At 41.7% G+C, this 144179-nt stretch overlaps 4 protein-coding genes across 7 annotated transcripts in view; 2 read left to right on the top strand and 2 right to left on the bottom strand.

Annotated features, from left to right (window-relative positions):
* Positions 1 to 8877, top strand: part of tcf4 (transcription factor 4) — a 212568-nt gene extending 203691 nt beyond the window's left edge. For all 4 annotated transcript variants that reach the window (XM_076079918.1, XM_076079917.1, XM_076079916.1 and 1 more), the window contains one exon: positions 1102 to 8877. In XM_076079918.1, the coding sequence (XP_075936033.1) occupies positions 1102 to 1150 (49 nt within the window). In that variant the 3' untranslated portion in view covers positions 1151 to 8877. The remainder of the gene's footprint in view (positions 1 to 1101) is intronic.
* A 62776-nt stretch (positions 8878 to 71653) lies between these two features.
* On the bottom strand, positions 71654 to 120158 carry il11ra (interleukin 11 receptor subunit alpha). The gene is made up of 12 exons (XM_076079887.1): positions 120040 to 120158; positions 88444 to 88540; positions 83107 to 83173; positions 82130 to 82296; positions 81280 to 81394; positions 80752 to 80915; positions 79597 to 79760; positions 79096 to 79240; positions 78642 to 78749; positions 76848 to 76953; positions 76594 to 76673; positions 71654 to 75742 (listed from the first exon to the last, which is right to left on the bottom strand). The coding sequence occupies exons 2-11, from the start codon at positions 88538 to 88540 to the stop codon at positions 76595 to 76597; spliced, it is 1212 nt and encodes a 403-aa protein (XP_075936002.1). The 5' UTR covers positions 120040 to 120158; the 3' UTR covers positions 71654 to 75742; position 76594.
* Positions 120159 to 124492: 4334 nt separating this feature from the next.
* LOC142935473 (cystatin) lies at positions 124493 to 129940 on the top strand. The gene is made up of 5 exons (XM_076079861.1): positions 124493 to 124581; positions 124722 to 124935; positions 129107 to 129258; positions 129354 to 129455; positions 129666 to 129940. The coding sequence occupies exons 2-5, from the start codon at positions 124848 to 124850 to the stop codon at positions 129759 to 129761; spliced, it is 438 nt and encodes a 145-aa protein (XP_075935976.1). The 5' UTR covers positions 124493 to 124581; positions 124722 to 124847; the 3' UTR covers positions 129762 to 129940.
* Positions 129941 to 132746: 2806 nt separating this feature from the next.
* rassf6 (Ras association domain family member 6) lies at positions 132747 to 137408 on the bottom strand. The gene is made up of 10 exons (XM_076079860.1): positions 137350 to 137408; positions 136603 to 136681; positions 136166 to 136326; positions 135554 to 135648; positions 135180 to 135379; positions 134753 to 134854; positions 133977 to 134028; positions 133767 to 133885; positions 133229 to 133326; positions 132747 to 132822 (listed from the first exon to the last, which is right to left on the bottom strand). Exons 1-10 carry the CDS (start codon positions 137406 to 137408, stop codon positions 132747 to 132749), a joined length of 1041 nt encoding a protein of 346 aa, XP_075935975.1.
* Positions 137409 to 144179: the final 6771 nt, after the last annotated feature.

Here is a 144179-nt window from a genome sequence, read left to right as displayed (position 1 = left end):
CTGATGAAAATATATCATTATTTTGTCTTCTGACTTTTTTTTAAATAGTTTTTACTGTCACTCTCATGCAGGGGAGAAATAAAAGGTTTAAATTGACACAGGCAACATGTAGACCAAATACTTCCATCTCTTGAACAAATTTGGAGAAGTGCGTCGTTCAGCTCCTGGTGGTTAATATCTGGCAGAGCTGCCGATCTTTCAGTTGTCTAAAGTCAGAGGCCACAACTTGAGTTTCTGTCTAGTCTGGGTACATTTTAACAACAGATTGGCAGTAAGTGTGATTTTTAAGTGTGACTGTATGTGTGTCTGTCGCTGTTCTTTGCTCTGCTACTTTAGAAATGTTGAGTTGTGGAACAGGTCGACTGTTTCATTGAGCTTGTATCACGATGTTCTGTAGTCTTGAGGTACCAAAGGTCCTCGATAAGCAGCAGGAGTGACCGAAGTCAGTCAGACTTTCTTATCTGCAAAAGCTTTACAGTGAAAGAAATGAAGTAAAGGCTTTTCTTCTTTATACAATGGGGGGGGGGGGGTAAATACGTAATAAATACGTACAGATTTATCTGGGTCCAAAATATTTTAAAGCTGCTTTGTTTCCTAAAGATGTACATTCTTACTAAGAGTTAGGACCAAGTCATGACGCAGTCATGTAAAGGGAACAGTGGGCGGAGGGGTGTTTATGTGGTTGCAATCTGCAACCACACCACTAGATCCTACGCACTGTCCCTTTAAGTGTGACCGACCAGAATGTGATGAGATTTGCTGTGAATATTCATGGTCGCCAGAGGATATATGCTAATGATTTGGTCAGTGCAGAATTTTACTCTGGCATCACTTTCCGGCCAAAATGTCCACAATCATTTATTTCAGTTGACAAATAATGGCGATTAGTGACAGAATTGTCTAGATCTTTATTTTAAGGAAAATAACCCCCAAAAAGATATTTAAGGACCCTGGAATTTAATGAGCACAGTCATGCTCCCCAGAACATGTTCCCTTTCTATTCTGACACTTCATGAGCTTTTCCTCTTGACTGCATAAACTTGAGTACTTGTGCCTCCTAACCCCCCCCCCCCTCTTCTTTTATCTTCTCTTTGTCTCCAGGTCCAAGGTGCCAGAGTTCATCAAGATGATGAGTGACCACTTCCTCTGACAGCGTTTCCATGACAACCCGGCAATCGATCGACCCCCCCCCCCTCCCCCCCCACCCCGATCTCTGGATCTCCGGATCTCCGGCCTGACCACTCAGATCAGCCTCTCTCTCTCTCCTCTCGTCTGTCTCTTATCCTCCTCCTCACCTCCGTCTCCTTCTTCTGTCGAGAACACGAACTGCAGAGTCACAGTAGATGCTTTGGTCACCGAGTGAACTGGATGCTGCTTTGTGGAGACGTTGAGCTGTAACACCGGCTGCTACAAAAGTGGCGGTTTGTGGGAGCTTTTGACACAAAGTGACAGCAATGGACAAGTCTTTGCGATCACATCATCCAAGAAATTCTTCTTCTTGTACTACTTGTTTTATCAGCACTCCCAGTTGTAAAGAACAAAATGGTTCTATATATATATAGTATATATGAGAAAAGGAAAACATGACAAAAAACTTGTTAAAAGAGTGCGACAGGACGCGGGCGGTGAGGAGGGTACGGGTTGTGGAGGGTTGTTCAGAACGGAGCGAAACATATCACAAAGTGTTTTAAAGAGTTTTCCTTTCTTTTTTTAAAGCAACATTGCGCAGCTGTCGTTGGATGCAGCTCCGGCGCGTCTCTGACTGAATGGCAATCTTAACGCCACACTGTGGATGAAGCTGTGCCTGATCTCCTCTTGGATGCAAACCAGTCACATAGATACACACGGAGAAGCGAAGCGAAACAAACAAAAACAAAAAATGTCAAGAAGTATCACAGAAGCAAGCTGCCCACTCACACGTCCCCTTACGAGCCACACCTTTCCACAGATCAAAGTATACATTTAAAAGAAAGAAGACATGAGGTGCCGAGTCATTCGAACAAACCAATTAAGTTCTCAAGCGCTTTTTGACGATCATAGATGCCGAGAGAAAAACGGGGCTCAACAGGAAAAACGGGGGCAACCCGTTCTTCCCCTTCTAATGCATTCCCTCTTAACCTGCAAACATTCACAGTAGATTGTGTGAAGAAAAATCTCAACCTCTTTGTGTATTTCTATTAGTGTTTTATGCTAACGGCCGCGTTAACTTTGTTAGCAAGTGGCTAAATTGTGCGAACTGCTAACTCTTTAGTGTGATCACATACAAAAGCCTGGAGAGTTGTACCTAGATGGCCCGTGTGTATCGACTGGGAGGAAGAGAACACTTCAAGAATCAATCATTGAATCAGTTAATCAATCAATCAGTGAATGACTCCAGAGGGACTGAGGTGTTTCAATTATTGAGGCTAGAATTACAGAAGAGAAGCATGAAGGAAGAATCATGCAGTAATGAAAACGTGTACTTCTAAGGAAAGACTTTTCTCGACACCTTCATTTGAGATTGTTATTGTGGGTTTGTAGTGCGAATGCAAACATGACGACAGAAAGATCCCGAAGCGGAGTCCTTTGTCAGATATTCATCAGCATGCCCACAGGTCAGAGCACGCAGGAGTTCTAATCGGCGTCCAGGCCTTGGCTGAAGTCTGAGGATTGCTGGGCAGATGGTTGGGAGGACGGACAGATGACACACAGGGGAAGAGGGCCGCACTCAGCACTGAAGTGAATTCTATTCCATGTTTCAGCACATTCCCCGAATTACGATCACTTGAATCGAGTGGTCCGGATGTCCCCGAAGGCCTGAGCTATGAGAGTTTGGGAGTCGTTGAAGGGTAAGGGGAAAGGATTTAAGTGGGCCAACATCCTTAGGAGCTAGAGATAGAGGCAGAGGAGGAAGGAGCTCGTGGTCTGCATGATGGCACCGCTGCAGGGGAAGCAAGGGAGCAATCATCACGGTGAGGGGTGTGTACTTTTCTTCTGGGGGCCAAGCAGCAGTAGTCAAAGCATTCGTGTGTTGGACTCATTTGGTTCGCCCATTTCCTGGTTTAGTATCTGAATCCCTAACCTGCACACCGGACTACCCTGCCCTGAGTAAATACCTTGGGGGACTTTCTGATTGACCACTTGATGCTAGCTGGGTGTTGCTGGGACCATTAGCTGCTACACACTTCATTGGCCTTGCAATCCTCTAGGGATGTTGATGTCTGGCAACATGTGGAACTGTCCTCTGTTCTGCATTGCATTGTAGAGACTAAAGCCTCACATCTAGTAATGACCTAGGGTTCAGACATTCTGATTACCTTGGTCTGCTCAATATACATGAAAATTAAAATCATATTTGAATCAAATGACACCAGATCAGTACTTACCCTGGTTCCTGGTGTATAAGTTTGGAAGAACATTGACTTGGGAGTGATACAGGATCGGGACAAAACGGGATGTGGCAGTGACAAAAGTCATGACCGGGACCTTTGAGGAATAAATACATCCAGACCAGATAGGGCAGGAAGAAGATGGTAGTGTTTATTGCATTGCTATGCATCAATGTCTACTGATTGGAATATCTGCAAGGACGTTCATTGTTTTCTGGTGTCAATCTGAAAGTCCCCTTTCACCATCGCCCCAGTGTGAACCATCCTCAGTCCAGGCCTTTGTTTAATACCCGGTCCCAGTTCTGTCTTCTCTGCTGACCCTAGCCTTATGAGCCCTAAACCAGAGCCCCACCTAAGTGGTCCCACAGATGCAATTTGAAAATTCACATTTCTACCAATGTGCCTTTTTAGAGTTCATATCATTCGAGTTGCCAGAGGAGGACACGTACCTGGTCTTTTAATAGGATGCAAGCTTAGGGAAACCTGTTCTTAGTCGTTAGGTTCTATGCAGTCAGGTTTTTTACCAGACCTGGGAATTTAAAAAAAGCTAAAAAGGAAAAAAAAGTATTTTTTTGGATAAAAAAAAAAAAAAAAAACTAACCTGTATTTAATGTACTGTACGCTTATATGTAAGTAGACAGCGTGATCTGGCTTGGAGCCAATGAGGCAGACGCTTGATTTAGCAAGATGAGCCCCCGCCCCCTCCTCCCCCTCAAGTTCTCCAGAACCCCAAAACCCTTCCTGGTCCTGCCCCAGCCCTGTTTCCATGGTGAACTACGCGTCTCTTCTTGTATTATAGCTTATCAGCTTTTTATCAATATTTGATCGGCTTGTCCGTAAGCCAATGTAGTCTTCAGTACAAAGTGTGTGGTCGTATGTTGTAAAACAGATTTTCTTTTCTCTCTCCCTCTCTCTCTCTCTTGCTTTTTTAAGAAGACTCTTTTCTCTTATTACTTTTTCTTTGTCTGTTCTGGTTTACATGTATATTATAGAAAATGTAAAAAAACAAACAAAAAAAATTTGCGGTCTGACAGCGTTGTTCTCTGTCGATGGTCATTTTGACGCGGTTACACTCCTACCCAATCAACAGGAAGGCACGGAAACTGGAAAAGAATCTATTTGAGTAAATCAATCTATATATAACTGTACAAAAAAGTATATACAATATATAAGGAGGGTGCCCTTTTCTGTTATTTTTTTATTTTCTGTTTGCTTGGGGAGGACTTATTTTCTCAAAGACTGAACAGGCAGAAGTTGGCGAGGCCCCTCAGTGGCCCCTCAGTGTTATCAATGACAACACACTCTGACTAGTACGGCACCCTGCGCAGGACAAAACGGCTCCACTCACTGCTCTCTATCCAAGGCAACAACACACAGACGTTTGTAAATTGTATGCAACAAAATGGCAAACTTTACCATTATTTTGAAATTGTGTATGTAAAAGTTATATTTTTACATGTAGACTGTTGTTACTTTGTGTTTTAGAAATATGTTGTATCGGTTTTTTTGTTAAAATATGAAAACGTAAAATTCAGTGTGTGTTGAAAAAATGTGTCACATTGAAAATGTAGTGAGGTAAAAGGTTCAGAATATTTTTTTTTTTTAATTTTTCAAAATTATGTTTATATCTGTGGGAAACATTTTGAGGGTTCGAGGAATCAGAAATCATAAAAGATATATGATATTGGTTTAATTCTCCATGCCTCATGACATTACCATTTTTAAATGTATTTTTTGCAGAGAAACATGTAAATAGTCATAAAACATCTTCTGTGGGGTGAGGACTTGCCGGTCATGGGCGATGATGATGATGATGATGAACTTGTTTGATTTTTCTTAGCTTCAGTCCTGTTTGTGGTCGACCATCTGAGTGTAAGTCACATGAACCTCTGAGCTCACACCGTCAGAGCCGGAGGAACAAAAGACCCAAAACAAATACATGTTCCATTAAATGCTGATTCATCAAAACAAAGGATACCACAACTCAAAGGTATACTACCTTCTTTTGCTAAATGCAAAAATGTGTAACAAATAGAAATTGGTTATAAAATAATACTAATCTTTTTAGTCGGAAACTGTTTTAGGGTAGTATCACAAAATCTATGATTTTATGTTTAGTTACATAAATTATGACAAACACGTAACTGAGGAACCCAAAGAGTTAACAACAAGCCGACTCTGACTCCTGTGCATTGGTTCTCTTCAGGACGGGTTGTACATGTTGATTAAATGAAACACCCTCAGCACTTGATTCAAGATTAATATATGAACATTTAGTAAAAGATTGGAATGTCTCTAATATAAAGAAGCAGGTCGTCAGCAAACAATCTTATCAGCTATTTTCCCAAAAAGATATCGGATCATGTGCAGGGCAGGTTCAGTCATTAGTTTTCAGTGTTTGCCATTAAAATTGAGCTTTTTGTCAAAAAGAAGAGCTGCTTTGAATTGGACCTAAAGGTTAAACACTAGGATTGAATCTGTCAGTGTCAGTGCTAAATGTATTTTTTGCGTAATGTTATTTTTGCGATGCTTCATTTGGTATTTTCTCTTTGTTGTATAATCAAGTCATCTCCTGAATTACAGTATCTTCATCTTTATGTTACCCCTGATGTTTCTATTAGCGTTCCTTTTCCCTCCTTGTTGTACATACACACCTCATTTCTCTTTTTCAGTGACTGTGCCATGAGCTTTGTAAGCTGTTAACTCTGTACCAGGTTTACTACAATAATGAGTTGAATTCAAAATGGCCGCTCCTGTCCTTTGTTTTCCCTGCAATGTCAGAACCAGGAAGCATTTCTCTCTTCTCTCATCAGAGCTTACCCATCTAAATACACCTGTGTATACTTCAGGCACGAACACCAACCGACATCAGTAGGACAGCCAATCTGCTACATTTATATCATTCTAAATTCAATCATTACAAATCACTTCAAACATGTTATACAAATGACCAGTCTGGATGCTAACATATCGTTCCTCTGAAAGAAAGAAGATGATCAAATGAACAGTGAAGGAAGGTGTTTTCATTTCTTCAACCTCCACATAACAGACGATGTAAGTCGTCCACTGCCAAAAGAAAGAACTATAAACGCCTGCCAATATCTCTGTTTGCCTAACATTTCATTTAAGGCATTGCATATTTTTCCAGTTTCATATTCATGAATAAGTAAAAAGTATTTTTTTCTGAACCATCTTACATTATTCTTGGGACACAAGCTTATTAAACCTCACGCGTATTTTACTTTTATTAAATAAGTTCGTTGAAGGAATTGACGTTCACAGGATTCTCTAAACGGACGACCATGAAAAGAAACTAGAAGGGCACTCAGAGCCCCCTTCAGCACCAAGTGCCCTCTCTTGCAATAGTAATGAAAATATAATAAGTATCCGCCCCATGATTCTGATCCGCTCCAAAATGTAAATGTTCTTTCTTGTCCCATGCTACACCCTTCAACCAAGTGTGAGAATGGAGCCACGAGGTTCCCGGGATCCTGCTGAAAGACAAACTGAAGACAGAACCTCCTGAGCAGAGGAAATAAACCGACCGACAAACTATTTGATACATTTTGAGATTATATTTATGTTAGGGTCCTAATGAGCTCTGTTTTATAAAGTTGTATTTCAAATGTATTAAATCATGTGCTATTATTAGTGCTCAGTGAGCCACAGTCAATACTAGCAGTTTCAAATCAATACATTTTTGACATTTAACATTTCAGTAAATTCTGGATTTTGCTTATTGTTGACATTTTTTACAGTAAGCGGCATGTTTTTTTCCGGTGGTTATTCCCTACCATACATTCTCTCGAGTCGGATCAGTTTCATTTCTGTGCGTCCGTTGTAGAGGTAGGTCCAGGATGTGTTAGCCAAGCTTAGCACAGAGAATGCAAGGAGGGAAAACTGTTTGCCTAACTCCGAGAAAAAATAGACCTTCCAACAATTTCCAAGCCCTCTGATTTACATGTTTAGCTAACAAGCTAGTCACCAATTCATCCGAGAGTCCACTGGGTTTTGTGGTCGGTAGAGTGCCGGGTAGAACTCAAACCTGGCAACACAACAAAGAGCTTCAATGCTAACCGCTGGTAAAACCACAGTGTCTCATTTTAACATTTCTATTTCTACAGCTATCCAATAAACACGTGAACAAGACAGACGTGGAGGTGATGCGGATTTTCAACACAACTTAGAAATGTGTCGGTAATGTTGTGAATGTATTTGAGATGATGGATGGCTAACGTACAGTTTCTTGGAAAAGTTCAGAATTTGATTGCAGCAAATCTGCACAGCTGTTTCTGTCTCATCCCAGCTTGGGACCACTTTTATGAACCAGGATACGGCCCCACATTTTAAAAAGTAAAAGAGCGATATAATATAATTTAGCAATGACAGGGAAGAAGTTATTTAAAATCATTTAAAATTTCCACATAGATTACAGGACACTGGACTTTCCAACATCCCAATGAAGATCAAACACAAATACACAAATGGACACGAGGTTATGTGGACTCATCCTCTTACTCAGTTCATCATGTTCTCTCTTTGTCATTTTCAAAGACATGCTTCATTTTCAGTATTAACATCATGAGGTGAAGGTGAAAATATATGAACTGTGGCCTTTTTTCTTTCTTCTTGTTCCTTGTGATGCAATTCAGTGATGAGATGGAAAAGAACAACATACACAGAATGACCCTGTAATCAGTGCCTGGGCTTTTTGTTAAAGCTTCCTCTGTCGAGTGCTCTTTTGCTATGGATTAGACTTAGTGCACCCTATTATATGAGCAAATTTAAAGTTAATCTGTCATAAATTAAAATATATTTGGCTTATTGTTTTGCAGGGGCAATCCTTTTATATCGTGAATACTGAAAAGAATAAGTAAAGAAAAAAACATTCAGATTACTGTACGAGAACAGAATAACTACAATAAAATATTCCACTTTTTTGGAAATGCTCTAAAAATCAATGATGAATTTGTTACTTTATTGTATTATATTTAAAGATGTTTTATTTGAACCACGTGTTCAAATGAAAACACCTGTGAGGTTTCCTGTGTGACGGGTCACAATAAGAGGCCACAGTGGGGGGACGTCCCATCCCAGCCGGCAAACAGATGACAATACAAAATATCAGAAAAAAATAAAAAAAAGTTACACTTTTCCCCCAGTGTTTGGCTGAGTGCCTCGAATCTGTATTCCATTGTATTTTTCTACACTTCCATTTTCTTAATTATTTCTGGTTGTATTCTTTTACTTTTTACTTTTGATTATTATTGTCCTTATGGTTGCTGGTATTGTTGATGTTGTTATTATTATTACACTGTTTGTATTGCAGATCAGTGGAGGTGTTGGGGGAACAGGTTCTCTTGGGTTTCTGTGCTGAGGGTTTTATTCTTTCTCGTACCAGCCCAGCAGTCGGCTGTTTGTTGCCTGTTGGTTCCCATCTTGTCGTGATTCAATGAGGTTCATGTTCATGACCGTTCTGTAGCAATAAATGTGCCATTTTTATAATGCAGCGCTTTGAGCGCGTCTTTCTTTTCATTCCGTACAGCGGGGGGGGGGGAGGGGGGAGGGGGGAGGAAGGCGTAGAGTAGGAAGATATCATTAGAAGTTTAATTCATTTTGTGAACGTTTTTCCTCTTAAATGAAACAAAAAGAGTAACGTATATAAAAAATAAACTGAGCAGCAAGAGATCCAAGAACCGGCTGGTTGCAACTGTGGACTTCCTTGCCTTTGTTGGGCTATTAAGATAAGTCTATTAAGATAACTTTACTGCAGCTGTTAAGGCTCGCGTCACCTCTGACCACTACAATCTGATCAGTTCGTGCTTGAGTCCAAGTTTGTGTCAAATTTGAAGAAAGTCCCTCCAGGCGTTCTTGAGATATTGCGTTAGAAATTGTACTTTGTTGCTGGCCAACACTGTAACATTTTTTAAAGTGACAGAGTAGAACAGGATTAATTTCCTGTCTAGCCCCAGGTCTTATTAAACCAAGTCTAAAACATGACGATATGTTTTGAATATACAGTAACACCAGTGGCGGGCCGTGCATTTTATACCTGGGCCTTCTGTGCTGTCCTGCTGAGCTACGGTTATTTGCTTCTAATACGTGTATTGTAACAATACACGTATTCGTATTAAACCGTTCGGTACGAGGCTTACGAACCGAACAATACGTTTGAATAATACTAGTGCGTTTGGAAAATGCAGAAGCTTAAATTGTGGGAAATATAATGTTTTCGGTGGACTGCACTCACGTAACAGATAAATCAGGCTGGCCCACTGACCAATCACGGCGCACGTTAATGCAGACGTACTTAGGAGGCTACCTCCTAAGAAATAGGGGCTGAAACTGATTGGATAAGAGCTCTCCTTAAAACAAGCTGCAGGCTGGAAGCAGAGCAACAGAGGAAGATAGGAGCTGTGCAATGAGAAAATAAGCTAATGGGGAAAAAAATGTATAATACATGTAGTGTATTTGTGAAAAATGATTCAATTATAAAAGAGCTATAACTTTGTGATTCTGTTTATATATATATATATATATATATATATATATATATATATATATATATATATATATATATATATATATAAAGACTAAAGCTGCTCAAATAAATGTAAAATGTACAACAGGTTCCTCTCAATTGTACTGTAGAAGAAGTATAAAATGGCAGAAAATGGACACAGCCAAGTTAAGAGTCCTCAGTTGATGTAGCATTGCACTCCGGTAACATCGTTACACTCACAATGGACTAATACAGCAAAATCGAGTGACATCACTTGTAGAAATGCATCAAACTTCACACAGCTCCCTCTGGAGCCACAGAGGTATTTATACATCTTTTTTTCACATATGCAGTAGTACTCTCCAATGCCTGTAATCAGACATTGATGTAAAATCATAAATAGGTCTCCCTCTTCCCCAAAAGTACCTCAAAATAGTACTGGGTGAATATTCTTATTAGTTTTCCATGACTGAAAGGAGAACTATGTTGAAAGCTGGAAAGTCTGTTGACACATTTTTTTAAACTGATGACATTCTTTATTTCGTTTGGTGTGTTCACTTCATATTTGTGTTGGTTTAGCTAGCGATAGAGATTTAGCTCAAACATAACCCTTCATAGAGCACACGACATGGAGCGACAGCAAGAGAAGGGACTTTTCTTTTAGTTTATCCTGAAGACAGCCTGATTTATGCGAGACTCGTCTGCGAGGGTCATGAGAAAATTCCACACGGCAAAGTGACTCCACTAACCAGCATGCTGCTGGCTGTCTGAAGCCCGGTAGCTGAAAAATAAGATGGATGAAAGCAGCGGGAAGTCGGTGACTGTTTAGCCCACATACTCACAGAGACCTGGATCCATCGTTCATCCCGGATCAAGCTGCAGTTGACTGGCGGACAGCAGGACACAGAGCAGGACTCCGGTGGAACCAACTGAATTCCGTTGTGCTTCCCTGTGTTGCATAATGACAATAAATAATCCTTGAATCCATAAATATCTGTATTGTGAGCATAGAACATAACACTCAGTTTCCTCCCACAGTCCAAAGACCTGAAGGTGAATTGAAGATTCAAAGTGTCCCGTTGGTGTGAGTGGTGTGAATGCGAGTGTCAGCCCTGTGATGACACTTGACGCTAATATAAATTATTAAATGTGTTTACAGGCTTTTTGCTGGAACAAGCAGGGACAGGTTACACGTTGCGTCATGATGAGCGCAAAGGGTTCTTCAGGTGAAGTTAGGATGACTCTTCGTTTTGACTCATCAAGGTGGTTCCATCCGTCTCTGCTTGCAGGCTGCAGTGAGTTCACCAATATTTCTATGATAGATTTTTTCTTTAGCTGATTGTTTCACTTCCACAAACCACATCCAGCTTAATCCGCTGATGATCCAATGAAGATTTTTTTTACTGCTTTAAGACCTTATTGCATCCTTTGATATATTTCTATGCGGACGACTCAGATCTATTTCTTATTTCATTCCAACAACGTGAGCAGAAGGCTAAACTATTAGCAACATTTTCTTTTTTCATGTCTGAAATGCTTTGCCGATTTATTGGGGATAAGTCTATCTTACCTTTTCTGAAGAGACGTGAACACACATCTGCATTTCTAGAAGAACCAATAGGAACACCCTCTATCTGATATGACCTGTGATTGGCCCGACATCTCCTGTCATGGGCTATATTCTCTAAAGCCTGAAAACAGAGCCCAGAGGAGGTGCAGAAGTCTATTACGATATGATGAAAAGGTTTATGGAATCTTTGCCCATTGACGCCAAAACTAAACTGCATACTCCAGCTTTATATCCCACTGTAGAAATCTAGATGTCATCTGTGACCACAAGCTTCATTTGACCACCATGTGAAGTCTTTTGTACAGTCTTACATCCTGCACCTTTGCAACATTTCAAAAAACACAAAAAACTATATTCTTATTATTTACAACCAAGACTTTTAGTTTTGGAACCAGTGACGCCTGAAATAAAGCCTCCCACTTCGCTACTAACTTCCAAAAACAAAGTGATTTGATTTTGGTGTAGATAGTGCCCCATCGTGGTCTTTCATAAAGCACTTCTCACTTTCACATTTCAAGTTATTTTTGGCTTACGTAAAGGCCTTGCCCTGTTCTGTGTGAAGACTTCTATCCAATCTCAATAAACCGAAGCATTCAGGTTCCTGTTTGTTGTCCGTCTGTAGTCATAGTAGAGTGGACCACATTTGGGTGGGCTTTGGTTGCATTCAGGTAAACATTCCATGTGGAGAGCAAATGAGGCCGCACACTTTTGCCGAAATGCAATCACCCATCGGCTATCGTCCGCCGAAAATTTTTGGCCTTTTGTTAATCTCTATAAACAGAAATCTGCATATGAATGCAGATATACAATCCTGTTGTGGACGTTGTCTCAACTGCAACTACGTTCTCGCATCTCAAGTTGCTCGATGGACCGTAAACGGACGACTGAAGAGGAAGTCTTGGCCCTTGATATTCAAAAAATCTACCTTTAACTAAAGACTTTCTATATTTCCAATTGGTTTTGAGAGATTTCAAGCCACTATTAGTTCAGAGCTACCAGAGTATATTTTTACTTCGGCATGACACAACATTCTGTTTTTAAAGAGGAAAAAAGATCCAATAAATCACTGAAGGGTGGAGGTTTGACCTCGACCTCCCTCGTAAACACCGATCAGCGCTCTGCTGCTTTTCATCTGACACGGCTGATTTTCCAGCACTGTTGGAACATTTTTCAAACCCGTTCAGTAATATTAGATCTTTTTTCACCCTGTTCGTCCACGTGGTTTTCCACCACAAATCATCAGGTGGTTGTTGTCCAGCTGTGGTGAACTGAGTTGTCTCAATATTGTTTGGGCTCAACGGATGTTATCAACCATCTAAAGTATCTCTCAGGAATTACATAGTTTGGACAATAATACTAGTGTGATGAGATTGTTTTAAGCCATTTGAACAACTGTCTTTACTCTACATAACAAAGTAAGCAACAACAGCAAATGTGCAGCAGAGCCATGAGCAGAATAAGGGAGAACTGCGTCGCAGTGCTGGTACTTGTAGCAGTACACTATAAGCATTAGTAGCATTGGTGATATCAGTAAAAGAAACTGGAGCACAATGTTCCCCTCTGTCTAATAATGTAACAATGCTACTGGATCTGCTGAATCTCTGTGACCTTTACAAGCACACCAGTGCTGTGATACTGAGAGGTTTCTGTCAACTCTCCTGCTGAGATGAGAATAATCCCAGAACAAATCCTCTCTCTGGCCCTGCTGGGTAACAGTCACACTTCCCTCATATTTGTTCATGATAGCGGGTTTTTTGTCCTCGTACATTGCTGAGTGGGGTATTTTTTGCAACTTTGCTCTTAGTCTGCAAGTTATTTTTAGGATTATGCATTTTATTTGGGATTTGATCATTCCTGAAAAATATGTTTTCATCCGAACCACCTGGTTAAATAAAGGCTGAAGGCTGAAGGCTGAAGGTTAAGCCAGAAGGTTAAGTTTCAGTTGGAATGACTCAAAGGACGGCAATGTCAGTCCGTTGGTTGGTCCTCCGCTTAAGTTTAGACTGAAATATCTTGACAACTTTATTCTAATTAAATAGATCGCTATGGAACTTTGTACGTGCATTCATGGTCTCCTGAGGATGAACCCTCCTGGCTCTGGTGATCACCTGACTTTTCTTCTGGTGCCACCGTGAGGTTGACATTTGTTGTTTGGAGTGAAATATCTCAACAGCTGTTTCAAGGATGCATAATGCATTCTAATAACTTGGGTGGTCCTCCGACTTTTAATCTAATGCCACCACGAAGACAAATTTTGTTTTAAGATATTGGAAATGTTTGTTGTATAATTTGATAAACATACTGGAACGTATACAGCAGTTAGAATGATGTCTTACAAAAAGTTACCAGCTCCTATTTTGTGCGTTTTACTACGAACGTCCAGCAACACTTGTCCATTTCTGCTTGTTTCATGCACACAATCTTTTCAAAATAAACTAATCAGTTTAGGCAACATATGTACGTACATAACTGAGGTTACGTACATAACTGTTTGGGTTAAACTAACAAGTTACGTGTCAAATAAATCAACTTTGACATCTCGCGTCACATGAGGAAGCACCAGCGGTCTCCTGGCTGAAAGATCGCCGTTTGCTGAAACCATCCACCTCCCTTCCTCTTCATACTTCCTCATTCATGATTACGTGGAGAACATACAAAATAATACGAAATAACGCAGCATTTTTTTTCCATAGGTATAGCTACGACTGTTGGATGAGACGAGCCTGCATGTTCATTAACCCCAGGGGATGAATCTCTTGAATCTCTTGACTTTTCATAATCTGGTCAAAATTAAATGTTGTCCAACTCTTTGATTTATGGGCATTCAGCATGACGAAGTCAAAAGACGAAACCAAAATTGTCTGAGTGTGTAAGGTGTGGCAATGTGTGAGGACATCGAGTCAAAATCCTACTTCTTCTCTGACTCATAACTCAGTCACATCTTATGAATGAGTTAGAACAATAACTCAGAGATCCATTTTAGAATACCAGGACGTCAGTCTGGATAGGATTTAAATCACAGAAGGACTAGCGAGTTCAATAGAAAACAGTTCACTGTAGTTATCACCGGGGCCTGTCCAGAGGGCATCAGTGATCAGGGCAGGTAATGCTAAACCCCGCCCCCCCCCCCCCCCCCCCCTTCCCCCTAGACAAGTAACTGAACGGGGCTTCAGTCTGGTTTTCTCACCTGTTGGCAGGGGTGGAATGTAACTAAGTAGAGGGGAGGCACCACAGTTGTAAAGTATTTCACTCTTTTACTCCGAGGTTCTTTTACCCACATAATATTTTCAGTCAAACAACCTACACGTGTCTGCTGTCATGAACCATCTCAAGTTTTTCAAAGAGAGAAAACAAGACGTGACGAATTAATTGTTCGGCCACATGTTGACGTGATGAAGTACTGTATTGAGTACAAATTTAAAGCACTTTACTTTGAGTCTTTTCATGCCCCATTCTACTTCTACTCCATTACATTTTAGAGGAAGATATCTTAGTATTTACTCCACTCCAATTAAAAAGCTTTTTGCTGCATCTCCTTTTAATAACTGTAATAATTACCTCTGCTCCTGCTCCTTTAGGTCATGTCTTTGTCCGTCATTCCTGTTTCCTGTTTCCTGTTTCCTGTCTGGCTTCGTTACTCGCCTCTCCTCTCGTTTCAGATCGCTTCACTTTCTGCCTCATGTGTTTTCCCGCCAGTTTTGATCGTCTGCCCCGCCCCTGATTACTTTCACCTGTCCCTCGTTAGCCCTGCAGTCACCTGACCTGCTCACCTGTTTTGACTCCCCTCATTAGTCCGTTTTTTTCCCTTCGTTTTTAGGCGGTTTGTCCTCATCTTTTGTTTGGAGTTCTGTTACCTGGTTGACCGTGCCTCTGGCTGCCTGATGCTCTGTTGCAGAATAATAAGATGGACGATAGCAGTCGGTGGCTGTTGAGCCCACATCTTCACAGAGACCTGGATCCATCATTTTAGTTTTGTTTGTCATGTGCTTGTTTTGTTACAAATGGGTGACAACTGAATTTAGTTTTGCATCCCTGTGTTGCATATAGACAATAAATGATCCTTGAATCCTTGAATCCATAGATGTAGTTGTTTACTGAGCCAGCCATGTTTCTGCAGACAAACCAACCTGCTTCAGTTCTGTTGGACTTGAAGAGCTGTAGCATTCATTTTTTAAACTTCCACTTGAAGTCCTCACCGCCAAACTAACCTCTCCTCTGCTCCGCTGCCAACTCTTTCGCTCATGCATATTGCTTGCTCTTCGCCGCTTCACACGCACTGGCCCTATGCTGCTATTAGCCAAGAGCAACAACTCTAGATAGGCTCCTTGGCATTCTCCCGTCGGCCACCGTCGCTCTCCTACGCGGGAGAAGTTTCAACTGGTTGCACTCTGTAACCTCACAGCTAGATGTCGCCAAATCCTACACACTGGACCTTTTTAATAGTTCACAATGAGCCACCACCTCAACCAACCACAGCAGTAAAATCCTGCTTTTACATAAATGCACGAGTTATAATATTCTAATGAGGTGATCTGTAACAGTAACATGGGGACATTTCCCTGCATTGAGGACTTTTACTTTTAATACTATAATAATAAGTATTTTTAAACTGGGTATTAGTACTTTTACTTAAATAAAGGTAATGAATACTTCCTCCAGTGCCTGTTGGCATCCTGTACATTCTGCAGAAACTCAACATCTTCAGGCACCATCTTCTATGTGAAGAAAATAAAGCCACCTGGATGTAAAGTCCCACTGTTTAAACTGATGAAGAAAAGTTTCTTTCAGGTCCAATTCTGTGGCTGGTTCAGATGAGTTTTATTCACTGGGCAGTGGAGACAGAAGTCCACAACAGAGCTGTAGAACTCTCTCTGACCAGAGAAAGTAGACGTCTTGTTATGTAAGTTGTTGCAGTAGCGTGACTTATCAGTGTGTGAGTAAAGGTTGCGTCGGTGGGACGCTCCCATGCTGCAGCATGTTCCCTTTGAGCTGCAGTCACACCCTGAGCCACCGGGATGACACAACACATGTCCATCTCCCCGCCGGGTGCCTCACCTTCACATGAGGATGAAAAGAACTCTTCAGCACGCAGCTTTCCCTTTGTGACAACACAGTGAAGTATTTATATCTCCGTTTGACTCCGTTTGTTTGTTTTGCCATTTTAAAGACAGTTACCAAAATTCAATCTGACATACTTCAATCTCAATTCTCAGTCTACAATTTAAAATAAAGTGCAGTGGATTCAAACGTGACTTTGTAATGACCGACACGTGGGCAGGTCAGACTACAAGGCACAGTGATTCCAACGACAATGTATTTTGTAATGCGGAACAGATAGAGAGTATTATGAACACAATTCTGAAAAATATGGATTAAAAAAATAATTCCCTCATGAGACGACTCACGACACGTAAACGAAACAGAGTGAGATTTTAGTTCTTCTGAAATGTTTGGACTTTATCGTAATTAGCTGCAGTGACAAATAGACAGAGAATGCTGACGGATGCTTTGCTCCACTTTACTTTGTCACACAAACTGTTTTGCTCTGGGACATTCTGGCAGGACATCACATTCCTAGGTGAGGACGAGTTAGAATAAACAGCATCACATTTTTTATTGCCTTATTTTTAGTGGTGATGAACTTTGAGGTCATTTCTTTCCTACTTCTACTCCACTATTACGTCAGAGGGAAAAACTATTAAAGGGGAATGAGAACAAAGTGCAACAAGGTCAACATCTCATCACAATTTATTGTATTTGCTTAAAATATACATTAGCATTGGAGACACACACACATCACCAAACAGACAACGCTAGCAACAGTCAGCATCAATATAACAAATATGAACTCAACAAATGATGAAGACAACATAGTTGTTATATATATGTTTCCAATGCTGTACAGAGTGAATTTAGCTTTAAAAATCAATGAAGTTTGATACATAAATATACAAATATATTGTATAAATATATATATTGTGTATATATATATATTATACATATCTATTTAATAAATATATGTATACTGTATATACGTGTATATATATATTTATGTATTTAGATATATTCACATATACACATATATATATTACAATGTCCGTAGAACCTTCTGAACACTGACAGTTTCACTCCTTCTGTTTCAATCCACAGCGATCAAGCCACATGATAAAGTGCCACGTGCTGCACTTTATCAGCTCAGATTAAAACAATTTCCTGAAGTCTGACCTTCTAGCATCCTGATACAGAGACTCTCTGACGGACAGAAGAACTAATCACACTCAAACGTATTCAATAGTCTTTTCACAAACAGGCTTGTCCTCAACAAAATATGTGAATGAGATATTAGTGCCATATAATTGCATGTGTAGCCTACATATGTGTGTGTGTGTGTGTGTGTGTGTGTTTCCTCAGTGCAACCAGCTGAATGGGTGTGTTCTCAGCTCCAGCACAGAGGAATGTCAGGCGTGGTTGTCAGTGTTGCCCAACACAAAGCAGCTCTCGGTTCAGTCTGACACCTATGGCAACCAGCGGCTGTTTTACCAACAGCAGACTCCAAACCTCCACTGTTAGCTGTCAGGGCTGTCTGTCTGCAATGGGGGGGGGGGGGGGGGGGGGGGGGGGTGGTCTGACTTCCCTCACTGTGATTAAGGTCGTGATCAAAGTTTAGGTTTTTATGTTTTCAGGTATCACAACTAGCCTGTCTTTAAATGACCCCAATACTCAAAAATGTGTTTTTACTGTGTTTTCACCTTAAAGGGATAGTTTGTGTGTTTTGAAGTGGGGTTGTATGAGGTACTTATACATAGTCAGTGTACTGCTTACAGTAGACGGTGGTCGGCACGCCGCCTTTGGGAAAAAGACACTTAGAAATAAAACTAAAGCTTAGCGATAGAGGCAGCAGTAGAACAGCAACTTTTGTGTTGTGAGAGGTAATATTACTGTTATTGTCTGTGGCTTTGAAGAGAGCATGGATAACGACTTCAGCTCCCCCTTCGGAAAGGTCTGTGTGACAGCAAGAAAGAGTGGCACAAATATTCTAAACATAGCGAAAACTTCAACTGATACAGATTATTGTGAGGGGTTCTGCTGCTGCCTCGGTCCACAGCAGGACATTGCTTTGCTCCCGCGCCGGTACTCCTGTCTGGTTTCTCTAAACTGCGTAACACATTCTCACACCAATGCATCAAATAAATCTGCTCCAACTAGCATCACATTTACATGCAAATCCAATGCTACATGCAAAAGAAGCAAGAATAAATTATTTGCCAACTTGCAAATAAATATGAACTACATGCTGCATATTTTTATTTACACAATTTTTTTCTTCTTATTTTGGATTTACTGATAGATGGAAAGACAGACAGACATGATAATGATAGATTTTCAGTTCCAATTCAGACCTTCAATAAAGAATCATCAGTGACGTCAGAGAGGAGAACCACGCCTCAAGAGATGAGGACATTCCTGAATGAGTTACAATAGTTGCACTTTGGTGGGAGACTGGTGCACTCCATCTCCAAAAAATGTTGTGAGGGAGGTTCATAACTCATAAAGTTTCTCCTTGCATCTCCGCCAGACATCGCGTTTCCCTCCACTCTTCCCTCCCTGCTCATCAGCTCTGAACGGGCGGCCAGGTAAATCGACAACTACTCTGTGTGCGTGCGTCAGCGGCGTCGCGCGCGCTCACTACAACACGCCCAGGTGTAGCCCCGGACCCACCCACAAGGTAAACTCCTTTCGGGGCAGGAAAGTGCAGGATGTCAGTCGGCAGCAGAGCAACGCAGAGGGATCACTGAACAAGGTAAGAGGCTGATGATTTAGACCTGGACGCTGCTCGTCGGGTTCGAACCCGACTGCTGCTGCGTCGCTTTCAGTGCAGAGCTGCCGTCATCGTTTACTTACTTGCTGTGAGTTCACGGCACGTTTCCTTCGGTGCTGGAGTTAAACTGTCTGTGCTGGAGGAGCAGCTTTAGTCTGGCTGGGAAGTTGTTAGAGGGAAACCTGCGTAGAGACGGTTCAATCATAGAAAAGTACTTTACAGTTTCACTGTCTAACTTTGATCACTGTAAATCCATTAGGTAACATGTTTATACCTAAAATATGTCCTGAAAGTTTGTTTTGACCACATAAAAAAAACATATGTCGCTAGAAGAGCACAATTGTATATGGAAGAGGATTAGGGCCAATATTTGAGTTCTGAGATTAAAGTCAGAATTCTGGCTTTAAAGTCACATTTAAAAAAGATATATATTTAAAAAAAAAATGTAATTGAGTTCTAAGTTTAAAATGAGAATTCTGAGACAAAAGTCAGATTTTTACCTAAATGTCAGAATTCTGAATTTTCTGACATGAAATTTCCATTTTTCACAATGATGAAATGTATTGAGTGCTACTCTCCGTCAAAGGGCGAGTCTCTCTGTACTCTGCACTGTGCTCCGATAAGAGGGCTGCAGAAAGGAGACTTTATCTTTATTTCATCTGGGCGGGTGGCGGTAATGTCACTCATATTAGCACCTCATGGAGCCACTGTGTCATATCTTTGTTAATTAATGACAATAATAACAATAACACCGGACCTTTAACCACGACAGGGTGCAGCTGCAATGTGTTTGGACGAAACAGAAAGTCGGGTAATTGTTAAGTGTTTGTTAGCATTCTGGCGCACTGTTTGATACAGGTAAAAATTAAGAACACAGTCCAGTTATTGCTCCATTAATCTTTTTTTCATGAGGAAGTGGTCAATCCACTACCTCGCTAGAAAGCTTTTTGCCTCATTTAGCTTATAGTTTTAGTTGCACAGTGCTACTAAAGGACTAAATATTTTCGCCAGGAGTTGGTGGAAAACCAACATTGAAACCCATCGACTATCGGTCTGATGGTGTTTTTTTAGCATGTCGGGTCAACGGACCGTATTTCTGGATATCCGTGCCAAAACCTCCTCTTCCGTTCCCCTTCATTGTTTACAGTCCATTTAGCAACTTCAGACCTGAGAATGGAGTCGGAGTCGAGAGACGACGTCCACAACCGTATTGTTTAGAGATTAATAAAAAGCTCAAGAATTGTCAAACGATAGCCGTTTGGTTCTGAGGTAACGTTTCAGCCAATGAGTTCCGGCCTCTTTTGCTCTCCCCACGGACTGTTTACCCACGTGCAACCGGAGCCCGCTCGAACGCGATTGGTCGATACCACTCGGACAGCCAATGCAAACCAGAACGCTTCTGATACCAAAATCTTGTCCCGCTGGCTACAGATTCTGATTGATAGAATCTGTAGAGATTAGTGAAGACCGAACCAGAGCTAAAGGGAGAGAGTACATTCGACTGTCAAATGAAAGCAGCTGGGTAGACTTTGTGGATGTGTGGGGAGTTAACAGACTGTCACGGTGCCGTCGTCCTGCATTCTTCTGCATGTAAAACATTGCTGAGATGCTAAAGTCTCACCGACTTCTGCAGGCAAACAGAGGAGTCAGTCATGCATGTTTAAGTGTTTTCCAAGGCCGAGGAATGCTAAAAACCCCGACTTCATATCAGCTGCTAGCATCTCTCACTTTCTCCCTTTGGCGTCTTCCTCTTTATCTTCATGTCCATCCTTTTATGCTCTAATTGTCTTTATCTCCCTCCTTCTTTCTCACTTTTCCCCTTGTGTAGCATGTCTCGATTCACTTATCTGTTTTGAATTGTGACTCTTTTCCCCTTATTTCTTTCTTCTTTTTCACTTTTGGTTTTCTATTCTTTAATTGTTGTGCTAATTGTCTTGTTGACACGTGGTGATGCTTGAAGTCTATGTACTGCCACACCTCTCTTGACATCTGCTCTTTGAACTTGATAGAGTGAGTGACTGATTAGTTCTAACTACTGTATGTGCACTAGTTATGTACTGTATCTATTTTAAATAGGTTGGAATGTGTCATTGAGCTTCCACAGTGAGGGAAAAGCATTATGTGCTTTTAATTATAGATAGTGCGTCAAATGTGAAGTTCAGAAGACCATACTCTTTCTCTCTCCTCTTATCTTTTGATTTTGTTCTGTTTTCTGTATTTCCTCATTCCACTCTTTTACTTTCCCCCTGATCGCACCACTTCAATTCCTCTGGCTACAAAAATCACTCTTTCAAATTCACACCCTCTGTCTCTCTCTGTCTGTCTCTCTCTGTCTCTGTCTCTCCGTCTCTTTAATATATTTTAATGGGACTACATTCTTTCCCTTGACTCTGATCCAGACAGTTAACCAACCAGACCAACGAGAAAGCCCAACTGTGCTCTCTGAGTTTTGCCCAGCACACACCCACCTCTTACTTTCTTACTCAATTCTAATTCAATTCAGTTCAATTTAATAAATGTCCTGAAAATCTACGTACAAAAAGCAAAGATGTACTAGAATACAGACTTTTGCGAACAGAGCTGTGTAACATTACAATTTTGTAATAAAATATAAAAAATACAAATAGCATTATAAATAATAAGTAAAGTTGGTATAACAAACTTATAATAACAACATTTTACTAAGAATGTGTTTAGTAGTCTATTTACACATAAGTAAAGATAACTTGAGCTAAACATAGAACATTGTAGACATTGCGTTAAAATATATAACTACAAATAAGTGAGCACAGTATAACTGGTCAGTCTTCATGGTGGTTGTATTCCTTTGGAATTCCTTTTCCTGTCACAAAAGCTCACACATCTTGCTGCTGTGTTTGCACATTGCTCTATTTCACCCAGCGTTTGTGGAAGCTTTTCCTTATTGGTCGTATTTTCAAAGTATTTTTGTGTGTTCATAATATGTTCCTGACGTCTTTGCGTGGTAGCCTCTCTTGATGGCAAGGCAGAGTCTGTACATAGTCAGACTAGTGTTGAGTCGGTTACAGTGGGAAGGCGTTCCACCACTGCGTAGTCTCTGTTGAAGGCCAAATAGCATTCCAATTTGCTCTCGTTTTTGGTCGATTCTTTCCAATGTGTCAAGTAGTTTTCTTGTTGTTTTCTTATAATGTGGTTTTGTCTAACGGGGTCTGATTGTGAACAGAGTGCTAGAACCAGAGGGCTGATGGGGAATCTCTCTGGAGTTTCCCTGTAGCCGAGGGATGTGTTGTGGAGTGTGTTTTTAAGTGGTTATAAAATTCCAATGATCTTCTTTTGAATTTTGATAAATAGTGTGTATCGTCCTAATTGTGCTCTGCATGCATTATTTGCTGTTTTCCCATCGATGCAGAGAATGGATTTGTAAAAATTGCATTGTTGCAAGATTTGCAAACCGTAGGCATTAGATTTCAGTGTCTGCTCGGGTGATGCCAGAAACTGCAGACGGTTCTGATGCACTTACCAATTCATTGATGTATATGTTGAAGATGGTTGGCCTGGAAGCTGCGTCTAACCCTCCACCTTTGGGGAAAGAAGTCTGTGTGCTTTTGGCCAGTCTTTACAGCACACCTTTTGCTTGTGTACAATGATTTTATGATGTCATAGGTTTTCCCCCAGCACCACTTTCCAACACTATGTAAAGATTACATTAAATTGAAATCTAAGTGACAATGCATGACAGTTGATCATGTATTTTCCTCTCATACTGAGTGTCGCTATTTTTTGTTACAACTACTGATACAATAGCTGTTACTCAAGCAAGACATTTTTGATAGCATACTTTATGAAAATATGCATTTATAAAGGCTTGGTGACTACCCCAAGGTAAGCAGTGTTGGCTCTGTCAGCACTGTTGCTGTTGTTTGCACTTTTAGCACCTTTAGCACAGCTAGCTTCGAGCCACAGGCTCAGCCGTCGCCATGTTGAGAGCATGTGGAGGCAATAAGTGTGTTCTGAATTTTGAATTTACCACCTTTTAATAAGCAAAAGTGGTGTAACAGATCGCTGTTGTACTGATCCCCCATTACGGTTCTGCAAGAATGTGAACCGTGGATTAATTACACAGTTTAACCACAAAAGTGTGAAATAAAGTTCTACTGACCAACGTTAGCTAGCAACAATGGCAGCACTGCTAACGGCTAACCTATGGAGGTTGCATTCAGTTGCTTTATGATGCGTTCAGGTTCTGTACAGTGAAAATGAGTAATGGGCGAGGTACATTTTAGCCTTATCATCACGTTATATAACCTTTTTGTCTTTTGTACTGATCCAATCCGAGATCCGTCACTCCAATCCGTGAGTGTTATGATCTGTTGCACCCCTAGTAAGCAATGAGATAGATGATGTCATTGTTTTTTCAAAACCTGTGTCTCTTTCTGCAGATACCTGTGCGTATGCGTGTTGGGTTGTAGTGTCTCAATATGTGTGTGCAAATATTCACCGAAACCTCCATTATTTCACTATTTGGCAATGTCATAAAAGTAGAATGATACTAGAATGAAACACTGGGCGACTGTAGCTCAGGAGGTAGAGCGGGTCTTCCGCTTATCTGAAGTTCGTCGGTTTGATCACTGGCTCCTCCATTCTACTTGGCGAGATGCTAAACCTAAAGTGCCATCAGGGCGTGTGAATGTGTTGATGTTAATTTTGAAACTGTTGGCATGTAAAGTACAAAGAGTGTATTCGAAAGGAGCTATCTAAATTCAAGTCTGTTTACCATTTTCTCTTGAAAGTAAACATTTTTCAGATATGTTCAGTATGAATACTTTGTCTCATCTGTTAATATAAACTATTAACCAGAGAGAAGAGCAGCTGTAAGTTCAAGGGATCCGAATTGTGCGCTGGTCAACTAAACTTGTGACAGTGAGACGAGCATGTACAATGTTGCAGTGTTCTTCCATTGCTTGTGGTGAGTTTTTGTTCAGGGTGTTGTCGGCTGTCAGCATGGTCTGAAGGGAGTAAAGTATGTCTGTCTGTCTGTCTGTCTGTCTGTGTGTTTGCATTCATTCTCTTCATTCTGTTCCGGACAGACATACCTTTACCGTGGAAATTAGATCTGCTGAATGTGGAAGTCGGTAATGAAACTCTTCCAAACATTTCTTTTCAAAAAAATATTTTTTTGTTCTAAAACCCTTATGACACTGATTAAACTAATATTTTCTTATAAAAAAAAAATATATTTATATATATATATCCACGCTCGGTGGAAGAGGAAATTGAGGGACCACACACTATTGGCGGAAGTGCCATGGATTGATCTATAAGTCTATACATTTTGAGAAATAAAGTCTTTAAGAGGGCCAGAAAAAGTCACCAAATCTGGCAAAGCAGTTGCAGCTGTGTTGTTGGAGTTTTTATGCTCCAATGAAAATGAAAATCGATCAGGTTGTCTTTGCAAAATGGGTACTAACAAAAAGACCACTTAGAAACGCTAGTTTTCTAACTTGTCTATCGCTACTTTAATGGACATTAGGGTAATCTAAATCTGCAGTAGGCAAAAAAAATTATTAATATGTAAATTTAAACTATGACCCTAACGTTAATGTAAATAAGGTCAGTAGTGTTTCAATTGATATAAAATGTATCAAAAAATAAAAAATTCTTCTCTGCCATTGGTCAAACGAGCTTGGCTTTATAAAGCATTACAAGTATTTAGCTTCTGCCGCTCCAAAGTTTTACTGAACAAGCCGTCTATTGTGTGCTGCATTCACTTCTATTATAATACAAATGTCAAGTCGTCTGGTATGAGGAACACCCCGAGGTGGCATCTGGTGCCCATCAATCATTAACGCATTGAAATTTATGTGGAGCAGGAGAAAGTTCCCATAATGCTCTAAAAAAGCCTCTCTGTGCGGTCCATTAGTCACTGCGCTCTGTGTTACAACACATCCATACACTGTTTTCTTCTGTAAAGGAACAATTGTCAAAGTCAGTGTGACATTTAATTTAATTGCATTTCTGATTATCAGCTTTGCTGAGTACACTCCGCTTTAAAAACTGTTGTAATGGTGCATGCACCAGTTTAAACAGCTTTCCCAAAAAATGTTTGGGAACAATCTGTGTAGAAATGTAATCAAAGATATTAAAATAACAAGCTTATTGTTCACCGTGAGGAAGTAGCCTTAGTTTTACAAAGACATGCTAAGTCGTTATTACAATAATCTCCATTATATTATCTCTGATACAGATATCCGCATTTGAATGTGGATATCTGTTGGCAATGGAACGAGATTTTGGTATTGGAAGTATTCCGGTTTCTGTTTAGTCCGAGTAATATTGACCGATCGTGTTCGAGCGAAATGCAATCTCGTCATACGAATGACGATATGCAATCAGGTCGTGGACATCGTCGCTCAACTCGAACTCCATTCTCGCATTTTAACAAAGACGTTTGGGCCCGGATACCCGCTGGCTACACCAGAACCCCAGAAATAATTTTGCTCCCAGGGGCTTAATTATGGTCGGACCCATAGCCAATGGGTTCCAAGATTGATGGTACAGTAAATCTAAAGCAACACTGTGTATGTTAAAGAGTTAGCGTGGAGCTTGCTATAAGTCAGCACAGTGAATGCTAAAAAACCTGCGATCACAATCACCTTTCATGCCAAACTGTTGAGTGCTAAATTGTTAGCAGTACAATGGGAGGGAGCGTTACTGTGCAGTAAATTGTTAGCATTGTGTCAAGTATCACTCAACATCCTGAATGATAAGTGATATGATATGTGTAAGACTTCAATCACTCATCACAGAAAACTAAAGTGTTCCCATACACCCTACTGTGACCCATTGCTAGCATTGCACATGTTGGATTTTAGTACTGGCCCAATAGGAGAAGCTCATAATGTTCTGACTGAGCGCGTCATAATGTCACAAACTGCAACTCAACAATGACTCATCGGAAAGGAGGGATGGTGGATGGTGATGGCAGGTATGTCAGGAATGAGGGTGTGAGGCTTGAATGGCAGGCTGTCGCAGACACGCAAAATAGTTTGCAATGGTAACATCACATACTTCCGATCATTTCCATTTGTGTGTGTGTGTGTGTGTGTGTGTGTGTGTTGACCTAGTCAACTTACCCTGTAAATGGCAGCTCCTTGTTAAACTATGTGATGTGTTTTGTGTCCGTATCATTGTTGTGCAATTCAACCATCAGTTTTTAATGCAGGCTGGTGGCATGTGGTAATCTGATCCAAACTGGCGGAAACTTTGTCTGATATTCTTCTTGCGTGAAGAGGATGCCAAGTCTTTAGATTTCCTAGAAGTAGTTTCATGTAGAGGCACAGTCATTACTCTGTTTCTAGGCCCCTACATACTGACCGATAACAGCATTCTTACATGATTACGCGAGTAGGAAATAATGCAAGTAGAGACAGGTCATCAACATGCATCATGCTTCTGCGCTGTTCCCTTGTTTGGAGAATGAAATGTGTCACTTCATTCAATTATAATGAAGTGAGTCAACAACGTTGTAAATCTGCTGACAGTGGACATGTTTCACACTGTTATATAGAACCACGGGTTTCGCAATGGTTCTGTCACGATCGTCAGCTTTTGTGGATTAGCTGCCCAACTTTGCATTGTGTGTATGAGTCTATCAAGTGTTATTAGCCTGGGACCACTCACCTGTGGGTCTGTGCAAAGCTCCAGGGCAGTGCAAATGGTACATTTTAAATTGACAGTGTGTTTGAAATCAACAACTAGGGATACTTCGGAACCAAGTCGATGCCAAAATTCTGAAAATGTGACGGTACTTGTTTTTCAGAGGCAGATCTCAAAGATTAGCACTTTATCACACATCAGAGGTCCTCTCGGTTCCAAGTGCCCAACAGTAGGGTTGTTTGGCATTGCCATGGGTGATTGCCAAGTGACAATACGTGCACAGTAAGTTCTGATCACATGGTGTGTCATAATCATCACTGGAAAATAAATTGTTTTTTGAGCAAGACAAGACAAGAAAAACAAAAATGAAAGCATGACATCCAATCCATCTGCAGTGCAGAGATGGATCTACACTGGCACGAAGGTCAGAGAGAATACGAACTCTCACATGGAATCTGTTTTTGATGTACTTTTTAAAATCAGAAGCAGAAGCATGTCTACATGAAATAACTCTTGGAATGCATTGAACTTTAAAGATTGATGGTGCTTTATATCACCCTTGCAGGTGATTTGAGTTTTAGAATTCAGGCCATAATGCTAAAGCCACTGAGACGTTCCCACTTCCCAGAATACCCATGATTCACTGGGACTCTACTCTTTCAAGGAAGTATCCTGGTTAATGGTTTGCGGACAGATTTGGTGGAGATGTCAGAGAGAAAATGAAACAAAAAATTAAGTTTCTGATTGAATTACAGTACGACTGGTAGAAATAAAAAAAAATTAAAAACACTCTACTGTCTTATCCAAAAGATTTAGCAAACAAGCAGTGGTTTAGCAAAAAGTCCACTTGGGCTTCCGTGAACTCTTTACCAATTAGCCACAACAACCTGCTGACACGTAGCTTTGTTTAGGTAGTTGATAATGCATGAAACATTTAAAACCAATTAACAGACATCTCTTGCTTGTTTAACCTTACTTCCTGTCTTCATGCTATGCTAAACTAACTGCCTGCTGACTCTAACTCCAGACTTAGCATACGGACATGGGAATGGAAGACTGTCAATGATCTCATAACTTTGTACATAAATTGGGATTGTGGGACCAATTGACCCTTTGCTAAGTCCCGCCCCTCTAATGCTGACTGGCCAATCATAGAGTAGCATCGTCCAGCTCCGACCAGGGTCCGACACCTATCCAGCCGTGCTCCATAGACTCTCATGTAGTCATTTCAAATATTCCATAATTTCAGGCTGTTTTTGTGGGAATATATTAGTCACAATTAGTTAATATCCCAGTTCATCCAAGTTCACTCACCTCGAGCTGGCTCCGCATAGTTACCAGTTTTTTATTTGCCTTTTTTTGTGCAAATTACAGTAGAAATGATTAATGGAAACAGTGTTTGATGGATGGCATTCCTCTTTTGCTACAGGAACACATGATGCTTCATGGGATTTAGATTGCTAACAGGACACTACATCGTCTACTTGCTCACAGTGTTATCTTTGGTTTTGCGTGGGGTATTTCAAGGTTTCCATTATCTTTACATCTGTTCACAGATTTGCACACGTTGGAATGCTTTTGTGTGACAGGAAAGTTATGTGTTTTCGTTGTCAGCTGATTTTTAACAAGATATTCTAACACGAAGGGCTATGGGGATTTTGATATAAAATATAAAAGAGGGTCTAAATACTGAAAGAACCAACACATACTTGCAGTATAATGCGAGGTACACGGTCTATACACAGTTCTATAATTCTCTTCTCCAAACAACATGCACTTATTCCTGCTAACTGGCGTATCATCTCACTGATCTCATCTGAATGCTTCTCATTATGTTTCTGCACTGAAAGCCTTTCATCCCATTTCGTCAGCCTTTCCAAAGCTCCCCACCTTAACATAATGTTCAGGCCAAACGGTTTAGATTTTAGGGTCATCAGTGTGTTTTGGAGCCCATTTTCCACATCTTGTAATTTCTCCTGCTAATGGACGCCCGAGAGTCCTAATTATTCATCTCAGTCACTTCAGAACTGCCACCAAGCATCTCCTGAAATGCGTCTTAGTGCATTTTTGCATTTTATAGCTCCTTGTTTTTTTCCCCCTCCAAGTTTTAATGAGTGTTGTTTTGCATTATGCAGTACCTCCAGGCTTCAATTTGGCATCTGGGAAAGTTGGCTTGACTCCAAGACTGTGGTCACCCAGTGCTTATTACTCATTAAGCCTCGTCGGAGGGCCGAGAGGGTGCGGGCTGGGTGGGTGCTGGGTGGGAGCTGCAGTGCTTGGAGAGTGGATGTTGTTGTTTTTGTCGATGCTCTAGTTACGGAAGTGAAGAGTTGAGAAAGTGAAAGAGTTTGAAAGTCTTCATGTATGCACATCCTTCTACTGTTTGTTTGGCTTCAGGCTTTCTTCTCCTGTATACAATAGGGCTGGAGAATTATGGAAATTATCATAAGGATCATTTTCCTCGACGGTTAATTAAACTTTACATTTTGCCTTAGACTTTCTGCCTCATATCAAAGCAAATAGATTCAATAAAATGTCATATTAAGCTTTTGGACAAGTTACTGTGCATTCAACAGCACGAATGGCTACTTTCTCGACCACACTAATGCAACGCTACAGTACGTGACCGTCTGTTAGAATATCTCTTCTCCTCTGCGTGTTTGGTTGACGTCTACCTGCTCTGTCTTTGGGTTAGTCTGCCTGTCTCCCCGCCGGTTCTGTCTGTCTGAGAAATGACAGATCTGAGGCAAGTCTTTGGGAGGCGCTCAATGTGAGTAGGTTGCTAACCCAGCCCTGCACACCTACAGTATATGTGTGTGTAAGACCTGTGTTGTGCCAAACCTCAAATAGCCTGTGGTATTACCTGTATGCAGTGAAAACATGCCATGAATCAGTATCGTGTACACAATATGCGTGGGACGAAGTGATGTTGTGATGCTACTGGAACACGTCTCATTTTATTTAGAAACTGCACCTTATCGGTTATGTAATAAATCTGCCACATCTGTTGTGTGTGGAGGCTCAGTTTACCTTCCATATTTCGAAGACGCCATTGAAAATGAAAATCCTGCGAGGGGAATTCAGCGTTACTTTGCCTGCAATTTGGTGGCAAATTGATCTTCTTTTCTACAAAGTGGACACAGTTTAGAGAGTGTCAGAACACGACATGGGTAATTCCACACAGTTTCTTTACGGGTGCTTCTCAAGAAACACACAGGCTGCCGAAACTGGTTGTCTTCTGAACAGATAATGATAATGTGGAGAGAGAGGTGTGATCTTAAACTGGTGTTCTTGTTAAATACCGAGGAACTGGTTCGGCTCTGCTTCAATTAACAGGGGAGGAGCGAAGACGAGGAGCAAATACAGGAGAGGTGCTATGTTGCTTATTCACCGCATCATTATGTACGGACAAACTGGTTCTACTGTTTTATACAGAGAGAGGGGGGGGGGGGGGGGGGGGGAGAGCTGCGTGCCACACTGCACAATCCACCCTGGATAAGGTAACAGCACATGAAAGCCCATATTTAGGGTTTCCCACAGTAACAAAGTGGTTAGCGGAGGTGCTACAGCAAACTGAACACAATTTGAATTGCACAAATGTGTTATGTTTAATATTTTGGGTGTAACAAAGAAAGTAGTATGGTAGTATTAGACAAAATCCCTGTCATCCAGCCTGGTGAAGATATGTTTAGAAATGTGCTAAACAAAGGAAGGAGCAGGCTTTACTTGTGACATTTGCATAAAAGATACACAAACATTTCATTTACGATGACATCACGCGAACACGTCGATTAGTGCAACGAAACAAAAGGTGAGAGCTCTTCTCCCCACAGCGTCCTGTCAGCAGCGTCTCACTGCAGATTCAGACTGTAGCTAAAGTAATAGCTACCGATGGAGTGTTTATAGCTGGCATGAATAACAGCCGCACTCGATCAAGGACGATACTGAATGCTGAAGCATTTGGTCAAAGTGGTTGAGTCCCGCTCGGCGTACCTTCATGAGTCTGTTGTGCCTGCCCTGTATGAGCGAGCACAAGCTGCAGCTCGGTAGTTATCAACAGCTGTACGCTGGAGCTTTACATTTACATTTCATACATTTATTTTTAGCTATTTAGTTTTCCTTATCGACAATAGGCCAGTGTTTAAGTGTCCTCACTGTTTCAGTAAGAATTATGGCCAATGAGCAACTGTTGAATCTAAACATTAAAAAAATATATATATATATTATTATTTATTTTTTTTGACCCAAAACCATGGTTCATACCGAGCTGTGAATGTTGTGTAACGGTCAACCCCTATTAATTCAATTTTGTTTTTTAGTAAAGAGACATAAATTTGTAAAAAAAAACATTTGCTCATGACAACAGAGAATACGTTGTAATATAGTGAATGACTATGGAACATGTGTACATATCATAAATGGCTTTTAGTTTTAGCAAATATTACAAATGTAATATTGTAGAACACTAATCATTCATTTAAAAATAAAAATTAAGTTTTTTGTGGAACTTGAGCAACCTGACATATTTTGATATGCTATGTGACATTTGTGTAAATTCCCATTATCTGTGTCAGTGTTCAGTGAAGACAGGGCTGTCAGGTTGAAACATTCCTGGTCAGTTAATGAGCCTGCAGGGCGTCTCCTGCTGTTCACTCCCAACCTAAAGCTGCTGCAACCTAAAGGGATCAAAGTGCACCAGCACACAAGCTGACATGCCACAGCTGTGAGTCATGAGCAAGGCATGCTGGGGAGGAGAGTTCCCTGATGTACTTCACCACACACACACACACACACACAGACAGATCTGTTTGCTGAGTATTGTCTTTAGGGGTTATCATGACTGCCATGCTAACCACAGATAAGATGGACAGTTAATAAAATGGACAGATGATAAGAACGATCCAAAGAATTCAGATCGTCCACAATAGTTTGGGTTTCACCTTTGCGGATTTATCAGCTTTAAAATATTTATTCAAATATTTTTGAATATATATTATTTTCTATTTTTCTTCCTGGGAATTCACTGCCCCAGCATATACAATTTGTAAAATAGTATGCATGTGTATATATATATATATTGTGTGTGTATATATATATATATATATATATAACATAGTAGAGATTAATAACCATCAAAAAACAATGATACAAATTATTCAAAAATATCTTCACACTACGGATAAACAGTGTGACGACAGGCATACATGACAACAGGTGATTCAGTAATTCATAACTTCCTGAAGCAACCTCATCTGACAGCGCATGGTTATTTGTTCAAACAGGGAGAGTCTACAGTGTCTCATCTGAAAAGAATGGGACACTCCTCTGACAGGAAAAGTAACTCTGTCATCAGTGTAATTGTACTTTTACTGAAGTAGATGTTTGATTACTGAAGGAGTTCACTGTAAGGCTATTCCCTCAGAAAGTGTACAACTGTACTGATCAATGTTTCCATATCAAACAGTTGGTCAATTAATTGTTGCTTTCACGCCTAACCCGTTTGGTATTTAAGTATATAAGGTATATAAGTATTTTCCCGATTTGATATGGAAATAGCTGCTAAAACTGCTGTACTTGTATCAGGCATCAGTACATTGTCAGTTCATTAACTCCATTAAAAAGTGTGACAGCAGTTGTCTCTACCTAGATCTGGTTGATCTGCTTCTTTGTGAAAGGACCTGTTATTCTGTTATTGTTTCCGTTGTTTACCATGTATAGTACCTTTTTTAAAGCACGATACAAATATCATTATAACAATATCATTATAACAAACCCACAAATAATTCTCACAAAATCTGCAGCTCTACAGAACATTTTAGCCTCTTTTAGATTCATTGTTGTGGTTTGTCAGCACATTTACAAGCAGGTAGCTTTTCTTCAACAGGCTCTGACTGAAAACGACCTGCTTATTATCAAATAGATAGGTGTAGAACATGGAACAATTAAGCAGCTGAAGAGACATATTTTCATTTTTGATGGATACCTAAACAAAGCTAAAAGCAGAGTGAATGTCATAAAATGAGCTGTAAATATTCATGCTCCCCAGAGGAATAACCCTAACACGTTTGGTGACCTGACCTTAATTGTAGCTCCAACATGTTGACTAAGTCTACATTTTTATACAAGAAATATCACAATGTAATGTGCGGCTCGTCTTGAAATTGTCTGATGTCATTCCTGCTCTGCAGAGGATGAACCTTTTTTATTTTTATGTTAATGACACGCTCAGGACAAAGTACATTTTTGTTAGTTTAGGCCAACTCCTTTTTCGTATTTTGGAGTGTCATGACCACTGTACCATCTGGCAGCGTTTCAGACTTATCATTTTGGTACATAAAATTATTTCTGTGTGTGTGTGTGTGTGTGTGTGTGTGTGTGTGTGTGTGTGTGTGTGTGTGTGTGTGTGTGTGTGTGTGTGTGTGTGTGTGTGTGTGTGTGTGTGTGTGTGTGTGTGTGTGTGTGTGTGTGTGTGTGTGTGTGTGTGTGTGTGTGTGTGTGTGTGTGTGTGTGTGAGAGATATAAAGAGACAGCAGAAACAAGGCTTGAAAAGATCAAAGTCAACAAATGGGGAGAGAGAGCTGCAGACATGCAGGGAGGCTCCGCCCTCCTCATACCTGCCTGCTTATCAAGGTGTGTCTGACTTGGCGACTTGCCACAGTCACCAGGCCCCACCCAGACACTCCCTGGGGTGGGAATTAGGACTCCTGTGGGTGGGTGGGTGGTGAGGACTTGAACTCTGTTATCCAACAATGCAACCTCAGGTTTATTATTCCTTAGCGCCGACTTGACTGGACTCGATGTCTGAGTTCCTAAACTGTTAGTTTGTTTATATTGAGTTGCGTATCCAGCATTGAGACCTTAAATAGCCAAAGATCTGCTTTCTTGTTTTTCGGCCTAAATGTGGAAAGTTATGACTGTAGTCTGGAATTGAGACGCATTCTTTGTCCACATATTTAGTTCATCTTGTTTTCTTTAGTTTGGTGTTCACTTGGATGAGTTTGGTCCAGTTTAGTGGAACTTTTTTTCAACTAATTTATTTCAACCTTTTACTTATTGTAGAAGTCTGGGACTTGTTCCTTCATTCATAGCTTGTCTTTTTTTGTCACTCACACACACACACACATACACACGCACTCACACACACACAAATAAGAGGTTGAGTAAACTGATCAATCAGGCACAGAAACCCTGAAAAACTCTGCCGGATATTAACCAGCAAACTCACATTCTCTCTCTCTGCTTGTCCATTCTGGTCAGTGGAGAGGTTGTAGTCAGGGTCATCTCCATGTACACAGTAGTGCAGCCCCCCCCCACTAACACACACACACACACACACACACACACACACACACACACACACACACACACACACACACACACACACAGGAACCCTCCTGTGGTCTGAGCTCAGTCAGGAGATGACTCTTGAGTCTGTCATCATGAACACCTCTCTCTCTCCAGGTCCGGCAGTGAGTATTTTAGAAACATTTTCCAGCTCAGAAGCTATTAAATAGCATCAAAACAGTGAGATGTTATTTTGAAAGTTAAAACAATTAGCCTCGTCTATTTACAGCGTTAAATACTCAGAGTTAACCTGTGGCACACATGTTTCACACAGCCACAGCCAGATGTATTTAGAAATCTACAGCTCCCATTAAAACATAGAAAAACTTGGTTTCATCCATAATGATGCAACGCTCTCTTATTAAGGTTTGTTTATTAAGATTTGTGTTGCTTGTAATCTCCGCTGTCTAAACTCCTCTCCGTCCTGCTGTTACAGACTTCTCTCGAATCAACGCGGCCTCCCTCGGGCCACGTTTACTTAAAGGAAGTTTTTTATTTGTTACTCTTCACTAAGTGATACAGATAGCAGCATTGTATGAGGACGGGCATGTTTTATTTTCTAAACCTTGAACATTGTCAGGTTATGTCTGACAGTTCAGCCCTGTCTAATTGAAGTTACGTCTGAATACTTCTGATTTGTGTCCTTAATTACGTTTTGCTGAGAAACAAATAAGCAGCATAGAAACTTAATTTAAAGAAGGCATTCACCAGCCACTGTTTTACTTCATAATGAGTTGTTGTTTTTTAAAGAAAGGACTTTGTTGGGTTGGGTTTTTTTCTCTTTGTCTTACCTCCATCGTCCTTTTAACAGCTAGGATTCCCACTCTCTGCTCCCTCATACTCCTGTCAGTGCATGTAATCTTTCTCGGGGGGATTAAAACACAATGGACTTGTTTTGATTGCATTTAATCAGACAACACAGGCTCACTGTGTCATGAAAACCCAGCCCACTCATGTTGTGAATAGATCCACTCATACGGCGAGTGAGGGAATTAATTGCCTGCTGTCCATCTGTAGTTTTTATAAATATGTATGAAGATTGATTTCCTCCTTTTTTAAGATAAAACCATACATGGGAGCCACCCGGGTGAGCCGCTTCAGCGCCGTCTCACAATGGCTCTCTGTGGTGGGTCTCGAACAGTGGTGGGTGGGAAGCTCCTACCAGCTCAGAGTCTGTTCAGTAGGCAGACTCGTAATGTGGTTACCAGCGCCTCAGAAGAATATTCAACATTTCTGATGTTCTACTATAGAGCACTTTGACATGTTACTGCTGAAACCAACTTCAAAATATTGAAAGTGTTCTCCACTTTGCTTAAACAAGAGGAAACATGCCGGTTATGTGGTTTTACTTTTCTGACTTTCTTTTTTGGGACAAAGTCAGGGCGGCCATTAGAGATATCAGCTTCTGTGGTTCTACCTGGCTTTGCTGCCGCTCATTCTGCATCAGCTTTTAAGCATGACTTCCACAGAGCAAAGTAATCCATCACAGTCAAAGCCGGCAGAGGGTTGTGTTTCTGACAGGTGGAAATGGAATTCTCTTCCAAGACACAATCGCTCTGAAGAACATGTCACCTGACAAACGGCACCCCCGCTAGCTGGGACTGAGGGGAAACCTCACAGTCTGAAAAGTGAAGCCAATGCAGAAGTGCTTTAGATTTGCATTCTCTCTAATGTCCATCAGGGGGCGACTCCTCTGGTTGTATAGAAGTCTATGAGAAAATGACTCTACTTCTCTCTTGATTTATTACCTCAGTAAACATTGTAAACATGAGTTTATGGTCTCAATCTCTAGTTTCAAGTCTTCTTCAATACAGCATGATGTTCATTTAGTAAATTATGGTCCATTTAGAGTCAGATAGACCATAAATCAGAGTGTGCTTTAGGGCGGGGTTTACTGGTCTCAACCGCGGTTTTGTCCGGTTTGGGAGTTTTCATCAAAGAACTTTAACCCTTTCACAGTGTGTTTTCAGTTCATAAAAGGTAATTGTAACATTTCCTAAAAATGTCTTGGTCAGCGTTTGGTTGTACATAGCTCCACCCTCTTGTGTCACTTCTGGTTGCACAAAAAACAAGATGGCAACGGCCAAAATGCTTAACTCGAGGCTTCTGAAGCGTAGTCCATAAACCAATGGGTGACGTCACGCTGACTATGTCCACTTCACTTTAGATACAGTAGTTCATTTCAAGCTAGGTGTCACTGTGAAGAGACAGTCAGGATATCGCAGCCTCGGCTGTTTTGTTTCACAATGTTTTTACATTTTAAAGATTTTTTTATAAGAGAAAAAAAAAAGAGTGATTTTTGTTTTAGAATGTTGCAGCCCTCATTCTTATACAAATGTCTTACTAATTAAATGTATTCAATTCATGCATTTGGCAAAACAATAGAGGCACGTAATCCCAACAAACACTACATCAGGAAAAATAAACTTTTTCACAGTGTAAAAAACGACGTCCAATCAGATTGCTCTGTCTGTCTGCCTCTGACTGAACTGACTAACTTTACTCCGCTGATGTGCTCACTGGAGCATAATTATAGTCTGGATGACATTCTTTCCTGTTTCTCTCCAAATCAAACCAATAAAAGAAGTTTGTTGAAGAATCACAGGAGGATCTTTTGACAATTGAGTTTTGCTTTAGTTTGGGTTGAAGATGGCCTCGAAACACTGGGGATGTTTGGTTGCTGCCAGAGCTGCCGGTTGTGAAACATAAGGCAGATTGACTGTATAAGGGTTACTGTGATGAGAGTTGATGGAATACTCATTCTTGTCTCTCTCTCTTTAAAGTCGTCAGAGTTCCAAAGAAACAGAGAGGACTGTCCTGCTTCTCTAGACAAACTACGGCAGCTGATAGAAGACAAAGTTCACGTCCTCCAATCTCACTTCACCGAGGAGCAACAGGTAAAAGATAACAACTCATCACAAACTGAAGCCTTTATGAAGCCTTATTACTTTGTGCTTTAATGTTACAAACCAGTAAAGGTTAATAGATGGCAAAACACTTCCGTAGAATGAAATTAATTATTATAATTATCATGATCATCATTATAATGAATATTATTGTTGTGCTTAAATAATTTCAAATATGTATCTCTGCAAAGGAATTGATGAATTAGTACTTGTACAAAGGGAGTTGCAAATAACAAATGATTGTATAAAGCAGAAATACAGAAAAAAGACAATACAGACATTACATTTACTGTACACAGCAGATACTAATACACAGTATAACACATACATAAAGGGTCGTTTGAGACATGATTAACAGCTAAAAGATGCTACATCTATAGACCACTAAGACCATCTAAACGTGTCCTTTAAAAACATCTGACCGCTGCTGGAATAATGTACAGAGAGGTCCATCTGTGTTAGAGAGGATATAAACTACATGTAAGTGGTGCATCACACTGCAGGGACCAGATATAATAGAATACTATGCAAGTGGATAATGTCGGCAACATTTTCCAGGTGGACACATTTTATGGAAACACTTTACTTTACACTTTAATGAGTTCAATCCTTACAAATGTCACTGAAGGTGGACAGAATCAGCTTCAGAGCAGCTTCACTGGAGTCTGACACACGACGCCTCCAGTGAAAAGAGTTCGATGATTATCACCAGCGTAGCAGAGCCATCAAGTGTCATTCTGTCTTTGCTGACGATGAAACGCATTTGAATGTTTTTAAAACACAAATCTTGGCTAGAGGGCACAGGGATAATTGCTCAACACTGCCTTAACTGCTTTCCCTCCTTACGGTTTTTAAAAGGGATTTGTTTTTATCGGCACTCTCTTTGTGCGTTTCTCTCGATCCTTCTCTCCATTCCTCTGCGGCAGTCCGTGTCCCTCTCTTTCCCTTTCCCCCGTTGTTGATCTCTCTCTCTCTCGAGGCGATGTTCAGAAAGACGGCTCCAAAGTCTTCCCCTACTTTATTGAATGCTTGTCATTTTTTCAGAGGTCTTAGGAATAAAGGCAAAACTTTTCAAAATCCCCCAAAAATTCAAATTAGACCTATGTTGTCGCCGACTCTAAATGGTCAAACTGGAAGAAAGATCTGTAATCCTTCCGATTCAGCACTGAGTTAGAGTCAAATAATGATCCAGAGGACACATTAGTAATATTAATAATTATTAATAAGTACAGAAATGCCAAAGACAGTGTCACTGTTCCATAGTTTATGAAGCCCTCAAAATCTCTCCAAACCTTTTCATTTAGCGTCGCTGTGAACCTACCACAGGGTGCACTAGCTCGCTAATTATCGTCTCATTTGTCTTGTCTTTATAATTGTGGCCGATCTAAAATGACAGTTTTATGAAACTCACAGTCAGGTGTGTGCGCTCTGTTGTTGTGGTTGTATCCATGGTGCTGAGAGTACACAGAGCTATTTTTTATATTCATTCGTTCTTTTTACCGACCTACGTTTTGCGAGATCGCACCAAAGTACATAAATATCAACCTGCACCGTTCAACCACCGATTGATTTGCCGCAGTTTAACCACCAGAGCGTAGCAGCAAGTTCATTTTTTTACACTACAAAATGTCCTGCCCCATTCTCATGTTGCGATTACCACAATGCACCATGGCATGTAAGCGGTCCTAAATACTTTATCTCTGCGTTCTGCGTTCACTGTAAAAAACACATGGAAACAGCGTGCATGGATCTCTGGAACGTATAAAATGTTCTCCTTAAACCTCCGGGTTGTTTTTGTCTCGTTCGCCGCTGCGAATCATTTTAAAGCCTGAAAACAACAAGCTGCAATGTGGACAGTGAGGACTACATCAGATGTGGCTGCTGTGTGAACATGAAGTCAGCTCGTCTCTCAGACTGAGTCACATGGACACAGACAGACAGACAGACAGACAGACAGACAGACAGACAGAGGGGAGGAGGAGGGTGACCACTGTGTTCTGCCAGAATGACTCAGTCGGTCTGTTGTCTTTCTGCATCTCACACTCACAGCCTGATAAGACATAACCTACTCCAACTGTGTCCTCACTCGTCATGTCCTCCGGTGTCCCTCTTGCTTTTTTCCCCTTATCCGCCTATCTGTTGATCTACTGTCAGTCTGTCCGTCTACCCTCCCTCTCTCCTCCTTCAGCCGGTGATTCATCACTCTCTTCTGCTTTACTCAACACGTTGCTATGTCTGACAAACGGAGACGGCAGACGACTGAGAGCTGAGGTGTCCTGTGGGTACATTCTCGTAATGAACACAGGACAGACAAATGCTCCGTGAGTGATGATGTGTTATTTAGACTGGAGAGCCGAAAAAAATACAATCATGCTTTTATCATCAAAAGACCCTTTTTTCTCTCTAAAAGGACATGCTGATGTGTTTTATGTATCTTAGCATGATAGCAGCAGATAAAGTCACAATAGACATTGTGAATCATGTAAACACACAATCATGGATTACTGATAATAATAATATATATTTCATATGTCATATGTATGAAATATATATTATTATTATTAATCTAAGTGACATTTATAAATACATTTAAAAAAACTTCCTTTTACAGATAATATAAAAAGCATGCATGATGCATTTGAAGTGTGATTTAAAGAAGTTCAACAGATGAAAAAGAGCCGGAAAATATTTTACATTTAAAATGAGATAAATGAAATAAGTGTCAAAGAAACATGTGGGACTCTGTGTAACATAAAGCGCTGTTAAAAACAGAAAGGTTTGGCGAAAGAGATATGCTTTTAAGTGCTGCTTGAAAGTGTCAACAGAGGCCGCCTCTCTCACGTCTCGTGCTTCACAGTTTTGAAGCATAACTGAAAAAAAGCTGCGTCTCCAGTTTTCTTTTTTTGAGCGGTTTTGAGGAACCAGAACGCCAGCAGTGGAGCATTTGAGGGCTCGTGGAGGACCATAGAGGGAACAGGGAGTCTGTGATGTGGGCCGGTCCTAAGCCCTTTAGAGCTTAGCAAGCAAAATGACTTTCAAAATCAATTCTGGAGGCTGGAGGTGGCCAGTGCAGCGTAGCTAAGACTGGAGTGATGTGGTCCCTCGTTTTTGTATTCTTGTTAGCAGTCTAGCAGCAGAGTTCTGGATACGTTACAGCCTCTCAATGGATTATTGAAGGAAGACCAGTGAATGTGCATTGCAGTAGTCTATTGTACTTGAGACGAAGGCCTGCGTTCATTTCTCTGCACCTTGCTGCGTAAAGAAAGGCCGTCATTTCGCAATCTTAAGACTAAGAGAATTAATTGTTGAGGAAATGTTTTGCTTATTACTGCAACTTCCAATATGGCTGCCAGAGGGCGCGTTGCCAAGCTTTCTATAAGTTCTTCTTCTTCTACTTCAGGGTTGGGTGTGCGAGGAGAACACAGGTACAGGAGGACTGTGGAGGTTTGCCGTTGTGAGCGAGGAGCTGACCTTTCACCTCCAGCAGCTGCAGAGACAGACAGAGCAGGAGCTCAGCAGCATACACGCACAGTGAGTCAGTGACATGTGACGTGTTTGGTACAGGGAGGCTGCTGTAGGCTGTACATATGAGGGGGAACACGGAGCCTTTATTTCTTTGCATTGGTCTGTTGCCACCGCAAAGGAGGACGTTGTATTTTTGGGTTGTCTGTCCGCAAACACACGCAGTCATACACACGGTCCATTCTCGTGAACGCGGTATCTCATCTGTAGGGGATGATCTTTGAATTTGGCACGAGCCTGAACTGATTAGACTTCAGTGGTCAAAGGTCAAAGGTGGAAGTCACTCTGATCTCACGTCCGTCCCATTCTCATATCTCAGGAAGACCTTGAGGGAATTTCTTTTCACATTTTTCACAAACTCAAGGATGAGCTGATTCATTGTGACCTACCAATTGTGACAATTTCACTCACATTTAGGATAAAATGAGGAAGTGATGATATTTTGGGCAGACATGGATGTGAACTGCAACTTCACTGGTTGGCAGAGGCATGGAACCGTGTGGCGGTAATTCTAGTTCAGTGCTCAAGGACACTTCAGCAGGGTGGGTGCTTGCTGAGGGTTGAACCTGAGTCGTGTGTGAAGGACAGTTTCTTCCTTGTATCTCGACCCTGCTGACCTTCACAAATGAACACAATTGTCTTTTTTGATACTATTTTCTTTCCAAAAGTTTGGAAGCACTCCCTCATAAAATATGATAGTAAAAATGTTTGGGTCCTTAAAATATTGATTCTTTAAGCAGGGCATACAGTGCTCATACAGGATACTGACTGTAATATAAATAGTTACAAACACACACCACGGATAGAAATTCAGAAAATAACAAAAGAACAAATGTCCTTCCCCTTCATTCTTCTTCAATCCTGCTTCTTTACGTTGAACAATATTCTAAATATTCCCAAATATGACATGAATGTTGAATTTTGTCAAAATCCTTTACTTCTTCTTTCTGAAAGTGGACTCTGGTCTTCATATAAATCGGGAGCGTGTCGTGTTTGAGCATGTAGGAGTCGGAGCCTCCGTGCTGGTTTGTGGGGTTTTGTCACAGAGCTGAAACATGGATGTGGGAGTTTCACTGTATCTCATAACGGCAGCAGGTTCTGCTCCGCCGGAGAGGACAACAGGATCCAGCGTGCCTGCCTTTGTTTGTGTGTGTGTGTGTGTATGTGTGTGTGTGTGTGTGTGTGTGTGTGCACGCTCCAGGAAAATCTCCCTTTGTGAGCCTTTGAGCTTAGATTGATTTGTTACTCTATGTGTGAATATGTACTCTTCCCAAAAGTCAAGAATGAATGATTTTTTTATTTTTTTTCTTCTATTTCCTTGCTTAGTTGCATGAAGATCTGATCCCAGTGATCATGTGACCCTCTCTGAGTGGAACTGTTACACAGCGTTCTTTTTATGTGAAGTAATGCCAGACTGTAACTACTTATCACTTCTGTCTGTCAACGTCCCTTCGGGCATTTGGAAACTTAATTTAAACTGTTCACAATGTCATTATAAGTCATAAATCTCATAATGACAGACAAACTGTCATGTGTAACTCCTACTGTAGTATTGATGTAGATGTAAAAAATATATACGTATATACTATACTATAATATACAGCTACACGTAAAGTACTTTGGCGGTCCGGTGCACCTCAGCAGTGGCCAAGAGGCAAACTGGCACCACAAAAAGTCTGGACAGATCTGAAGCCCCGGTTGAAACTTGTTTTTATAAAACGGGTAGAAAGTGAAAGTTCCTGGGAAAATTCCTGGTTTCTGCTCTGCGTGACTCGTTGACGGTAAGCGTTCAGATGGTTGTATAGGTGGCTGCTGCCTCACCCTGTGTGCTCCTCTTCTCTGTACTCCTGCCATGACAGGCAGTCTGGCACAGCAACACTTCTACTGGTTCTCGGTTCTGTAAGACGAGACAAGCTAAAACACATCTCGGGATTCAAGGTGTGCCACAGACCCAGCTGCACACACACACACACAAAAGCGCAAATTATTCTGACAAATTTCCAGGGAATCATCTTCTATTTCTCAGCAGCGTTGGTTCTCATCGCCAAGTGGTCTGCCCCTCTCACAGCTTGGATCAAAGGCTTAATGAGAGGCGCTGACTGGTTCCTTAATATACATATAATATGCCTCCATCGTGTTGCCCTGCCCAACATAACATCCACCTGGCTTACTGGAAGAAGACGTCACCTTGCTTTCATTTTGCTGGGGGTTTTCCTTGGCTGTAAGTGAGGTAATGTCAGCGCCAAGACAGGGTCGGGCTTTGTGAGGGAAAAGAAGAGAGAGAGACGAAATCAAGCAGCTTTCACGCCGAGAACTTCTGGAACAGTTCCTCAAAACTCTGCTTTAGCTCAGTTTCTTTGTCAAGGTGATAGCGATGCCTTCTTAAAGTCTTCTAACACAGAATTGTGAAAAGTAAGAACATAATCCCAACAAAGTTGTAACCCTCACGGCTCTGCGGTGGAGCTAAAGCAGACGGTAACGGCCTTTCGGACCAAACTTTTCTCACAGTGTAGGACGAAGAGCATTACGTAAAGCACTGCCACCCTTACAAAGCAGCAAACGTGCATTATAATCTTTTTTTATCCTCTTTATTTGATAGTTATAATCCATTACGGTGATTGCTTCCCAAGAAATCAAACAAAATGGCAATAATTATGTGCGTCGCCAACCCTGAACCACTTTAGTGAAAAAGAAGAATTTCAACTTCCTCATGAATCTGTTTGAGTAGACTTTGTTTAGTTATTGGAAGCATTCAGAGCAGGAGGTTGGCCCAGCATGCAGTGTTGTTGAAGTGCCTTTGAACTTTGACCTCCCAGCCTGTAAAGTGGGGAAACACCGATGTATAAAACCTCCAAGTAATTTAGCGTACATGTATGAGGAAATGTCTGTTTGTTTGTTTTTACATGCACAAATGTACGTAGAAGAGGAATCATAAAGGATCAGCTGTTGTTAAATGTGTCAGAATGTGAGGAATCACGTCTTGTTTTTTATTCTGCTACTTCCTTAAAACCGCATGTTACTTATTAAAGACACTCAATACTATTTCCTTCTACTACAGTTTTCAAGGGGACTATTTTCTTTCAGTAGGCTAGAAAGACGAAACGTTTTGTGGGTTTTCGAGAGTAACAAGGCCAGTGGCTCTGGAAAGAAACACGACTAGGGCTAAAGACTACTTGCTCTATTGTTTTGTTTATAAGCAAATTGTGGAAAATGTGCGTCACAATTTGTTTATGTATTGTAACACATTTATTTCCAAAAATGTTATTTGATTGACATGAACAGAAGACAAAAAAACCAGGTGGCGCTCCGGCTGCGGCGCTCCGGCTGCGGCGCTCCGGCTGCGGCGCTCCGGCTGTGGCGCTCCATTGTATTGTAGAGGCCGACATCTCAAAGACCTGAAACCTGAAGATGGATACAGTGAGGTCTGTTTGAACTGACCCTCAGATGCAAGATGGCCGTAGCAGAATAATACATAACTAAACTAAACTAACCCGGATTCTTTACACTTCGATTTTGATCGTTATTGGCAAACTGTGCTGATATTAACTGGGTTTACTGAAGTAAATCACCTGCTCTGTTTAAAAGCAAAGGCAGTAAGAACCCTGGAAGAGTCCGCAGCACGCGGCTGAGGAACAGATGAGGTCTCACGGTGTTGTTTTCACTGCTATTTTCCCATCGATAAACAGAAACTGTCTTTGCTGTGGTTACGCAAGGAGAGTTCATGTTGCCAAGACTAACAGGCAGTTTGGAAAACACCCAGCTGAACTCTGCCAACTCTCTCCTCGTCTTCATCTTCATCTTCATCTCTGAAGGATAATGTGGTCATCTCAGTACTTGTTTTTATTGTTTCTTTTTCACTTTCTTTTCCTCTATGATTTGCTCACGTCGTTCTTTCTGATAGTTGTGTAATAGAACAACACTAAACGTGTTTTATCTTGTCTTCATCCCCTTCTATCTGTCTTTCCTCCGGTTCACCCTGTCAAAACACTTCTGCTTCATCTTTGCATTCTCCGTCCTCCCCTCAGCTGTTTATTGTCTTCCCCTCAAGTCTTTCTGCTCTTTCTGACCGTTCTACTCCTGTTTGTACTCAATATCTTTCCGTCACTCCTCTTCTTCATTTCCACTCTTTTTATTATTTTGATTCATAAGGCTGATCTTCCTTAATTCAACATGTCGATTGATGAATCCTGGAGTCTGTAAAATGCCAGTACGACCAACAGTCCAAACGATATTTAGTTCAAAGTAATGATGATAAATAAAATGGAGAAGAGATTGTAACGCCTGATTCCAACAGGCAGCAGCCTGAAAAAACAGAAGCCAATGCTGACGTGCCTTAAACTTGCACTCCTTCGACTCACCAGCAGGGGGCGACTCCTCAGATTGTATAGAAGTCTATGAGAAAATGACTCTACTTCTCACTTGATTTATTACCTCAGTAAACATTGTAAACATGAGTTTAAGGTCTCAATCTCTAGTTTCAAGTCTTCTTCAATACAGCATGATGTTCATTTAGTAAATGATGGTCCATTTAGAGTCAAATCCAAGGAGGGTATGCTTTAGGGCGGGGCTACCTTGTGATTGACAGGTTGCTACCACTGCGTTGTCCAGTCTGGAAGTTGTATTGTTTTTTTAGTGTTTTTTTACTTTAACCCTTTCGTGTTTTCAGTTCATGACAGTTAATTGTAACATTTTGTTCCAATTGGTAAAAACATAAAAAAGTCTTACTCAGCTTTCGGTTGTACTTAGCTCCACCCTTCGTGTGCTGCTGGTTGCAAAAAACACGAGACGGCGACGGCCGAAATCCAAGATGGCGTCGGCCAAAATGCTGAACTCGAGGCTTCGAAACCGCAGTCCACAAACCAATGTGTGACATCATGATGACTATGTCCACTTCTTATATAGGCTACAGTCTATAATTTGAACTTGCAAACAGAAAAGTTTATTTATGATTGCAGATATGCATGTAGAAAATGTTAACACAAACACTATGAAGCTTGTTCATTTACATACACGTCTATAGCGTCACCTTTGTCTACGATAGAGACGATGTGCGGACTGGATTTTATCCATTGAAATGGATTCTTTTTGTGCTGTACAGGTGTACGCACATCAGTTTATACATCACGTGTGACCTCCACACAGTGGGAATTTGATATGTGACGAGCTGCAAGTGGTGAGATACATTAAGTTAATGTAAAAGAAAAAAAATAAACGCATAAATAACGCCCACACATTTTTCCACCTGCAATTATAGAGTGAAATGTGTTTGGCACATACATGCAAGCAATTATGGAGCCCTATTCACGCGTTTCTGTACGTAAGCACCTAATCAGAATACACTGACAGCTGGCAGTGTGTGTGTGTGTGTGTGTTGTTAACACACACACACACACACACACACACACTGATATTCATTGGTAATTACTGTCTTTTCACACCGATGGATGATTTTACCCGTCACCCACAGCGTTTTAATGAAGCCATTTGATTGGTTGAGATCAATTTTGATTGACAGGTGACAACATAGCTCACTCGCACAAAGCTTCAAAGTCTTGAAATCTCCTCGAGATTCCTCTCAGGACTCTGACTCCTGCTGAACACTGAACTGACACAAAGCTGCATCCTAAGCTGAAAACTTAGCTGAAGTTAAGATAGTGTGAGCTTTTACATTCCTGGTTCTCACAGAACACTGGAGTTGGTTCCCTGTAATGGGAGATGTGTTCAACTGTAGTGAAACACATAAATCCACTTGAACAGGACTGAGTATTGAACTCTAATACTTCTTACCGCCAGCATGGAATGTGCCATCACATATATTTACGCTTGTTTGCTGTTTTCTTCAGTGAGATATTTCCTAAAATCTAAAACAAAGTTGCGAAAGATAACCAGCCCCAAAAATTCCGACTTCAGAAACGTCACCAGTCGTTAATAAAGGTGAAGGAGAAACAGATGGAGGCGCTGTCTGCTTATTAAGACTCAAATCAACTCAGAAAAGTCTGTAACTTCACCGCAATGAAGCCTTTTTACATTTAGGCTGTATTACAATGTTTATCACATTTAAATCAACATACATATACATACATATACTGTATACAAATATTAATATTACAGTGGAATTTATTTGGGTTTGAATAACACTTTTATTTAATTGAATTATGATTATCCATAAACCTCCAACAGAAAGCCGATAACTTACCTGAAACCAGCGGACAGACAGAGTTCATCTCGGCCTTTAAGGTCTTTCTTCACATTTCTGTCCTTCTCATAACGCAAACAGTGGAGTCCTTGAAAACCTCATTAACAGAGCGTTCATATATTTCCCGGAGGGCCTTTGTGTTGCTGCGCCGTTGTTTGTGTCGTTTGCCACTCGTTTGTCTTTCTCTACACGTCGATGTCGCTTCTTCAGTCAGCTCATCAAAGGCTTCCCCCTCAGAGGAGCCTCTTCTTCTTCTTCTTCTTCTTCTTCCTCCCCAACAAAACACTTGTCTCATCGCCTGCTGTTCTGCCTCTCTGTTACAGAGGGTTAGTGCCTCCCAGTGGACACACGGTCAACTACACTCTGATGTCTCACTGCAGTGCTGTGTACAGAGGGCCTTCATTTCTGGCTGTACACTTATTATATAGCCAGATATAAATGAATAAATACTTTTCATTTGGCCCCTTGTTAGTACTACCACAATTATTGTGCTTCTGCTACTAGGTTGCTAAACTAATAATACAACAACTAGTACTATACTGCTGGTTTAGCTACTGCTGCTCTTACTCTTACTACTACTCTGTTCTGCCTTACTAGTATTAATAGTACTTTTAGTGTTGCTGCTAGTGCTCTTATGTATTTTACCAGTAGAATTATCACTTCTACTGCAACTAGTACCAATAGTACAAGCACTAGTACTACTGCAACTAATGCTATAGTTAATACAACTCTACTACTCCTTCTACTGCTAGTACTCCTTCTACTTTGCACTGCTACACTGACTACACAAGTAATACTGTTGCAACAATTGGTACTACTATACTGCACAGACAGTAATAGTAGTACCTGCAGGCTTCTATCACTACTACCAAGTAGTACTACTTGTACACACACTAGTACTGCTACTATTGCACTGCTGCTACCACTAGCACTTCCATATTTATTACCAACAACGCACTGTTGTTACTTTATACATTTACTGCTGATCCGACAGTTACAAGTGCCCCTATTTTTGTCTAGTGGTGCTAATATTTCTACTGCTTTTACTCCAGGTACTAATGTCTTCTACCTAGAGGACTGGCATCAGCGCTATTATTAGTAATACCCCAAGTGTAGTACAAGTACTGGTACCATTACAACTACTGCTGCTGTATGAAAAAGCTGTTAGTGCTACAAAAGTAATCAAAATACTTTTCAAAATTGCAGTTCTGCAATTTTCAAATCACAGGAGGGGCAATATTTGTTAAATAATTGTGTGTCAGAATATAGTTTACAATTAAATATCACCACGCTGCTTAGATGTCCCGGCCTGAACACCAGATTCTACAGACTTAAGAAACAATAGTTCAAAAACATTTTTGAACATGTTTTTTTAATAAAAATCTGAATAATTATATTAAAATTGTCATTCCCTCGGATATCAATAATCAAATAGCAATATCAGTCATAATAATCACAACTTGATATTTTCTTTTAATTCCCTACTCCTACTATAACTACTAATACTACTACTATTATACTGCCACTAGGACTAGTACTATTTCTTGTATTATTACTATTTCTACTCTGACTGTTAGTCCTGCTGCGATCTATACCGCTACTCTCTGACGACCCAGAAGCACAGAGACATTCAAAGCATTCAAAGCAGCGTAATTAGTCAACACTACTCTGAGTACAACCTGAAACCTCAACTGCTGCTACAGATGCTGCGTGTGAATGCAGTTTATAGAGATTAGCCTGCTGCTACTCTGCTCTATGTATTTAAAGTGACATCCCTTTACAGTAGAGAGACAGGAGTGAACAGTGGACTGTAATCCTGAAACAGTGCATGGTGCTGTGTATGTAGCGTGTGGTGAGTGTGTTTTTTAAATATTTGTCTGCTCTTAACATTGAGCATTAATCATTTACTCTGCATCAGCTGCTCAGCTCTGTGTGTATCTATGAAACACTGCTGTGTTTGTTCAAGGAAGGGACTATTTCAGTTTGCTTTGAGGGCTCGGAAAGAGACCGGAGGGTTGACGGATCAAATCCCAAGACCTTTAATTTTATTCTTTTTATTTTTTTTACATCCCAAAACAACTTCTGAACTATCAAAAAAAATGCGATGCTGTATCCATCGTCTGTGTGTTCTCAGGCGAATCGCTCAGCTGCTGCAAGAACAACAGAGAACAGACAGGTCCGCCCTGTCCTGTTGTCACTGAACTCATGTTGTGTGTTCAGGGAAAATATATATATATATATGTATGTGTGTATGAGTATGTGTATATGTATGTGTATATGTATGCGTATGTGTATGTGTATATGTATAGTATATATATATACTGCAGAACAGCAGCACCTGAAAAGCTCCCATTGTGTGCACCGACACAAACACAATTTGAATTTTGAAACCTTTCAAGCACGTGCTTCACTTTGCATGAGTCTTCGTATTAATGTGTGTTTTTATGAGCCAAAGAAAAGTTTGAGAGACTTCTTGTCATCCTAATATGTGCATAAGCTCTCCATTTTGATTGTATTTATTTTCTTCCAAATTTATAATATTCTGTAGTGACGCATGTTTAGGGCTGTATTGAGTAGTAAAGTATAAAGAGGGCCTATTCTCTTGTTTAGATTACCACTAACGTTACCATTATGTTTCTATTATGTGCTGTGAGAGAGCTCTCTCTAATATTATCAAGGGCCAATGTTGTCCAATCAAATCTCAACCAGTCAATCCACAAACAGTCCAGTCCACAATCCTAGAAACCGTGTCTTATTCTAACTATTTGTACAAGGATATATATATTTTTTTATTTTAGCTTTCCCAATTGGAAAAAAAACAACATCTTGTAAACTAAATGTTTTTGTGTTTGTTGTCAGACTCTTGCAGATTGAAGGCCGCCGGCAGCTGCTGACCACTGAGCTCTTTAGTCTTCAGGAGAAGAAGAAACAAACCGAACGGGAGCTAAAGAGGAACTCCAGCCTTCAGACGTCCACTGTAAGCAACCACAGCAGGGAACTGCTCTACACACAGACCATACTGGTTAAAAAAAATATTATATATATATATATATATATATTTTTTTTTTTTAACCAGTGTGGTCTGTCATAATATCAAAAAGTAAGCAAATAAGAAAATGTGTTTAAACCTTAGGCTTTGCTAATATGATATATTTACTTATGCATATTGCAAATGCTAAAGAGTTACACTGCAATATGATGATATACATTCAATATAATCAGTAGTAAATATCTATTAGGTGGCTAAAGGAACCTTAACTTTATATAGCACCTTTCTTAACAATGTCCCCCACTTCCAGCTGTGTGCTTGTCGGGAGCTTCAGGCCTCCGTCACCGAGTGTCTGCTCCAATCAGAGAGGTTGGTGTTCCAGGAGGAGGCACTGAGCGCGCTTCGCAGCCTGCTGACCCAAGACCTGCAGAGGTACCGGGAAGAGACAGTGCTGACCTGTTCCACGCTGAAAATACTCGCGCAATCCCACAGGTAGCCAACTCCACTTCCTGTTTTAATACAAATTATAGTTACATTTAAATTTGTAATTCAGACTAAAAATAACATTTAAACTTTATGTTTTTGCTTCAGAGAGGAAACGTCCGCCAGCAGAGCGAGTGACCGCAGCATGCAGGGAACGAACGAGACGGAGCAGGAAAACAACATGGTACGCTTCAACTCAGCATCTCATCTCTGTTGGCTTTTATTCTGCTTGCTCGTTCTTGACACAGTCAAGGGCGCTAACAAACAATGCCTAACGGTACTCATTGTTTGTATGCTGGAGGGCTTTTTGGGCCTAACAAACCAAACTAACAACACACCTAACCCTGAAGCTACCGTTCTGTAGGGTTAGGGGTTCAGCTAACACTCCAAACACAGTAGATCTGGGCATTTTCAATTCAAACTTCCTGTACCAATCAGGATGCACTTTGGACAATCATACAAGGAACAATCAAATCAAATCAAATCAAATTGGGAGCCTTGCCACAGCCCAATGCCTCTTCCAAGGGGTTGTGCCCAAAGGCTGTCAACACCTCACTGAGATCCTGAGATCCGAACTCATCTTGAGCCGGGCCACCTCAACTCATCATGATAATGTTAGTTGTTCTTTTAGTGTGAATGACGCATGAGGATATGGTTAGAGATGACAGCGATGTGCTCCATTGCTCACCGCTCTCTGATAGACTGCTCCTCCAGCAGTCGTCTACTACTGCAGATTTCAAAAGAATCAAATATTTGCCGGCAGTCTCTCCTCGCATTGTTTCATTTGAATCCTTTTCCAAAAACACTTAAGATGTGAAACCATCCATCCATCCATTATCCAAACCGCTTATCCTGTTCAGGGTCGCGGGGCGCTGGAGCCGATCCCAGCTGACATTGGGCGAAGGCAGGGTACACCCTGGACAGGTCGCCAGTTCATCGCAGGGCACATCCATCCATTAGTATGTAAAATAACTTAAAGGGCAAAATGTTACAGCTCTCAGAGGCAAGAAAGTATCACGGTGGTTCGGACTTCAATCAAATCTACAATATTTTTGTTCACAAACAAACAAAGCAAAGCAAAAATAAAAAGCGTAAAGAAGCGTTTGAATGCAGTTTTGTTGAGGTAGAACAGTAACACTGTGTCTTTGTGTACCTGTGTGTGTGTGTGTATGTGTGTGTGTGTGTGTCTGGCATTGGTCCAGCTGTTGTCAGTCTTTCTCAGACAGTCAGTTTGGAGACAGAGGAAACATCTGCCTGCTCATCTGGCTCTGTCTGTCACACACACAGATGCAGACCTACACACACACACACACACACACACACACACACACATACAGGATAATTTCCCTAAAAAAAAAACAACAACAAAAAAACACATAATAGACTGACACAGTTGTGACGGGGAACGATGAGGGAAGAAACCTGGTTTGGAGTCTTATTATAACAGGAAACCTGTCAAAGTGTCACCACAGTTTAACTTGTGAAGCTTAAACACAAACAGCAGACAGGCCGGCTGCCAACATGCTGCTGCGTCTCCCGCACAGAAATACAACATGAATCAGGCTCATCCTTTGCAGTACGCACCGGTTCTCATTGAAAAACACCAGATTTTTTCTTTAAAGCAGAATTTAAAAGTGAAACAAATTGAAAAAAATCAATAATTTGAGAGTTCTTTTGAGTATATTTTGGAAGGTTGAACTTTATAGTTTGCTTCTTCACATTTGACAGCACAGTTCATTCAGTATCGGGTCCGAATAAGTTCGATGGATCACAGTGGACAGTTAGGGAGGAAGTCGGCGTTGGGAGGAAGTCGGAGGAGACGGCTGTATGTGTCCCATGTGAAACCAAAAGTCAACGTTGACTTTTTTAAAGTTCCGTAACAAAGTACTCAACGTAGTTTACCCAACATACGTACGTAACGTAGCCTACGTAGCTCGGTAACAAACGTAGCTATGTTAACCAAGGTGTTTGGAAGTTTATTTTGAAAAGACAATGCATAAAGAGTGGAAATTGACACGTGTACAGCTGATGCTGGAAAAGTACATAGATCTACTGACCAGGCTGCCGTATTTAACCAATTGGGTCTGAGGAAGTATTTCTGAAACAAACAAATAAATTCATGGTTTGACAAAACCTGTCACCTTAGTCATTGATTCAATGTCCTGACAGCTGACGTCACTCGGAAAGTGGATTTAAATGGAAATAGGTCAACTCGGTTTAGAACTGGATTTAACAGCTGACAGAATTTAGAGACTTTGGTTTGTGGAATTGTATAACCCTGATTGCCCCCCAAAAAACTATAGTCCATAAAGCAAGAGGCAAATGACATCATGTTGTTTCTGTTTCGTGCAGCAGGTCTCTGTGGATAGGGGGGGGGGGGATTCAGACCCTCGACACCTTCAGTCTCACGCTTCGTCTCGTTAATCTAGACGAGCCGCTCTGCACCGAAGAGAGGCTCGGTAACCTCTTTATCAGATTATGAAGTTAATCTGTCCGAAACTCAGCCAGGATTTGTATAATCACACATCATTTTGATTAGACATTAAATCTAAATGAATCTAATCAAAAACCTCCAAATCAGTGATCCATCCTGGTTTGGGGACTTATGTAGCCCACACACACACACACACACACACACACACACACACGGGCACCGTGCAGTCTGCTGAACGTGAGCTCCTGCATGTCCTGGGTTCTCTCTCATGTTGTGGGTTAAGGCCTCAGCGGCACGACATACCGCCCCCCCTTCACTCCGCCGGTACAAGGCGGGACTGCCTCTACACTGCCTCGCTGTTCTGTTTTAAAATGTACGGAGGCAGACGTCTGTGTAAAAGAGACGCCGTGTTGAACACCACGCCGTTTTTAATATTCTTTATTATTCCATCATTATTTGGGTATTATAACGGCATGTTATGTGCAATCTGTATAAAGGGGCTGTTGTAGAACTGCATTATAAATACGAATATTACTGATTATTATCATTATTATTAAGAGCTGAAGTAAGAACTATGAATGTGTAAATTACAGTGAGACCAGGCGTTGTCCGATTATGGATGTATCAGAGGAGCAGCTGGATGAGCTACTCTGCACTCAGAGACAGAAAAACACTCTTAGTAATTAAAGAAAAAAACATGAATCTCTGCAGAACCTCAACAATGCAGAAAACATGTTCCATAAAGGTAGGACACAGGACACAGGTGCAATTAGTCATCAGATGAGGACATCTGGGGTGCAAAGACATCTCTGCAGCTGTATGCTCATGGGGAAAATCTGTTTTGTTAATGTTTTCTGTGATGAGGCTTTTTGTTTCATAATATTACAATTTGATTCCATTGTATAGAGTCTAAAAAGACAATGTAGTTTAGGACGGATGCTGGATTATGTTCTCACGTGCATGAAAAGGTCAACACACCGTTTATGTGTTTTTATTCTGGTTGATATTTATGATGGACCACAATTTGTGTCGCAAAGTCTTTTATACTTTAGTACGCGTTGGATTTAAGAGACGTGTTCTTGATTTGGATCGTCAACACATTTCATTAGTTCCAAAACAACCTTATTTATGAAATGTGACATGTGTACGCTGAGCATAAACACAATATATACAAATAGAGAAATAAATCCCATCGCAAGCCCAAGACGATTTTAAAACGGTCCAAAACTCCAAAATATACCGTCTACGATCAAATAAGACAGGAAGTGAATCCACACATTAGACGCTGGGATCCAATCATGTTTTGGCATTTTTTTAGATAATTGATTAAAATAGGTAATCAATCATCAAAATTTTGCCAATCAATTTTCTGTCGACCTGTTGAATCGATGAATCGTCTCAGTTCTACAAGACAAAACAATCCATAAATTACCATGTATAGCTTTTCAAACGCATTTTCAAATATTCGGTCTTCCCTTACTAAGCCGCTTTTAATTTTCCATATTTAACATATCTCTAATAGGCATATTTGACAGGCTTAGCCAGCGATCATACATCTGAGCTCATTTTTGTTATTCCCACGGGAAATAAAGAGACATCCAGGATTGGCTTGACCAGATTCCAGTCTGAGCTGTAACAAATATTGCCGTTGAAGGGATAATCGTCGGCTGAGCAAGGTGTGAAAAAAAACGGGCCGGCCTTAAGGCGAGGACGGAGCGCCGGTTGGTTAATAATCTCTGTTATTTACAGTCATGGGGAGGGGAGGAGGGGTGGGGGTCAACAACAACAACACAGGAACATATTGCCAAGCAGATTGCTGAGGGGCAAACGGAGCTGGACATTCCATACGTGTCCGACACAAGACTCCCACTGCTAATTGGTCATTTTTTTATTTTGCTGTTATTTACTCCCTCTGTCTCTCTCTTGCTTTTGTGTGTGTGTGTGTGTGTGTGTGTGTGTGTGTGTGTGTGTGTGTGTGTGTGTGTGTGTGTGTGTGTGTGTGTGTGTGTGTGTGTGTGTGTGTGTGTGTGTGTGTGTGTGTGTGTGTGGCATTTAAGTGCAACTGTGTGTCACACAGACAAAGGTGTTATTTTAGTGTTTGATGATAAGGTGATTTGTGTGTCTCACAGGCCTAATAACTGGCTGCGAGTTTAGACCGTGAGAGGAGAATGTGAAGAAGTGAGAAGAAAATGTGAGAATTACAGTTTGAATTGAGGACATGGAGAAGTAGATTCACACAAACGCATATAACAAAGGCAGCAAAGTTAACATGCAAGGTAATATCTGCTGCAATGCTAGAAAACAAAAGAAGAAGCTATGGAAGCCCATTAAAAAGTAATTGAAAAAAGCTGTTTAGAAAAAAGCTGTTTAGTTTCTTCAGGCAGAACAGTGCCTGAAGAAACTAAAAACCAATGTGAAAAGGTTGAAAAAGGACCAGGAGAAGCTAGAAAACCACATATGAAGAAGCCAAAGAACAGCAATAGAAGCTAGAACAAGACCAGAAACAAGAAAATAAAGAAGCTAAGTGACAACTGTGAAAAACTACAAGACTAATAAGGACATTTAAAAACCACCAGTAGAAGAAGAAAGTAGACAGAAACCAAACAGAAGCAACTTGTTACTCAATTTCAAAATGGTTGCGAAGACAATCAAAAACATCTCTTATTGTGCTTAACTTTAGTGGATCACAACATATCGATTAAGGAATTCATCTACAGAGGCTCCAGTTCAAAATAAGAATTTTCTGTGGAAGTCAATCATTGAGTCAAGGCAAAAGGCTGATTGCCAGAAATGCCTTTTGGCTTTTGAAGCGGTTGTTGATCACTGTGAGGACTGAAGAGTCAGTAGTCAGGGATGCTATAAAACAGTCAATGAAACAGGGCTAATCAAAACTTGTGAATCACCGAGGTCCTTGAGCATACAGTCATAAATGAGCACTAAAACAATATTAGGCTGATGGGTCCAGCAGTATGCGAAATTGGCCGTGGACAGACGGACGGATGCACACACACACGAACACACGATCTTCCCGCAGGCTTACGCCTGGCAGAGATAATGAAATGTTTGAAAGTGTGTTAGCTAAAAATGGAGGTGGCAGGTTGGGTCCCGACAGATGATCAAATTTATTGTTCCCCGACTTAAAGACTCTTCCATTGTTGGGTGTGCAGATGGTAAGGAGCTGAATCTCCGTGTGATCTCTGAGTAAACCAGCCCATCTTATCAAGGAAACCCATGTAAACTCCCACAAACATGTCCAACACCCTCCATACCGCATTACATTTCTCTTAGTGTAATGGGAAGGAGATGGAGCCACTGCAGTGAACAGTTAAAGGGGCCTTCCACTAATTCTACCAGTCAGGAGGAGTCTACTCAACCTGTGATAACAGTTGTATAATGTCTTCAGCTGATGACATCCCAGTGATGTCATCATAGTGATGTCATCAGGGTTATCAGGTGGGGGATTGGGGTTTGCACCATTTTTAGTGACGGCGGCATTTCAGATTGGATGTGTGGAAAGTTCACCAGGCAGGGAGGGCCAGACAAAAAACAATGTTGAGTTGTATGATGGGAAATGTAGGATAAAAGGTTTTTGGAGCTTGAGATAACCGGGGTAAAATTAGTCGTGTGTGTACCAAAACATGCATTTTAGAAAGTGGAATCGACGGCCCTCTGTACCAGCTTAGTGCAGAAACGATAAAGTGTTGTTGTTTTTCCTGCAAGTAGATCAGAACTGTTTCTAAAACCACAAAAAGGATATTTCATACTCATAATCAACATTGTGTGTTCACTTTTCAACACTGAATCAGAGCAACACAACATCATGTTGGGTAAAAAAAACCAGAATGTTAGTGGGTCAAGCCATCACTGGACTAACCTGAACTTTTTATTCTGGGAGAAAACGCACCATAACATCAGTGAGGCATTCACTCTGGTTCCCAGGATGCACTGCTGTCATATATCTGGGTCAGATGGTGTACAGCTCTACGCCATATGTCTGTACTGTAGAGAGGCCACAGGGGATTGAGGACTTATGTGTGTGTGTGTGTGCGTGTGTGTGTGTGTGTGTCTGTGGACATTACTTGGGGGAATATGGACCTGGTTTTCCTGAATCAAGCTCCGTCTGCACGTCTTCCTGGGTGATTGTTCAGTTTGTTTGTTTGTTGAACAATTGGTTTCTCCATCACCTAAAAAAACACCCCTTACTCCCATTATTAAATTTTTTTGCAGGTTTTAAATGTTAGAACAAAGGAAAATAATTTTTTAGAAAAATGACTTGCAGTGATTGTTAAAAAAACAGCTTAACAACACAAATGATTTAAATAACGTGTGGAAGTGTCTGAAGGACAAGTTCAGTGTAGACAGATGTGTACGGAATGTGTGAGGCTCTCGTCCCGTCTAGCACCAAAACTCAGCCTAGGTTTCTTTGAACCTTAAAACAATACCTTTTAGTTTAGCTTCGCTAAAAATACTACAATAGTACTACTAACTAAACGTCCACGTGTACAGGATGTCTGAGAATATGTGGTTCAAAACCATGTGTTGTGTTATAATTTGTTGTATTCTAGAAAAACAAAAACATGTGAACAACGTTGTATAAACCAATGAAATCGCACTCAAATAACTCTCATTGCCATAGTGTTGCTGTATGGGGAGTGTTTTATTTTGAAAAGCCTCTCTGGTATTTTTTTCATTTCTTATACATTCATACATGAATCATGTAGCATCAAAAATACCACACACATTCAGGCATTCAGAATACAACACGTGAATTATTTCCATCATATTTAATCATTCATTTAGAGTTTATATGAATCTTTTACAGAATTGTATTAGTTTTTTTATCAGAAACAAGAGTTGTGTATTTTACCATCATATCCATAGCACACAGACAGAAATGAAAAATAACATAAGAATCTAATAAGGATAGTGAAAATAGTACCTGAAAAATAAAATAAGGGCAGTGAAAATACGAACTGAAATATGACTAATGAATGAATCAGCCTTAGAAGTCTCCTGTAACCCTGTCTGTCTATCCAGGGATTCTACAGTATGCGGGATCTTGTCCTGAAGGTTAAGAAACATATCACAATCATTTTACTGCACGGACAGAAATAGAAGAACACACACATTTCATCACCATCGAGTGTGTGTGTGTGTGTGTGTCCCCATCTCCTCATTCCACAAGGCTCAGAGAGTCCAAACTCAGCGCGCTCAGCTCACAGAGCAAAAATAATAACATTAAAAGTCATCAGCTCAGAGCTAATCCCAGCGCGGCCTGTAAACATTTTAATACTGTGGTGATTAGCAGTGATCCCTAAACCTCAGTCCTCCCAGGCCCCGGCTCCTCTCCCAGCCCAGCCTTGGCTCTCCGTCCCTGGGGGAGGCGGTCGGGCGAGACCCTGGATTAAGGCCACTCAATGCTTTGGACCCTTTGAGCCCCGGAAGTTAAACCCCTGGATGCTCGCCACTTCATTTCTCTAAGTGGCATCGGTCTCCTTGTTAAAATATTAATTAAAGTTGGATTTAATCAAGTGGCTTTTTGGCAAAAAAAGAAAAAGAAAAAAAAGATTGAATTTCTGTTCTTTTCCAGTTTTTCTTTTGTGCGCGTGAGTTGACTTTTTAATTTTCATTTTGGAGTCTTATCTGTTTATATATTTATGTGTCCTTTTATTTTTGTGTGAGAAAGTCTGATGTTGCGCTTTGGGGGGAGGGTGGGGATTTTTCAGATGAACGAGCAGATGTTGCACTTTCTCAAGAGGGATTTATGTGAGGATAGGAACACACACACACACACACACACACTGGCTTCATGTCATTATGCATGCTCAAAAACATCTACGCACCGTAGAGACAGGAGACGAGACTAACGCGTTAACGTGCTGCTTTCAAGGAATCATTCAAAGGTTCAAATCTAAGCGATGGAATGGTGTCTTTGAATATAATTGCGTTGTTTGTTTGAACTCACTGCTTTCTAGGTTTAAAGGAAGACTGTGTAGCGTCTGAAAGAGGAAGTAGCACAATATTAAATGGCTTTATTTTATTTGTAACTTTGCCCACAATGATCTAAAGCTCCAAGTAATACTAGAGAGATAGCCACCCTGGTCTAAAGTGTTTGGTCAATTTGTATTGTCTGTTAAATCACCCACTACTAACCTGCTACAAGTGCTGCTCAGACTCCTTACTAACAGTGTTGTTGGGGATTTGTTATTGTGTTCACTTCTTTCAGCATGCGCCTGAGTCTTCTTCCCCACACTCACCACTTAGTCCACACCAGACCACCAATCAAGAAGTGGCAGAGCAGGCCTGGAGGGTCAGTCATAAGAAACCAGGCCTGTCCCGCTATACAAACCGAGCCGGCAGCGTCAAAGACCTGATCAGTAAATTCTCCGGTCCAGATCACGTCTCTTCCTCCGGTTCCCCACAGAGCCCCTCGTCTGGATCGGGACAAGTCCCGAAGTCCGCTCCTGCAGAAGCTCTCGAGTCTCCGAAGTCCGCTTCAAGTCCTTCCACAATGGGCAGCGTCGGAGACGACGGTGCGGTTCCCAGCATCACTGTGACCCCTCCGTTCAGGGAAACCCAGAACGTGGTTCAGTCGGCTCAGAAAGGCAGCCATAAGATCACTGCGAGAATAGATTGTCCAGTAGGAGGCAGCGCTGAGAAGACTGACTCAGAACCAAGGAGCAAAACCCAAACCACAGAGTCTGGTAGAGACTCCGTGGCCGACTCCGGCATTGGATCGGTAAGCAAAGTCCCGATCGACCATTTCGATGACCTTGCATGAAACGATAAGCTCTGCATCTTCTCTTCGTGAGGACCGCACCACAGCATGGCCCTGCAGGGTTTTTTAAACCCATCTCCTTGCATGATTAAAGCGCCGTGTTCAATCCCGAGACTGGAAAGCATGAAACCACGGCGAGATTATGAAGCCTTTTTCAATCGTACTAATCAAACGGCCTAAAACTCTCCGGCCTCACTTACACGACTCTCACTGCTCTTCGATTCTTTTCCTGTAAATCAGCATGTTGTCATTTTTTGTCTTTGGTCTAAAATAATAACGGCAACCTTCACGCTACGACTGGTGATTTTACTAAGTGATTGCAGTAATTGGGACAAATTACAGTGATCAGGACACTTTTGTGCATTTTTGCATTATGTTTCTGCCTGATCATTTGCTTGGTGAGAACTATGACTCTGTTTATTTGGTTTATTGTGGCATATCATCTACAGTATGTGCAAGGATGGAACAAAGTCATTGGTTTGCAAGTCACAAAACTGTCCCAAGTCAAAGACCTGCAAGTTCCAAGCTCAAGCCCAAGTCCCAAACATAACTTTCCCTCCTGCTCACACATTTTGATTGGCTGTTGTATAGCTTAGAGTTCCAGTAGATTCATGACTCAAGTCTGTAATAAGGACAACTACCATCACAGGTTGTCATCCCATTGATAAACCAACGTACGCTACCTGTCCAGCACCAATCAGCAGACAGACAAAGTTAGCAACTAGCTCGTGAAGAAACACTTAGCAGCTAAAAAAAAAGCTGATTATTATAGATTATATATTATATATTAATAGATTTCATCTATTTCATCCCTTCTTCCCCGCCCTCTGCACTTCTCCTCCAGGAGTCTGAAATGGATTCGAACAAGCAGTCGGACAGCCAGTCTGAGGAGGAGCCCACCACACCTCGAGTCGTGTCGACCAGCCAGAACCCCAAATATCAGCTGTTCCTCAACAACGAGTACAGGACTAACGGGTTGAGTGGCAGGGATGCAGATGGTTTGGGAGGCGGCGGGACGCCGGGGGAGAACGGCCCCAGGGTGCCCCGATGGGAGACCAACCGGCTGGGGTCGAACAACTACCGAGGGTCCCTGGAGTCCCTGGCCTCGCGGGACTGGGACACTATGCCTGACAAGGTAGGTGAGGCGGACCGTGGACTCGCATGTCTGTCATATCTGTGATTCCTGAAACACAGAATCGGTTATTAAACAGTGCCATCTCCTGGACAAAATACAGCCATACGGTCTCTTGTTGCCCGTGCACTGCAAACATCTCCATCTTACTATTAATATTGAAACCTGGAAGTCTAATTTTCTATAAAACAAGGTAAACAATCTGCAAAATCAAATGTAAAAGTGTGATTTTCCAGAAAAAAACCGTCTTGAAACAAATTGACTGCACTGAAAGAGAGAAAATCTGACTTTTCAGACATAATAATAATAATAATAAACCAAAGTCACATGTGAAGTGGAGACGTTTGGTGTGGTTATTACAAACTTTGTTAATATCTCAGTTTTTCACTATTGTTTGGTCTTTAACCTTTTTTTATAGATAGAAGACCCTCAACAATTAGTTCAAGGTTTCATGTTAAATTAAGAACTCTTATTCTGAATCTAATTAAAGCCATAAATAAATATGGCACTTTTCACAAAGCATTTAAAAATGACGTGATTGACATAGAGTTAATGCCAAAATATATATATGAATCATTATGATGCCATAAATGTATGTATGCAGTATAATGCAATGTTTCCTTTCCAGTTATTGAACAGCACCATCTCCTGGACAAAACACAGATTTAAGGTTTCTTATTGGCCGACCTGACTCATCACAAAATTCAAGACTTTCTCAACTTCTTCTTGGTTGTTATCACATTTTTAGATCCTATAATTCTAGGATTGCAACAGTAAAATTCTAATGTCTAATAAAGTCAAGGTTGAGAAACTCTTAATTGTACAACGACACAATTATCCTCCATCACACGTAATCAATATAGGCACCTTTAATACAATATGACATGTTTAGATGATACAAAGACGAGTATCTTCTGTACATGTGCATCTACTTTTAATAAATAAACTCACTCAACAGTAGTTTACTTCATATAAATTAAAATTATGATTTAAAATAACTTACTTACTAAAGCAGCAGTTTTAAACATTGTCTTTGCTTCTTATTATTTTGTATTGAAGTGAGAGCAAAACTTTGCAAACCGACCTTCCGTCTGCACTTTGAGTGTTGCTTTGACTCTCGTCTCTCTCTACTTGTATTGTTCTGTTGTTTGGTATGACATCACAGTTGTCTTGTTTGTTTGTTTGCAGTTGGGTGCTGCTGACAACTCCCCCAGGGTGTTCCACAGTCCGTACTCCACGACGGCCTCCATAGATCACAACCCCATGTACCGAATGTCTGAGTTCAAGGTTTGTAGTGGAAATTTTTTTTTCTTATTTCTTTATCTCATATGGATTTGTTTTGTTTGTCATCAGTTTTATGTTTTATTAATACTTTTAATGTCAGATTAACATAATAAATAAATACCTAAACAGCCAGTACAATTTGCATTAAAACAAACCCCTTCAAATACTCAGAATTTGAACTAAAAAAAATAAGTTGTTGTTGTAATACTCATTTCGGTCACAAGTAGCTGAACCAAAAGCGTAGTTGCTAAAAGCATTAATGGAATTTTTCACTTGTTCTCACAGCATAACTAGCATAAATAAAAAGCATAACTTATAAAAATGGTCCTGACAAAAAAGTTTTTTTCATGCCAAACAAATAAAATAAGGAAACAAGAAAGATTAACCTGGCATAACTTGGATCCGACTTAGAAAACAATTCACCAGGATTTTTGTTTCTTCTCATATTTGCCTCTCAGGGCTTCCGTAAACAATTGAGCTAGCAGGGAAATCATTCTCCTACCTCCCCCCCCTCTCATCTCCAGGTTTCCAGTGGACTGTCTCCTGCCACCTCAGAGATGAACATGTACGGCTTCAACAGTCGCAGCACCAGTCCAGTGGGCTCGTCCTCCCACAACAATCCCCGACCCCGTTTCTCCGCCTACGACTCTCTGGTGAAGAGGAGGGGCGAGGTCAACTCCACTGTAAGTTTACTCACACACACACACACACACACACACACACACACACACACACACAGAAAACACGCTCTCTATTACCCATATCGTCTACATAATGTTCCATATTTCAATATGTGTTTTTGTAGCTACAGGTGGCCCCCTCCACCCACTACAGTATGCGCTCTGCCACTCTGGGAACGCCGAATAAAAAAGACTACATCGAGGAGTTGACTAAACAGATGGACAGCTGCCGGAAGGTAGGCCTCACCGGATTCATTTTGGGATACACGTGTCCTGAGAATGTGGTTTGTTACCACAAATAAGAACATATTTTGATGGTGTGTGTGTGTGTGTGTGTGTGTTCTCTCCAGCGTAACCAGTTCCTAGAGGCAGAGAGTGTGGAGATGGAGAAGGAGAGGAACCAGATAAGGTCAGACATGATGTTATGTCCCTCTGTGGTTGCTTGGTTTCTCTTTGGTTCATCTTGCTGCTCTTCTTCTGCTTTTCTTCGCCTTTCGTTTCCTTTTTTCACTTTTTTATGAAACAGAGGTTGGTGAAATGATGCTGCTCAGCTACTGCTTGAACAATTTGGATGAAGCTGGTGTCGCTCTTCAAAAGGCCCCCAGAGAGGAACTTGAAGTCGAGATGCAGTGAAAAATGCCTTTTTTTAAAAAAAAAACTCAATACTCAAACAATAGCATCTATTGTCACATAAAATTGTAATTTTGTAGTATGTTTATGCCAAAATTCAATTATCTTTTGTTCCTGTAAAATATAATATGATGTGTGCTTATGTAAGTGAGTACCAACCAATTTCAACCAATCTAAACGCGTACCTACACTTTTCAGCGGTCCAATTGAATGATTACAGAAGCTGAGGATGCTCTAACTTCTGTTTCTCTGGGACTTTAACATTGAGCTATAAAGCTTTCTTTGACTGGCTCTTTTACTCATTGAATTTGCTCCCTAACCACACCCCTAAGTGATGTCTAAGTGTACTCACAGGTTCTCAGCAGGTGGCTCCGTGGCTTCCCTCCCCTCTCTTTAATCTCTGTCTGATAACCGTCTCCCCGTGCAGGTTTGAGATGCGCGGCCTGCTGGTGAACAACGAGGACCTGCTGAGGACCAACGCTCAGCTGACCAATGAGATGAAGAGGATGAGGGAGCAGATGATAGAGATGGAGAGGGAGAACCAATCCGTGGGAGAGAGATACAGGGAGATGGAGGTGTGAGCGGGAGGATGGATGGCTGTCATTATACTGTAGGTATCCATGGTTTTGTTTTCATCACTGACTCTTCTCTTGCGCTGTGCAGATCGAGGTGAAGCAGGCCCGGGACATGATGGTGGAGGCCAACACTCAGGAGTACGCCTTCAATTTTCTCCAGCAGTCCCTCAAAAACAAGATCAAAGACGCTGAGGTACGCAGCAGCTTCTGACATCTTAAAAAAAAACAGAAATCAACATGATGCCTGGTTTCATTTATCAACAGGGGAATGCAGTTGAGAGAGTTGTCTGTCCGGCATTAAGACACACACATTGTGTGAGGAGGCAGAGGTCTGAACTATGTGTGTGTGTGTGTGTGTGTGTTGTGTTCAGGAGAACCTGGAGAAGGAGACGCAGCAAAACCAGTCGCTGTCTGAGAAGTTGTGGCTGGCAGAGAGACAGCTGGAGGAGATGGAGGTCCACAAAGACAGCAGAGACAAGAGGTCATCAGAACTCAGCAGCACCATCCTCAGAATGGAGTTGGAGGTACACAGATTTATTCAGACTGAGAGAGGAGACTCGCTGTGCTCCGACTAAAACACTATCGAGGTTACTCTTGCAATTAATTGGAAATACATGTAGCTGTTTGTCTTAGTATCTTCCTCTCCACCTGCCTTGCTATGTATTATTGGACTCTTAGAAAAACACAAAAACACGGAATCAATACTTGTAACAGAGGGATCTTGAGATTATTTTTTCACTACTCACTAAATGCTCTTATTTTTGTGTTTGCAAAATCAGAACCCCAAATGCAAAGTTAAACCTGCCTCTGATCACCAATAAGAGGTTGATAACAGTCCTGAATATCCCAACACTCCCAGTATAAAGGATGCCTTCACTTAAGTGACACGTATTCAGAGCTGCCCTGGTAGAGCCTGGTAAGCACAGATGTGTGTACGTACCTACTAACCGTATGTTCCCGTGTGTGTGTGTGTGTGTTTCCAGCTGGACGAGGCCGTGCAGGTGTCCACGCAGTCCACAGCTGAACTGAGCCTGCAGCTGAAGCTGCGCAACGACAGCCAGCTGAGGGTGGAGGAGCTGGAGGAGTCTCTGCTGGAGAAGGAGCAGGAGCTGCAGAGACTGCAGATCCTCGTCGGCAGACTGCAGGGAGAGGTACGCTCCCCCCCCCCATGTACAATACTAATAAATGTGACCAACTCACACCAGCATGTTAAATGTTTATAAGTTGTTTTGTACGTGTGTGTGTGCAGGTCTCTGATAAGCTGATTGATAAGGAGCAGACGCTGGAGGAGGAGATCCAGCTGAGGGAGAGGATACAGCTGCAGTGTAAGCAAGCGGAGAGGACGGTGGACGACCTCCACATGGAGCTGCAGAACACCAACCAGGCCAGAGAGGACCTGGCCAAACAAGTGAAGCAGGCTCAGGTACTGGTTGAAATCATTTGATAGGCTTTGAAGTTTCAATGGCAAGACATATGCACCTATGATCATGACTCGGGACTCGGAGAATGTCGATACCCATTGATTTCAAGGATAGGACTGGTGGTCCGTGCTTTTTGACATTCCCCTGTTTGTGACTGCCAGCCCATTGGTTCCGACTGAAGACTGAAGAATTTTTTATTTCCCAGATCAGCTGGGCACTGTACTTTTGTTTTTACAAAGAATATTCAAACAGGGGTGAAATCGTGCATTTGTGAAGGACTATTTTCATCTGCAGACTAATTCACATTTAGTGCTCCAGCGGGCATTTACAGCAGCTATCCAATCTTAAAAATAGCACCTCTTTTTCCCAGAAGGTTTCTTCTTTGAAGTGAACTCTTCCAATTTCCAGCTGTAGTTCAAACAGTATCCACGGTGTGTCTGCATGCGTGACCTTATGATTCAAACAGAGATGTCCACTTGAATTAATCGGCCACGCAAACCATCAGAGTTTGGGGTTAATGAGGTATTAATTATGCAAATCCTATTCAAGCAATCGGCGCGCTAATTCCATAATCCTAAATATTCATCCTGTCGCTATTTCTGAAGATACTTAATCTGTGCTGTTTCTAAATAACCTGAATGTGTTCTGCTGATGAGACGGCAGACAGTTGACCTCAGATCAGAAGGTGAGCTGATGAGTTATTGTTTTTGTGCGCTCGCAGGAGAAGATCATCGACCTGGAGAGTGATCTGGAGGAGCTGCAGGACAGCGAGCAGAGATGGGCCAGCAAACACAAGAGAGCCATTGAGCAGGTGAACACGCTGGAAACAGGAAGTCAGCTAACTTTACCAGCCATTTGCTTGACGTCCATTTCATCGATTTCTGTCTGACTTTGTTCGGCTGGTTACTAAGACTTGTATCCGTGTGTTCTGCTGTCAGATTGAGCAGCTGCAGCTGAAGGTGATCCAGGAGAAGGATCTGACCGACCAGCTGGAAATGGAGAAGATCAGCATGGAGAGACAGGTATTGTGTGTGTGTGTGTGTGTGTGTGTGTGTGTGTGTGTGTGTGTGTGTTTTCACTTCACTTTCACTTTCAAGTCTACATTTTAACAAAGTTAGATAACAACGATAAATCAAGCTTGTAAGATGATTCAAATTCAAATGTATTTGTATAGCGCCATGCTGTACGAAAGCAGCTCTACAGTACTTCACATAAAAACAAACGAGCGTACCGTACAAATACTGTGTGTTCATTTAAGAAAAGGCTTGAGTGAAAAGGCCGGCCTTTAGTTTGCATTTAAAAGAACTCTTCCCATCCACCAGCTAATATCCAATAAACATCTCTTTCTCTCTCTGTGTAGCTGCGTGAGCTGCGTATGGAGGTGGAGGAGCTTCAAAGCTCCAGAGTTCAGGAGGATGTCATCACCAGAGCGGAGAGCAGAGTCAAAGAGCTGGAGAACACTCTGAGGACAGAGGAGAGGTCAGTCACAGGACTTTTTAAATACACATTAAAGCAGCGTGTTGCAGTGTATCACATGGTGTTTTTTTGGTTTGTCCGTACGTGCGGTCTAGTCTTGTAAATGAACTCAGGAATGCTTTCGTCAAGTTATGTTCAAAGAACATGTTCCTGAGGCCTTCTGTCTGTATTCTAAGGTTCCTTTCTTACCTGCGGTTCAGAAGGTTTGACTTGGAACAAGGGGAAACAATAAAACATTCAGTTCTGGGTTTATAAACTTGTGTGACCGATTAGTCTCCTGAAGCAAGTTTCCAAAGGCTGCTAATATACAAAACGGTCTGCTGTGATGCAAACATGTAACCGTAGCAGCTAACCGGCTGATGTGCGGATGTGTCTGTTTTGTGCAGGAACAAGTCTGTTCTGACGAACACCATCGGTAAACTGGAGAGGAGGATTAACGAGCTGAGCGATCAGATGGAAGAGGAACACAGGATAGCAACGGAGCAGAAAGACCTGGTAACACTCACACACACACACACTCTCTCCCCTACATGAAGGCAGCGTCACACAACAGTCTGAGCCGTTTGTTCCTATCATGTATTTCAACCACTTGAACTTTCTGGATCGATCGGCACTAAGCGTTTCTAACATTGTAGCTGCTCCATCAACATTATTTCGATAAATAACGCCATATGGACGTAAATAGGGCAGCGTCGTTAATGTTTGTACCATAGACATTCTATACACTGTTTATGAACAGCATTTGCGGACATTTTTGGAAAAACGTCGGCGGTAACGCCCCCTAGGTGTTTTCATGTCTCGGTTGTCACTGTGAACGTGTCCGTCTGTCCAACCCCTAAGCGTGGCTCTGTGATTGGTCCCCCAGATGACTCAGAGGATGCGCTCTCTGAAGCGTCAGGTGAACGAGTCGGAGGAGGAGGCGAGCAGGAAGGACGCGCAGTACCGCCACACCCAGAGAGAGCTGGCCGAGGAGAGGGAGACGAGCGGCCGGCTGCAGAGGCAGCTGCTCGACCAACACGTGACGAAGTACGTACTCTAAATACACACACACACACACGCACACAAATAAATAGACAGGTCAGCAGTTCAAGTTGTAGAAGTAGCCATGAGCAATCGCTTTGTTGTGGATCTTCATAGATTTTCATTTAGTGACTCCTCTAAGCCGTGGCAGATCAGTTTCCTACACATTCAAGGCACACATACACACACACAGTGTCGTTCACAGTCGCATTATGATCATCATGGCGCAAAATAAGTCTCTGTCTGTCTCTCTGTCAGGCGTAAGGACACCCTGACGATCCGTCAGACCCTGGACAACCTGAGGTTGGACCTGAGTGTGGACGACGAAGACGACGACCAGCTGCTGCCGGAGCAAACAAACAGTGTCACCAAAGTCTAAACCCTCACACTCCAGACATTCTCTCAATACAAATCATGACATAACGTCTCTACACTGACAGCGCGTGGGTGAGGTGACATTTGACCTTTTTCTAAACCTGTAGTTGCTGTTAAAATAAGCTTTAAATAGCCTGAAGTACATTTTTTGGTGTGTGTTTTTTCGCCGTCGTCCAGTTACACAAAAGCGTCGTATAGCCTTTAAGTCCAAACGGTGACATTTGGCCCCCGAAGACTTAAGTTTGAAGGCGTTTTCGGCACAGGACTCATTTGAATCTGTCTTTCAGGTTTTAGAAAAGTAGATGCACACTCAAAGACTCGCTGGTTCCTTGTATATTTGACCAAGTTCTCTGATTTTGCAGCTTTGGTTTTAATTTGGAGGAGCTTTGCTGACAGTTCTTTCACACGGAGGGATTTTCCATGTTAGTATTTGAACATATCCCACGCTGGCTCTTGACATATTACCTGGTTATGACACATGCTGTAACTGCAGAGGAGGGGTCTTTGGATGTGATCGTAGCTTTTGTTTGATTCACTTAAACACTATGAGATTATTTATATATTAACAGTTTTTTTCTTGTTTATGTTTATATGATAATTATCTGTATTTGCAATTGCTTGCAGGTCAAAAACATAATTTTAGAGAATGAAATGTATGCTTTTAGAGCTCAGTTTTTTTCTGTATTTTCTGTATTTAGGGGGTTTGCTGCTGTAATGATGTTACTTACTGTGCCACCCACAAACAGTATCTGAGATAAGATTTAAGAAATATGATTGTCAGCAAATAAGAAAAAGAAAGACCACCTCACTTCACACTTGGCGTTAATCTCAATCTTTGTAAATTTTATGATATCAAAATGAACTCAAAACATGGCTGGGTTGTTCAATTCAAATCATCAGTAGAAAATTCACTGGTTTCATTCTCAAATATTGATTATGTACAAAAAGTTCATCAGTACCTAAATATAAAAACTGTAACAAACTCACTTTGTAAGGAAGTTGATTCCAGCCGTGTTCCAGCAGTCCTCTGCATGTTCCCCGCCTGTCAGACGCATGACGCTAACATTCAGATATAGTTTGGATTTTCTGTTGTGTTTACATTTGTTGGTGTACCTTACTTTTTTGAAAATGGGAACATGAATGAAAGAGTTTCATATTTCAGCTGTTGGGAATGTGCGCTGCAGGGTGTTTTTTTTGGTTTGTCATTTTCGTAAAACAAAAAGCGACCGTCTACAGATATGTAAAAATAAATAGATTTCATTGACTTATTTTTGTAAGTACACTCCACGTTCTACTGGTTCTACTGTTCTCGGGTATTTATTTTTCACATTCTCTGTTTTGGTGAGAAGTTTCTTTGTACAAGATGCAAATAAATTGTTCTCCACTGTGATTTCTGGATATTGTGTATTTTTGAGGAAAAATCTGTTTTTAAAGCAGATGTTAGAGATCTACTATTTAGCCTTACTTTGGGATTCTCTCCAAATGTTGATCAAATCCTTCACATAAAAGGACTGCTTTGCATTATCTGGTACCATGAGTAGGAGGCACATTTCATTTTTCTACGGATTTTTTAGGAGTATTGTCTGTAATCATACGACTAGTTGCACAAAATCACAATATGAAAACAGTTCTCTCCCGCAGTCCCTCAAAACCAAGATTTAGGATGTTGAGATACACAGCACCATCTATAATCCCCACAAATTGCTCTTTTTCCACATTTCCTGTCGTTCTTTATTGTCAAACAACAAAATAAACTGCAACTGCAGTTGATTGCGATGACGTTGGATAAGAAACGAGCATGGCCATACGATACTGTGACCTTTTATGACTTTTTTTTAATTTTTTGACGATACAATGACGTTTTAATTACTTTTTTGACGTAATATTCTATGACTTTTTCGACATTATATACTAACCTTTTTTTACGACTTTTTGTTCTTTCGACATACTATACCATTACTTTTTTTGGGTTGACGGTGACTCAGTAATAGAGCCGGTAGTCAATCTTCAATCAGAGGATCGGTTCGATCCCCGGCTCCTGTAGTCCATCGGTACATCCCAAGTCTCTAAACTGCATCCCCGTTTCCCTCACTTGTGTCTTTTCCTTGCGTCTTAGTCCCTCCCACCAGGGATGCACAGAGAGATGCAAGGGGTACATCCCAAGTCTCTTATTTGTCATTTCCTCGCTCCTCGCTTGAACCAGAAGTTGTTCTGCGCCGCCATATTGACGGCTGTCCCAAAGCTCTTGGCCCAATCCCAATGTCCCCCCTAAAGCCTCAAACCCTGAACCCTCAGGGGCTTACTGACGTCACCTGAGTGGTTGAGTGTGAGCGACTGTGAGGGCTTGAAACGGTGGAATGGGACAGCACTTTGAAGAAGTTATAGTATAATCATGTTTTAAAAAGTTTTAAAACATTATTATACCATTACTTCTTTCGACTTAATATACTATGACTTTTTAAAAAAAAACTTTTTTCAACATACGAAACTGACTTTTTCTCACTTTTTTTGACATGATATACTTATGCATACAAAAACATTACTTTTTTTACATACAAAAATATGACATACTATAGTATGAATTTATTTTCACTACTTTTGACGTACTAAACTAGGACATTTTTTCACTTTTTTCAACATACTACACAATATCACTTTGTATGACTTTATTTGACATACCATACACCGACTTTTTTCAGAATGCTATACTGTGACTCTAAAAAAATAAATTCTACATACTATACTGTAACTTTTTTTGACATACCATACTATGACATTTATTCAACATACTATACTGACTTCTTAAAATAAGTAAAGTATAGAAAGAAACATATCTTCCTGCTGCATCTCTTTGCATAATGACGACATCTTAAACTGAGACAAAGTAGTTTAATGTACCAATAATCCTGCAATTGCCACAGTGAATGCTGCTGTAAAGATGACCTATCCTGACTGATTAGGACTTCGGAGGGGTGGTGCTGCTGCTGCACTTCAGCTGCTGAGTATTTATGTGAGCGCTGTTACTGCTAATTGGGAATATCCTGACTACAGCAGAGTCGGGGCTGCCATTCCACTGAATAAAGTTCCATAAAGTGACAACTTCCTCCATGTTCCCAGGGCTAAAACCAAACCCTCCACTGTGCCTCCATGGTTCTGAATGTGTACACCACAACCCCACCAGTAGAGGGCATGGTACCTCTTACCTCCATGTTTGCGATGTGGGAAGTGGGGTCAAAATACCGAGGCAATTTCCTTTTCAGTTGTACATCTTAACATGACAAAAGCAGCCCAGAGCATTTGGGATTCCCCAGACACAATAAGACAATATGAAAGCTTTCTAAAGAAAAGTAAGAATAAAAAAAGATTGTGTCGTCCACTGGCTCATCTGCTCAGAGTAATTGTCACTCATTTGTGACAAACGCTTTAACCGACCAATAAACAGAGAGGAAGCAGTTCAACAAATTTGTTTCTGATGACAACACGAAAGAAAAAAATAAACGTCAGAGGCTAAAAGTGTGATAAAATAGTATTTATTTCACAGACACATACAAGGAAAGGAAGAAAAAAAACAGCTTATAGTGATATTTGTCGTACACATAAAGCAAAAATATATATAATATATATATATTTATATACATCTTAGAATGGATGCCTGAGTGTAATTTGAGGTTTAAGAACTAAAGCCTGCCATCACATACTGCAGAGGAACATAGAAAAACTGATGATAATACCACAAAATCATAGGAAACACCACTAGTGTGAGACGTAAAGATGGCAATCCATGATTACACACCATGCAGAAAACAAATCAATTTGAACCATGAACACAGGGTGGAAAGTCACTAAGTATGGCCCAGAAAAACTCAGTCTGATGGAGGGTTTATAAAATATGACTCAGTGAAGCAGCTTTAAAAAATGTATCATAAAAAAATGTATTTCTGACTTTTACTTTGCTGCTCAGATGGGAAAAATATGAAGTTTGTTACCCGTGAAACCGAGCAATTATGAAAAATGACTACCATTATGTGTGCAGTTATGCTGCATATACAGCATGCTAGTTCAAATGTGTGAGCGGGGAACAGGCTCATTATCAGCATGGACAGACTCATTCAATACACAGCTTATTGGGACTGACAAGCATTACAGGAAATGATTGGTGACTTCATATTTGGAGGTAATATTATGATTTCTTTTTTTAAACACCTACATTCATTTACTGGCCCATCCATTAACAATTTTCAAATCCAGCTAAAAAAAATTAGTTATGCGAATAATTTCAATTTTGACGTTTTGTTGAGAGATCATTTGGCTGCATGTAAATATGTATCTGACATGTGACAAATTTGACTCCAATTCAAACAGAAAGTGAAAGATCAGCTTTCTCTCAAATATGACTTGAATTTGTAAAGAGACTGTTTATTTGTGATTGTTGCCATATAAAGATCTGACTGCAAGGAAATGACTGAAAGGGAACATTAAAGTAAAGGAAGTACGAAGAAGACGTATTTAGTAAACACATTGCCCATACAGTAATCGTACAGTAACACAGCTTCATATAACTGGGGAGAAAGACACAAATACACAACGCTGGGAAGGTTCTCCAGACATGGATCGTCCTCAGTCACTAATACTAGCTTTCTGGGTAATCTCCCTTCATTCACCTTTGGATTTTACATGACAACGTTATGCTACACAAACCTCAAAAGCTCTCAATTTTTTTCTGATTAGATTTCTTGGAAAAAAAATATTTTTACTTGAGATTATCTTCCATATTTTGTCTTTTTGGTTTCACATTTAATGCTGCAAAATTCCAATTAACGGCTAATTTGTCTATTATTACAAGACCGAGTTGAACCATGTCTGTCAAACTTTCCCTTATATCGTTTTTTTTTGTACATATAAACATATCATATGATGACATACATGAAATGTAGTTTCTAAAATGTTATATAGATAGTATTAAAAAAAAGAAGCTTCAACTGGATCCATGCATAATATGTGGAGCTAGCTTGAGAACATACAGTTGTCAAACTGGAAAAAGTTTCACTTGGATGCACCTTGTGTTTCTGATAAAAACTACAATCAATCAACCAATCAATCAGTCAGTCAGTCAGTCAAATAGATGATGACTAGACAGTTTGGATTAACAGAACATGAGTAAAACTATACTTATTGAAGCCCCCCCATTATTATGTTTTCTTAAAATAATGACTAAGTATCTTAAAATGACTAAGTGATGCACCATAATTACAAACTTTCTTAAAATAAAGACTCATTTTGAGAAACATTGCAACATGACATAGTATCATGAAATACCAAAGTACTTACTTAGTACTCAAGTCATGATTTTGAGAAAGCTTCTCATTTCAAAGAAATACAAGAGATTTTTGTTTTCATCACATTGGCAGAAATGGCCTTCCATAAGCACCGCACCGACCAATGTGAGCGCCAGCAGAGCCCCTCACTCCCATCAGCTGCAGACAGGACTCCCAAACGCAAAACTAAACCAGATGTACTCTTCAAGAGGTATTTCGGGCTTTTCCTGCGGTGAGGACCGGCCACCAGAGATCCTTCATTTCCCACCAACCGGCGGGATGTGACACACGAGCGCAGTGAGCGAGAGTCGCTCTTGTCATTCGGTCGCCTTGGTGCTCGTCTCATGTTCACACCCACCAGACGGCAGCTCCGATTCAGATACATTAACTCGGCTTTAGTGAGATAACCAGGCGGTGAAGCCGGCCAGCTCACTGGTGCACACTGTTTCTCTGTTCTTCAGGAACATATGCTGCTAACACAGTTCCCATAGTGTTTGTCCACAGGCCGTGTCCACTTCTGATTAAATAGAGGCTGGTGGCAGTGATTGTGAAAGCCCACTCCCCGAGTGAAAAGAACCCATGTCAGAGTTAGCGGTGGAGTTGCTCTAGTAAGCTTTCTGCACTGTCTGCGTTCATTTCTATTCCCATCTGACCCACACCTACAGCCCGTCTGTGAGACTTCATACATGTTTTAGCTGGCCTTTTTTATCATATCAATGAACCAGCTTGTTATTATGCGTTCCTACCATAATTCTACAGCCTGCTTTTTAAAATCCTATTAGTATAGGTGACCTTTAATAAGCTTTTGTATCTAGTTCAAATATGCCTCTTACTGTAGTCCTCTGCTCCTCTCACAACCCCAGACCAACAGCTTTTATTGAACACACTGAAGTCTTATCACGTTTAAAACTGGCGTGTGGTAACTTCAATGGTGTATCAGGGGCCTAGAGCTGAGAGTTGATTCATGTTTCAGTCGATCAACAACAATTTTGATTATAGATTGTTTGCCATTTATCATTCAAGTGCCAAATATTTGCCAGCTCCGGCTCATCAAATGTAAAGATTTGTAGCTTTTATATCCTTGTAAGTAAAATACCTGAAAAAAAAAAAAAAGATCCCACAGATCAATTGATCATGATATCAATCGTTTAGTAAAGCTGTAGTCCTACTGAGGACATGGACATGCATTTAAATGACCATATTTTCCCCATCTATGTGCAAATCACAAAGATAAAGTGCCACCCTTTAGTATCTATGTAAAGTCATAATGTGGTGGTTTGTGAAAGGCCCGTCTCTCTCTCTCTCCCCCATGTGTGTCTTTCATTCACACACATTCAGTAACAGTGGATGGATGGATAGAAAGAGGTATAACACAAGACACTGTCTGCACTAAAGACGCCAGACAGGCAAAAACAAGCACATCATGCAACATAAAATCTTGTCGTAAAATGAAATAAAGTCTAGACAGCCCAACCCCGGACCCGCCCACACTGGACCTTATTCTCCATGTCCAACCCCCTCAGGTCAGGTGCCGGTGGCGGGTTTGCCTCCCGCCCCCCTCAGCTGAGACCAGTAATGCCCGTAGTTGCTGCTTTGGCATCAGATGCACACACACAGAGACTGGCAGTTATGCTTCCTTCACAGCATTGAGTCGGTCGGTCGGTGTAATAACGGACGCTCCTCCCCATGAATCTAAAGAAAAATAAAATAAAGGAGCGTGAGGAGTTCTGAGTGGGAGGAGAGAGGAAAGTCGTCTCCTGAAAAAATCTTCCCCTTTCCACAAAAAGAAGAAGAAAAAAAGCCTGTGTTCTCCTGTTTGGCAGCTGCACTTCCTGTTCTTACTTGTTGCTTAAAAGTTCCAAAATGTTGCTCCCCTCCAAAATAAAAGGTTGAGGAGTCGGTTCACCTGAAGCAGCGTTGGTTGTGAGTGAACTCAAATGTCCCGATGCAGCCGCTGAGGATTGAACCACAGTGACGTTGCTGAAGTGAAACTGTCCCCATGGACAGTAGAACGAGTCTGCTGATGCATTATGGGTAGTAGTGCAGTTGTTGAATATGTCCGAGGAAATCTTGCAAAACAAACCCTTCAGTCAGCTTATATACTGGGTAACTTTACCCTACTCCGCAAAGTTCCCTGCATGGGTTCATCCCTGTCCTGGATCCTGGCAGATGCATTCTGGTTAATGTAGTTGAATACGGACGGTCAGCTTGATACAGCGGTAGACAGAGGCTGACTCTCGGGAGGAGCCCTAGAACGGGCTGACAAGGACAAGATGCTTGAAATCAACCTGAGGAGAGGAAAGAGGAAAGGAGAGGGGAGGAGAGAGGGGAGGAAAGAGGAGCGGAGAGGAGAGGAGAGGAGAGGAGAGGAGAGGAAAGGGGAGCGGAGAGGAGAGGAGAGGAGAGGAGAGGAAAGAGGAGAAGAGAGGGGAAAGAGGAGCGGAGAGGAGAGGAGAGGAAAGGGGAGAGGAGAGGAGAGGAAAGGGGAGAGAATAAATTGATGTGAAAAAGCAGGAGGAGAGGTTGGAGAAATGAAGGAGAGTAGAATGGAGGAAAACAGAAGAGAAAAAAAGGCAACTTTAAAAAATAAGTATAAATCATAATGTAATGAAGCCCTGCCTTAAAAGTACAGATTTAAATAACAGAGCTGAATGAGAGATATACAGGCAGGGTTATAATCTGTGTGTGTGTGTGTGTGTGTGTGTGTGTGTGTGTGTGTGTGTGTGTGTGTGTGTGTGTGTGTTGGGTTTATAATCACATGTTGGCTAGCTATCTAAAGGGCTGTCCGAATGTTGTTTATAGCAGCACTTTCAACCATTCTGGTTCTCACTCAGGCTATGCGATTCTCACTGGCTTAGCTCCCGTTGGAGGGCATCTTGTGGTACTCTTATAAATCGGAAAAAAGTGACACCTCATTAGGATTTTAATTATCTTTGCCACGGAGGCCGGCCGCCATCCGGAGATCTAAAACTATCTGCCAAACAAGCTAGACTAAGAACATGAACCGCCATGTGTGTGGCCATCGGTGAGAACTCAACATGTTCACAACACAAGTGCAACAAGACAAATTCAATCTGACACAAACTGCTTCAGAGAAGAAAGAGAAGATAATCAATGTCTGCGTATATGTGCGTCTCACATTAGATTGGCATGGACTTCATCTTGACCATAGAGGTGAGTTCCTGTTTGGTCACATGATCGCGCCGCCTCTGTCTCACCCTGGAAATACAACACAATATGTGAACAACAAGAAAGAACTTTAAAAAATGCCATGATTTGGAAAAAAAAAACTAAATCTCAAAGACAGACCACACAGCTGTGGCTTGCGGATGTGGGATGTGTGTGTGTGTGTGTGTGTGTGTGTGTGTGTGTGTGTGTGTGTGTGTGTCTTACCACACGACAAAGATGAGGGAAAGGACGGTGGTGAGGATGACCACGGAGAACAAAACCAGCAGAATCACCAAACCCAAATTACCTTCATCCTCAGGATGTACAGAATCTGAATGAGAAGAAAAAAAACAACATGGGGGGTCAACACAACAAGCTGCATGGAAGGTACGGAGAGAGAGAGAGAGAGAGAGAGAGAGAGAGAGAGAGAGGCTGACAGAGAGAGAGAGAGAGAGAGAGAGAGGCTGACTCAAAGATGACAGATAAAGAGGGGTACAGATGCACGATAGAAGAAACAGATGTATGTGTGTGTGTGTGTGTGTGCGTGTGTGTGTGTGTGTGTGTGTGTGTGTGTGTGTGTGTGTGTAAATATAGTTGAGAAATCAGAAGGAAAAGAAGTTGAATCAGACACAGTTCACACCTCGCTGTGTTTTTGTCTTTTGAAACCTGTGAATATACATATTTCATATATTTGTGTGCTTCTGAGGCAAAAATAAAAAGAGAAAAATAAATAGCGGTATGCGTGTGTGTGTGTGTGTTCTCAGATTTAATTACTCTGTGGTGATAAGCTAATTTTAAATGTGCCATTACAGCTTTCATACAAACACGCATTTATCATACTGAGAGAGGGAAAACAACTCTCGTTCACACACACAAACAAGACACGACGCTGTTGAATGTGAACTGTGAAACGAAGCAACAACAACAAAAAAGCATGGACACACATTAACAATAAAACGTGCAAAAACACAAAGATTTACGAGCAAATGATAGTGGACACACACACACACACACACACACACACACACACACACACACAGAAAAAGACATCTGGTTCACAGCAAACCATCTTAAATCTGACGGCATCAGTCACGGTGACTTCCAGCCTGTGTCTGTCTGCTTGTATATGCTACTGAGCGGGTGGCACATGTTTACACGTGCATACTATTTGTACATATCGTGCATGTGTATATTTTTGATGCGCACGCTTGCAAGCAACTGCAGGCTGCTTTTTCCTGTGTGTTTTTTTTTTTTTTTTTGCCCTTTTTTCATGTGAGCTGCTATGTACTTAACCTGTCATCCAGGTAGAGAACATCATACCTCGCAGGTACAATTTACTGCAGTTATATGTAATTTGGGCAAGAAGCCAGACACGAGGTACTTGTACTGCTCTACCCAGAGTATAATAACAGTAAATAATTGCTGCATCAATGACGGCTTCTTGTTGGTGCCAAATAAAAACACCTACTCGTCCCGCTGTTTGAAAGCCAAAGCAGCGGGAAACAGACGCGTTTCAAAACTGATCTGATCTTTCATCGACCTGACGTTTGTTCATCATTTCACCTCAAAATGAGATGATGGATGTTTTGGTTTTTAACAAAAAAGTTTCAGTGCGTGCATTTAATTCCAGGGAGGGACGAGGACACGCGCTCATAGCGACGGTAGTAAACACATTAGTTGTGATAGCAATGTAGCAGCGGATGTACCAGACTAAGCAGTGTCAATTACAGTAACCGTAACAGTAGTAGTGGTGCATGTACTTTGAGCAGTAGCAGTGATCGTAGCACAAACAACTGAGGTGCAAGAAGTAGCAAAAGTCTTGGCATTGAAATTCTAACATAAAGACAGATACAGTGTTGATGTTGTGCCTGAATACAATCACTGATGCGTCATTTGAAACGCCGAAACGCTGCTGCCCGGGTTGGAATCCGACCCGCGGTCCTTTGCCAATCACCCCCCCTTCCAGTCTTCAGTTGTGCTGTCAAATAAAGGCAGAAAAGACCCCAAAAAAGAACTTACTGTGGGACTTTGCGGTTGAGATTTCAGGTTTTGTGCTGAAGGGAAAGTAATATTCTGGAAAGCTTTCCTCTGGCTGGAGCTCCTCTGGAGATTCAGGTGTGGAGGAGACTGCAGTACAAACAGAGCGATCACACACACGTTTTAGGGATTATTCTAGTGAGTAACGATTAATATGCAGATTATTTTATAGATGAACCTTTTGTTTTATTATTTTATGAGATTTATCTTTTGGTTTATAAAACCTCAGAAAATAGTCAATAAATTAAACTTAATTTGACACAGAGTCCAACGTGACTCAATCGTATTTACTGAGTTTCATTATGATGCTGCTCCATGATGCTGATTGTATTGTGTCGTCTCTCTGTGGAGCGCTTTTGTTGCTTTTAAATGTGCTCCAAAAACAAACTGACTTTAGTCTTAGACATCAACATTGTTGTTAATCTTTCTCTCTGACCTTCCCAAGGCATGGCGAGGAGCAGGGGACTCCATTCACTCCACTGGCTGTCAGAGTTCACCTCGTCATGGGCTCGAATCTGAACTTGGTGGAGGTGACCAGCCAGGGCGTCAAATATCACGGCTGGACTCTCCTCGGAGAAAACCTGATGGGATGGAGAAAGAGGTTACAGAGGCTTACATTAGATGACCACTCACTCATCTGATCAGCCCAACACATTCATTTTTATTGACCGAGGTTTTAACAAAACTGCATTTTAAACTTAAGCATCTCATGATGTCCCATTAGTTCATTTAACTTCAGCCCCATGTTTTGACATGTAGTTGCTTGTTTTTAGAAGCATCGACTGTGATTGGCTTGGGTTTCAGAAATAAGGCCGTAAAGTAAATAAATCTGCACGAGGTTTAGCTTCAACTGCTTATACAATGTGGGGAAACTACAGTTTTATTTTCTTTAATACAACCTGTATACAGTGTATACAGTGGAGCCTCGCTCACTAACCTCAGACCAGTACACGGAGCCGCGTGGCCTGTATCTGATCTGAAACATGAGGGGGAACGCATCCTGCAGCGGCCAGGAGGCAGGGAAGTCCCACGAGACCATCAACCTCTTTGGATGGCCCTCTAGGGCCTTCACCAGCAGAGACTCTGGAGGGTCCGGTTTCACTGCAAACAAGGAGAGATAAAAAAAGAAAAAGAAAATTAGAAAGAGATTGAGCCACAAGTATTTCCTGTATGGTTGGCACACTATTTAAAAGACAACAAGAAAGAAATCAAGTACGAGAGAGCAGATTAAACCAAAAAAGCCAAAACCCCAAAACGTATCTGATGAGTGGTCTACCGTTGCAGCTTTGATTGAAAATGACCACTCTTTCTATGCATATATCACCGCGCTTTTGACACAACTATCCACAACTTTTGGAATCTTGTGTTTTGCAGCATATTTGAAGCACCGCTGTGACTAAAAACAGTATGCGGAGGTTGAGGGGAAAAAAAGAGGTGAGCGATATCCAGCAGGCACTCCAGCAGCCACTACGAAGACCGCCTCGAGGACGCCGCGGGATGGCCTCCGCTCGAGAGCGACGAGAACGCCATGTGCACGGAGAGGAGCAGCAAAACAAGATAATTGAGGTCATTATGTGAGGACAGAAAGGGAAGGGTCTAATGAAAACATGCACATGTGAAAAAGACGGGACGGTAAATGCATCTTTTAGCTTCTTTGAGGACATCGACCCTGTTGGTGTGTCTCTGTTGTTTTGAGGCAAAACAAGAGGAGCAGATAATGGACATGACTTGAAAGCATGAGGCTTGTAACAGTGTTTTTAAATGTGTGTTGGTAGGAATAACAGAGAATAGTGATAATAGCAGACATTAAATTGCCTGTTTCAGTAGAGCCGGGAGTGGGAGCACTGGAAGCAAAAATAATGGTGAAAATGATCAACCTTCGGGGAAGAAAATACCATATTCATGTCTATGAATACCAAGTGCTTCATAGACATCATAGAAATGTGTCACTAAAATAGGAAAAACATATTTTTTGAACCACTCCTTTGCTGTGTGTGTGTGTGTGTGTGTGTGTGTGTGTGTGTGTGTGTGTGTGTGTGTGTGTGTGTGTGTGTGTGTGTGTGTGTGTGTGTGTGTTTTAATGTGATCTTACATAGCTCGTGTAACCTAAAGCGGGCGGCCGTCGTCTCAGACCCCAGGGCGTTGGTCTCTGTGATTCTCAGGGTGTGGATGGTCTGCCAGAAGGCAGGATGATAGATGTCGCAGAGCTTGCGGGCCACATCCAGGACGCATGGCCTCCACTCCTGACCGGTGCCCCTTTAAAGAAAAACAAGAAAAAAAAGTGTTGCATTCTGTCGGGTGAGAGACAACTCGAGTGTGTGCCGGAGAACTGCAGAAACATTAAGAAATAAGACACCAATGCTTGAGTTTCCTCAGCTGGACACTTCGCTTGAGAAGCACTGCTGTGATGTGTTATGGTGAAAAGTTTCCACTGAGTGCCACATGGCCAGAGATGGAAGCAGAGAAGCACAGACAGGGTTCACATCGGGATACCACTCACGCTACATGCAGCTCATTCAAAACGTAACATCTGTGGCACATGCACTATATTTAGTCTCTGTTGCCCATTGTGAATGTGACCCTGGGCGTTGCTGTTCGGCTTGCAGTAACTCGCTCTTACCTGAAGGAGGCGTTGTACTTGGCTGGCAGGAAGGTCTTCACCGATTCCGTCCAGGAGCAGCGAACGTGCGTGTGATTGGGCACTTGACAGGAAACGCTCAGCAGCCCAGGGGGGTCTGGGAGACGGGAGTCAGGAGAGAGAGGGAGTACGTTTTAATGAACCTATTAAATGTAATATTTGAAATGTTTCTCTGTCTCGTCCTCAGGTCTTAAATGAACAGCTCTGTGCTCTGGTGTCCCTATTGTGAACCAAAAATATTTCAGGAGAGGCTTGGCCAGTTCTGTGGAAAAAAAAAGTCCCCGTCCCTTTAAAAAGGAAGCCCACTTAAGGGAGCCGCTTCCTGTTGGAGACAGCGACAGGAAGCGGAGGGCTTTTGTCTATTAGACGGCCGACAAGAACGCTTTCCTCTGAGGACCAGCAGTGCCGCTCTGATCGTCTGCGTTTTGTAATAAGGCGCCTTGTTGGAGCCGAAGAGCCGGCATGAATCAAATGTTGAGAGGAGGAACTCATTCATTAAGTAAAAGGGGGAGAGAGAAATATAATTAGAGGGATGAAAGAGACATGGAGGAGAATATGTTAAGGCAAACTAAAGAGAGAGACGAGAATGTGGGAGTAGGAGAAACATTATACTATGCTTATATGCTGAATTATCCAAAGACTGAACTCAACTGTGAGGGACCGGGATGCTGTCTAAGACACGAGGGACATACGCATGTTCCTGCTGCAAAGACTCTTTTTTTTTTAAAGGCTGCAGCGAGAGACTAAAAGTATGGCAGAGGTGTTAAAAGTGTAATGACTCCCAAATTAGCCGCTGCGTAGCCAGGACAAGTCGCAGCACGACAACACTTACGGCCCAGCCTGAGTGTGACGGAGTGGAGGAGGAGCCCCCGGGCGTCGTAGCAGCTGTAGTTGCCCTGCGCCGAGTGGTCGACGTGCAGCAGCACTAAGGCTCCATCGGAGGTCACTTTGTGCCACGGCAGCGCTGAGCTGTGGTTGAGATGCCACGCCACAGGCGCCCTGGTGGAGAACACATAAGAGTTTAGTTATTGTGCCTGAACAAGAGCCGAGATCTTTAAAGCAGTCGTTCACAAAAGACGAGACAATTTGGAGAATTCCTTCCTTCCATACTGCAGTACGCCTTTGAGCCACATGAGGGAGCCTGGATGTTTGTATTGTTCTAATAATTGTAGCCTACTTATGACTTCTGAATAAAATATGAAAGGCTGGTGTACGTTCTGTATTGATGAGAGGAAAACTAAAAGAGCCTGTTAACCGCCTCAATGCATTGATTTGGTCTCATTCATAAAGTAATTAACGTGTATATATGTTTCTCAATAACACATGCATAAGATAAAGTTATGATTTGTCAAAAGTACATCTCTTCTAAAGAGCTGGTTCCCAAATTCCCAAGTGCACAAATGAGCTCTTCTCTCAATAATGCTTGATGTTAATTGGGTCTCCATGGTTTTTCAATTTTAAAAAGTGGGGCCCCAGAAAAAAAAAAACTGTTTTGAAAATACTGCTTTAAAGGACATTATCATAGGAATGAAATACCTAAATCTACATATCACAACTTTCATTTGAACAAAACGGCTGGTTTATTCTTTGTATTTCTCACCGACAACAAATCTGTTGACTATATGAACACAGATGGCTGATGAATCCTATGGCTATACAAATGGATATCACTGCAACGTCTTGATGAGTTTCTTCCTGTATGACTATTGAATGTAATAATAATTTTTAAAAAATCTTTCAAACTCCCATATGACTGTGCTGTAAATACCTCTTTGTCATTAGAAGACAAAGAGACACAACTTTCCTCACCTGATTTGTGACTTCCCGCAGGCCAGTGTCACATTGGACTGCATCTGCCCGTACTGCACGCCTGACACTGCAACACACAGACATCACACAAAACATTAAAAGCGGGTATGCGCGTACTGCAAATACCGTGCAGAAATACCACGTGTCCGCATTGTCTGTATCAATGTGATTTAGGCGCCGCCATTTACAGTGGAGTCAACAGTATCACAATAACATGACCGTACAAGGTTTGGGATCCTGCAGACACTGGGCCGGGGAGACTTTGGTACGCCGTCTGAAGCTGCTCAACGGTTTTATTTTTCTGACACTTTATTATTATCACAATTCAAATAATCGCTCTATTAGCAAATCCACTTTAATATCTCTACAGTAATAGAAAGAGAAGCGTTTCAAGAAGATATCTAGAACAAGACACAGATGTAGGGCCCCTATTTAAACGGTCTATGGTGCATGGTCTAAAGTACATAGCTCAAGGGCATTTAGGGTGTATCCGACTCCAGGTTTGCTCGTCAACCGGCTCGTAATCTGAGCCCAAAGTGAAGCGCAAGGGTCTAAAGTGGTCTCTTCATTAATAGGTGTGTTTTGGGCATTATATGAATTAAACCAATTAGAGTGTCATCTCTAATTTCCTTTAAAAGCCAAGTGCACCTGCACCTGGAGCGTTGTTAGTTCATCAGTAAATCTGAGAAGCGAGCAGGTTTTCTGCCGAGGGGAACGTACTGTATCTGCTTGTGCGCCAAGTGAAAGAGTGCGAGCGGACCGTCTACAGGAGCAGCCGAGCCTCTCAAGTCTCCTGATCCTCCATGCCATCAACAGCTCCATTCGAGTGCATGTGGGCAAATACACCAATCCCTGCGTGTAGGTCCCTGCTTGTAGGTCCCTGTGTGTAGGTCCCTGTGTGTAGGTCCCTGTGTGTAGCTCCCTGCGTGTAGCTCCATGTGTGTAAGTCCCTGTGTCTAGGTCCCTGAGTGTAGGTCCCTGTGTGTAGGTCCCCGTGTCTAGGTCCCCATGTCTAGGTCCCCGCGTGTAGGTCCCCGCGTGTAGGTCCCCGTGTCTAGGTCCCCGTGTGTAGGTCCCCGTGTCTAGGTCCCCGTGTCTAGGTCCCCGTGTGTAGGTCCCCGTGTGTAGGTCCCCATGTCTAGGTCCCCGTGTGTACGTCCCCGTGTGTAGGTCCCTGCGTGCATTGGGAACCTGCCTGTGTCGCCACATCTTGCTATCTGAATAACGTTACCTTTAAATAGCAGGAAAATACTGCACCACTGACTTTAGACCAGGTTTTTGTTGGTCAAAGGCGCAATCTCTTTCTGCCGCCTCAAGATATCAATGTGTCAACAATGCCTCTAGTGTGCAGAGGGGCACAGATAGCTACTTACACAACGTAGTGTGAACATGACAGCTGCGCCGGTGTGAAAATAGCAATGATGGACACTTAGACCTAACACACATTCCAATTAGAAACATTTTTGATACGAATAATGAGCCTTTGAAATGTGGAAATGTACCGGTGCTGATCCAACTGAGAAACAAAGCCCAAAACATTTCCATTTGGACAGATTTAATCTGCTTTCTGCACACTGTCTGAATTTGCTTGTTCATAAGATTGATTCACTGGCTACAAATGCACCCTTTTGTGGTGCCTATCCATGCAAATAGCTTCAGCTTTGTGTGCTGCGGTTTTGAGATATCCATCTGTGAGATTTCTGTCTCCACCCTTTTACAACAGCTCTGAATGTAATTTCCTCATATTACAAAATGACATTTGCGTTACAAACGCAAATGTCATAAAGCGATAAAGCGAGGTCACTGAAGGTTTGGTGAGTAATCGTCAAGATCAAACCTTCGGTGACCTCGCTTTATCGCAATTTTAGTGAGTTGTGAACTGTGAGTAAAAGCTGACAGGCCAAGTACAGTTTGTATCATAACAGAAGAGTTTTAGCAGCTGCTGAACTTGCCATCCAGCAAAATTGTGAAGGCGGAGCAGATTTGAAGCAATACTAAGTGCAGTGTATACCTGAGCAAATATCTTGTGTTGACTGCAGTAATTGGCCAAGCTGATACTCTATCTCAGTATGTGTGTGCATGTTTAGCTTGGCTCCGTAACATGAAAAGCTGGCGTTTACAGTAGATCTGGAGTGAAAAAACATCACTTTGACTGCCAGTCTGCCACGCATGCATCTTCATTAATTCTCAGCCTCAATCACTCAGGCATGCACACTCCCTGCTGGCCTCTCCTCCCTTAGTAACAAACAATTTGTCCCGTTTTTTTTTTTCCTCTCCTTAATTTCTGATACAAACCCATCATTGTGTCACAAGTCTGAGCGGCAAATGGTATCGCAAAAGGATTACAACAAAAAGCATTAAGTTTGATTAAACAAATGTGACTTTGTCGTTTGCATCAGTAAGGGGACCAGGCAGGTGAAGCATTTTGTAGATGTTATTATTCAGTGTGCTCTATTGGTGTATATTGATGTTACTTTCCCCTTCTGCAATAACTTCATGTGCCCTTCAGGGGCCGACAATCCTAAATTCAAGTTTACACAAACTCAAGTTACCGAGGGCCTTTTCAACGCTTGGTTTTCTCTCACACCGAAAGATCGCTTTTCTGGCCTTCCTGCTGTTGTTGTAGTGGCGGTGGGAAGAGAGACAGCCGAGGTAAAAAAAAGAACGATGAAGGGCTCCACAGTGAATTTGTGGCTACATTCATGTTTCTGTGTGGAGGGGACGAGCAGAAAGCAGGACAATGAATTCTACTGAGTTCCTTTCTTTTTTGAATTTGGCCTGTTTATTCTGCTGCAGTGTGTATGGGAAACAATTTGTCATACACAACACAAGGCACGGTTAATAAATCTGAGCTTCTAAGACAGCGGTTTATTTATTGGAAACTGTGAACAAAGCTGTGGGACATTAGAAAAACATGTATCACAGAAAGGATTTATTATGTTCCATGTTTCGTCCACATGTTTAGTTTACTGCCCTGCTATTGTTTCAATCATCAAATTAAAGGCTGAGATCAGGTAAATAGCAACAGGACAGACAGACAACAAGACCAGACAGATTATTCAAATGACTCATTGGGAGGTTAAACCAGGAATGAGCACACCTGAACAATTTCAGGAGAAAATCGTATGAAGCTTTTTCTGATCAAAGAGGAGATTGCAATTTATATTGGGTTTATTTTCACACCACAGGCATGCATTTGTGGGCTATATTATATTTTAAAAATACATAAATGTGCCAAGCGTACCGTATCAGAATTGTCTTTTTAGTTCTTGACATAACTCAGTAATAATCAATCATGACATCCAAAAGTGACGTATCTACTGATAACAGCTGAGCTGCCCAGTTATGGCGATGATGACAAACCGCTGGTCGTGTCCGACAATGCTCTGGTATCAAACTGACTGCATGTAATGCCTGACTGTTGACTGCTCGGCACTTCAACAGTTTGAGCTAACGTTAGCTTTGCAAAATGTCAGGGTTTCTGAATTGTGGAGGTCCCAGCGTGGGGGCCTTGACGGTGACGAGCTTAAAACACGGTGTCATCTGCATAAATGTTCACCTACAGGGATTCCATTAAAACTCTCAGCTGTCTGCTTACTCTCCACAACTGCCGAGCTACAAGCTAGCTACCTGTCTGAAAGTGATGTGCGGTGATTACCTTGATTATTATACCATGTGCACAAAAACGCTTGCCACTAGGTTGGTCTTATATGATCAGCAAAAAGACAGAGCCCACTCCTCTCGAATTAACCGGAGAAAAGGCCAAGAATGTTGGTGTTGTTGTTTCGCCAACGCAAGAAATTAACTAAAGTTTACCAGCAACAGTGGTCCTTACATTTTCTGTAGTTTGTGAAGAAGAAACTGTTAAATTATACATTTAACAATTCAAATTGTGGCTCTTGCGTTTAGACAACTGCACTATTTAACTGCAATTTTGATATAAAAATGAGAAACCATTCAGACCTTAACTGTGTCCACACAACCAGGCAAGTACAGTTGGTCAAAGTTCAGAAAAACTGCATTTCTACTTACATTTAATTTGCACTTAAGGATATTATTAAAATCTTCCTTTGTCTCTTTTCTCATTAACTTTTAATTTATCTCAATCTTTTTATTCAATGGCTCTCTCGTCAGTGTTTTCCAGATTTTCTTTTCCCCTTTAACCACAACACACACACACACACACACACACACACACACACACACACACACACACACACACACACACACACACACACACACACACACACACACACACACACACACACACACACACACACACACACACACACACACACACACGCACACTCCCCTCCCTATGTTCCTGTGAGTGTGCGTTACCTGGGGCCTCAGTGCAGTGCAAAGAGTTGGCTGATCTGAATGTGTGTATTCATGTTTTATTGGCAGTGAAGTACATTATTCCCCAAACCCACAGCGTTCCACTCATATCTGATTCTCCCTCTGGCAAGAGGGCCCAGACACATGCGCAAGCACACACACACACACACATATGCATAAAACCACACAGACACACACACACACACACACACACACACACACACACACACTCTAATTCACACAGGAAGACTGCAAGTTTCTCCTGACATTGAAATCAGATGGCAGGGTGGACACAGAAAATTGCAAGCTGTGTGAAACTCAATACTTTCCAAACCATAAAAAAAGGAACTCTGGAGCTGCCGCAGGGTAAAATGAATGGGAGGGGAAAACTTTGACAGTTTCACCTGAAGGGCCAAGGGCGAGTGCTCTTATTGTTGGAGCAGTTCATTTGGCTGGCTTCAGAAAGAGATACAGCAATAGAGAGAGGGAGACCGAAACAACGATGGGGGGGACAGTCTTTCAAAGAAAGAAGAGAGTTTCTTAATGTCAGACATATCCTTCAAGCGCTGTGTGAGGTGGGGGGGGGGGGGGGGGGGGGGAGAACAAAAGAAGAAGGCTTCAACAATGGATTTCTTGTTTGCAGAGAGATAATAAAAAAAAATACATGAATTCAAATTCAGCTATAAAAAAATGAAGTTGCACATCAAAAATCAGACAAGGGGGGAACCATTACATTGAACACTGATGTGTTTCAACAAAAACAAAAAGTTCTCTGATCAGGATTCTGCTCGGACTCTGCTTTGGATTTGCTCCCTCCTTTCTACTGCAGGAGCTTTAGATCCCACGAGCACTTTGAGTCGAGATAAGTCAAGAGCGCCCAAAATAGTTCACAAAGGAATCCGCGGCTGATCCTTAACAGAAACGTGTGTTTGTACGTGTGTCTTAAATACGTCCTCGGGAAAAATGTCTCTCTGCTCGGTGAGCATGCAGACGAGTTACCTTCATCAGTCCGAAGCTGAGCTCGACCGGGGCGCAGCGACCACGATAGAAACCAGATGACTGTCAGACACACAGGACTGGACAAAAGGCCTGGCATCTAGAGAGAGAGAGAGAGAGAGAGAGAGAGAGAGAGAGAGAGAGAGAGAGAGGTGGGAAAAAGAGAAAAAGAGGTATAATTATTGGGAGTTATTTTCAAGCCTAAAGTTTTTGGCGGTAAGCATAACAACATCAGCATCATCATCATCATCATCATTCTGAGTCCATTTCGTGCATGTAAATTGGCATGAAAAGGAAGATGTTTGGGGAAACCAGAAACGTCCAATTTCTTTGGTCAATTTCCTCGCTGGAGCTGCAGTAACAACATACCAATGTGTAAATGGTTTGGTAATAACATGTTGCAGGCTGTAAATTCTGTGTCTGCCTTTTACTTATTATTGCAAATTCTATGCCACGAACAGTCAGAAAACGCAAAGACGACGGTTCAAGACAACTGGTCGCTTCTACCTCTGTCAGCGCGAGTCTTTCTCAAAACTAACAACACATTTCTCATTAAAGAACAGAAGGAAATGATGCTGGAAATGATTTTCTGTTTCCACTGGCTTTGTTAGGTTTTAGTTCAGGTTGTGCTGGAGAACAGATCCATGGAGCGGTTTGGTACCCCTGAGCTTTCTTTCTATGTAATTTAACCAAGATGTGCACACTCTCTCTGTGTCTCTGTCCTCTCTCTCTCTCTCTCTCTCTCCATGAAGTTGATTTTTGTTGTCCTCTTACATAATAATAATAATAATAGCAAAGTAAAGTATTACATTTGTGCTGTGCGTCTGTGTGTGCGTGTGTGTGTGTGTGTGTGTGTGTGTGCGTGTGTGTGTAAGTACCCATATACATGCTAACAGTTATGCAGGTAGTAAGGCTGTAAGGCTGTTTTGGCACTTTGAGCTAAAAGATAACATTAGCATCTTAACTAGCTGTCACTAGCAGTGACTATGCTAACATGCGGATGTTAACCAGGTACAGTGTTTTCCGTGTTCTTAGTTTCGCTAGATAGCATGCTAAGATTCATGCTAATTAGCGCTGAACACATTCATGGGACGTTCTTAAAAGCTGCATTGAACATGAGATGTGTGATACAACTGCTTTACGCAAATATGTTTGAAATGAAACGATTTCATAGGCTGTTTCTATCTAAGTAACTGTAAGCACAGACAGGGAAACATCATGAAACAAACATATAATGAATTTCTTCCTACTGAGCCCAGGACATTATTAAGAGTGTATTCTGTAGCAGAAAAAAACATAAAATATACTTTCAGTTGGAAAGACTATTCTGAAAAACCAGGCTCTGTGAATGTGATAAAGTATGAAAGACTATTTGGTGTATGTGTGTTTGTGCGCTACTGAGCCCAAAGTCACACAAACAAACACACTTGTCTTTATCTCTAGTGCTGCTTCTCTTCATAGAGACGTATCAACACTTAACACTCCCACCCAGTGAGAGAGGGAGATTAGAGGCCATAGAAATGGTTTCGTTACGTCTTCAGTGAGATACGTTTCCTGGTCAAATAGGATGTTGTTGAAGCTGGGGTCAGGATAACACAATTGCTGATCTTTAGAAACACAAGCCACGCAAAGAATAATAAAGAATAAACTGTTTCCGTCAGGCTTTCTTGTCATTGTGCAGTGTCAAAGAATGTTAACAGCCTCCAGACTTTAAAGAGAGACAAAGTTACAGATCATTTTAACAGAATGTTTAAGGTGGATTGTTTTTTTTTAAAGACGCAGAAAAATTACTGAAGTGATGCAGAGCTCATTTTCACTCCACACCTGTATTAAAGTATGAATACGTGTCATAAGTGTTATGCAACTCCAATACTTCCTTTCTTAAATATGTGCTTTTTAAGCTGAAAGCAACCCTGACATTGAAAAGCACTTTTCAGCTTTTTCAGCCAAAAGCTTGAGGTGGGAAGCTGTGCTTATTTCTCTGAGACTATGCATCGTTCTGCATCACCTGTTGAACTGCTCAATGCCAGGTGTATGCAGAGGGGGAGGGTTTCTGTGGGTTGAATAACAGTCTGATACATTCATCACACAGCAGTAAGAGCTCACCGCTGTCATTTGTACAGAAACGAGATGTCGAGAGATGTCTTTCTCAATGTCAAACTGGAGTTTATCTTCACGAAGAGCACAAAGAGTGATTAGTCAGAAGGTTACGAATCACAGTGACGGCACCACATCTTGCATAATCTTTTATGTGTATGTATATATACATATATATATATATATACACACACACACACACACAGGTATATATGCACATACATATTCAGTCAGTGATTGTGGTTTGGAATGAGTGCATTAAATGATGCATCAATCGGCTCTCATTTGTCCTTCTGCATTTATAGGGGGAATAAACATGGTCTTTTGCTCGTATTTGTAGTTTTTCTAATTAATATAAATGTAAATTTCAAAAGTACAGAAGCTTTAAACATTTCAAATTACATTTGAACCCATTGCACCATCTTTGCATATATATGATCGTTTTTGAGGGATTACAATTTCATGTCCATGTGCCTTCACATTGACTTTGTTGTTTTTTTTACAGAAGAAGCTAGATTTGAACACAGAAAGCAGATTCACTGACAGGAAAACTTTTTGGAGTGATCCGACATTACCGGCGCCATATGGAGCAGCGGAGGAAAACCAAAACCAAAGGCCGACAGGAAGTCCTGCGGTGCTTTACTACACTTTAATTAAGGCTTTAACATCTTCTAAAGTGGTCACAGAGAGCTCGCAAAGAAAAGCTGTCTGGGAGTATGATTAGGTGAGACTGCAACTGGACCTCAGAAATATGATACGTCATAAATAGTGAGAGGAAGCTAGGAACAAAGGATGGAAATATGGCGTCTTGTACCACGATATGATGTGGAAATGTCAGAGAAGGGATGTTGCTTCATACATTTTGCTTGTGTCCATTAGCAGATTTTGACGAACCTGAAGGTTTGCTAAAAGGCAATTTATAAACGTCCTTTATGTGGCTGTGAGATTAAACCTGTGACCTCCAGTTCTTGGCCTCCTTGTAAGCATGAGGGCCCACTGCCAAACAGATCATCTGATTGTTTAAAACATAAATATCATCAACTTTTCATCAGGAGGACGAGGTGTTAAGTTCAGCTCGTTCAGGCGATGTGAAGGCTGCCAACGTCTAAACAACGGTGAAAACGTGTTTGGTGAATTACAGACACTGATGAACGGTGTTGTCGGCCAATTTTGTTAAAGCAGCGTATTTGCTACTTTCAATTGTCACTAAAATGTATTCTAAAGTGTACTAATTCGTAGCAGTTTTCATTATTCAAATTGCTAAACATTGTATTCACAAATATGAACAGTGAGTGCCAGAGACGATGAGACAGCCAGCCAACAGGTTGTGAGGCGAACCGGTCTTCACGTCCATTTGTGGACCTAAACGGACCCCCCTCTGGACAAATTTGATCCAGGACGTCTCGAGAGAACCTGGGTTCAACGCAGGACATATGGTTTCTCCTCTTCATGGATACCAGGACGGCAACTAGAAGAAGCCCAGCCGAGGTCTTGTTGGGATTCGAGCGTGTGCATGCTTGTCCCGTTAGACAGAGAGAGGGGAGTGCGCTGTCTGTATTCTGTTGCCGGGCGTAGTCGCTGTGTAGTTGCGTGAGCGGCCTTATTGTTTACAATATTATCCTTAGTGGTGTGTGTGTGCAAAGTGTGTACAGCCTAGCTGCCTTGGCTTGCATCCATGAAATCTTGTATATTGCGTAATGCGTCTGGGTAGGACGTAAGTGTAATACTGGAACGAGTGCACCACGGGACCCCACGATTGCCAACGGGTATTTTGCACACTGCCTGTGACGCTGTGTGTGTGTGTGTGTGTGTGTGTGTGTGTGTGTGTGTGTGTGTGTACTTTAAATAGAGATTTCTATTTGGAGTCAAGCCATTATTGTTATTATTGTTATTAAAGTTTTGAAATGTTCTTTAGAGGTTTAATAAAACTGCTAAATCCACTGTGGATCATATATCTACAGACACAGGTATTCTAAAACTCATGACAGAGAGAACTTAAGCCAATAGTGTTATAAATCCATCCGTCTTTGTGCAGAATATTTCCATATGCTTTCTTTTTTTTCATGCCCTACCTGTATTTGCTCAGCTATGCGGTCTATTACTTCTCACTGTAGCTTGAAGGTTAAAAAGGTTCGATCACACTCAGTGAAACACACCATAAACAACTTTAAAAATGGTGGGAACAGAATCACGGAGCAATTATTAACAGCCCGTTTGTCATTCTAAATCACCTTGGCCTGGCTTTCAAAAACACACTTTAGCAATTTAAGAGCAAAAGGTTCATGCAGCTCATTACTGCACACACATTGATCGATGGACGAGGAGTTAATGAAATCAACTATCCAGTGCACATCTGCCAAGAAACGGATGCAAACCGTGCGGTCGAGACGTAAGGCGTGCACCGATATCCTGAACGCTTTGAAGGGGATCTGAGATATCCTCTATTTCGACTAGAGCCTTATTAGGTAGCGGGATGGTGTTACATTCGCCACTGTAAGCTTCACATGGCGCACTCAGCAGAATTCAGATCTCACGGACCCCTGTCTCCCTCGCTCGCTTGCATTCCTCTTCCTCGGTCCATCCCTCCCTCTGGTGCTTTCTTAAGCCTCTTTACATTCTGTACATTCTGTACCTGTAGCCCCGGCTGGTGCGGTGGTCAACTCTTTAATTCCGACTTTCAACAATGCCACTCCCTCCGATGAAACCGCAAAGAAGAATTATATTTTACGCCATCTTTGGAGCATCGAATACTCAACCGGTCCGCTTATAAGGTGGCTGGAAAAAAAGTGTGTTTTCGGGCCTACAGCTGGTCATCCCGTTAATAGAAAACCAGATCAACATACCTCAGTGTCCAGATGACAGTTTAAGAGCTATGATATCGTAATTGGTCATTGCTTGGGAAATGTGCCCTTTTATGCGTAGGATAATAAGAATAGGCTATTTTTGTGAATAACTACTTGTTGATGGGCTTGTGGGTTAAGGGAATAATAATTTAAATGCTTGTGTCTGCAAAGTCTAGCCTGATGGTAAATCCCAAGGACGTTTCTCTGTCCACCACTTTCAGTCTTTTTAGACCTTGACGCACACATCCCCCCCTCCCCCCCCCCCCACACACACACACACACTCTCAGTCCTTGCCTGAGGTTTCCATCCCTCTGATGCCAGTTGAAGGTTCAGTAAACATATTTATGTCACAGGTTACCCTCTTCCCTTTCCTGCTTCGCTCCAGACTAACCAGAGATCAGAACATGCACGCTGCATCTCCCTGCAACCTTTCCTTCGCTCCCATGTTGTTGTTGTTGTTTTTTCTGTTCTATTAATTCTCTCTTATCTCTACCTCCCCCTCACCGTCTTTAGAGGTCTATTTCCTCCCTCCCTGCCTGCGGTTTCCTGCGTGGACCCTCTTAGCTTTCCATCACTAATGCCACACAGCACAAGGTCCAGTAAACACCAGAACAATGCCGTTCCTCAAGAGCAGAGTGAGAATCTGTCCTCTCAGACCTACGCAGCATGTCCTCGTACATTGTGTTTCTATTCTTTTTTCTTACAGCTCAGCTGTGTTTGTATAAAAAAACAGGAGAGACAAGTGAGAAGTTTTCTTGAATCTTTGGTGTGTAAATGATATCCAATTCCTCTGTATAAACGTCTTCACTGTGCAAGATCCCAAAACAATCCCAGAGTGCAAATAATAAGAAAAGTCGTATTTTAGTGAAATTCTAGTACCAGATATGGTCACTTTTCCGCTTGATGTGAAATGAATCTGAACCGTCTCCTCAATAAAGTGCACATTTAAATAAAAGCCAGACTCACAAACATCAGATGTTTCTTTTCTCTGACGCAAAAAGAAACAAACCTGCGGACGCTTCGGTAAAACCAGTGGAGGCCACGGTTAAGCTCACTCCCCGAGCCTATCAACGTATACCCAAACTCCTGCTGGAAGCCACGTGACCACTGGGGTCTGTAACAGCCAGATCTTACCACAAACCACTTTCCTCAGCAGCTGGAGCAGCTCTTTCTGAAGCTCAATGTGAAAAAAACACACTTTCATCCAGTGTAAACATGTCCATAGCGGAGACGGGACGCCCCCTAAGGTACCAAGGTACCTGCACAGTGGTTGTTTTCCTTCACCCAGCCTCCTAGCTACTGAAAGATAATGCTCAATGCAAAACAGCCACCATGTTTCTCATTAGAACCACCAAACAACGTCAAGGACCACTCTGAGCGTCTCAAATTTCAACACTCTTTCTCTTTGTGTGTGTGTGTGTGTGTGTGATTGCGAGCCTATTCTGTGACTCACCCCCCACCAGTCACCTTTCCACTGTAACTCTTCAAGAGAACCAGAATAGACAGGGGGAATGTAGCCACGGAGATTGTGACCGGGGACGCACAGAGACGCAAAACACAACAGCGAGGAACCGAACACGCAATTTGTTGTTCTCAAAAAAAACAAATTGCTCCTTTTTTTTCCCGTAGACTTAACGCAATCCGCAGCAGAACCACAGCCGGAGTAATTAAAACTAATTGCAGAAACGGAACATTCTGAGATTGCCGGGCGAAAAAGAAAAAGAAAAACATTCCTTTCCGAGTTGACGGCAATAACGAGGTCACACGGGTGATGAGCCGGGGGTATCCTAACAAAAACGGCTGTGCCTAGAAGCACTGGGGAGGGGGGGAGGGGGGAGGGGGAGGGGGGGGGGGGGGGGGGGGGACCAATGGACTGCTGAGGAAGGAAAGAAGGGCTTTATTGTTTCCATGAGCGAATCCAGAGTGGATGGTAAAAAAAGGACTTCATAGTAAAATGGGGTGTACACACGCTGAGTAATCCAATTCCAAAGGGCCTCTTTTTTTCTTTTTTCGTTCTAACCAGTCCTCTCTGCGGCAGCATAATACCACATGGTTAGTCACTCACACTGTGGCATGCCGCTGCACATTCAGTCAGCTTCACAAGCGAGAGGGGGAGAAAAGACAGAAGAAAAGGAATGAAGGAGAGAAGAGGGGGGAGGGCAGAAGAAAAGGCGGCTCCAGCGCAGGGTAAAACAAACAGATGGGCAGAAATGTAGAGTTTGAACAAACGGGCTAATAAAAAATACGCGCAAACATCTCTGAAGTCAATATATATGCACACACACACACACTCACTGTTTTGCTGTCCGGTGACATAACAAATTATAACAGGATGTCCTGCTCATGAGGATAGGACATTAGAGTTTATGTCATGAATTAAAGATTAACAAAGACCGATGTCTAATTTACCCACCGCCAGCACAATTTGGTCATCAGTGTGTGTGTGTGTGTGTGTGTGTGTTTGTGTGTGTGTGTGAGTGTGTGTGTGTCATTGTGGGTACCGGTGCTGTAATAAGTAATGATGAGAAGGAAATGATGAAGATAAGTGATTGGCCAGAATCTTAAGTGACACAAGCATGTGTGCGCGCACGTGCACTAAACCAACATCAACAAAGGGAGGCCAAGCCAGGATGGTGGAGGAGGGGTGGGGGGGGGGGGAGGACTACAATGGCTCTGGTGTTTACCCAGGTCGCTACGGCAACCACTGCACAACCTGTTCCATCCAACCTTTCCAGGTGATAAAAACACTGGTGACTGACGTGCGTGCGGGTGTTTGTGTTGTTTTTCCACATGTGGAGCTCCTCAGTGGGAGCCGGGCTCCCTGCGGTCATGTGACTTTCTCTACTATGTGGAGACGCTGCTGAAAGGGGAAGATTTGGGGATATTGATTCACAGGCAGAAATATGATAATAATAAAACAAATGTATGAGAAACAAAAAACTGTGTGATAAGCCTTAATTACACCCCACAGGATGGCGGGGGATGGAAATAGCTTTCTGCCTCTCCTCTCTTTCTCTATCCTTCCATCTCTTTCACGCGTTTCCCTGACCACACTGAACGCCAATATCCGTTCGACTGTGGCGCGTTACGTTTAATTCTTTCGAGTGTGTCGTTTTGAATTCTGTGTGCGTCTCTTTTCCCTCTGCGCGCCTCACTGAGATGTTTGCACTTTGCAGCCTGGGCCAGATGCTAATCACCTCATGAAGAAAAGGTGTTAACAGGCGAGAAAGGGAGCAAAGATGGGCCGCCACACACACGAAAAACAAGAGATCACACCTCAGATTTTTCCCAAACACAAATTTTGCCATTAGTCCAGGAAAATTCACACAAATTTCTATTTATTTATTTGATCAAAGTTGTATATTTACTAATGCCGAATATGTTTAGGGGTAAAAGCAACTTCTATTTCTTCATTCTCTTTTTCTTCCCCCACTTAGCTACATCTGACCCGGTCTAAGAATTACACGTGGAGTCAGGCATTTAAAATACATTTAAAAACAGACTGGTCCAAGAGAGCCGCTAGCACTAATGAGAGTTTAAATCAAAGGGGGAAAGAAATTCATAGAGGACTAAGACAACGGAGACGTGCAGCGAGAAAGAGATACGTTATCAGCATCCAGTGGGCAGAGAAAGGTTGAGTCAGGCTCTGGAATCAAAATGATCTGATGTGGACAGGTCCGGAGTGCACACAAGACAAGGAAACGGTTGAAGTGGAAAAATGAGACGTTGTGTTCCTGAGGAGGATAAGAAGAGATTATAGGCAGAGGAAACCTGTTACTAAGGAAGGACAAAAGCAGTGGTGGAAACATCTGGGCAGCCAGGGAACAGATACAGACACAAAGAGCTTTGGTTTAAATTCAAATACATTCACCTGCTTCTCTCATGTGTATAACTAAACAATATAAAGGTTGAAGTGTTTGGTAAATTACCAAATTAGTTTGGTAAATATTATTAGTAGTATTAGTATTAGCTTTTTGTGAACTCTTATGATGACGGAATGGTAACATTGTGTTATACAGATTCCTGCTTTCCAAATTAAAGATTAATGTGTTATTTAAAGGAGACACAATATGCTCATTTTCAGGCTCATACTTGTATTTACAACATGTTTACACGCTTTAATGCTCAACAAACACTTTGATTTTCTCATACGGTTTGTCCGAACATACCTGTAATCAATCTTTCTCTGAAACGCTCCTTTTTAGCGCCTGTCGCTTTAAATTTATGGTCAGCGTGACCAGTTTTCAGAATCTACTTTAACAGTATGTATATAGCATCTACCTCTTCCTTATAATACATTTAAAAAAATGACTTTCCACAGTATGGGACCTTAAAGTTTCGTTTTGTTGGCTACTGTAGGAATAATAGTAGAGAGTAGAAGCCTAGTTGAAGATGTTGACACAGACCAATGCCACACAAGCACTGCTAGGATGAATACATTAGGTTGGATTTCTCTAATGGCTCTAACCACGATAAATGGAAGATAGACAGGCCGTAATACCTTAAGCCACGGCTAACACTGCATCCTGGGAAACGGGCCGTACGGAATCTAGACCTCGCCAGTACAATCTAGCGGTGGAGCGGTCGGTCCAGCCGCCAGGCTCACTTCCAACTTCTGCCCGAGCCTAAACACACATTGAGTAATGGCTGCCATGTGTGTACGGAGATAGCGCCCAGCCAACCGACAGACCAAGGCCGGAGTGTGTGTGTGTGTGAGACAGACAGAAAGAGTGAGAGTATTATGTAGAAGTAATTATACGTTAAGCAATCAGAAAACTCAGCTTTTTGGCTCATTAGTAAAAAACAGACTTCCCTCCGTCACCTTGTTAGTCCTTTCAGAAAGTAAAAATATATCTTTGTGTGTGCGTCTTTGGCACAAGTATCTCAAACCTGTACTGTGTGTGTGTGTGTGTGTGTGTGTGTGTGTGTGTGTGTGTGTGTGTGTGTGTGCGGCGGCAGCATCTTGGCTTTAGCTCTACAACGCAGGAATTTCCTCCAGTTCTGCCGCCAGGGCAAGATGGCTACCATATGCCAGCTATTCACACACAAAACACATATACTAAACACACACAGACACACACACACACACACACACACAGTTGACTGAAGACCACAATCCCGCTAGCATACAAGTTTGTACTGACGCCAACTTCACATGTAAACTAACGCTTAACGCACGTTTGCGTTTGCATTCACACACACACACACACACACACACACACACACACACACACACACACACACACACACACACACACACACACACACACACACACACACACACACACACACACACACACACACACACACACACATCCTCGGCCTGGAAGTCAATACACACATTTGTTGTTTTTAGAGCACCAATCACAAACACAATAGATACCCCGCTGGGTTCACAGAAGCTCTTTTTCATTTTGGTGACTGAGATCAATGACGTACCCAGAAGGCACATATACATCGTGCATTTAGTAATCCACATAAATCTGTTCTTTTGCTCTTTTTCGGTAGTGTATCACTATTTAGGTGTGCGTTATTCAACTCCATACATTACAGGACTCATTGTTATTTGGTGTAACTGTTATCTACAAGATTCTAATACAACAGTTGGTCACAATAATTAACAAAAAATGGTAATTACCCTGGCGAGGAACTAGCAAGCACCGAAAAAGAAAGCAATTTTAGAAGAACTTTGACTCAAATGTGTTTTGGGTATAAAGCTGAAGATCAGGATTAAACTTGTTGCTATTTCACACTTAGCTGAATTATGACTTGTTCAATACTGACTCAGGCTGGTGTAATATACTGCGACTGTATTCATGTGGTTGTCTTGCGTTCCAATAAATTGGTTAGATGAGTAAGAATCCAAAGCTAGTAGGGCTGAAAATCAGTCAATTGTTAGCAAATGAATCAACAATCTTGATATCTGATTAAGCGGTCCACTCGTTTATTAAAAAAAAAAAAGGCAAATATTTTGTGGTTCCAGCTTCTCAAATATGAGGACTTGCTGTTTCTCTCAGTTCTATAGCATTGTAAATTGAATATCTTATATCTTCTAGGAAAAAAACAAAACACCACCGCAATCTTGGGCTCTAGGAAACTGTTAAAGAGAAATGTGTCACTCTTTTATTGTGATATTTAACTACAAAATAGATAACCGCAGGCCTAAAAAGTATATAAACCTGGCCCTTACCAGAATCAGCCACTGTTTTGGCAAGGAAACAAGGAAGTACGTTGATAACTGATGACCAACAGAAGTTTAGCTGATGTCGAATGTTCTCAGCCAATCCCGCTGGTCACGTATCAGCTGAAATGCTCCGGTAATTCCCATTTCCTCTAAAGGAAATGTTAGGATATCTGGTGACTTATTAAATAGAGATATAGAGTAATCCCTAACTGAGAAACACTATGTGATGATGCAGAAGGAAGAGATAACGTGTGAGCTGTGTTGACAACCACTGACAGACTATGTATAGCAGCAGGTGTTAGCTGTTTGTATCACGCTGCTTAGGGAGGGAGCTCTATGTTGACAGGCAGCACCATAGTAACCACCACCAGGAGCTAATGCAAGCCACAGCCAGGCTCTGACTGCAGCATCCTGAGCATTCAAAGTGTAGTGGTGTCCATGTGCTCTGTGAATTAGCCATGGACTGTGTAGAAGAAGTGGACGTAGTTACCGTGAGGCCACCCATTGGTTTGTGGACTACAGTTTTGAAGCCTTGAGTTCGGCGTTTTGGCCGTAGCCATCTTGGTTTTTGCAACCAGTGAATAGAAGTGACCATGTCAGCACTAAGGGCGAGTGACGTAGACTCTGGTAGCGACCTGTCAAACACAGTAAGCCCGCCCTAAAGCATACTCTGCTTTATGGTCTGTTTGACACTAAATGGACCATAATTTACTAAATGAACATCATGCTGTATTGAAGAAGACTTGAAACTAGAGATTGAGACCATAAACTCATGTTTACAATGTTTACCGGGGTGATAAATCAAGAGAGAAGTAGAGTCATTTTCTCATAGACTTCTATACAATAAGACTTCTATTTGTAACCAGAGGAGTCGCCCCCTGCTGGCCGTTAGAAAGAATGCAAGTTTAAGACACTTCCCCATTGGCTTCACTTTTCACAACCCGAGGATGCCGCCTGGAATTAGCTGAAGAACTTCAGTATTGTGAAGAACAAGCATAGTGAAGCATATGAAAAGGCATAGTGAGCAGAGTCCACATGATGTTACTCACACAGTAAATGTGTCCTTTTCACAGATTGCAGGAAGAGGTTTTGCTCTCCAGAGCTGATGTCATTTCTGTGACCTAAAGAGAAAGTTTTGTCCCAACTTCTCTTTTGCTCGGTAAACAGCTTCAAAAAGGTCTGCATTTAAAATCACTTCTATGAGCCGAGACATTTTGTTCCAGCTTAGTGGCCGTCAACCATGCCCTCCTGCGAGAGGGCCTCAGCACCGCAAACAGAGTGACCAAACAGATGTTCTCCTGGACAACAAACCTTCCTCGAGTGGTGCAGCACAACACAAAACCCATGCTTCAGTATGGATCACAGTTTTTAGGATTAACCTTTGAAAGCCAGACGCTGCTTGAACGCTCTGCGGTGAATGACGTGCATCTCGATCTTTTCACACCAAACACCAAACACTGTGTTATTCTAAATGGAGCGTGCTTTTTTTTGCATCTCTGAATTCCTGGAGAATTCCTGGAGTTCTGACGACAGGTCAGAAAAGTATTACTGGGACTTTTTATATTTATCATAGGCTCCAGTATCGGACAAATTACTGTATGCAAGCTTGGTGTGTACGCATTGTTAGCCTGTTTCAGTATGACATCCGTTAGTTTGGATAGTTTGGGTCGGCTGGCCATTCTTTTTCAAGAGCATGTTGTTTACTGGGGTGCAGTTAACTCTCTGAACCCCAAAACCGCCAGCGGGATTGAAGCATTAAAGCTTGTTTTCTTTAAACAAACATTAAAACTACAACATTTATCACAGGCAGAAGCTGTAAAAACCATCATTATCGTCAGATTTCCATCTTTCCAACGGTCCTTGAACACATCGTGTGTGATGAACACTTCCATCAGAAAAATCTGCCAAAACAAAGCTTAAAATTGTGATATTTCATCAAAAACATTTTATTCTAAATGACTCATTTAAATTCTCACCCCGAAATAAACCTTTTGCTTTAACAAGATCCTGTAAAAAACATTAAATTCTGAGCTCCTCAGTGCTACTAGGAAGACATGACTGACTCACCAGAGACCAACAGTCACGTGACAACAATTCTGTGAAACTTGGACTGAACTGCAGGCTGCTGAACACAGAGCACTGAGGAAAGGAGAAGCTGGAAGTAGAGGTTGTAAAAATGTGAATAGCTCAATATATATAGCACGTAGAGCCTCTAACTTTTTTTCCAACATTGGTAACACTTGGAGGAATGTTGGATGTATAGACTCCATTGTTTTCCTATTTTTGTAAAATAAATTGAACTTGTGTTTTTCTTCTTTTTCATGATTTATGGCATTGTAAATGCGTTATATGCGTCTTGTGTTATACTGCCCACAAGACATTTTTGACTCCTCTCTGGTTCTAGTCATGATGGTGCTGTTTCCATAGAGATGCAGGACTTATATACTGCAGTGAAAACCAAGGCCACAGAGAGTAAAATGTGACAAAAAAAAGCCTCAAAACTGCTTGGGGTTTAGAGGGTTAATTTGAAATACGACAGTTAACCAAACCAGCAACAGAAAGCAAAAGTTCTGGTGACATTCGTTTACAAGCTCTGGTTACATTTAAAGCAGCCCTAAAATAACCAAAGTACCAAATAAAGGTGACAAAGGAAACTTTTTTTTACAAACAAAAACCAACTGGCACCTCTCAACATGTTTGGCTGTGCTAAACTGTGCTCAACTGTTTGGACCACGTTCAACTGGAGTCAGCTGGCAGTACCATAATATCACCGTAAACCGCAGCCACTTTATAACTTTGGTTTGGAAAATTCCAAAGCAATAGAGTCTTAGTTAAGACTCCCAGCCATCTGCGTACTGAGCTAAACATCTGTCAATACATCTGGCTCCGACCAATCACCCGGCCCGACATGGCGCGCCATCGCATGCATGTGCCCTCGTAATCGGGGGGGTCTACACTTTACGCCATGTTTGGTTTAGCGTCTGAAATGTAGCAGAACAGTTTGGATCTTCTGGAAGCCAGAGGAGGAGGAGGATGAAGATGATGATGATGGCCCAACAAACATCTGTTCTGTATGAGCCAATGACAGGCTCTTTAAACATACACCCACCTACCCACCCACATCTGCTCTGTGTTATCCAGCAAGGCCTTCCACAGAGACACACACAGCCACAGGCGCGCGCACACACACACACGTGCCTACACACGCACGCCCCCCCCCCCCCCCCCCCCCACACACACACACACACCTTTGCTGAGATCAATGACTCGACCTGCACAGCCAACCCATCATCGGAAATAGAAACGGAAAAAAATTCGGAGATAAATTTGGACTTGACGGACTTGAAAAGAGTGTTTTTGTGACAGTGAAATGAAATGATTGATATTTTGGTTAGCAATGTGGATCTGATTGTGTTGCAGCTGCATTCGCTTTCTGTGCTAACCAAACAAATAGCTCGATTGTGACCGCGATAGAGAGATAGATCAGCCAGTTGTCAGAGCCTGGAAAAAAATAAAGTATATCAAATGCATGAAGACACACACACACACACACACACACACACAGGCATATGCTGATGATGATAGCTGTTTCAAATTCTGTCCAAGTCAATAAGCCAGCAGGCTGGCCTGCCAACAAACTCTGCCCAGTTCTGCTTTGCCACACTCCTCTGATGATGTGCTGCGTGAGTTAATGTATGTGTGTGTGTGTGTGTGTGTGTGTGTGTGTGTGTGTGTATGTGTGTGTGCGTGTGTGTGTACGTGCAAATGCGCGCCCATGTACATTGACTGGCGCCGCTCTACTGCTGGGAGCAATTATAAAGACATGAAGCAGATAGTTGCAGATTGCTGTTTTATGCAACGCTGAGAAACACACACATGCATGTGCTGGAATATACACAGATGATAAACCGGGTCGCCTTCAGGAGTATTAGCATTCGTTCACGGTGACACTGTGTCATTACAATGACACAAACGGATTCAGACGCAAAAGTATCCTGGCAGCTCCAACTCTGGCTTGTGTAAAAAAGACATACCTGAAATAACTAAAAACGTGTTTCCCTTTGAACCCTGGTTGATGGAAAAAAAAAGAAAATCTCACTCCTGCTGACATCACACCAATAAATATGGCCGTTTCTCATTTGCCTCATAATCCTGTTTAGAGTCTTTTCTTCAGTGTGAGTTATACTCCCTGTTTATATCATAGTCATGCAAAAAATATGTGAAAACTTTTCCTTTTTTTTTCACTGTCAATAGATTCTTCTCAGTAGTTATATCGCTGGAACAAAGACATTATTCTCTACCTATTTATATACGTGTGGACGTACGGGCAGAGAAGCCAAATCTAGCCATTCTTTTTTATTATTTTATTTATAAAAACTGTCCTTAAATGTGCAGAGTATTAAAAATTGTGCCATTTCTGAGTAGCCTGAATAATTGTAACATGTAGTGACTATGCCAAAGGGGTGAAAATCTAAAACTGTTCATGGGACGTGGGAAAGATCGAAAGAAAAGCAATTAACAAATAGCACTAAAGAGTGGTAGTAAAGCCAAAGACTTTCACTTCATGGCACCATATTGGAAATGAGCTTCCGTGTGTGTGTGTGTGTGAGTTTATGTATGTTGGACTTTCACCGACAGATGACCTTTTAACGCAACCGGCATTCGCTGTGTTCAGCAGGAAGGAAGCATTGGAAACGTATACACCCAAATAACAAACATGTTAGAGAGCAAACACACACACACACACACACACACACACACACACACACACAACATAGGAAACCCACCCCCTACCACCCAAATCCACCCCCACACACACATGACCTCTGTTCCCTAGAACGATGAGTCACTCTGGTGCTGGGAACTCTATGCTTTCCCCATTACTACCGCCGACTGGCTGGCTCACTGTCCTAACACGCAGAGAGAGAGAGAGAGTTTAGTAGGCAACAGAATGGACATGAGAGAAAGGGGTGAAGGAGAAAAAATAAGAGATAAGCTACTGAGAAAAAACAGTCAGTGAAAGAAGAGATGAGAGAGAGAGGACGGGCAGACGGGGGGAGTCGTGTTTAATGTACTTCAGTTGTAGACACAAGGTCACAGTGAAACAGTGGGTTAAACTTCCACTCACAGCACACTCCACACCAGAGGGGGAAACAATCCCGAGAGAGCATAACTATAAGAAAGCCATGATTCTTTAATTACCACTGTCTGACTGACTGTTCAAAAATGCTGCTGGAAACGAGACGAACGCAGACACAGAGGTACTGAATAATGTTAATGTAATCTACTATTTGATGTAAGTAAAGAAATGTCCCGCTAGTCATGAACTTATACAAACAGAACATTAACTGAATGTTATACAATTATTTACAATAGGCAGCAACCTCCGGTTCTGAGAAGTGAAGCCAATGCAGAAGTGCCTTGAACTTGCATTCTTTTAGGGGGCGACTCCTCTGGTTACAAATAGAAGTCTGATTGTATAGAAGTCTATGAGAAAATGACTCTACTTCTCTCTTGATTTATTACCTCAGTACACATTGTAAACATGAGTTTATGGTCTCAATCTCTAGTTTCAAGTCTTCTTCAAGACAGTAAATGATGTGTATCCTTTAGGGCGGGGCTATCTTCTGATTGATAATCGCCACCACATTGTTCGTCTGGGAGTAGTCCGTGTTTTCGTCTTAGAACTTTAAACCTTTCACAGTTTTCAGTTGAAAGTTAGTTGTAACATTTTGGTCCCCTAAAATGATTTTGTCCCGCATTTGGTTGTATTAAGCTCCACCCTCTTGTGTCACTTCTGTTGGCAAAAAAACCAAAGATGGCCGAACTCAAGGCTCGAAATTGTAGTCCACAAACAGGTGGGTGAAGTGGATTCTTAGACCAGATTCTTCTTAAATATAATCTATGGTTCTAAACACTTCACCCACTTTGATGGAGAGATGGTAGACAGGAAGTTATGCAGTTTTTTGTTTCACTGCAGAGTGAACACATATACTGTATACACAAACATATTTTTTAACAAAACCCCTTCTTTTACTGAACAAAAGAAGCCAAAGTTCTCCAACAATCAATTTTGTCTCAGCACAAGCAGCTGTACAAGGTTCCTACCTAAATCTAAAAGTGGCAAAATTGTCAATAAATCAAGAGCTATATGATCGAAGAAGAAGTAAATAAGATTAGGAGTCGGACCAGTTTGTGACAGTTCTCTGTAGTCAAGCTACAGACACAAAGCCGGTTGTAAAAACACAGTGGCAATGAGTCTTCACACCAACAACGGAGACAAAGAAATGAAAAAAACAAACCAAACTAATGAGAGGAAGCAAATCAAAACCAGATGGAAAAATGTAAACAATACAAATAAAAACAAACGAGCAGAAGAAGAAATCCTGCGGATTAACCCCATTGGTACATCTTGTGCCGTTATGTTTTTTAGACACGTCTCATATTTTCACTTTGCCGATTGTGTAAAAGCAGAAAGCAGAATTTGCATCATTTGAGCACAGGGAGTCATTTGCTCCAAGTGATCTGTTCTGTTTAAACCCATACACTTGTCATTTTGGGATTTGTTTTATTTAATTCATTTTAGATTGAGTAATGGAATAGAAATTGAGGAAGGGACGGGGGGTAGAAAAGAAAAAAAAAGAAAAATGGAGGAATACGAAGAAAATCCTTTAATATGTGCTTTTAAATGGGATGAAATGAGCATAAACGCTGGACAGACCAGTAAGGGGTCACAGCTGGATTAACTCAATTAACATCTGGACTAAATGTGTAATGCACACCTTACTTTCAGCATTTATGTGGCGAGCAAAAAAAGAAACCCAAATGCAACACTGTGCACTTGAAACAAAAAAACCCCAAAAAATGGTGTCATACAAGCTAGCATTGGTGGGCTGCCACACATATCATTCCAAACATTAACCGTAAACCCCCAATAAAAACAGAAAAATAAAAAATAAAAAAAACTGTTTAGGGGGCTTGGTTTCCATGTCAAGCTGAATCAAACTCTCTATGACTGGATCAGGCGAAAAAGATCATGCAGTAAAGCAAACAGCCCAAAACACATACAAACACACAGAGTTGAGCTGCAGTGTACACTGCAGGATCTACAGTACACTATTCAGTCCTTTATATGCCAAGCTGAAGCGAATGCTCACAAAGCTCATCTTGCACTGTTCGGACGATAGCAGAGAAGCAGAGAACCTTTCACGTGAACCAATGCAGCAGGATAAGTACATCAAGACTTCCATCGATGGAACAAAAGGCCCCCGCAAGAACAAAATCATCAACAACCTCATTACCGTCAAATCACTTGCTGTGCTAAACAGGTTATAGGATGCTGTAACGAAGTTCCTGTCTGGGATAAGGGAGCGAGACATAAAGAGAGAGAGAGAGAGACAGAAAGACCGAGAGAGAAAGAAAGAGAGAGAGACATAGAGACAGAGAGACATAAAGAGAGAGACATAGAGACGTAGAGAGAGAGAAAGAAAGAGAGAGACACTGTGTGGCTCTGCTGCATGGACCTGGCATCGCAAACAGCCGGGCCACCCGACACCGGTCTGTTTAGCGAGGCAGATAGGGGGGGGGGGGGGTTCACAGTGCACCGCCATGATTTGGTTTCAAAGTTTGTTGATTTCGAGTACACGCTGCATAGATGTATGTACGTGTCCTGTGTGTGCGTGTGCATGTGTGTGTGTGCGTCTCTCTGGAGTGATCCATGAGACCGATTACTGCTCGACATCAAAGGCGGGTTCAGAGGGACGGAGTTTTTTCAGAGATAAAAATCTGTCAAACCAGAAAACAACTCCAAACCATTTCACTTGCTCAGGCATTAGTTGTACTCCATGAATGACAACTTATATCAAATATATAGTGTTGATAGAAAACTTTTTAGAGTCAGGATTTTTTTTTTATGCACGAATTGAAGACGTGCATAAAAACAGGTGAACGGATCCCATGCTTTTGCTATGACCGTCTGGATTGTTAGCTAATGCATTAGCCTAATGTTGACCGGGGTAAAACAAAAGGTTTTAAAAATGTAAACACGCTCCACATGGTCGTCATAAAAGGCTTATCCAACACGGGACACATAGGCATGTTTCCCCTTTACTATTTTGTTAATGTGCCATTTGGGGGAGTTTTTCCTGTTCCGATGTGAGGGTTCCGGGACAAGAGGATGTCAAATGTGTACATATTGTAAAGCCCTCTGAGGCAAATTTGTAATTTGTGATTTTGGGCTATACAAAAATAAATTGAATTTAATTTAATTTGATTTAATAATTTGCTTTATTAACTGTATTTCATTACTTTCTCTGTCAAATATATTGTTATAGGTTTTGGTGGCACCACAGTTTGTACATGTATTATTGACTGGTCCTCTATATTCAAGGTCCCCTCCTCCCCAAAAAAAGGCTACGTTAATAAAGCTGCAAGACATAACCTGTTAATTAATTAAGAACAGGCGGCAACCTCCGGTTCTGACGAGTTAGGTCGACGCGGAAGTGTCTTAAAACTTGCATTCTCTCTATTGGCCATCAGGGGGAGACTCCTCTGGTTGTATTATTATTATTATTATGCTGGTTGTCTATGAGAAAATGACTCTACTTCTCTCTTGATTTATTACCTCAGTAAACATTGTAAACATGAGTTTATGGTCTCAATCTCTGGTTTCAAGTCTTCTTCAATACATCATGATGTTCATTTAGTAAATTATGGTCCATTTGGAGTCAAATAGAGCATAAAGCAGGGTATGCTTTAGGGCGGGCTTACTGTGATTGACAGGTCGCTGCCGCTACCAGAGTCGTATACGTTGTCTCTACGTCACTCCTCCGCATTCCAAATATGGTAACTTCCTCTCACTGATTGGGAAAAATCCAAGATGGCGACGGCCAAATCGCTGAACTCAAGGCTTCACAACGCCAGTCCACAAACTAATGGGTGGCGTCACGATGACTACGTCCACTTCTTATATACAAGCTATGGTTAAGAACAGCCTTATATTCTAAATTGAGTGATGGTCAATTAAGAATTGCGTCCATAGCAAACGAACGGTGGGTGCATGCTGCGTACCTTCATGCTGCAACAATACCTCTTGACTGACGTCTGTTAACAAATCCGATCTAATGTGTTTAACACCATGCATTTGGCATAACAACACAAAGGCTGAGGTCATTCGTCATATCCATCTATCCGTTCTAGATTCATCATTTTCTCTAGTGCCGAGCGGTGTTTTTGAAGTGTGACGTCAACTCTGCCTGCTTGACTCATTGCAACCAACCTTAACACCGGCAATAAAACTGTCTTCAAACGAGCATTCAGTCGAAAATTCCAACAAACTGCAGCTTGCAGACAATGCCATATTTAGCCAACGCCGCTCTACCAAGGTGGATTTGATAGAGAGCTGAGAACTCACACCAAATGTTTAAGCAAGTTATCGGCCCTTTATTAAGGAAATCATTATGACAGTAAAGTTTTTTTATGTATTTATTTTATTAGAAAGGACAGAAAGTACTTAATCTAGCCTCCAAAAAGATCTAACAAAGAACAATGAACTTGAAATATAACTTTTGTTATAAATCTAGAGAATGCACACATTTCTATAAAATGGATCAGAATGGATCCGGTAATGAGTCTATACATGCAACAGTGCATGGACTGGCTAACCAAATAGCACAAGATGGTACACAGGCCCCCTTTACACCTGGTAGTTTGCATTCAGATTTTCCACTTCTTCACCCATCATCGTGGATTCAGATTTTGCCATTCTCTCCCTAAAATAATTGGTCTCCATGTACGTCAGCTCCTCAACGACAAGCTTCCTCCTGAGTCATTCAAAAAGGAGAATTTGGACACTTGTAAGCTTCAGTGTAAACATGCGCTCATCAAAGAAACGTAGCCAGTGTAGCCTTGGCTTCCTGCTCATTTGTTTCGGCCACCTGCCTGCCAGATCAGATATGATCACCATGCTCGATAACACCCATTTATCCTCCTCTAAGACTGCCAACGCGCCATAAAGACAACAAACACAGCAGGGGGGGGCAGCAAGACAGGATAGAGTGAGACAGACAGCCAATAAAATAATGAAGAGGTCGAAACAGGGAGAGGGAGGTTAAGAGTGAACAAGGGAGTAACAAAACTGAAAGAAGAACAGAGGTAGAAGCAGGTTCATACTTATCTCTCATAGACATTCCAACAGAATTATGTCATCAAAGGTACACACACACACACTTTTAGTACCCCAGAGGCATTGTGCTACATCATAACTGACTGTCACATAATTTAAACCGACAAATCTATCAATTATGTATACGAGTAGTCCGGTAAAAATAGTCGCCTTGTTGCAGCAGAAACACTTACACTTTTACCCACAGTGGCGACACTTTCAAACAAAAGGGTGGACTCTAAAAACCTAGACCACCCACCGTTATCTTCCACCCATTTAGCTGAAACTCTTTTGTGAAGGGCTGAATACAAACAGTTAATAGACGTTTTAGTCCGTACCCACCATCTGAACTCCTGTCTCCTCTCCTCTAGATTCTTTCTTTTAGTGCCTGCAGAAAATGACATGTTTGAAGACATTTAAAAATAATTTGTGTCTTTTATGCTTTTCCCACAAGAAGGTTCAATTAACCAGTTCATCTTAAAATTCCATCTCCTCCGTCTAGCTCATTAAAAAAGATCCAGTAATCTATGAATATGCAAATAATGATCATTTCACTTTCCACTCTTTTGCAGATGGATGTGAAAACAAACTCTGCACATTCATCATTCTGCACAGTGAAGCTTAGCCATCCAACTCAAGTATCAATAAGCAAAACAATTTTTTTCGTAGAGGGAGACTTTAATCTTGCCATAACTGCAAAATGGTTATTAAAATGTACAAGCTAGATTAGAGCTGGACAACTAGGACTGGGTATCAGAAAACAGTGATCAACTTATGGCGGTCCGCCCTGGTATCGACAAACTTGTGCCAAATGTCGGTGCTTTATGGTGATTGTGCTATTGCATAGAAGCAGAGAAAAGACCTACCTTCACCTACAAGCGCCATCGGAAACGTTTCAACATGCGACCCAAAGAACTGCCAGTGTATCTCCTATATTCTTGCAATGCTGCAAACATTTCACAACACCATTATTATCTTCTGCTTCTGTGTTTCGCATTGTGCGGTGGAGCCTCTCCACACACACAGGTGAGGTCATGTGGATTTCCAAAAGTGATAAATATTGGGAAAGGTATCTGATGAATGTTTGAAGAAAGTTATGGTTTTAAATTTGAGAACAGAATTTGGTATGGTGGTAGAACGAGTGTTTGATCTTCTGTTTCTTCTGACGGTGCCAACATCTTTTTTACTAAATTAATATCGTCACAGTGACAGACTGTTTACATAATGTACTGTCACTTCAAGAAAACAGAATGTTTACATAGAAAGATATGTTTCATATAGTAGAGAAGTTAGCGGTAGTCATTTATAGAAACATAGTTGGTCCACTAATTAGGCCGCGAGGTTTTCATTCACACAAAGTCTCTCAGTGGTACCGATTTCAAACTGGTATCTGTATCAAACATTTTCAAACCATAACCGACCCCAGGGACAACTCTAAAGAAACACTGACAAAGTATTTTAAAACAAAGAAATAATCATCAAAATGGCACATTATTGGCACATCATTTTGTCTGTACAATGTGAGTTAAAAGGATTAATATATTTTCCAAAACGGCAGTTAACGCATTCAAATGAGTCATTTTTTCCGACCAAGAGTCAGAAACTGAAAAATGTATCATCATATGTGACAAACAAAAGCATCAGGCCGTTTAAGAAGCTGGAATCAGTGAAATTTTGACATTTTTGCAAGAAAAAGTACGTCAACGATTAATCAATAATAGTTGCTGTATATCATATTAACAATTACTTGTTTCAGCTTGTTTTGCTACCCCATTCAAATAATAACACAAATGATATGGTCTGTATATGTCTGCATATTCAAAACTGAGTATTCGCCTCCTGCACAGTGGTGGCAAAGGCCTTTGTAAGATTTGTTTGCTCATACAAGATGCCTACACACACACACACACACACACACACAGTAGAGGTGTGTAATATTAGATGACCATACACAAAAGGCACACACACATGACTCGTACCAGGAAATGTCTCTTTTCGACCACTTATGCCACAATTAAGTATCTGTCTTTGAGTTGACACGGTGTCAAACCTTACAACCTTAAAGCCAGTCTCCTCCCTCTATCAACATTACAGTATCTCTTAAGGCCTCAGTGACAGACTTATCCACGCCGTCTAAGGTTTCACCGTGCTGTAGCCGTCCTGTCTCAAAGCCAGCGCTGCTGATGTCTCTAGAGCCTGAACACACGTGGTTCAGTGTTTCCCAACCTGGCAACAGCTTACAAGCTACCCTTTAGGGATTACTGCTTCCATTACTGTTTCCAACACGGTTTGTCTTTAGTATTGTGGAAGTACTCGTTTTGGCACCAATTAGCACAGATGTGCACTTCACAGAATCCACACATCCGGGAAAAATAGAATAAAAATGGTCCTCACGTGTCCACCTTAACGGAACAAGACTCACTTATGCAACGCCTGTTATGTATTTTGTGCTATATTCAGTCTCTTGCTCTTCTATGCTTCACTTCATTGTAGCGTATAAAACGAAAGTAACATGCCAACATACATGTTATTGTGGTTATATAAATGGAATTGATGGTGCTGTTAGATTGCTGCTAGATCGCCTCATCAATACAGGTGCTTGCTAAAGAGTAACCAGGTTTTCATCACAGCAAAAATGTAGTTTTTTTTAAGCCCTTGCCAATAGATATGGATTGAAACATAATATTTTGTTAGATAAAAACATATTGTACATTTTTCAACAAATTTTGGACTGATGGCTGAGATAATAACAGAGACGAGGAGTACTGAGCTCTGCATGGCTTGCCGTCATATTGTGGGGACTCGCCTTCCTTTTGGGAACTCAATGTGAGGGGAGAAGAGGAGGTGAAAGAAGGACTATTGCACACAATGTTTCTGTAAGTTATTAATAATAACCATCATTTGGATGTTAACGTTATGAATGGAGCTTCGAGCTATTCAGCACAGCCTGAGTAATTACCCATGTAGCCCCAACTCCAGCAGGAAGGCTTTCCGCTCTCGTTAGCGATAATAATGCAAATGCGCCCGTTTGCCTATTCTTTGGATTGTAAACCAAACGAAAGAGAAGAACCATGGAAGGTGAAGGAAGTGATTTGTAAGCTGTGCGATAAACGGGGAATAAAGACGGACACAACACAAATCTCCGCTCCCATCCTGAAACTCACGGTCAAACGGAATACGCAAGCCTGCCACCGACTCCCTCCACAAAGAGCCGTCGGACCAAAACTCCTACCCCGGTTAGCAATCAACCCTCAATCCTCGGGGCTTTTGCAACGTTGGCGAGACTGTATGGGGGCAGCTGATTGATCCGATTGATTGATCACAGCATGCCCATGTGTAAAATAGCGCTTATACACTGTGGCCATGTTGTGGCCACTTATCCCTGCTGCCACCCTAACTGGTTACAGAGACAGAGAGATCTCTTCACTGCTTCAGAGAATGAACCCCACTGGGAGGGCGAAGAGAGCAATAACGCATTAATGAGCCTTTTCAAATAACAAGATGGAGGTTCTGTGTGCTCAGCTGAAGATCTCTGGGTCACAATCAGAACATTTTCAGGTTGCCAGTGACGGTAAATATGAACACCTGCAGGGAGAGGAGTCAACACCGAGCAGCCAAAATGTCGGCACATTTTTTTTTTTTTTTGCCACGGCAGCTTGTAAATCAACCCGGTTTGGAAAGTAACCAATTTCATACCAGCACAGGCTTAATATTCTTCCAAGCTCTAATAATCTCCCCAGCTAGCTGTATTTTCACAGTCAACACTGCGCTGGACAGTCGTCACAGGATATACGGCTAACCTAATAGATGTTGCTTACACTGGCAGGATTGCAGCGATATGTCAAAACGTGCACAGCACATTTTCATACACATGGGGCTGTTCCTTTTTTGGAGATATTGGTATGTTGGTCACAGTCAGTCATACATACAGACCTCACACAAAAAATGGTACATCTTCCCCTGTGACTGATAGTTAAAAATGTTTTAGTTTCGTGAAGTGGAAGCCAGTAGAGTTCCAGGGAAAGGATCATCAATCACATTTGCATGGGAAGGAAGCACATTCTTTAATGTTTATCTTTCCGGGGGAATTTCTGAGTATGCATGCTGTTCTTGCAGAGTAGCCGAGCTTCACAGTGGCTCACCCCAAAGAGTGATAAGCTTACAGTGAAGCCGTCCACATCAGCCAGTCCTCCAGTCATTAGCAAATAGATTTACAAGAGTAGCACAACTCATACAGATAGTGGAGTGGTCTGATCCTTCACTGCCATTGTACTGACCAGAACTATTAAAATACCAATCTTGCAAGTGGCATGAAACTTATCTACCTCCACATTTTTCACGAACTGAAATGTTTGCTAGAGATGATGCCACGGTTGGATAAAGATGGAAACTACTGTCTCTGAGCTTTGAGCTCATCCTGTTTAGAAACGGATCACTTGGGTGAGCGCAGTTTGAAACTTGATACTCCGGCAGCTTCTTCCCTTACGGCTGCTGTGATGGCACCTTAAGTGAAAGACAGGCATGTAAAAAACAAGTCATCAGAAATACGCCATCCCCCACAATGATACTGTCTCCACCTGGGCTAAGCAGTGACAAAGATGATGCCCTCCTTTGTCCTTATTAAGCTGTAGTGCCAAAGACAATATTTATGCAGCCAACGGGTAGAGAAATTGCTGTTATAGGAGTGATATATGAGGAGAAAGGAATGACTCCCCTGCTCGTAGAAATCATAATCATACATCCTTATTGAGCCGTGTTTTGTTTTGTAACACGCTTGCAATAGGGCCCCATCATGCTCCGTTAACAGTTTTGTTTTAAATATTAATGTTACACTCGATCTTTTGGTTGTAAGTCTGTGTATTATGAAAATAAAACAGGAACATAATGTTCAGAACTATGTTTCAATAGTGTATAATCACCTGAGACTAACAACCGTTGTGTTTTCATTAGCTTAATATCTACATAAGGAGCGGGTGGTCTTCACCGAGTCCACCGTGTTGCACTGCCATATTTCTAGTCGCTCAAACGGACAAACAAACCAAAGACTTTCACATTTTTATGTGACCTGAAAGCCCCAAGAGTTCTCTGACACGCTCGTGAAACAACCACTGCGTGACTTCCCTCGCTCCTAAAGCGGTGTCATTACGTCAAGGATGGCCCCTGAGCGAGGCGACCGGCGTCGCCACGGTTTTGCACTCGGCGGCTCACGTTACCGCAGTCTTGGAAAGGGACGAGTGAGCGGAGGGGTATTCAGTTGGTCACTTGGCTAGATGCCACCGAATCCTACACACTGTCCCTTTAAAACATTCGTTTGCTGAATTCATCTTGAATTTCTAGGGTATCCAAGAGTTCTTTAATGGCTTTCGTGGTTATCCATTATAATCTCACATGTTGCCAGAGTCTTCTGGCAAAAATAGTTTTTCTATTTAAAACAGATGCAGCAAACTTCAGATGTTTGGCATCAGTTCACATACATCAAGGAGCGAGTATAGGGTTTCTCTACAGAGCTGCCATTATATTCAACCATCACTCAGCCATCAAAAAGGGAGTTGTCGTGTGGAGCTGGAGCACTGACAGTTGTTGCTTTTTTTCCTTAGATAGAAAAAAAAAAAACTTACAATATTACACTTTCACTATCGCCACACTATCGCTCTCCTTATTGGTCGGTTGATCTCGAAAAGAAGCCGCAGCTCCAACCCACGACGCCAAGCCCTACTTAAGTGGCTCGACCTTGTGGCTTGGATCTGGTTTGAACTGCTGCAGAACGCAGAGAATCGTAGTACAACAAGAAACCAACAAGCCAAAACTCTGGACTGAACGATCGTGCAGAGCTCCTAATAAGTAAGAGTGGGGATATAAGTGCACGAACAGCAGCACCAGAAGAGAAGAAAATACCCCGATCTAGGCCCCTCAGAGTTGGTTTAATATCGAGAGCTGGCTCTCTCCGTCTCACTCACAGGCGCACACCAAGAAACAGCGCGGCCTCAGACCTGGCAAGCAGCGACCGAGTTCTTGGAGCAGCTCCCTCTCTAATTTAATAGTTGATTGCCGTGGGCCCTCTGTGTGTGTGACTAGTGAAATATGAGTGTGGAGAGCACAGTGCGGAGGCTTGGACTGGACTTGTGCTCCGCGTGCGCGTGACCATGGGAGGCAAAAAAGTACTGGACCGTCTTGAGTTCGCCTGTGCGCATGCGTGCAAGTGTGCACGCATTGAGTCTGCGTGAAGGTCTGAGTGTAGCCCATGCGCAATACTTGTGTGTACGGTATGCGTGTGTGTGCATGTGGTTTTTGGCCAGAAGCTTGAGCAGAGACTGCACTGCCAGTGAGAGCTGTCTGCAGGGAATCGGGCGAAGCAAGAGCCAAGCTGAAGAACAGTACCTTTCTCTTGCTAGAATGAGGTGTTTGGACGTGAATTTAACTGAGCTGGGCCCTCGTTAAAAAAATGAACTGGAGTATAGAAGGAGTAAATTGTTGTAGGTCTGTATTCATTAGACCGCAGAAAGGGGGAATTTTGGACTTTGGACAGATGTGGCGAATGTAAGGAGTTTGATGGAACAATGTGGCAGGTGTAGGTCACATCCCCGTCTCTGATTGGTTATTCCTATCCAAGCATTCATTTGATTGATCATGCGATTGCTTGAGGGCAACTCCTAAAAACGACTCACACACTTAACTGGAACTACTGGTAAAACTCTTGATAAGTGCGTTGTGTTCCAGCGAATATGGTTTCTATTCAAATTTATATTCAGTTGGCTCGCTGCAGTCATCTTACAGTAAGTGTTATTCCCTGAGCAACAAGCTTCCCCCTCCACTGCAGTCAACGTGACTACACAAAGCAAAACTTTTTCCTTAAATCCTGAGTTGATACACTTTTTTTTCAAGGATTTTCCTTAAAGCTTTTATCACAAAGCAACAGAGTAAATTTAATTGTACTTATAACCTGGGCGCCAGGATCCTTAGACGAATCAATATCAAGGACACCACGTCATCAAATCCCATCCAGGACTGATCCAAGGATGATGCCAGAGAACTTTTTCAGAAGTTCTCTGTTCAGAAGATTTCCAAAGATGCATGTGTGTATCCTCTGCGCACCTAAAAACACCCACAAAGCCATGCGCACACTGCGTTTTCATGTCCCTCGATTTGGAATCAGGGAAAATACGCTAGTAAACCTGATGTTATTTAACCTCAGCAGTCCACCAACATGTTTTTCAATGGAGTCTGGTGGCTTTGAGGAGATCATATTAACTGTGTGTTTTGTACATTAACACATTATAATAAACTGGAAAGATCCCTGTTCATTTATTTATGAGTAGGCCTACCTGATTTAAGGAATGCAAAATCAATAGTCCTACTAGCTAACAAACGGAAATGCCCTAAATCGATCTAAATAAAGTTAAGATCTGAGCACCTTGGATATTTCTAAATAATCTTTTTACAGGTTTTTTGGTCACAGTGTTTATAAAGCAAAAAATACACTCCGTTTGTTTCCTTTTATAGACACAGAAGGCCTGGGAACCCATTGGTTACCATCCCAGAGGCAAACAGCAAGGTGCTTCCTTTTTCTCACTCTGTGTACATTTACTTTCAGAGCGGTTAAGTGGCCGAGAGAGAGTGGACGAGCCGATCTTCTGCTGCACAGCTTTTGAAGCCAGGATTTGACAAGCTTTAAACCAGGAAGCATCCTCCTTGCTCAGGCCACCCAGTCTGCGAAGTGAAATCCATGAATGGCAAACCCTGTTGCGATGGACAAGAGATACTACATGGGAGCGGCCAGGTGTTTGGCTCCACAGAGCACACAGGGACTCTGGCTAGGACCAAACCACAATCAGCCCTCTCTGCGAGGACTCTTAGCCGAGTTAAATTAGCTGAATTGATTTCAAAACAAAGAAATAAACAGTGATGGAGAAAACCTGGGACACATTAACAATCTGGAGGCTGGCTGAAGCAATTCTGTCTGTTTTACTGCTGTTTTTACTGCAACCAACAGTGACGAGCCACTTGCAGACAAAAGCTGGATAGTCAAAATTGATTGGGCCAATCCGTCAAACAGTCAAATGTGCTGAGGACAACTTTATCCCCCCGAAAGAACGCAACAACACCCTTACCTTCCAACTAGTGGTTGTGACTCATCTGTACTGATCAAACCAATAACACGTTGAGCAACTTCTGAGCTTAACACAACGGACTAAAATCCTTCATCAATCCAGAAATCCCATTTAAAGCAGCAAGGAGTGAGACCGTTGGCTAAGCCCTGATCACAGCTGTCGAAGCAACCATGGAGCCCACACTGTCACTAACTGCACTTCCAGGACGTGAGACTGGTTCAGCAGTGAAAACAGTTTCAAAAGATAAAGACGGAAGCTGAAAGCCTACAGGTCACGCTGTGAAAAGTGAACCAATCAGCTGGTGATCGAGACAGAAGACAATGAAATTAAGGAATACCGTTCCTTTGAAGCCTGTTAACGAGTATCACTATTACACAACGTTTGACAAGCTAGAAATCCACAAAACCAGCCTGAAAATGAACAGTTGCATGAGAGTCTATGGAGCCGAGCAGGATAGTTGTCGAACCCTAATTAGAGCTGGCCGATGCTACACCACAATTGGCCAGGCAGCATTCCAGGGGCGGGTCAATTCCCTGACAATAATATTTTAAGTATTTGCTGGAAGTATAAATAAGAAAAGAAAAAAAAAAAATCGCTTTTATATTTACTACATCTTATTTGTGTTCCACATGAATGAGTGCAGCTTGATACTTAGAACACCCACACACACACACCCTACTGGATAAACACAATCTCAGCTTGGCTTTCATTCATAAGTACACTCAATACATCTGAAATCCACTGATTCATATTTAGTGTTTCCATCAAGTAAAAAAACAAAAGAAAAACCAACCGCTAACCAAATGATGACTCAAAACGAAAAAAACAAGTTTCAACGCATGGATGAATGAGAATCTCTCTTCTGTGCTCCGTACGGCACAACATGTTTTTGAAGGCATCACAGACCGGCCTGGTTGTGATAAACATAACGTCCCATCATGGGCAAGGTTCAAAGTCGGCCACCGGTACACGATGTGCAATGTGACGCGGTGATGCAAGGGCAGACATCCCGCGTTTGAAATCTCCACTCGACCTCGACTTTCTCGGTGGCTTCGAGAGCCGCGTCCTCCCTCCGTCACGCGAACTCTGACCCACATTTGGCTCCAAATTAAATGGTGGGACGTTTGAAGAAAGAGCAACACGCTGGGTTATTTTTGAGGGAACCCAGCTCGCAGCCTCCACTGCCACCTACCCCCCCCCCCCCCCCCCCCCCCCCCAGGCTTTGTCTTTCTGCTCGGTCTGTTTGCATTCCCGTTGAGCTCTATTTAAAGGCTCGATCACTCCACTGGCTGCAGGAATGCACATCTGCAGCGAGACCCCGTCCCGCTGTCTCCGTCTGTCTGTCTGTGTGTGTGTGTGTCTGTGTGTGTGTGTCTGTGTGTACAGTATTTGTTTCTAATAGCGGACTCGGAGCATTAACTGTTGCTGCTGAGCCACCGGAACTATAATTGTGCAAATAAATATACAAAAGGGAGAAAGCAGGATGATGCAGAATGTTGTTTATCACATTAACAAGTGCCTTTGGATGACTCAACGATGTCGGCGCTTTACATCTGCACACTGCCTGTTCCTGAGCTGGTGTCTGAGAGGCAGAAGCAAAACAAGTCGATGCATCAGCAGTGCCTTTGATGCTCTGATCTTACTTTCCCTACGGAGAGACAAACGTGCAGTGTTGCATGCACATAAACACACGCAACTCACAGACCACACTTGCCACTAAGCCATGAGTCTTTAATCATTCAAATTCTAACACTGTACTATGTTTTAAGTACAGCCAAATCCCTTCAATACTATCTCACACTTGGCTTGTTTGCTGCTACTTTCTTACTACAGCTTTCACAAAAACAATATGGAAAGATATTTTCACCCCTATAACACAGCTGTTTAATCAACACAAAAAGAAAACAGATCAGTTTAATTAACAATACAGGATAATAAAAATAAATAACTAAATGGCATTCATTTTGTTTGGAGGTATTGTATTATAAAGCATCAAATAATAATAAAAAACATGTAATACAACAAGTGTCCCACTAGCTGAAGAGGGACCGACATGCACTGTGAATAACATAGAGGAGATTCCCCTCCTGTCCCGTGTAGCGAGGCGGATAAACTTTTCGCCCCCCCCCTCCACGCCCGACACGCGCAGCCTCCGAGCCGCTAATTCCCCCACTGGGGGCCCAGTTATAAACAGCCAAACTTACCTTGGAAAATGTCCCCGAGTCAAACAGGCATTATTATTATGTTGTCGCCTTCCATAGTTGGGACTTTCGTCGAGTTGTTCTTCAGCTCCCCCGGACGGACTAGCGGGGCACGAGAGCAACGTAGTCGGACAAGGAGGAGGAGGGGAGGAAGGAGGCCAGACAGAGTCAGCCGCCACCTGGTTGGAAGAGCCGGCTGTCAATCACCTGGTTTAGTGGGCGGGTCCCTAACTGTCAGGGGATTATGGGCGGCTGAGCTATCAGCACTGATCCCAGGTCTGAGGTTTTAAGGAATGTGGCATGGAAAGAACAGGATACGGGTCTCCTGCAGCAGGATTATGATGGTTTATGTTTGCATCACTTTTCATTAGATGTTTTAATGCGATACTGCAGTGGGTTTACCTAAAAGTGGCAGCACTAACTATTAGCCTACTTGATTATTACTTCTTTTTTTAATATCATATTTTATTAAATGTATCATTTATTTTTATTCATGAATGCAACATTGTTTCATTTGGATCAGTTAATTTTTTCATTTTACTATATGCAATCTATTTTTTGCTTTATTTTAAGGAGAGGGGAGGGGGAAAGTGTCAAAATAAATAAGATCATAATTATTTTTAATATTAAAAAAACATTCATCCTCTACTGGTAAGGACAAGTAGTACATGAAGAACATTTTGTGTGAAACGTGTTGTCTCCCACTCAAAAACACAGGCTTTTCCAGGTTTTACTCAGTTATTGGTCTAAACTGCGACTCCTAAATCATGAGACCCTGATTTATTTATTTATTTACTTATTATGTAAGTCATCTGTTATGTGGTGAGCACAAAAAAAACAACCACATTAAATCCATTAATGGTTCCATTGCTCTTTGCTTTAGCGGTACATAAATTGGATGACGGTGACATCTCATTATCCAAAGCGGTGACCTTTTGTCCTCCCCCGTGAATGCAAATGGAGCTTTGGAAAATAAATACATACAATATGTGTCAGTGCAACCCAATCAGACGCGACACTGCAGCCTCTCACCTTGCTGATGCAGCGTCAACCGACACTGAGGAGCTTCGCAAAGGTTAAATGTGCCACAGGGGTGTCGCGTTGGTTTGCATTCAGTTGTGCGGGAGTTCCTAAAAAATCAACTGGTGACTCAGTCTGCACGGTAAAGTCTTTAGTCTTGAATCATAATGCCACATTTCACTCTGATCTCATTAGAGATGTTACTGTTCGTCATATGTTCAGTTTTATAATTTCCACAACGTATATAAACTGCGTATATGACTCAAAAAAAACATGTTTCGTCTCATTAATTACCTTTAAAAGACAGTTTGATACCACACAGCGGTAGACGCCGTATGCTCTGTTTAGCTGGCTGTTTATCTGTGAAGTCACTCTGACCTTTGACCTGGACAGACTGGACAAGAACAAAAACTGTGGCCCGTTGGCGTCCGGCCCACCCATTATTAGGCAAACAACACCAACATCAATTATTCTGTTGAAAGAAGGGGGGGGGATTTCCAATCTGAGCAAGTCCAGCCACCCACTTACTGACCCTGACCCGTCAGCCGCGGCCTGAAAGAGTTACAGCGCGTCTCATTAGGGAGCAGCGAACAGCAACCAGGCCTGGAAGAGAACTTTGTCTGTCTTCCTGCATGTTGGCTTTTCAGTCTGCATCTATTTGTGTCGTACATTTCTCTTAGAATAGTCCGTAGTTTAGTTTAGTGTCCGAGTGGCGTTGTTTCAGATTCTTTTGTAAGTGGTGTTGCTGGACTGCTGCTTGTTGTCCATCTGCATGTTTTGTGTCTGGCTATAAGTCTATCTGTCTGTCCATCTGCCTCACTGTATGAGCCAACATGTCAGTCTGCCCCCCCTTTTGTCTCACCTGTCTTTATCTCTGCTTCCTGTGTGAGAGCTGTCAGCTTTTTTGTTCTATTGATATCATTTAGCTATCTCTGTTTATGCAGCTTATACTTCCACCTTCTGTCGCTTATCTGCTACTTAATCCTAAACTGACCAGTGTGCATGGTGCCCCTAGCTGAAAGCCCAGAGTATTGTAGCTGGTAGACACTGTGACTATTGAGGAGAATGTATTTGCATGTTGGACCACTTGTACAGGACATTATTTTTTAAATTGATTGCTCATACTGTGTGCTTATATTATTCAAGTTCCTCTGTGATCAAACACAGCTGTTTCTCTGAGCACGAGAAGGCAGTAATTCCGCCTCATCCACCACCTGTTGCATTATGTGATACGGTGCTGCTCCCCCCTGCTGGGCAGCCTGACACATCACACACAGGAGGCAGAACTGTTGCACACAACTGTTGCATCACATCAGCAGAGATTGAGGGATTTTGCTTTCGGTCTGCAACTATTTTAACGGATAAGTCTTAACGTCAGTCGGACAAAAGGTAATGGAAGTTTTGCAGTGCCTGGAATCATTTATTCCCTCGTCAGTGTTTCATGAAAATCTGTTGATAGGTCCGGATCCTGCCAACTAGTAGACAAACAAACATACTATGCTACCAACAATGCTCACATTCAAGACTTGAGCTGAGAGAGTGGAAGGTTTCATGAAATAAAATTAAAAAAATAGTGTGACTTTTATAAATATAAGTGGGTATTAGTGCTTCCACCTCATATAGAGCATTTTAGCCTCTTTTAGCTCATTTTCTTGGTTTGGTTCAGTCTCGCTGCTCTCATCAACTTCATCTCAAAAAGCGGAACATCAAAGCAAAGACCTGATATATTGCTCCCTATTTATTACATACATGTTTAATCCATAGCGACAGAAGAGAGGTGACAGAAAACAAATTGGAGAGCAGGCACCCTGGCATACAGAGCTTAAACACATCTCCAAATGAACCCTTATGTTGCTCTGTGTCTGCTGAATGCATAAATAGGCTACTGTCTGCCAACACGTTCCCCTTAAAAAATTCATGAGGCAATAATATATCATTGTTCTCGGTTTGTCAGCTTGTTGCGGAGGTCTTCTGCCTTCTATTGGTCTAAACCAGAGGTCTTCAACAGGGGGTCCGCGAAATGTTTTGGTTGATTAGACAATTAAAAAAAAAAAAAAAAAGTTGTAATTTTTTTTTCTCTAAACATGAATCTGTCCATTATTTTAATAGTTCAGTATTGTATGCAAGATAACAGGTATGTTTATGCATGGCAGTGGCACTAATAGGCCATCACTCATTTTTCGTTTCCACATGTATGTTTAAAATGAAAACATCAATTTGAATAGCTTGTATGCATGATTATCGTGCAATTAACAGACAATGTTGATATTGGCATTGGTATCAGCTGACATGGTGTGTTTATAAATGGCAGTGGCACGGCCTCCCTACTCACTGTACCTTGCACGTTTAAAATAAAAACATGAATATATGAACCTGTGTATTATTTGAATAGCTTAGTATTGAATGCACAATAAAGAGGTATGTTTATACATGGTACTAGGCCCATTTAATATAAAACACAATTTTATACAATATATATAGTCGGAGGTCCCTGCTCCATCTCTTTATCAGTTTGGGGGTCCTTGGCCTGAAAAACGTTGAAGACCCCTGGTCTAAACAATACATATTTGTGGGCGATTGATCAGTGTTTTTGGGAGTATGGAGTGTCCCTTTCTCATACGCCGGCATACATTCAGAATTTATTATCATTGCTGTTAGCTGCCATCGTTGGTTTGTGGACTAACATTTTAAAGCCTACAAGTTCCGCGTTTTGGCCCTCGCTATCTTGGTTTTTGGCTCTTGGTTCTTTTCAACCAGAAGTTGAGAGGGTGGAGCTAATAACAACCAAACGCTAAACAAGACATTTTTTGGCAACCAAAATGGTTACAACTTTCATGAACTGGGAACACACTGTGAAAGGGTTAACGTTCTAAAAAGAAAAAAAGAAAATCAGTCTTTCTTCCATCACTCAGCCTCATCTTTAGGAATGAGGACTCCCGAGTTCATTCCATCTCGCTGACGCTCGTGCATTCATTCATTGCCGTCAGAATATTTTAAACCCTTTATCACATGATAACAAATGTGCTGGACCCGGTGTTGACGTACTTTAGAAATAATAACGCTGTGGCCTACAGTTTCCACAGTGACTCACTGCCAGTTTGAGTCACATCTCCCACAGAAGTGCCTCGTTCATGTATATATGCTCACATTCACACACTGATGCACCGCGCTGGCAGGCCACAGGCCCACACAACACACATAAATGCAAACACACAAAGAGCACGGAGACACGCGCACAATGGCACACATCTGACACCCATCTACACATAGTCACGCACACACACACACACACACACTCACACACATGCCCCAAAGCCGCTGATGGTTGTTAAATCCCTGCATGACGTCATTGCCAGGCAGCAGGGGGGGTGTGGTCTTCACTGGTTTGTTAAACATACCAGAGCTTAAATGCTGAACAGCCTCTGCCATTCACTGACGACACCCTCCCCTCTTTCTCTCTCCCTAGCTGCCATTATTTCGTTCCGTCTTGCTCACAGAAGTCCTATTTTTTCTAATACCAGAAAGGTAAAGAGTTGCAATGTTTCTCTCTTTGCAGCCTTTTCTACATCTGTCATTTTTGCACTTTCTTGCTCTATTGCTGTGTTTTTAAAGTTGTCTTTTTCCCCTCCTTTTTTGTACTGCTTCCTCCTTGGATCACACTGTAGGACGTCTGCGAGTTGAGTTGGCAAGTGTCCTGCTCATCTGAAGCCCTGTTTTTTTTGTGGATCCGTTCTTCGGGTCAGTCCTCCCCCTGTGAAGAGTCCAGCTTGGTGGTGGTCGAAACGTAAAAGATGTTCCTCCCGTTGGCAGTGGTGATCTGTCTGTCAGCCATCCAGCTGTGTTTGGGCGAGCAGCCTGTGGAGGAAGTCATCACAACAAGTACGTGCTGATATGGATAAGAAGTACGAGTATGAGAACGGGGAGTTACAGAGAGGCAAGCAAGACAAAGGAATAGTATAAGATAGAGAAGGAACTGACCTACTTGGTGCTCATGTCGACTTTCTGGCTTAATTTAATGGAACCAAAATTGATACACGAGTCTTTGCATTGAAGAACAATAAACAGACTCATGGCAACAGCTTTCTCTTCTCAAAACAAATTTGATGATTAAAAGGATAGGTATATTCAAAGCTACGCTGTAACTACTTATACTGTCCTGATTCCATTACTTTTACTTTGTTCTATTCTTGTGATCCAGATGAGTCTCATATTGGTGACCTTAATTAATATTAAGATGTCAATCGCCCACAGAGATAAAATGTGGAAAAGAAAATGTTGACACTTTTCTTTGTTTATTGCTTATTTATATTTACTATGTTTTTATATATTATTACTTATATGCTTATTTAAAATCTGTAGTGGGGACAGTTCTCAAAACAAAAACAAAACATCCTGATTCATCGCCCTGATTTCTGTGAGTACCTGAAAAATGTCAGATGTGGTTAAAAACATTTATATTAAAAATCTTAGTCAAACCCAGTGAAGCACGAATTCTGCAAAAAAGGAACTATAACCAAGTGTCATTGAGATTTTGTATGTCAGTCAGTGCAGTTTGGGAAGAGTGAATAACAATACAACAAACAACAATAAGTGTGTACGCTGTACACGCAGTTGAATAGCTTGAGTGAAAGGATAGCACAGCTGCAACATCTGAGTCACGACCAGCAATGTAGAAACCAGTTGAACGGAACGTTTGTAGTCTCTGCCAATTTGACTTTGTCCATTTGTCATTTCTAATACAATGAGATGACGCATGTGAACAATTTGAGCAATCAAATAAAAGTAGCAATTGTAGTAGTAATTGAACTCTTGTATGAGCAGATTGTCTTAGCTATTAAAGGCATCAAGATCAGCAATAAAGTGATTCAACCTGAGATGATTTCAAACAGTTTAAAGAAGAAATGGCACAGTGTGTGCCTGCGTGACACAAAACACAGTAACTTGTTCCTTCATATCGTCAGTCTGTAGACAGTGACTCTACTGCTGTCTGCTTGGGTACAGTGAGTCAGGAGGCTTGGCTTAGACAGCAGTCTGAGAGAGTCGTCGTTGGTCAGATGCTATTTAAATTGGCAGAATGGAGTTTGGTTTGGGAGTGTAGTGAAAAGTAATCCATCAGGGCCACTCAGTACCAATCCACCAAATGTGTCCAACATCAGCCCATGACTTCTGTTATTGAAATGGTTTTACTGAGCAGAGAAACATTGTGGTTGGTTCAGATTTGTACTTGGTGTATATTTTAAATACTCATGAGGATAAAACATAAATACTCTATTATATATATATGTAAGATCTGTGTTGTCCTCATGATGTCCATCAACCAACTGCAATGTTGGGTGTGATGCGTTGCGCCTCTGAACACACCCTGACTTCTATGTATTGTTGTACTACAATGCATAATGAACTTCTGTGCTTGAAAGGGTGCAGCATGTTAGATGGCAGCAAAACAGGATCTTCAACCAATGCTTAGTTGCTTAACCTGTTACCAGTGCCTAAAACGCCTATCCATGGCATACCCAAAGTAAATTGAAAGCTGTTCTTGAACCATTTGGAGTACATGCATGGTTTTGGTCTCTTTTGAAAGGTAACACTGACGTTTTTCCCCCAACAGTGAGAATCACTGTAAGTGCTACTGGTATTGACTAATAGAAGTTGGAACACACTGAAATAGAAAGTTTTTATTTCCGCCTGAATATTTCTTTGCAAACAGATGCCTGCAGATGACGATAGCTGGGACTTATTAGCTGGAAAACACAATGGGACCACAGCATGAAGCATTACCTAGTCCAAGTTCAAATTTGATAACAATACCACAAAAAATTTATATTTTACACATGTTTTATTAAGGGTATGTCAAGGCGCTTTCCAAAAAAGGACATTTGGGGACCCATGGTAACCATAGTAACATACCTAGGCTGTGTAGAAATGTGTATTTATAATTCAAACTAAAGCTTATTTATGTCTAAATACAGTAATCTATAAATTATTTCACCATTATTTACTTTCCTATATTCTCCAAAACTCTCAAAAGCATACTTTGCGGGCGGGCCGTCAGAGTGGTAACAGGTTTTAAGATATGCTTTAAACTGAAATGCCATCAAAACATAGCAAGATGGCACAAATTAACTGCATGAGCATGTTGACTTCAATATGGTGACATCAGCATGCTAACCTGCTCACAGTGGATATGCTAAAATGTTTATATTTAGCAGGTATACTATTCATCGTGTACACCATCTCAGTTCGGCATGTTGGCAGCTAACCTTTGCTAATTAGCACTAAATTACATTAAAATGTTGAACTAGATAAAAAAAAGTGCAGAATTACTAAAATAGAACAATTCAACCTGAGGCTGACATGAAAATCTGAACCAAATGTAATGGCTATCTATAGTTATTGAGAAAACTAACTCCAAATTACAAAAGTCAGCCTCCTGGTTGGGCCAGACAAAATGTCAGGGGACCACCAAAGTCGGTTGGATACATTGTCTGGGAAACATTAATGTCTGTACAACATTTTTGCCAATCCATCAAGTACTGTAGATTGAGATGTTTCACGTTGTAAGACAGGAAAATCAGCCCAAAGTACGTCACATCTATAGTATTTCCTCCAAATGTTGTCCAAGATATTTCAATAAAACACTGAAATGTCAGCCTCATGGAGGAACAGTCAAGGGATCAGTGAAATCAGTGCTTTCATCCTCTGCAGAACATTATTGGGTTTGCCGAATTTCATGTCAATCCATCCAATAGCTGTTGAGATATCTAAGTCTGGATGAAAGTGGTTGACCGACCCACCTACATTGTCAGCCCTAGACCTTCACTGCTATCATTGTGGCTTGACACTGTGAAAAACTAAAGCCAAACAATCATCATTTTGATTACGTGGGCCACCCAACGTACAGAAGCTGCAACTACTATATCTAAATTCCCCTTCTCTTTCCTTGAGAAAACCTGCTTTATATTCTTGGCTTGATGAATGAGGCTTGGTTTGGCAAAGTAGTGTGAACGGTTTGGCAGTGTTCGAGTAAAACTGGCTGAATCCAGGGTTTAGTTGTCTTAACGTTTCCAAGTCCTTGACTGATGTTCTGGACTGAAACCGCAAATTTTCAGGATGAAGGAGCATAAAAACCCCAAAGGGAACACACAGAAACAGAACACTTACTGATTGGGCCATTGGAGTCAGTGTATCAGTGCATGTGTATGGGTGAGCATTTTTATGTGTATGAATGAGTGCAACACGTTCTCATTCCCAACTCGTCAAATACCACGCTTGGTCAGAGGCCCTTAGCTCTGACACTCTAGGTACCATTCAAGTGTCAGTTTTGGACGTGTCAAAACAGCTTGTCAGTTTCCCCTGCTACATGCATAGCGTTTTTTCAAACTCCTGTCTTAACAGGAAGTTAGGTTTAGGCAACTAAACCACTTAGTTAGGTTTAGGAAAAGATCATGGTAGATGTTAACTTGACTGACTAACGACTCATGTTACTCACGTCACTAAGCGATAGCGACTTACAATAGTACCGAGTGACTAACTAGTCACGTGCCTACAGAGTGACTAGTGACTCACGTGACTACCTAGTGACTAGTGACTCATGTGACTGCAGAGTGACTAGGGACCCAGCGACTACCGAGTAACTAGCAACTCAATTTACTACCGAGAGACTAGTGACTCACATGACTACTGAGTGACTAGCGACTCACGTGACTTCCAGGTTATTAGCGACTCTCGGGACTATAGTGACACAGATGACTACAGAGTAACTAGGGACCCAGCGACTACTGAGTAACTAGCGACTCAATTTACTACCGAGTGACTAGCGACTCACGTGACTACCGAGAGACTAGTGACCCAGTGACTATAGTCACTGGGTCGAGTATATTTGACGAGTTGAGAGTGAGAAAGTGTGCATTTCAGTGCATTGTGCTATGCCACTTGAGTAGTCTGTTATATTACCAAGAACATAGAGTAGAGGTCCCTTGATTAGTTGTCCCATCAATAGCCATGCAATTGTGTGAAATGTACCTTGTATATGTGTTCAATTTCTTCATAGAAAAAGTGCCTCTCCTGGGTGGCTGGTTTGAGAAAAGTCCAGAGTCAGCTGAGGTTCAGGAGGCGATTCAATATGCTGTGAAGATGCACAACACTCACTCCAAGAGCAAGAGGATGTTCAAGCTCGTCTCCATCACTGGCGCTCAGGCACAGGTCAGATTCATTTTTCAGACACAAAAGAACTTCCATGCAACACACCATGTCACCACCATCTAATGGTTCTGCTCCCGGTCCACTTATGTCATTAGGTGACCAACATGATCAACTTTAAAATTGATGCAGTCCTGGGAAAAACCAAGTGTCTTAAGGGAGAAAACCATGACCTGAACAGCTGCAGTCTTGTGAAAAAGGTACATTTTGTTTCACGTGTGCGATTGTATGTGTTCACAAAGTTATGTTCAACTCAGCAATGATTATTTTCTCAACATTTACATTCATGCTTTTATGTTTTATATAATTTCCTAATACGAAGACAGATTATTACGTGTTGTCTTTTACCGTCAGGTTTTGGAGAGTTCCCAATTCCTATGAAATGGTTATTGTTGTTTCCCTCTCCGCAGCATCTGAAGTGCCACTTTGTGGTGACGTTCAACCCCCGCAGCAACAAACATGAGCTGCAGAAATTCAAGTCCATGAAAATTGTGGAGAAGGTTTAACTTTTGAATTGGCTTAACTTTTTTTGTAGTTTGGCTCTATAGCTTTGATTACCTTATTGCATTTTGATGGGTTCAAAATATTTTGCAGCTGGTTTTCAGTGCTGAATGTGTGGTTGTCTCCATGGACAACTTGTAACAATAACACATCATGGTCTTAATAAAATATATTTGGAAAACTTTTTTACCCTGATGTGGAGATTCTTTGTAGATTGTGACTCGATAAATAATGTTTTTATTTGTGGTTTTGTATTCTGTCAAAGAAAACACTTGATGATTAAAATGATTGCTTGCTTTGGGCATATAAATTGATTGATTGATGTTGTTGTAGGCAAGAGGTAAAGAACATTTGAGTTTGTATTTATTTATTGCTGGGGTTTTTACATACATGAATCAATAATGTGATTACACACATTGCCACTCGTAAATGAAGTTTTGTAGATATCTTGTGGAACCATCATCAAATCATATACGTATCTGTTCCCATAATTCAAGCCTTTAATTCTTCCATAATCACTCAAAAGTCACAATAAAAAAATACAATTACATATGTGCTGAAATGAACAATACATTGTAACATATTTTAGGAAAGATGTTATACGGGATTATACTGTATTATATATTTCATGTATTTCATGACTCTAGCCATCAGAAAACTTATTATTGGAGAATGCGCATGTTAGTCTAAAAAAACACCTTGCAATAAGCAGATTTTTTGGGAGATGTTGCATTGGAAGTCCCTGGTATTTGTTAAAATCACTAAAGTGGGTCCACGGGCTTATGAAGCCTTACATTTTGGAATTTTGCCTCTTAAAATAGGTGAGAATGAGTTGAGGTCATTGTTTTCATTGTCCTCACGACTCTGGAAGCTTGGAGCAATCTATAACTCATCAAGGTGCTATAACTCATTACTAATTTCTTTTTTACTCACTTTTAAAATTCAAGTCAAATAATAAGAAGAGAAATTATGTATTTATGGTGTCATGGTTGAGCTCCAAGGGGAAACTCCCTGAACTGTTTCAGGTGGCAGCCAGACGAGGCTTGCAGACGTAAGATACAAAAATCCATATGTGAAATGTATGTATGTATGAATGTACATGTATATACTTATACATATATGTATGACTGACTTCTTAATCAAAAAGAACTCATGCTGTATTAGATCTAGAAGGAACAAGCCGCTCCTCTTTACTGAAGGAGGACCCTACTAAAGAATCCCCGACAAGTCATTTGTCTGACGGGTTGACACAGTGACAAAAGACCTTATCTGTCCACTGTGGACACACAAAGATAAATTCTAACTACACAACGTACTCATCTACATCCAAAGGTTTCACATTTCTTAGAATGGAAACTTGAGCTTTTCACAGTTTTGCTGAACTAAGCGTAAGTTTGAAAAACTCTCTCCAAATGATAATTCACATGAGAACATTAATTGCACAAAATGCACATCTTAACAAGTTATTTAGTCTCACTGAGCAACAGAAGATTATTTTTCATAGTAAATTTCATGTCAGAAAAACAATCTCCTTCGTCAAAGCCTTGAGAAATGTCATGCTGTTATCTAGTATTTCAGTAAAAGTGAAAATGAATGGACCAGCGTAGAGACCAAACTGTCTTTGGAGACGGGGCTCGCCCAACCAACATCTGTGGATCTCCTCCACAACAACCACACAGTGAAGCCCTGCCCTGCCACACGCTCTCCATTTCTCAAAAGGGAACCATAGTTGGGGCTCCTTGGCGAACATCGCATGGAAACTCTATCCTTTTAATAGAACAACCAGTTACCATTTATTCTCATTGGGCCATTCGTCATGTCAGAGGAAAATTAGACTCAGTGCTGGGTAATAGCAGGCTGTCTGGTGGGCTGGCAAGGGTTTAGAAAGTCTTTGCCACTAAACAGCCCAGGCACCACTGCTCACTCAACACCAAACCATTATTTAATTATTAGAATGACATGTGTTTTCCACTTGTAAGCAGTTTCCTGTTTCACACACACACACACACACACACACACACACACACACACACACACGCACACACACACACACACACACACACACACACACACACACACATACAACTCTTGCCTGTATGGTTGCTCCATTTGGTCAAGTGGAAATAGTCTAGATGTCTTGTGAATCCTTCAGCCTGATGTATTTGGTATCAACGGTTGGCTGCGGAGTGAGTTTGGAGATCTCTGGCCCCTCAGTGAGGCTCTGGTAGGATATGTTTGGACTCCATGGCTATCTCAGGGACAAACCAGGTATAGGGTAAAATGAGCTCGGCATGTTGGCCTTCGTCATCCTGGTTTTCGGGCCGTCGCCGTCTTGGTTTTTTACAGACGCCATCTTGGTTTTATGCAACCAAAAGAATGTGTAATTAAGTACAGCCGAATAAGCTGAATAAGACCTTTTGTATGCGACCAAAACTGTTACAATGCACTGATTCCAAGTCCTGGCACCACAGAACCGAAAGGAATGAGTACACATGTTGGCAGTCATTGTTTCAAACTGTATATCAATTCACACATTTATGTACATCTATATAGATTAATTTGCTGGTTATAACTAACTTCTGAAATATCAGTACACCAAAGACAGAAAGCAGAACACGAGGTCATGCTGGTCCCATAACTTTTATTTATCAAAACACACACCACTGATTTACAGGTATTTACAACAGCATCTAACATGAATATCTTCTACTTAATTTAGAGATTTTTTAAAAAATGAAGGAAAAGAAAAGTGATGAATAAAAATGACGTAAGTGACCCAGTTTGTAAGACTTGAAACAGAGCCGTGTATCTTGTCAGTGTGTCAGGTAGGTGCGGTTTTCCAAAACCGTCACCTTTGTGTTTCACACCCAAACCTTCTCTAAACTTGTTTACAAAGTTAAAGATGTCGGACGTTGGACAGCTGCTCTTTGGTCCTTAAAGTGGTGTTGATGAATGACGGGTTTAGTGTCTGTGATTCAGATCGGCAGTCTTCAGACACTGGTCTCAATGTGAGGGGACATCTTACAGGTCAGCGTGTGGGTTAGGAGTCTATGCTGCTGGTGGTACCTGACGCACACACACACACACACACACACACACAGACACACAACATACATGTATACAAACACCATGAGTGAGCTGCAAATCGATGAAAGGTAATTTACTGTAAGATAATGGCGCCATCGCCTGCCATAGAAGTGTTACTACAAGGATTTTGTCTTCTAACTCTTTCAAATGAATATTGTCTATGTGCATCTATGACATGCAAATGGAGTAGTGTAGAGAAGTGAGTGATTTGATGTTGTTGTTTCATATCGTGAGTGTGATGCCCCAAACCAGACTTCACTATCTTTAATTCAATGCACTGCAACGTTTCTTTAGGACTCTGTAGATGTCCATTCTCTCACAATCAGTTCTTACGGAAGCTAATGTCATCAATAAAGTATTTAAGTGCAAAGGCTTATATACTGACTTGCTGATGACTCTCTGTATCACTCTGTTCTCCTCCTCTCTGAGTTTCAGAAGAACCTGCTCCAGGATGGGAAGCTCCAAGTTCAGATACTGGGCTACCTGAGAGGGGAGGAGAGAGCAACAGAATAAAGGTAATCTTCTATTTCATTTGAATCTCCATCTTATCCTTTGCTGCTGAAATTACTTGGAGAAAAGCACAATCCTTATTCCTAACGCGAGCAAAAGAACGAAAATGCTTTAACTGTTACTTCCAAGTGGATTTACACAGCAGCTTTAAGACTTGCAATGGCTCTTAACAACTTCTCCATACTAAATCCAAGATATAATTTTTTCTCTGACACTCTCTTAAAGATGTGTTAACATCACTAGAGGTTAGATTCAAGTAAAACAGGCCTACATTTTCAATGACTATCTGCCGAGAAGAATTGACATGTATTAGTCTCTTCAAAACAGGCTGTTCATGCCAATACACTTCACATTAATGATTTGGTCTGGTCTCTGTACGTTAGCCTCTCGGGAGGCGGGGCTAGGACACTCACGTCGTTGCTGACTTCCTCTTCGTCCATGTCGATCAAAAAGATCTTCATGATGTCGTCGGAGGGTCCCTGAAGTATGCGCTCCCACAGGGGCTGGTCTCCGTCACTGAGCTTCCTCTTTTCTGGAGAACACACGGACGGACACGCAACATCGGCAAAGTGATCGTTGTCCTAGAACAGTATTTCATTTAGCGTGTGACAAAAAAAACATACCTCCGCTCTGGTGAACACAGTACAGAGCGAACTCCTGAGGATCGTTCTCTATCTGTAGGAGGAAAAATACAAGACGAGTGTTTAAACGTCGGTCGAAAAAGTTCTTTTATGATTATATTATTTTTTATCTAATTGATCACATTAATTCACAACCTGTATTTCTGGGTTGTTTTGATGATTTATAATATAATAATGTTTTTATGCCTTCGAGCTGGCGATAGCCATGGCCGGAGGAACTGTGTTGTCCTTTTGTGTCTCCGTCTGTCCGTCCGGTCCATTCCAGGGACGCCTGGAGGAACTTTTTTTAAAAATTCACATCTGTCCCATTCTTGTGAAGGCAATATCTCAGGAGTGCTTTGAGCTAAATTCTTCAAATTTGGCACAAACGTGCAGTTGGTCTCAAAGATGTACTGAATAGAACTTGGAGGTCAAAGGTCAAGGTCACTGTGACCTTAACTCAAGAATTAAAAATGTTCATCATGACAATATCACACAAATGTCTAACAGGATAAAATGATGAAGTGATGACATTTTGGACTGCAAGATGACTGGTTACACAACCGCAAGGCTTTCCCCCCCCAAATTATTAATGCACACTGTTATTTTTAATTTCATCAACAGTCTAATCAATATAATATATTACAAACAAGGTTGGATGCCACTAATGAGAGTCCATTTGAGTCAGTTTGAACTACGTATAAAATGCTTCATACATACCTTTGATTAAAATCACTGTGACTTCACGTGCACTTTGAAGAACGTGCACTAAAGCTCACCTTGAACTTGTTCAGCAGCTGTTCGATGACCTGGTTTGTGGTCATCCTGCTGGAGATACGAACTTTAGTCGGAGTGCCGAAGGACGGTGTGAAGATCGACGTCTGTGGGACACAAGGGAGACGGTGAGCTACAGTGCAGATGTGAGCGAGATAAAAAGAGAGACAGATGTGCTGCATGGAAAGAGAGGGGAGGGTTGAGCTTAATGATGTAATAGAAAGATTAGATAAAAACTGAGAAAATATTATGCTGGGCATAAGCCTATGGAATGCCATTTAAGTCCATTTTAAATAAATAAATACATGAATATAGTTCAATAAATCAATATATAGTAGGTCCCTCCGCCTCACTCCCCGCCGCTAGGAGACCACTACGCTACTTTATTTATTTATTTAAAGTTGACTGAAATGGCATTCTGTAGACACCTACCTTATAGTTGTAGAAGTGTCCGTTGATAGAAAAGCGATGTTGTCTTTCCTTCTCTCTCTGCGCTGCCGACTTCCCCCTCCCCCTCCTCCTCTTGACCAATGAGGCGTCGCTCATGCAGCGAAACAGGTTGGACTCCGCCTCCAGCTCGGAGTTCTTCTGCCGCACGGGACGCAGTGTCGTCGTCTCATAAACGGCCCGGCCTTTCGGAGAGCACACAGACGCGCGGATAAAATGTCTCATATTCAACATTTGTTGTGAATAACACTGTCGTATCACAACAAGAACGGAGTAGGCTACTTCTTCCACCGCTGCTCCGTTGAGATAACATTGTTGAGAATTGCATTATGGGATATGGGAGGGAACATGAAAGCAACCTGGTAAAGGTTTGGTGACCACTGTGTCCTGCGGTGTCTCCGCCATCTCGTCTATCTGGTGAAGGTCATTGTACTCTCCCCACCGTGACATACCCCTACAGAGAGACACAGAGAGTGACTTAAGCATTTTGACATGCATAGAAACATCGATGAAGTTTTACATCCTTTAATCTTGGCGTGAAGCATTTTCACACGACTGCTGATCTGTGTAAAAGCTCACGTTATTGTGCGTTGCACGAAGGACAAATGCATTGCAAAATGTGTCATGTCCTGAACTAGAGGTTGCTCATGAAGAACAGCTGCAGTAACTTGATTAAGGGCTGTTCAGTTGTTCAAAGTTGGCAAATACAAAAATCCATCGCTTATTTGCGACTGCCTCTGTACAAAAGTGCGTTTGTTAGAATTATCTACCTAAGAGCCAAATATTAAATTGTCATGTAAAGATGACTAAAAAGCTAAAGAAAAATATCGCTTTTCAAACTAAACCAATCCTTCTCATTGTGGAATTTTCGGGCGTCACATTGAGATGATTCCATGCAGCAAAGACAGATTTCCCTAGCAGAATAACCCACAGAATGATGAGTATTTCTCTTTTGCTATTGCCGATCGTACCTCTTGTCCCCGATGGGGCTGATTGGACTGGTGGGGTCGGGTGAGGTCAGAGGAGCGAAGGGGGGCATCTGTTTGTCATCCTGTATTTTCAGCCTGATGAGTCTGCGCACTCCCCAGGAGATATTCAGGAAGCCCTCCACCACCACCTCTCCATCGCCGCCCTGTTACAGAGACAGACACCTGCATGGTGTGAAGTTACAGTCATACATTTGATTAACACACCGCGCTATGACCCACATTTTTAAAAGCAGCGATGTAATAGCTAATCAATTTAGAGAAATTATATGTGTGTGGACTTTTTCTCATGGTCAACATCCACAGCTGTGACTCGCCGCAAAGTTCTTATAAACGTCCAGAGGCAATACAAAAGGCATCCCGGGAGGCATTATGAATTGTGTGTAACAGCATATAATGTTTGAATCATAATTATAACACACCTGAGAGTAGCTGAGGTGCAGTTGAGTGTGGTCCTTCAGGAAGCAGTTGTAGGTGTTCAGCAGGGAGAGAAACTCTGCTCTGAAATGAACACAACACACAGCAGCATCCACTCGACGTGTAAACAACACCGACATCCACTGAACATGGAAATGATATATGTCACAGTTTGACATGTAAATATTGTCACTGTCAAACCTAAATATGACAACGCTGTATCTGTATTTTGCCAGTAAAAATGAATATAGACTAACATTACTCAGGGTAACAGGGACATATTGCTAACATTTATAGGCATGTAATAACAACAGTTAGAGTACAACCGTGTTGTACAATTACACTGGCTCGTCAACGAATGACAGTTTATAATCTCCTGTGATTTAACACGTCCCTCTAGCCTCTCAAACACAGAGATGCTCACAAGTCACTGTATGCAAGTCTCAAGTCCCTGTGTGTGTGTGACTGAAGTGCGACTTGAGTCCAACTCCCAACTCGGCACAGTAGTCAAATGTTTACAGCAGTCAAATGCTTGTTCGTGTTTACCTTCAGCTTGGTTGTCATTGTGTTTAGGCGCATGTATCTGCGTGTGTACACTGCATAGCAACAAAAAAAACTGAACCATGTTCCTTGTATGTATGTATGTATGTTCACATACATGGATTCTACTTCTGACTAAACCATGAGTATAATTTTGTTCTACTTGTAACATATACTTTAGGTACTTTTGAGCAAAACTCAAAGCGTCCCACCTGGTCAGTGTCCTCCCGTCCCCCGCCTGGACCACTGGGAGAAGGGCTGCTTCGTTCATCTCTGGTCACTGTAGAGAGGGAAATAAACAAATGAACAAGTTAACTTTAATCTTTAAACGTGTAAATCTGGAGCTCGACAAACACTAGAGGCTGCCCACTTGTTGTACGGTGCTTCCACCTGAGCGGCATTACACATGACATCAGGGAGCAAGGAAACGCACAAGGAATTTAAAGGATAAGAGTCTTACCTCTCTGACATGACAATTCAGAGCTCTGTTCTTACTTCTGTTTCTTTGTCCCTGTCTTTCTTCTCTCTGGGCTTTAAATATCTCTCTCTCTCTCTCTCTCTGAAGTTTTTGTGTTATATTTACCACTCTCTCTCTCTCTCTCTCTCTCTCTCTCTCTCTCTCTCTCTCTTGCCGTGCCTTTACTCTTTCACTTTCTTTTTTTTCTTTTCTGTCTCCGAGAGATTTAATAACAGTACTCCACCCAGTAACCAGTGATGACAGTGTAGAGGCAACCATTTGTTTATTCTTCGGTCAGTATCCACGTGGCATCTCTTTTTTTTGCAAACCTCTCTTCTGTTTCTCGTTCTTCTGAACTACTGTGACAAGCAGCAGTCTGTCCTATTTGTCCTTTTCTTTGACTCTTTCCACCTCTCTCTCTCTCTCTCTCTCTCTCTCTCTCTCTCTCTCTCAATGTGTGTGTCTCGGCCTGTTTGCTGGCAGAGGAAATATCTCAGGTATTCAGCAGTTGTCATACCAGCAGCCCCAGCACTCCCCGTTTATTCTGACTGACAGCTCACTCTCATGCAAAGAGACGAACACATTTACACCAGCAAATTAAAAAGAAAAGGCACAGCGCGCAAACCTTCCATGCAATGTTTTTAAAATGAAAGAAAATCCACATAATTATCTTAACAAACAAACAAAAACAGAAAAAGTAGCAGAGAGCGCAATACCGAGGCTGCCAGCTGCGGCGCCATCTTGATGTTAATTGTCTACTTCAGACCACATCACTTTGCTCACTTGATCTATAAATCCGGGTTGTATACAGTGACTCACAGGTGCATGCTTGACAAAGAATTGGTGGAGACAGTGTGACGCATGTGCATAAAACGTTTCTTTTAGTTGCAGAATGAACACAGACAGGACAGCATTGTTGGTACAAGAAAACCAAAGATTCACGTCTAACTTGAACTGTTGTGAGCACTTCACCGTGTGTCTTTCAAGCCTCAACAGGCAGGTCTGTAAAGGTCCCCCTGGAGCAAATACGTCCAAACTGTGTGTGAATTTTGCGAATCACATGTATGTCAAAAGTAAAGCCAAGAATAAAGGACAACCACTGATAAGTGGTCGACGCTGCAAAGTCAATAGTCTTTTAAGAGTTCATAAATCTGAGCTAAAAAGACGGCTGTTGCTGCTGCTGAAAAAACAAAGAAAACTGCTCGAAGCCTGGAAACCAAAGACTCTCACAAAACAAGACTATCAGGGATTTTTTTATTTTATTGTAAAACTGTGTGCCAGAAAAACAAACAAAAATGTAGCCAGCGGGACAAAAGCCAAGGTGCACCGTGATGACACACAGAGTTTCTCCCGATATTGACTTCCTGTATGCCACTCCCTCCTGCCTATGCCTCTAATTCTCCCTTACTGCACTCCTTTCTCCCTTTGTACCGTATTCCAGTGTGTGACATTTGCTCTTTCTCACTCACGAGCACAATTCTGACCTAAATCTACCGTAATGGTATTATACTGATCCCTGTTGAAACTCGGTCCCTCCACTGGTTTCTGTATTCGCTTTATTTCGTTACACCGATTCACTGTAACACTTTATTTTGTTATAATGATTGACTGTAACACTTGATTGTGTTGCACTGATTCACTGTAACGCTTTATTTTGTTATAATGATTGACTGTAACACTTTATTTTGTTACACTGATTCACTGATTCACTGGAACACTTTATTTTGTTGCACTGATTCACTGTAACGCTTTATTTTGTTACAGTGATTCACTGTAACGCTTTATTTTGTTGCACTGATTCACTGTAACACTTTATTTTGTTACACTGATTCACTGATTCACTGTAACACTTTATTTTGTTATAATGATTGACTGTAACACATTATTTTGTTACACTGATTCACTGATTCACTGTATCACTTTATTTTGTTGCACTGATTCACTGTAACGCTTTATTTTGTTGCACTGATTCACTGTAACACTTTATTTTGTTACACTGATTCACTGATTCACTGTAACACTTTATTTTGTTGCACTGATTCACTGTAACACTTTATTTTGTTGCACTGATTCACTGTAATGCTTTATTTTGTTACACTGATTCACTGAAACACTTTATTTTGTTGCACTGATTCACTGTAACGCTTTATTTTGTTACAGTGATTCACTGTAATGCTTTATTTTGTTGCACTGATTCACTGTAACACTTTGTTTTGTTGCACTGATTCACTGTAACGCTTTATTTTGTTACACTGATTCACTGATTCACTGTAACACTTTATTTTGTTATAATGATTCACTGTAACACTTTGTTTTGTTTCACTGATTCACTGATTCACCGTAGCACTTTATTTTGTTGCACTGATTCACTGTAACGCATTATTTTGTTACACTGATTCACTGATTCACTGTAACACTTTATTTTGTTACACTGATTCACTGTAATGCTTTATTTTGTTACATTGATTCACTATAACACTTTATTTTATTACACGGATTCACTATAACACTTTATTTTGTTACACTGACTCACTGTAACACTTTATTTTGTTACACCGACTTACTGTAACATTTTATTTTGTTACACTGACTCACTGTAACATTTTATTTTGTTACACTGATTCACTATAACACTTTATTTTGTTACACTGACTCACTGTAACGTTTTATTTTGTTACACTGACTCACTGTAACACTTTATTTTGTTACACTGACTCACTGTAACGTTTTATTTTGTTTCACGGATTCATTATAACACTTTATTTTGTTACACTGACTCACTGTAACGTTTTATTTTGTTACACGGATTCACTATAACACTTTATTTTGTTACACTGACTCACTGTAACACTTTATTTTGTTACACTGATTCACTATAACACTTTATTTTGTTACACTGACTCACTGTAACATTTTATTTTGTTACACTGACTCACTGTAACACTTTATTTTGTTACACTGACTCACTGTAACGTTTTATTTTGTTACACTGATTCACTATAACACTTTATTTTGTTACACTGACTCACTATAACACTTTATTTTGTTACACTGACTCACTATAACACTTTATTTTGTTACACTGACTCACTGTAATGTTATATTTTGTTACACTGATTCACTATAACACTTTATTTTGTTACACGGATTCACTATAACACTTTATTTTGTTACACCGACTCACTGTAACGTTTTATTTTGTTACACTGACTCACTATAACACTTTATTTTGTTACACGGATTCACTATAACGCTTGTTATTTTTAGTCTTTTAACAAATTAAAGCACAGCGGACCCATAAACTGAGTTGCAATACTTTATCAGAATTATGAATACGTTTTTGTTATGGACCAAACTTTTAAGTCAAAGCAATTTTGAATCATGGCAATAATGATTGTTTTAGGAAGTTGATAGTGAAAGAGGAGCACGCTACTATCAGACTAGGTTGTATTCAATCAATAAACCAACAGTGCGTTCAGGTAAATACTGTTTAAATGATTGTTGTTCTTTGCTAAAAGTAGCACTGTTTGGTTCCTGTACTTCCACGGTGAAGCTCACTTTAACAAACTGAAGCATGAAATGAAAATGATCGAACATGCAATCGCTCCTACCTGGCCTGGTCTTTCAATCTCCAAACAAATTAAGCTGGTTCACTTCATGTTTGATGTCCCGTTTCTTGTATGTGTATATGTGTGTGTGTGTGTGTGTGTGTGTGTGTGTGTGTGTGTGTGTGTGTGTGTGTGTGTGTGTGTGTGTGTGTTTATAGGTCCAGAGTACAGTGCATGTGGTAGGTGAGCTTCTGTAGCACACTGCAGCAGCTGGTTAATTATTGCAGGACACGTTGAGACAGTGTTGAGAGGGAGGGGCTGACTGACACCAAATATGACTCACCTGCCTTGTGTGTGTGTGTGTGTGTGTGTGTGTGTGTGTGTGTGTGTGTGTGTGTGAGACAGAGAGAGACGGAGTGAGAGAGAAAGAGAGAGAGAGCTACCCCGTGGTTTGCTGTTCGCCAACTTCAAAGGGTTGACCTCATCAAAATCTGAATGACAATCAGCTTTATTGGCTTATTGTGCGTACACAGACATGGAATTTGAATCCGGTTTTGGATTGCTCTAAATGCAAAACAAGAATAAACAAAGGCAAAAAATACAGATAAACACTATAGTGTTTGTTCCATTAAGAACTATTTTCTTCCAACGAACTGTTTTTGGAAGAAATAATTCTTCATGGATTGTCAAAAGCATGGGTGTTAAGAGGGAATGCCCACAATCCAGCCCACAAATACCCATAACCTAGGATTCTTAACCAAGATTGTTGTGGGTTGTGCTGCACCACATCATCCCCAGGCCATTAGGGTTCTAGATGAAACTCTTAAAAAACAACAAAGAGTTCTCGGTAGAACCCCCTGGCTTCTAGATGAAACCCTTGAAATACGAAAGGGTAGAATTTGGGATTCTTGTTGGCAGCCTCAGAGGGTGGAAAGGCTAACCCTAACCCTTCAAAGAAGGTTCTGAGTGGAAACAATACACCTTTGAAGGTTTTTTTGTAGATGCTATCATAGGGGGTTCCTAGTTGATACCTTTCATAGATGGTTCTAGTTATAACCCTCTATGTTCAGTTCTAGGTGGAAGCTTCTGAAAGGGTTTCGGGTTGAACTTTTAATGATCTAATGATTTAATGGTCTCCTCCCGGCTCCCTCCTGTGTCTCTGTGTCTGAGTGTCTCCTGATTGCTTTCATTCACTTCACCTGTTCCCAATCACCTGCCCCTGGCTTTTCCGTCTGCCAACCCCACACTGCACTCATTCAACTCACCTGCCTGCAATCTACTCATCACCCCACACATACTGTATATACTCCCCTGCTTTCCCTGTTCTGGTTGTCAGATTGTTTGTGTTCTTCCCCCTGTGTGCTTCATGTTCTGGCTTTGTTCCTCCCCGTGTGCTCATCGTGTTTCCAGTGCTAACCCCTCGTTCCTCCCCGTGTATGCATCGTGTCTCCAGAGTTTTCCCTCGTGTTGCCTCTACGGTTTGTGACTTTGCTTTTTCCCATTTTCGTACATATTTTGCTCGCTCCCTGTTGGAGTCGTTTTGAGTTCCTGTGTATGTCTGTTTGGGTGAAAGTAAAGAACCTTCCCTTCCACCTCGGCTCCAATGTCTTTGTCTGCGCCTGAGTCTCTGATCTGCCCCTCGGACGTGACACCTAGACCTCTAGAAAACCTAGACCTCGGGTATTAATATTTGCTTACTAAAGAAAGCTTTCTGAACTGGGAGGCCACCAGTAGCAGCATTGTAAACTAGATAGCATGCAGCTGGTCCTATCGGATAACAGCTGCAGTTTCATACAGGAGAATAATCCAGGAGGGCTTCCTGAGGACAGACATCAATACACAGTTCACTAACAAGGATCACGCCAATAACAGTATGAGTTTAGAGGTTTATTGCATAATGAGATGATTGTAAGACTGGAAGATGAAGGGATGAAGGGTAGGGGTCGAGGGATGAAGGGATGAAGGGTAGAGGTTGAGGGATGAAGGGTAGGGGTCGAGGGATGAAGGGATGAAGGGTATGGGTCGAGGGATGAAGGGTAGGGGTCGAGGGATGAAGGGATGAAGGGTAGAGGTCGAGGGATGAAGGGATGAAGGGTAGGGGTCGAGGGATGAAGGGTAGAGGTCGAGGGATGAAGGGTAGGGGTCGAGGGATGAAGGGATGAAGGGTAGGGGTCGAGGGATGAAGGGTAGGGGTCGAGGGATGAAGGGTAGGGGTCGAGGGATGAAGGGTAGGGGTAGAGGGATGTAGGGTAGGGTAAGGGTAGAGGGTAGGGATGAAGGGTAGGGATGAAGGGATGAAGGATAGGGTAGGGATGAAGGGATGAGGTGGGGGACCGTTGGTGTCCGGCGGCTGGTGGGAACGGAGACTGTTGGGTGGGGGCCGGACTGTTGGGTGGGGGCCGTCTCTTAGGAATCTCTGGTGGTGCAGAGTCCCCTGTCGTTCCTGTGATTCTGCAAGAGAGAGAGAAAAGGAAAACACAAAAAACGGGATTGGGAGGGAGGGATGAGAGAACGGAGTCGAAGAGGAAGTGAACGGGTTCGTTTGAGCTTAAATACTTGTGCCGGGGAAATGAGCCGTGTTCTGGGCGTGGTCCCATTCCTGAACTAAGTTTATAAAACTACATTTCACTAACAAGGATCACGCCAATAACAGTATGAGTTTAGAGGTTTATTGCGTAATGAGATGATTGTAAGACTGGAAGAGGAAGGGGTCGAGGGATGAAGGGTAGGGGTCGAGGTATGAAGGGATGAAGGGTAGGGGTTGAGGGATGAAGGGTAGGGGTCGAGGGATGAAGGGATGAAGGGTAGGGGTCGAGGGATGAAGGGTAGGGGTCGAGGGATGAAGGGATGAAGGGTAGGGGTCGAGGGATGAAGGGTAGGGGTAGAGGGATGTAGGGTAGGGTAGGGGTAGAGGGTAGGGTAGGGATGAAGGGATGAAGGGTAGGGTAGGGATGAAGGGATGAGGTGGGGGACCGTTGGTGTCCGGCGGCTGGTGGGAACGGAGACTGTTGGGTGGGGGCCGGACTGTTGGGTGGGG

The sequence above is a fragment of the Anarhichas minor genome, unplaced genomic scaffold, assembly GCF_050575085.1.
Source record: "Anarhichas minor isolate MPS153535 unplaced genomic scaffold, ASM5057508v1 ptg000073l, whole genome shotgun sequence".
Lineage (NCBI taxonomy): Eukaryota > Metazoa > Chordata > Actinopteri > Perciformes > Anarhichadidae > Anarhichas > Anarhichas minor.
The sequence above is the reverse complement of the archived record's forward strand: the minus strand, read 5'-3'. Positions and strand labels throughout refer to the sequence as shown.

Excerpts from the sequence above, each read along its gene's own strand:
- il11ra (XM_076079887.1), bottom strand. The coding sequence starts at position 88,540 with ATGCCAGGCCTTTTGTCCAGTCCTGTGTGTCTGACAGTCATCTGGTTT. Across the intron at positions 80,916-81,279 it reads AAGTACAACGCCTCCTTCAG|GGGCACCGGTCAGGAGTGGA; the intron begins GTAAGAGCGAGT and ends TTTTCTTTAAAG. Across the intron at positions 79,241-79,596 it reads GCTCCGTGTACTGGTCTGAG|GTTTTCTCCGAGGAGAGTCC; the intron begins GTTAGTGAGCGA and ends CCATCCCATCAG.
- LOC142935473 (XM_076079861.1), top strand. The coding sequence starts at position 124,848 with ATGTTCCTCCCGTTGGCAGTGGTGATCTGTCTGTCAGCCATCCAGCTG. Across the intron at positions 124,936-129,106 it reads GGAGGAAGTCATCACAACAA|AAAAAGTGCCTCTCCTGGGT; the intron begins GTACGTGCTGAT and ends ATTTCTTCATAG. Across the intron at positions 129,456-129,665 it reads GCTGCAGTCTTGTGAAAAAG|CATCTGAAGTGCCACTTTGT; the intron begins GTACATTTTGTT and ends CCCTCTCCGCAG.
- rassf6 (XM_076079860.1), bottom strand. The coding sequence starts at position 137,408 with ATGAACGAAGCAGCCCTTCTCCCAGTGGTCCAGGCGGGGGACGGGAGG. Across the intron at positions 134,029-134,752 it reads AGCTGCTGAACAAGTTCAAG|ATAGAGAACGATCCTCAGGA; the intron begins GTGAGCTTTAGT and ends TTCCTCCTACAG. Across the intron at positions 133,886-133,976 it reads CTGTGTTCACCAGAGCGGAG|AAAAGAGGAAGCTCAGTGAC; the intron begins GTATGTTTTTTT and ends TGTGTTCTCCAG.